Source organism: Falco rusticolus, chromosome 9, assembly GCF_015220075.1.
Source record: "Falco rusticolus isolate bFalRus1 chromosome 9, bFalRus1.pri, whole genome shotgun sequence".
NCBI classification, from domain to species: domain Eukaryota; kingdom Metazoa; phylum Chordata; class Aves; order Falconiformes; family Falconidae; genus Falco; species Falco rusticolus.
In genome coordinates, this window is record NC_051195.1 from 23,518,445 (window position 1) to 23,633,246 (window position 114,802).

General features: G+C 42.9%; 1 protein-coding gene across 13 annotated transcripts; it reads right to left on the reverse strand.

Moving 5' to 3' along the window:
- Positions 1–594: 594 nt before the first annotated feature.
- Positions 595–99,992, reverse strand: MARCHF8 (membrane associated ring-CH-type finger 8). Of its 13 annotated transcripts, none has more exons than XM_037399008.1 (10): positions 78,395–78,518; positions 77,484–77,806; positions 75,209–75,387; positions 52,704–52,835; positions 21,522–21,572; positions 11,622–11,701; positions 10,472–11,317; positions 8,361–8,541; positions 4,411–4,558; positions 595–1,954 (listed from the first exon to the last, which is right to left on the reverse strand). In XM_037399008.1, the coding sequence occupies exons 3-10, from the start codon at positions 75,302–75,304 to the stop codon at positions 1,650–1,652; spliced, it is 1,839 nt and encodes a 612-aa protein (XP_037254905.1). In that variant the 5' UTR covers positions 75,305–75,387; positions 77,484–77,806; positions 78,395–78,518; the 3' UTR covers positions 595–1,649. The 13 variants fall into 13 exon arrangements, with proteins under 13 accessions (XP_037254905.1, XP_037254912.1, XP_037254904.1 ...); XM_037399015.1 differs by lacking the exons at positions 77,484–77,806; positions 78,395–78,518 and adding exons at positions 55,633–55,735; positions 60,857–60,945 and having other exon boundaries at positions 75,209–75,312; XM_037399007.1 differs by lacking the exons at positions 77,484–77,806; positions 78,395–78,518 and adding an exon at positions 99,837–99,992.
- Positions 99,993–114,802: the final 14,810 nt, after the last annotated feature.

Sequence of the window (114,802 nt, forward strand, 5' to 3'; positions counted from 1 at the left end):
GGACTTGCCCAATGACAGTTGTACTCAAAAAAGACTAAGTAAAACCTGAACCAGAGCTGGGGCTTTAGTTCAGTATCTGAACAAGTAAACAGATGCTTTTACCCAACTGAGAAGTCCAGGCAACTCCTACTAAGACCAGCCAGAGGATTATCATTGACTTTACAGAGATTTAGATAGGGCTTAGGTAGGACAAGTCAGCCTTCACATGCAGAGGCCTCGTGTGCTGACTTTTCATGGGGCTTTGTTTCTGCTCCAGCCACACTGAGACTTCGGTTAAACGAGGGCTTGAAGCTGGAAAGTGTTTCAGTGAAGCAGATTGGTCAAGTGAATTAACAGCAGACACCCCAGGCTTTGGGAAACTGCCTAAAGCCCTGCAGATTTTAAAGCTGTCCCTCTCTTTTCATTAAGGTTGGCTGATTAAAAAGCCAGTCCCCAAAACTATTCTTTGACCATGTAATGCATCACATCAGGACTAAAACCAGGCAGGTATTTTTAAACTCATCCCCTTAATGCAATGTTTGCTTTCGAGACTTTGATCTCACCACCTCCTCTGACAACATCAAATTCTTGGGTAATTCACACATGACACAGCACTAAAGAAGGAAAAACAATTTCAGCTGTATTGACTAAGTATCTTTTTTCCATAACAGCTCACATTTTTACCAATATAGCAACAAACCCTTTACCAGTGGTTTGGAATGAAAGTTACATCAGGTATATATGTGCAGGTGTGTTGATGGTCTGACCTAGTTAAAAAAAAAAAAAAGCAAAACCAATCCCGAAAACAGAAACCATTACGCATTGGAAACCAACACTGTACACATCAACTACTCCCCATACACAAGTCACAAGTGCAATGTCCTTGTGAAAAAAATCACTCCTCAAAGGAAACCCAAAGAGGCAGAGTTTTTAGTGTTATGTTTAGTGAGATCATGTGGGCGTGTGTTGGAAATCACAGGTTGGAGGTTTTTTTAATTTTTTTTTTTATAAGGCAAGAGGTTTACGTTCCAGAAGAACAGATGGGGTAAAGAATGAAGAAATGTTTTGAAAATGACACATTCTTTCAAGTTTCATTCTCATTTGACATAACGTATTACAAAATAAAGATTTTTTAAAAGTGCTATATGCTTTGTAAGTCTCATCACAATACGTAAAGCAATATTTTACACCTGCTGCCTAAGACAAAATGTTAGTGGCAGTGTTAGTGATAGATTAGATTCTAGCTCTCCCATTTCCCTCAAATGTCTGGGACAACCTCCTTCATCATGCTTCAAGAATAAACAAACAAATCCCACATACACATATTCCAGAATCATTTAGAGTCATCTTCTGAAGTAAGAGACTCCATGATGTTGATGACTGTTCACTAGCGGCTTGCTTGATACCAAACCCAAGCTCAGTCTACCCAGTATCCTGTGGCTCTTTGATCAGCCAGTACGAGAGACAAAACGTTGAGAGGTTTGCAACCATAATGACAGTGACAGATATGCCAAAGGGATTTAAAAAAATTCCAACAAAAATCAAGTGTAAAAAAATTGATCTGCCAGCTCTCAGCTGTTAGCCAATTTTAAAAAGGTAGAGCAGTTTGCAGTAAACAATGATATTTTAAATCTTCAAGGAGATACAGAAACAGCCCTCCCACCCAGCAATCAGACATGAAGGATTTCTCCAGCATGGTCTTCTGGCTCTGTGTAATGTGAAGAGTTTGTGTCTGAATGGTGAACCCCAAGCATTTCTTTACTTTCAAAGTTTGGCTCCATTAGTGCAGGTTTTTCAAAAATATTCTTTTTGCTAGTTTCTGGACAGTTTTGGACATATATTACTCGGTTATAAGCTTTAAGTCTTTTCCACAGCTGTACGTACACTTTGCATTGTACGTACATGAACAGAAGTCCTCCAGTGAAACCAATAGCCACAACCACCAGCTTAGTCCAAAATGGCCACTCTAGAATCCCTGGAAGAAAGAAAATAAAAAACAAAAGAGGAAAGAAAAAGGACATGGTCAGTACTGGCTGGACTATGTTGGATCTCTCAAAAACATCAGTACGGAAAACAGTAAGGAAACTGTCACAGAGTTTAGGTTATGCAAACTGTTCTTATTTTGCCATTTTTCTTGTTTGGCCTTTTTTCCCCTCCTCCCTTCAAGTCTAACACATGCAGACTTCTACTTCATGTATCACATCTATTCGCACCCACCAGAGGAAAAACAAAACAGTTGATCCTCTGTGCTTGAGCCCTTGTGCAGCACAATCATAAACACAGTCAAGGTAACAGCCAGTAACATGTTTAGGCCATTTTACACCTGCTTTTAAACAAAAATTGGATCAGATTATGAAAGGCATTCTATGGCATAGTTTCCTCTTCATAGCAGGAGATGCAACTCAGTGACCCAAGAAGTCTGCTCCACTCTGTGATCACACAGTACATGGAGTCACAGTCTTCAAACTAAAAGGGAATGACTGCTACCATCTAGCTTGACACGTTCAGTGACAAAGACCAGACAATTTTATCTGCACCAGACCTAGTAACTTGTAGTTGAACTACAGCATCTCTTCTGATGCAAAACCGCAAGTGCTGGAGATGCTGAAGCATTCTGGCACGCTTACCCTCTGTCATTAAAAATGACCATATTACTTTTCCTGAATTTGTCTAGCTTGAACTTTTAGACATTGGATCCCGTTACATCTCTATCAACTCCTTTTAAATGAAAGAGTATTCGTTTTATACATCTTCTGCTTACACAGGTCCTGTACCCACCCAGCCTCTCTCCTCTTTGAAGATAAACAGCATCACAAGATGGACATGAAACCATGCTGAATCATCCACTACCAGGTTTCTCAGAGAATAAAATCATGGCCTTCCAAGTCTTCAAAGTTTCTACCAAGACACGGGCTATTGTTCTTTTGGAAACACATGGTAGCATGGGAGGAATGAAAATATTTTAGTCCCAAAATACAAAGGGCACTGCAGCGTGACTACCGATTCTCAGACGGGCTGTCTGATGCCGTCTGTACGCAGTGGTAGTATGTGCTTGCCCCGGTGCAGGCATGAGCATATAGCCACACACACTCCTCAGCTCACTACAGCGACCCCCAGATTTAGAATCCAAATGAAGGAAGCAAAGGTGGCACTATAACACGTACTAAATATTCACACTATTCCCCCTATTCTTGTTCATCTAATGTACTTATTGGCTACAATTACCTGGAGATGATAAATCTTTGAAAGCATATGCTTTTCATTATCATACAGAAACCATACACTGAAAGGTCAGTAATTTTCGTGGAAGAGATGGGGTTGGATGGAACAGAAACTAAAATATTCCATTCAAAGCAGCTTCCTGACTGAAGTCATGAACATTCAAACTACAGCCCAAATAAGAAATGACAGCAAAACTGTTCAGTTTAAAGTGTGATTCTGCTCTGAAGAGACTGGAACAGCTCTGTGGATTTGCAGGTTTATTGATGCTCAGAGCCGCCTCTCCAGATGACGCTCTGGAATCAGCAGCATAACATTTTCCACCTGCATGTCTAGCTGGCGTGCAGTGCTCTGTGAGCAAGGACAGTTTGCCTTCTAATGGCTCCCAGCCTTGGTAGATACCTCGTCCTTTCTATCCCCACCTTCGGGGACCGCTCAACTGCCTGAGAAACAGCCCTGTGACAGCTGCAAATACGCAGCCCAGCATACCCAAAACAGATTTCCATTTGGTAAGTTTACAGTGGCACGCTGAAGAAAACCTACTATTCAAGAAGCTGAGACATCCATACAGTGGGGTGGCAACCACTACATCAGCTGCAGTACACCTCATCTCAGTTACATGAACTGGAGCCCTAAGAATCAGCCCAAGTTCCTTGTGCTTCAGGAACAACCAGTCATAACATTTTTTTTCCCAGTCTAACGTGGCTCTCACAGGAAACTTGTGCTAACCCACCTCGCAGATGACCAAATGGGAAGAAAACCCTGTTGATTTACCTCAAAGGTTTGGCTTTAGTTTCCTCTTACTTCTTCTCTTTTAAAAAACTGTCCTGCTTTTGCCCAGTTAAAATGTAGCCATAGCAGCAAAAAAAATATGCCTATGTCCTTATCTGCTCAGTAAGTGTTCCAATTCAAAACTAAATTAGCTAAGGCAGTGCAATTTTGTGTCTGGCTACAGTGGATTAGCTCTGATATCTCTGCATTTTATAAGTGCAAACTAAATTGACTTGAAATAGACTTAAAGAGCACCCACAGATTAATTTACACTCACTTAACTAAATCATTTTAGATATGCTCTTTTAAACCAACCCAACCTCAGGCTAAAGCTGACTAGTCTATAAACATCACCTGCACACTCATGCTCTGCATCCTCTCTGCATTCAGGATAAATAATTATTCCAAGAGAATAAGTGGGAAGGAAAGCAAGTAACATACCAGTAGTCTGTCCCTGTTTAATCTCTTCAGCGGTCCTGTCTATCAGGACATAGAGAGACCACACAACACAGGTGATGGCGATGATATGGAATGTTACAGAGCACATGATCTTCCTCCTCTCACTGGCTGTCATCTGCAGCTTCTCCCACTGGCAAGAAACCCAGAAGCAAAGCAAGGGATTAGGTGTCTGCTGTAGTTACTAGTGAGTATAAAAAAATAACAGTAAGAACAAAAACCAGGCAGATGAGTACCTTCCTCCTATTTTAAAAAAGGATTTTAAAAGTCAGATGGCGTTACTGCTCTGACATGTGCATGATGGCTGGCAGCTCACCCTGCTGTGACAGGAGCCATCCTGGTGCCAGAGGGGACCTCCCGTGCTCAGCTCCCACCCGGAGCCTCAGCACAATGTCATCACATCCTGCTTCTGCACGCAGGGGCAGCTCCAGCACAGAGGGACCCTAGTGCCAGGCCTGGCAGTGCAAGCAAGGCTGCTCCTTCCCCTGTTCCCCACTCACAGTGGGCACCCACAGCCACGCACCGCAGTGGCAGAGGGTACCTTTCCTCAGGCATTCAGTAACACACTGCAGCAAAAGTGGTACATGATGCAGCTGACCAGCGCGGGTGAGACATCGCACGCTGAACTCTGTTAAGAACCCCCCAGTGCACAGTCAAGGCTGTTCAGCTCTCAGCTCAAGGCTGTTTAGTTCTCCCCTCCTGCGTCTGGGGGTTTCATTCAATCTTCACGTATATTTAACACTACTTACAGCAGTGACACCCGTATTTTATTTTCAGTGTTTCAAGTGCACTTCAATGCATATGCCCCAAGAATATACAGTAGAACTGGAATGACAGCTTTTTAAGTGAGAGGATGCAGAAAATTAAATCCCCAGATCTGCATCTATCGATAATGCTTATACAGCCCAAATGGAAACCACAAAGTCAGGTCAACATAATTTAGGAAAGTTAGAAAGAAACTAGACAATTATAGATGCTTCTACTATACAGGGAATTGTTCAAAAACAGCTTCTATTTTTTTTACCTGAGATACCCTGAAGCTTTTGTTAAATTATTTTTTTGGCAATTTCCCCAACGTATATGATGAAAGTTTTTGCAGGTAGGGTTACACATCCCTCAGTGTATTTGTTTGGAACAGAGAGTTTAAGATGGGCTTTTCCTAGACTTTCACAAAATATATGCTGGGGCACATAAGCTTCTCATACATACCTATTTGTTTCTACAGAGGTGCATTTGATGTCTCCTAGACTAATGTGTAGAAGATGAGGACTTTGACGGGAAGGAATAACATGGAAGAGGACTGAGGATGACCTGACTGGTAGGATTGATTATGTTGAATTACTGTTTCCACTGCTACAAATACCAGAATGGTTGAAACGTGGACCACAGACTTTGTGATCCCCTCTGTCTTGCCAACAATCAATCTCTTTGGCCAGTCCAAGCCACATGTCCAGTTCTGTAGGCACCCAAATCTCATTGTGGCACAAGAATTGAAGACTTGCAGCAATGACACGCTAGATGTTATGCTAGAAAGCATGTTTTTTCAATCTTTATAGAAAAAGATTGGACAAAATGTTCCCTTCGGATATTGCATTTTAAACACCAAATTGCTTTTGCATCTAAACCAAGGTTTTATTAAACAATACTTTTGACAGAGTATAAATTAGTTAAATTATTTTCTCAAAATGTAAGCATGTTAAATCTATTTGTGAATGCTTTTACAGAGCCACAAGGACTTGCATTTTGACTAATTTATATTCCTCTCTTCTGTTCCATAGCTTGAGCTCCTCCACTGGACAATACCTCCTGTGAACTGCTGGCTCCACAGCCACCAAACCAACCCGCACCAACTCATCTCTTCAAGATATGACTGCACAGCAAAGAAGCATTCTGCAAACTATGCACTATCCCAGAGAGGAAACTAGAATCTGTAGGTACCTGCTGCATTATACCGATGATACAGCACATGGCATTTCCCAGTCAGCAGTTCTGGGGTTTTAAAGTGTTGTTAAACCAAAAAAATCAGCAGAAAATTTAGATTTAATGTCTTTTTTTTCCCACTGAAATTTTAAAATAGAGCATCCCTCTCTTGTCTCCCCTCATCTTCACTGGAGCCGTGACACGTTTTGTTTCTCATCCTCCTCCCTTGGTAACTTGGTGTTTGAACAGCCCAATGCTGCAATACAACCTTAAGATGCTGAGGAAGTTTAAATCCATTTCTGCTCTACAGACAAGCACAAGCCCTATTATTTGTCCCATCCTGTTCATAATCACGAGTTCCACACTGTTTTCTCCTGACTGACAGGATACCATAAAAGCTGAGCTGAAGATACAGAGGCAGCTTATCTTCTGGCTGCAGCTGAACCTCTAAATTATAAATATATTTAAGAGGTAAATTCCTTCTTCTCTTTTCTGTTTATAGCTCTGTCCCTACCTTTTGGCATCTGGTCTCTTTCCCACAGATGACCTGTTCAGATATAACTAATGATGCTGAGCAACTAATTTCTGAAGTTCTCACAGGGCACAAATATTCAGAAAATGTTTCCCACCCACTCCAGGCAGAGAAAGCACAGGAAAAACAGCAGCCAACTGCCAACTACAGCAACTTTTTTTACTTGGGATTCTCTAGAGCAACTTCCTTAATGGTCTATGGCTGGGCTGTGCAAAGTATTGTCTGTGCAGGTAACAGAGCCTATGAGGGACAATATTGCAACTCAGAGGTACGATGCTCTGTGCCGCAAAGACAAATCTGCAGTTTTTAGAAGGCACCGATGCACTGCAGTCATAAGCAGAGGTCATCCTACCAACTGGACGTGCTAAGCTATATACTTTGCAGACTGTAGATCTCTGCAAAAAAATAGGTGGTGTTTGAAATCTGCTCTATTTTCTGCTAGGAGTCACTTTTAGGAATTGGACAAGTTCTCATAACAGCTTTCAGATGGCTGCAGTCCAGACTTCCCACCATATGTGATTTAGACTCATCATAATTGAATGCAATGTTTCTCATTTATTCTAGTTCCAGAGTGAGGTTATTGTTATTAACCTCTTCCACTTTTGTAGACATGGCAAGATTTGTCTGTGCTGAGAATACCAGTGACTTCCATCTCAAAATCCTGATGGTAAAGACCAATTGAAATTGGAAGCCCGGAGGATGTGGGATAACAGAAAGGACACAAGAGCAAAACTGGCCTTACAATGCAAACAGCATTTAGGTATCTATACTTTAAGCTACCAGACTTACGAAACGTACTTTTCTACAAAACAAAAAAACAGGTTCTAGCAATGTGAAGTGTGCAAACCTAGTCATTCACAATCTAAGAAAAGGTAAAAAATAAAACCACATTTATTGGTGAACCTTCTTCTACTTACACTGTCATATTTTCACTAAAATAAGTTTGCTCCTTTAAAAAGAAAAAAAAGCTATACATTTTAACCAAAGTACACTCAGAAAGTGATTTAAAGTGTAACCTGAAATCCACATATTTTCAAGAGAACTTCAAAGCTATGTGGATCTTGGAATAGCGAACTAAAGCAGGTAATGGTAATACAAAACTCCTTATTTAAAAAGAATGTGGATAACTGCAGAGCAAATACTTCTTTGCATCAGCTGTAAAATGTAACTGCAAAGAAAAAAATCAGGCTACTGCATGCACATACATGTATGCATGTGTATGTATATACATTTGCACACAGAGAGTTGCAAGGTTACAACAGCGAACTCTCAGAGCTGGATTCCACCGATGCTGGATTTGCCAGGCTGAGTGTTAATTTAAATCCCTTGGCACCTATCAAAACCGACCAGATGTACTGAGGAACCACAGAAACATGATAAATACACAGGGCGTGCTGTGGGCTCGTGGGCAAGGACAGCCTCTTTTCAGAGTGGATCTGTGTTTAATGAAGCATTTCCTTGGGGAAGCAGGTCTTGTGCCTACCTTTCTCAAAGGCTTCAGTTTCGTCTCCATGATGAACTCATACTTGCACAGTTCACAGCATCTCGTATCCGAGCTCTTGATCCATTGCTGCAGGCAGGCTTGGTGCACAAAATGAAGACTTCCCGTGCAGTGACAGGGGGTAATCAAAGGGCTCTCATCGTCTCCTTCACAGTGACATATCCTGAATCAGAAGCAAAGCTACTCATTAGGAGAAGAGGAAGCAGAAAGCATGGGGAAGAGGCATGTAATACCTGTGATCACACATGGCTGTCCATTGAAGATCTCGAGATACGTATCAAAGGAATATGTTCCATAAAGGAGCTAAAACTAATGAACTCCACTGCTGCACAAGCACATACACAGGCACAAAGTAATTGAGCAGACACTACTAACTAGACAGCTGCTTTCTAACAAGAGGCAGACACACAGAGCCTGACAGAAATGCAGTATTCAAAAGAAACAGGGTAAGAAATGACAACACTTCATCTAGAACAACAGTACTTAACTGAAAATAGCATTTAAACAGATCAGGCAGCACCTCCCAAGACAAAATAGGCACAGAGAGGTACAGCTACTCATAGATTACAATCTGAAACAGAAGATAAAACAAAATGCCCAAACCAATGGGCTAATGGCCCACTCCAGTATCACAAAGAGTTAATTTAGACAGCCTGGATTTTACACAAGAGAAGTCATTATTTCTAGCGCCAATTGCTAGGAGACAGATCAACACCGCAAAGCTACAGCACTGAATCTCCCCAGAACACACTCTGAATGGACTAATAGTTTTGCTCTCCAATTCTAACTTTGCAAGAGCTGCTAAGGAAGCATCAGCTCTGCAAAATCCCCCACTTCCCTCACAGTCTAGCTGTGCAGCCAGCAAGGACACCCGATATAGCGTTACTACCAGGTGCTGACATTTTGATTTCCAGCTTCAATTTATACACAACCTTTGCATTGCACCAAACATCACTAAGTCCTTACCATGTGGAAGAGGTCACGAATTGAAAGCGGGATGGTAAGGAGCTCAGGGAATTAATGTAAGTTACTAAGCATATGTGAAGTACATCCTGGCATGCTGACATCCCTGTCTGTTACTGAAATCTCTTACTGATGTGTAGCATCTTGCCTCTTGCGACCTTGCTGGTAGCTGGCAAGTGGAAATGAAGGAGTGGGTGGATTACAACAGCATCTTGTTGATGACAAGCCAGTACAGAACTAGATTTTGCTGGTAATGAGGGGGAAAATCAAATAATATTGGCAAGTACTAACAAAGCCAGCTTCAGAATGTGCTGTCAGGGAGGAGAAAGATTAGGGTAGTAGAACAGGCAGACAGATGGGACATTTGCTCCTGTACTTGGTGACCCCTGCGCCTCAGCAACATTTTGGAGCTGGGATGGGGCAGACTTGCAGACAAGTCACCACAAAGACAGTCCAGAGCTGGCCGTTCCCACCACCTGTGCACACACAACTATTCCTCCATAGCTGAAACAAGGACACCCATCTTTTTTGGACTTCACACTACAGACATCACAGTGGCCCACCACTAAAAGGGCACAGATCTCCCTTTCAACTAAGGCATCCACAAAGCCCTTTATAAATAAAAAGAGTGCGGTGGGATACAAACTCTGAGGAAAAAAAAAAAATCTTGATCTATATTGAGCTGACCTCAAAAGCAATTTTCAATAGTCTGTTCTCCTCCTGGCTCCCCACCCTCTGACCAAACCAGCAGTGGCTGTCAGGACAACACAGTGCTCATTAAAAGCTAAGATGTGTTCAGCTTGACCTTTAATATGTGTAGCTGATTCTCTCATGATACTCCCAGTTTGGACACTAATAAGAGAAAAATACAATCTCAGAACTCCAAACCTGAAACAAATTGCAGGAGAATTTATTTGACTCCAAAGGAAATTCTTTTGCTTAGTAGCCTTGGTAAGTGCATCAGAGGGCTGCAGGCCAGCAGAGAATGCTGCATGCTTCAAATTGCACATATTAAAGCAAGGTGACAGGGTGAAAGGGAAGATAGAAACAGCACAAAGGCAAGAGAAAGCAGAAGGATCACCACTGCACATTGGAGGGCTTGAAGGTAGGTGGTTCTCTGGTAAACCAACCTGCATGTATCCCCCGATGTGGACACAGGGGAGAGAGGGGGGAATTTTTCTGACAGAGGGGAGGGGCAGTCAAGGTCACTGTCCTTCTCAACTGAGCAGAGCGGCGCCCGCTGCTCTTTTGATTTCAATTTCACTGAGGTGCTGTCCTCAAAGACGTCATCATCTCCCATATCATCAGAGCAGAAGTCTGTGCTTTCCACCAGCATGCTGGAGGATTTCTCAGCTTGGAAGTGACTGGAATAGCTCTCCAGTTCGTGGAACTTATGCAGGCTGCTGGTGCTGGAAGTGTGGGAGAAGGAAAAAAGGTAACGCAACAGTTTTTTGCTCCTTGAGGTGTCATGGTCCACTTTGTCCTCCAGCAAGGGAATATGTACGGCTTTATGGTCCTCTGCTCCTCCTGACGCACTCGAGTAGTTGGAAAGGGAAGGGATATAGGAGTGCTTAGAATTGCTAAAAGAAAGAGGTCTGAGGTGCAGCGGTTTCCTCTCTTTGAGATGAAATTTGTTAATCCTTACACACTGCTCTTGAGTCGGGGTCAATTTGCCTTCTGAGCGCGTTCGCTCCACATAGTCAAAGCACTCACTGGTGCTCTGTGCCTTCTGGTCCACGTCATTGAGGGACTTGGAGAATTTCAGGGTGCGGGTGGGCTTTACATTCTTAGAAGACCTGAGTGCCTGGCCCCGATCCTGCCCACGGGAGTTTTTCTTTGCTGCATGTAACGTGTCCTGACAGATTACTGTCACTGTGACCCCTTGTGTCAGAGGGCTCTGGCAGTGAGGATTTTTCAAGACAACAGCAGACTGCACTGGACTGTGATGACAACACTCAGAAAACACTGCACTGGAACTGCATGCAGAACAGTGGAATAAAAGCACAGAAAGTAAAAAACAATTACAAAAGAGAACACAGATAATTAAAAGTGCAGAAATGAGAATTATTGCTAGTGTGGGAATGGCAAACATAGCAGGGCCAAACAGTCAGTGGGATTCAACAAAGCAGTGTTAGACAGCAGTCGAGTCAAACAAATGGGATGCTTCATAGGGGAACCCCACATTGCTTATTCCCCATACACGTGCTTTTTCGGTTTTGTTTTTCCTTAACTTGAACCTTGCACAAACCTCATTGCAGCCACGCAAACAACACACTTTACCTGCAGATGTCCTGGTTGGATGGCGTAACAGAAGTCCAAGAGAAGCTGTGAGGGGCAGAGATAGAGGTTGGACTTCCAGCCTGCAGTGAAGAAGTCAGAACAAACAAAAAAAAGCAAGTCACAAGTCGGAAAAGTTTGGTATGCGCAGCAGTCACCTTCAGGACTGAACACAGCATACAGTCAGTTATCACTCTACATCCGATATTCAAGGGCTAGTTGCAAGAAAGTGGCTTTACTGACACATGCTAAGAAAGAAGCTTACTCCTTGGAAAAGTAGGAATCAGAACAGAAACGTTTTCCCCCAAGGTCAAATGCAGCCATCTCTGGAGCGGAACCTGCCAGCTGTCAAACACTGCACAGAACAATAGCTCAGGAAATGAGCAAAGCTACAGTAATTAGAATAATTAGATGGAGGTGTGTGTATGGACTGGTCCCAATTTAGCTACCACATAACAGCTAATCCTTCCTCTTATAACGATGACAAGAGATTAGAGGCTTGGTGGGTTTTTTTTTTTCCACAAGACAGAACTGTCAGTAATTCAGTAACTCAAACACTATTTGGGGACCTATTTTCCATACTAGCATATGCACATGAGCACCATCTGCCAAACCAGAGCATTCCCTGAAGTACTCTTTGTACTTTGCGAGGCCCTTCATCTGCTCTTACTCTGACAGGGTCTTCCACCTACCTGCAGGAGAGGTGCAGCAGCAGTCACATGTTGCTCATCCAGCAAAAGCACAAAGAGAAATTGAGTAACTGAAGAATTCAGAACTCAGCTGAACTAACTCAAAAAAAAAAAAAAAAGGCAAAAAAAAAGCTAAGCTTGTGGCATATTTAACACTTAATAGAAAAACCTCTAAAATCAATATGGTAAGAACAATCAGCATCTCAAGTTGGGACTCGACGGGTTATTATTATTATAGGCCTTTGCTGCTGCTATATTCTGTGGGTCACTAACAGAAACCTCTTGACTCTTCCTAGAGGTTTTGGCGAGGAAGAGACCTGCGTTGATAACCTCGTAATAGAGAATCTTTAAACCCAGTTCTCCAATGTTCCACAGCTGCTGGACAGGCTGTGCTGCTCAGCCACTGCCGCAAAACACCAACTGCATTTCAAAATTCAAACAAAGGTTTACAGCTCTTTTGATCTGCAAAGTCTGAAACCCAGGAAGAAGCAATGCAATCAGCACAACAACAGAAGCGTCAGCACCATGCTGGTCTGCACAAAAACCAGCACAGCCAGCACAGACTTGGATTGGGCAAGTGCACAAAGCCAGACTAGGAGAGACCTCAGGTCATCAAAGGTGTGCTGCCACAGAAGCATGCTGTGCCCAGCCCTGTGCTTCAGCTTGGGATGCCACAGCTAGCTCAGTCATCACTGCTTCGATGATCTCGGGTCACGCTGCAACACACACACATTCTATCAGTCTCAGGACTCATCCAACTATACTTATTAAAAGCCCCTATGGTATATTTAAACAAGGCCACTGCAGGCTATTACACTCTCACGGATACACTAGGATACATGTGCTACTTCATAAATACAGATACAACCATCATCTTCCAACAGCACTAGAGAGAGCAATGTATCTGGCCTCACGCTGGGATGCCTCAGGTGCACTGAGCCTGGAAACACAGGTATCCCCTTACAGCTCCGTCTGCAAGCACCAAGGGCAAGACTCAAACACACTCCTTCATCCTTAGCAAGACACTGTAACTTATTTCCCATCCTACCCAGCTAGGCACATGTACAGTATAAAACCCAAGAGATAAACCTTGTGCCAGAAAGCAAACTGAACTATGTTATGACTGTGACAAAACAAATAAAAGACTTGGAAGATCATTTATTTGCCTTCTTCTGGAAACTACGGTTCTGTGCATTTTACACCAGTTGCATGCGTGAATGATACAGGATGGTGATCATATAGTGAGGTGAATTCAGGTATTACTTGGAAATTTGCTCTCTATTTGATGCTTAACCTCTCCTAAAAGCTGGTACATCTCTGACTTCAAATCCTACCTTTTTTAAAAAAAGAGTTTGTGCAGTAATTACTTTTTTTAAACACTGACAAGTTAGTGAAAGGCCTGACACTGTAATGTGCTGCTATAATTATGCAAATGAAAATTAATATGTCTTTTTAAATAATTCATTATTTAAGTCTTACTTAGCAATCTTCTCAAAACAAAATATTGAACAAGTAAAACACCATGTTGCATTCTGCCATGGAAACAGAGGCACATATTGTTGAACTGAAGTCACAGATCAGTTAATAAATCTGTCTCAGGTTTTATGTTATGAGCAAATCACAGAAGTTAACCTGCTTAGAATGAATTCAATCTCTCTACTCCTTCACTTTAGCAATGAAGCTTTCCAAAAAAATGACAGTGATGTGACATATGATGTGACAGTCTAATAGCAGATGACTAGATTCAATGATTCAAAATTTCCCTTCCAAAACCATGTTACTGGTTTCCTGACCCAATTGCCTGGCACCAAGACAGTGTCAAAGTCTTGCCGCTTGGGAAATCAAAAGGCTGGGACAAACAAAAAATGATGGCATTTCATATGCATTTCAAGCTTACTATGCCATTTCTAAATACCAGCACTGTTCAGGACAGCTTGCAAAACCCCCACATCTGAGGCACGTTTCCTTTTCCTCCCATCTTCCTGCTTCACAACAGGAGGGTGTTTGCTCCGTCTTCATACATCATGAAAACACAACCAAAATATGAGCAGAAGTTAACACACTCGGAAATGCACAACAAAGTGGAACAACAAAACATGGGAGGAAGTTACTCCCCGCCCTTGGTTTAAGCCAACATAAGCTGTGGCTGCCACCAAAAAGCCATGCTTGATGACCCCCTAGTCTCTCAGTCCATCCTCCCTTCCTCCCATTCTTTTTGCTCATGAAACTATTCACACAGCTGCACTGCGAATCCGATTAGAACAGCAAGGTGAGGTAAAACTAACCACTTCTTTTCCTGAGCTTGTTTAACGCTAGTCACTTCCCTAGCTTCAGCTGCCAGAGGGAACATCAGTCAGTTCAGAGCAACGAGCCTCTAATGACGAGGCACAGGTCACTGAGAAGAACACACTAAAAAAGCTGAGCCAAGAGCCCAAGAAGTAAGTTCTGCCAGTTTTAGTAGTGGTGCCTGCAGCTGACGCTGGCCAGTCCACACAGCTTGTCTGTGTTTCCTGACTCAGTTACAGCAGCTATCAGGCAGAGAGGTGCCACAGAAAAGAGGAAACAACTAACAGCCCTGGGCCAGAACAGGGCAAAGAAGAGGCAATGGGATGGGTAAATTCAACAGAGAGGTGGATTCAGCTAGCTTGGAGCTCTGAAGTTACTCCCACACAAGGCTAAACAAATACGCAGTCAAAGCCTTCACGACTCCAGCTCCTGGCACACACCACCCTTAATGCACCAGCAGCAGCCTCTCAAGCAGCAGCACCTTTGGCTGAACTGGCTACTTACGATGGTGGCAGTAGGAGTAGGTTTCAAAGCACTCCTTGTCATAGGAGGTTTCTGCCATGCTCACTATGTGATGGGCAGCCCATGCTTTGACAGCCTGAACTGGATCCTTTTAACCCCAGATTCACTTGCTGCATCCCTGTGGACTTTCATGCTCTTTGCATGGAGGAATATCACCTCTAATGACAAGCCTCGGAGCTATGTGCTGGTGAGTTATCCCATACAGCCCAACTGGTTGCCTAAAATAGCTCTGGACTAAAGGTCAATAGTTAGTTAATTGTGTATATTGACATTCCCATCTAATGCAATTTAGTGAGGTCATAGTGCAGCCTTCTGCACTGGCGTTTAGATAATCACAGCGACACTGGAGGTAGCAATCCCTGGAAGCCTACAGCTCTCTGGAGGGTTGCCATCAGGAAGATATTTGTATGTATGTATGCACGTATCTATGTGTGTGTGTGCATACATGTCTCTCTGTTGCTCTACATCTCTCTGTGTGTGTATGTGCTGCCATAGCTGGTTCTTCTCATTCTGCCCCCACTCCACGAACAGTGATTTGTTGGTGAAAAACCTCAGCCTTTTCCAATTACCTATTTGTAACACACCACAACGACAAACGTGGCAGCAGCACACAGGAAAGACAGTATCAGAGGGACAGTTACCACACCCTCTGTTTCAGAGGAACTCATTGCCAAAGAGCTTTTTTCTCTCTCTCATACACTAAATGTGTACGAAGGCAGCAAGGCTGATGCTAGACATGGACATGGCAGGCACTTATCTTGCACAGCACGTCTTCTGAGGCAGCGAAAGCTCCAGGCTCTGCTCCTCCCTTAGTTTACACCACAGAAAACAAGACCAGCCACCCCATACTGTTCCTTTGGAATGATCTAGGTATAGACAGTGACCTAGGAAAGAAAACAACAGTGATGGGCGCCCTGCCAAAAAAGCCACCAAGTGCCGCTGCAAGGTGCTACATAGCTAACCTGGCCAGTCTTCAGATAGGGAAAAGGCATCCAGGAAGAGACCCAGGGGAACCTGACTCTGTGCCACCCCTGCCCCATTCCCTTCCCTTCCCTTTGACGGGGCAGCCCCAGCTCCTCCCACCCACAGTGGCAAAATTCAGTTCTGCCTGCTGTGCTGAGAATTCCTGAGCCTGGGCTGAAGGCAGGCAGGGAGGTCTCCATTGAACCCCAGAGACACATCCATCATTTCTTTCTGCCACTGCAGAACACACACAATTTCTTGGCTCCAGCCATCCACCAGGATGCAACAGGTTTGTGTTCTGATGCTTTCAGCAAGTGCTGTATCCCATGTACACGCTGGCTGATAGCTCTTGTTAAACTGCACTGCAGCTGTAAAGTCTCCAAAGCTCATCTGTGGGACAGATGTTGCTGTTTCACTGCATGCATGCCAAAGCAGGCCTCCAGCTGAACTAGCACACCCAGGCAGCAAGCCATTCAATGAGACCACCCAGCCGTGCCAAGTGTGCTAATTGACACGAGACAGCCAGAACTGGCCACCTATGGATGGGCTGGATGCTGTGAAGGGCAGCAGCCTGCTGACAGGCTGTTTTTTAAAGCTTTTCCTAAATACCAACACGACAGGATCAAACATCAGTAACTTCTAGTCTTCTCCATTAAATTCTCCTTACCAGACTTGTGCCATTTTGACCTCTGGTGCATATTAAAATCAAGTGTCTTTAGCTGGGGTAAGATGCATTATTGAACGGAGAGTGGTTAAAAAAACTGGGAAAGAAAAAAAGAAGATATGGCAAAGAAGCATCTGAAATTTCCAGAATGATCAACATCACCATACAATTTTGGCAACAATTCAATAGGAACCAGCAGTCCACTGCCGGAAGAACTTTGTTCCATACTTTGTCAATGTATGACTAAAATCAAAATTATGTCTAGAAACTATGAGTGAAGCTGAAGTCAGCTTCCCCTCATTCTTCCTGAAGAAATCTAAAGAAGGATTCTGGCAGGAACTTTCTCTAGAGATACCAGAGCCAAAGGCAGTAGAGAAAGAAGGCTATCTATCCTTTCACCATCTCCCCAAGTATAATTCAACCTGCCTGTAGCACAGGATTAATGTTGACTAAACCCAGTAACAACTGCATAGATTCTGCAGGGAGAAGAAAAATAAAAAAAAAAGAAGTAGTAGCTCTTTGACTTTAAAATCTTCCTCAAAATATCTTGGCTGGACTGAGGAAACAAGAGGAAAGGGAACTCCTGCACACTCCCCTTTCACAGGGAGGCTATCGCACTCCTTACGGACACAACCGCACCATGCCCCAGCATGAGATAACTTGCTCTTGTGGGTGGGGAAAAGTGTACCTCAGTCTTCACACTACACATTTTTTCCTGTCTTTTCCTTTTCCCATATAGCTCAGCAGAAATATTTTTATTTTGTTTTAAGCCATTTCTCTTTCCCTACCCCCAGGCTCACGTACCTAAAAAGAACCTCTGAGCAGCAGCTCTTTACAGTAAGCCTCGGCCCTCTGATGAACCACAGGATAGCTAAGCTTTGCCACTAAAAAACCTGGACTGCTTTTCTACGGATGAACGCTCACTGAATCCATCAAAGCTTCAGGCAACAGTGGACGTGTGTATTCATATGCTTTTCTAAATCTGTTCCAAGCCGATGAACACCCTAAATGGATTTCAAATTTCATAGCAAGCTTAGGCTACCACTTTGTGTCTGCACTGGCTGCCATTCAGCCCAAGAATAATTTAATACTTTACAGTGTGCTTCTGCTCACAAGATAAAACTGTACAAGCCTTCAGAAAAGACAAAGCATTTACATTTTTTAAGGAGTGCACTTCTGATTTCTTTGCTGTGATCTCAATATCAGCATTTTCAAAGTTTACCCCTTAGAGGACCACAAAAATAAGACTACAAAATGCTTCCCCACTACACTAAAATCAGCCCTCCAAGAGCAATCAGATGACAGGAACAGCACACAGATGACCTAAAGATATTTCCATACACCACATCATCAGTTCCAGGATATATCAGATATTTCAAAGATAAACAGTATCATTAATTTGAGGATAACTGTTTACAGACCAGCTTTGTTAGTGACCTTGTTTAATCTGCTTGTAAGCACAATTCCTTTATCTAAGTGCAGAGGGCATGAATTACCACCACTGTGAAAATTCTGGTTTAGCTGTTCTCAGTGAGTAGCTGTGGTTTAGTGTCAATTTCATCTATATTTAGAGGGTGAAGCTTCTATAAAGCTTATTTATTTCTCTGTGTGGCTTGTATGATGAAGGCACTTAGCAGCGAACAGTGACTTCTTGGCAAAAATGCTGGCTTAGTCAGGGTAAACAGCTGAGATGTGGATCTGGGCTGTACACCCACCCCTCTGCCAGCTGGGGGTGTTTCAATCAGCATCACTTCTCTTGAACAGGGCAAGTTGGGATTTGGGCCGTGACCAAGTCCCATGACTAAATCAATTCAACCTGCCTTCAACATTATTTTTTTTTATTTCAAAAAAACCCATAGAAAATAGTCCAGAAATTCAAACATTTCATGTGAAGCAGATTTAAAAGGAGCGTTTGAAATAAACACACCAAAAAAGCAAAGAAGGGCCTGAAGGAATGCCACATCCCCTACCGTGCAACAGACTGCACAAAACTTAATGGCACCCTGTGAAGATCCCTCTACATCTTATTCCCTACTCCTCCTTCTTCGGCTTCCAGCTTCCATCCCTAGCCAAGTATTTAGGCGATTGTTTTTTCTTGGTCTGGCCACACGTACTAGGCATCTCTTCAGCCTCTCTTAGCATCTGCCTCTTGGAGAACTGCCCTTTTTCTCCCAGCTCCACCTGTCCACAACACTTGGGGTCTATGTTCAGAGAGGTCCTGCTACCTCTACCAGCTGATCTCATTTTCAGTGGCACCATCTGTCTGCCTCCCTCCTTGATCACTTTTAGCCCTAGGGCATTGCTTTCCTTGGTCACACCAAGTAACACAGCATCCTCTTGGCTAGAGGCTGAGTTCTGACTCAATCCTTTCTACTTATATGCCACTGTGCAACTGAGAGCAGCAGAAAGATACACAGTAATAATCCCAGCAGGTTCATAATGACATATCAGCACTAGAAAAGCTTTGAATCGAGTGTCAGTGCCAAGCATGTGCAGCAGATTTGCTATATATGCTATGCTGTAAGCTAGACTTCAGTGGAAAAATAATAGCTGAAACAGTCATTTGCAGGAAGCGTGATCATTATTTCTTTTGTACACATCTCCCCTCCCCAACATACCTGGAAATGCAGCATATAATTGATTAAACTCAATTTTGGTTAAATAGCTCCTCTTAAAATGATGTAGCATCAACAAGCTCTGTGGATTTTAGAAAAGGCTAAACAGGCAGCCAAGCATTTCCTTACTTTTTCCCCTACATGTATTCAGTCTGCCTAATTGGCCAGGTTGTTATACTATTCTGAACAAAAATAAAAGACAGTTTCCTATTAAACCTCAGAACTAATGAATTTTTTTCCACATACTTAAGCTTCCACACAGCATCCCATTACTATAATCTTTTCTCTTTTGTCCTACAGGTCGCTTGCAACAGCCAGCCCCCCCTGTACAGTGCAAAATAAATAGTTGCAGCCTAGCACTGAACTGCCTGGATGTGCAAGGCAACGTTGGGATGTATGAGGCAAATCAGAGGACTGATGGGAATTCCACCTCTTGCCCTTGTTAGAAGCTGTCTTCAGAGTGTGTCTGATCCATTCCATGTGCCTACTCCAGAGGCAACAGAGGAGCAGTAAGAACACCAACACCTCTGGGAAGCTCATGCTTGCCACCAAGTCTCACCCATTGAACTGGCAAAGCTGACTATACTCCCCCTGAGAACTTCAGATTTTGCAACACACAGCAACCATGTTGAATGTTTCAGTGTTTCAAGATGAATGCAAATATTGAATGTCTCACTTGCCAGTACTCCCAGGGAAAGCTTTGCCAAGCGTGCAAGGTTCTTTCCACTGCATTGCCACACTACCAGTTCTCAATGAATTAAGAATGAACCGTGCAGCTTCATAGGGGTACCAAATTGCTGCTGCCGAAAGGCTTGTTGTGCTGAACTTCAGGCACTCTTGGAAAAGTATGATGAAACTGAATGATAAAACTACCACCTCTGCTCAACACCTGTAAATCCAGTTAAGGATCCTTAAGAAGAGAAGAGCCAGGGTAAGAAAGAACAGGTGCAGTCCCATTTTAGAAAAGCACAGATAAGAAGTTATACTCGCATAATATTTCTTTCAAAACCCTTTCTGTAAATGCACATTTTCTGAATGTAAAACATAATCCCACATCACTCCGTGACAACACCACTTTCAGCTTGGTCAATTCCTTGTGCACTGACAGTTGCCCTGCTCATGATTTAAGACACACAGTAATCTTGTCTTTCTGCTCTAAAGTGAAAGCTGTCTGTGCCTGTATAAACCATAAATTAAGTGCAGCCACTGTTTCCTCTGCTGGAGATTGGCATGAATAGCTTCCTATATCCTCAAGTACCCAGAACAGATAAAAGGGACTCAAGCTCGTCACAGCCATACTGACTCAGTCTCTCATTAGAAGTCACTATTACCAGCAACATCAACTGTGGCAACAAAGGACTGAGGCTTATGCACCCCATGAAAAATACTGGTCAACCAGCACAGCCTGCCTTGCATGAAGGCTTTAAGCTACTGTACCTATGTAAGCAAAAAGGTGTCAGGCTTCTGGCTAATTAAAAATCTTCTTCATTTGTAATGCAGAAGTAGAAGCAGGGTATGTATTGTAGTAAGTTATCTTGGACTTTTTCCCCTAACAGCGTAACAAAGCAATTGTGCTTTTGACATGTCCATTGGCTATACTGAAGTGTGACTAGAACGGGTAGAGCATCATGCCTCCCTTACAGAATAAGGGTTGTAATAGCAAACATTTTAAAATACTGCCATAGTCATGCCCTGACAACAATGCATATCATGGCACTAACAATAATTCAGTGCTGAAGTGACAATAAAATAATGTTTAACCACATAGTGAATATATATTAGAGGATGCATGGCTATACGTATGTTACAGAGAATATTCAATCAGATAGCTTATGGTATAAAAGAGCATACTTGAGTGATGGTTTTGGAGCTAATTTTCCCCCCAAGGTAAGTTCTCAGGCATCTGTCATCTATCTTGCTCCTACCAGGCGAAGGAGGCTGACAGTGTGAAAGAGAAAACCTACAGTAGCTTCCACTTCATTTGACCTGTAAAGCCAGTCTGCAAAACACCAGAGAGCTGTAATGTTTCTGGCGTGACTATCAATGACAGACAGGCAGCATTTTCTACTGGTTATATTGTCACATATATCACCCCAGATTTGAAAGGAAAGGAAACCCAGTATCCTCAAGTTTATCAAAGACTGAGTTATATCGAGGAACATACCTTTGAGATGTTGCTAGAGCGGCTCACGGAATGCCCCAAAGCCTTCTCATTCTGAAAGAGGAAGAATAACATCATTGCAGCAACAAATCACAGTTATGAGGATATTTTAAAGCTGGTATTAGAAACCAGACTCCATGGAGAAAGTCTTACACCTGTGGCTTTTAAGGATGCTGCTTCTATTGACATCAGCCTGATTTACAATCATCACTAAATTGCTTTATTTGCTTAACAAGATAATACCTTACAGAAAATCACATAGGCAAGACAAATACAAACTGAGAAATAGCGGAACAGTGCTGTCTTCTCTCCATGAATACTGCAAAGCCCTTTTCCCAGATACCATCTATTTAGAAAAGGGTATTTCTTGGTGCTGCTTCATCTACACCTAAAGGCAAACATCCAACACTAAAACTGAAAGCTCTTCCTTAAAGAAAAAAGTATTGCAGTGATATCTGGAAAAAAGCGTGAATAACCACATGCATGTCATTTCAGGAGAGAAAGCAGAATTACTGAGGAACTTCCCACTTCCCACAGAACTCTGAATTAAACTGGAAATATCATACAAGATGAAAATGCAGAAAGTACAATTCTCAAAAATGAAATCAGTGATGACTGTACCTGTCACTTTTCAGTGTGCAGACTCTGACTGATAAGCATGACAATCTTACCTTCTACCAAAATAAACTGTAGGTTTCACCAAGGTATTTTATCCTTTAAGGGTTCCTGGTTTCTGAATGTGTTTACCCTATGTGTAACCGGACACAGTTGCTCCACTGGGAAGAGCCTAGAAATCGCTCTGCAAAAACTTTTCTGAGTAAAATCCAACAATAAATATTTTTTTTATAAACAAATATTACGAATAGGGCAAGTCATAAATAACATGTGGTTACAAATCAGTATCGATGTTCCTCCAAATCTGTGAAGCTGGGACACAAACTGGTTTGAGATTTAAACCCTCTGAAAAAAGGGTAAATTTATTACTATCTCCTGTGGGCTCTATGCTGGGTAGGAGTTTCTAGAAGCACATCTTCTCAACTAGGATTTTAGGAACCAAACTCTTTCACCTTTGTTCTTGAAAATAATTTAACCTAGCAGAGACACTCTGACAGCACCCTCTTCCAGTTCTCATTGGTGCTGACCGATCAGACAGAGCTTGAGATGCAAAGTCCTGCATATACAACAAATGGGGACAGAACCTGCTCCCCACCGCCCAAAAGAGTCAACTGCTGTTATTCCTAGATCAGTTCGGACACAGCACCATTGCTGCAGACCACCTGCCTATCGTTTGTTACAATTCAAGCCACCTTCAATGACTAAAGCCCGTATCACATCAGCCCAACCGGCCAGGCACCCAGATGCTACACCCACACTTGGAGATCCCTGCACTCCTGGACACTTCTTCCTACAGCACATCCCCAGAGCGACTTCAAAGCTTTGTGTTGAGAAAAGAGAAGGCAAGGCAAAAAATTTCAGCATATGCTTACAAAAGCAGGCTCTCTCTTCCTTACAACACCGGTTGCCCCTCAACACAGTCCTGGGCACTGCCTCAGATGGCAGATAGGAACTGCTCTTCCTCCCTTAAGAATGTGAGGAAGCAAATTCAGTGTTCTGAAATCCTCTGTATATAGCAGTTTGAGTACCCAGAAGACAGTAAAATAATGTTTCAGAAGAACAGAGAAGTGACCAGGGAAACCTCCACCAGTTTGGACTGACAGCCAAACTAAAACCCAGGAAGGATTAGTTTAAGGTCTGGAGTTAGTTGTGGCCCGAATTACCACTGACTTGAATGCCACACTTGTGTACTGCAAGACTGAGTTTGGTTTTCAGGATCACTGTGAGCTTTTGTAACAGATAACAGTATTGCTGGAACAGAAACAAACACGTAGAGACCCCCCAGAATGCGTACACTAACATTGGACAGGACTACTGCCGGAGCCAGTATGGCTAAGGATGGACTCTAGCCTTTAGGGAAGGACCTAGCTGATTTCATCAAAGGCAGCGTAACTATAGCAACAACAAAAAAAAGTTCACTGAAGCCGCAGAGATGGGAGGAAGAAAAAAAGGAGCAGGGACATGTTCTTAAGCTATGATGAAAAGAGACCAACATAAGCCAGCAAGCACAAGGGACTTGTCATTGCCTGTGTGTGAGGTGTGGGGAGAAGCAGGCTGTGCATGCTTGGCCTTCCAGGGACGTGTGGGAGGCACACAGAGCAAGGCTATGTGGGACAAGTGGGACAAGGGAAAACAATAGTGAGGAGCGTGACCTGTGGCCAAGAAGTATGCCTGGAGCAACACACAGAGCTCCACAGAGGTGACAGTCTCAAATCCAGCTGTAGGTGTCAAGGACTTCTCTTGGTGAAATTCCTGAAGATGAAATTAAACAGAGCAGAGGTTTCTTCATGTTGACTCAGTGCTTCCTAAATACTGCTGTCCAGCTGAAGATGCCTGCAAGGGGGCACAACTGAACTCACAGGGGCACCCGTGTTGAAAAAGATGTGCTAAAATTCAGTGAGTACAAACCCGCTGGAGGACAAGACATATATTTGCACAACAGTGTAAATGATGCAGAGCAAACAACCTCTTAGCCGCGCTACAGAAACCAGTCTTTCTGCCTCTGCTCCCAGAACTGATCTTATCTGATGGATGCCAGGAGCCTCTAAAGAGCCAGATGCGCATATTATCTTTATTGATCTACTGTTGGAAACATACCAAGGAGAGGTTTCAGTCAGTGGACGACTGCAAAGAGTTGGTTTCATTATTGCAAGAGCAATCATTTTTAAACAAAAAAGCTGTCTTGAAAAATACTCCCTTAAGGGTTACGGAGTGCACGCACACAGATGTTTAGGTATTGGTGATACTTCTAAAGGACTCCTAGCCACCTAAGCGCTCTTTCACATCTCGGTTTCTTTACGACACAAAGCTGGTACACCCATAAAGTCAACAGGAAATGCACCACAGCCTTAGCCCAGGCTGGCCAAAATCGGTGCTCTAGAGCTATGTACACTGACAAGGAGGAAAAGCACCAACTCAGCCATATTTTTCAAGGAGTGACAACTGACCCAACAGCCAGTACCAGATCCAACACAGACTTGAAAATAACACACATATTTTCCAGTCTGCTACCAAGCAGCCCCACCACCCAGATAAAATCACTTCAGTCCTCAGACACCAACTGACCCCACCTTACCCTGCCTACTAATCAGGGATGTTTTTTGAAACAGCTGCTCCAAGTCTCACAGCTTACATACACATAGCCTTTAAAATGTATTGGGCTGGAAAGAGATAAAAACCAAGTTTCAATGTGAAACAGCAATTTCCAGTTCACTATGACCACTCAGGTAGCACCCCTGCTGAAGGAACATACGGCACTTTCTTGCCCACTTCTGCAAAGGACCAAGAAAATTACTTTTTTTTACATGATTAACCAGCAACAGAAACACCTCAGAAACAGGAAGCAAGAAATACAGTTCATGAAGTCTAGCTGTGCTGTTTAATTCTCTTTTACAAATAAAATAATAAATATCTATCTATCAGGAAAAAGCACTGTGGAAGCCATTAAATAGAGCCAGTTTCCCATACTGTGATACATTAAGGATGCCACATGTTTTCCAGTCATTAAGACAGAAAAGAGCTGTAAAGCCATGGGAAGAGTTCCTGGAATAAACTCCTGGAATACGTATACGTATATTTTAATGGCAGGCACAACTACGAAGTGAGGAACAGAAATATTAAACAGATAAAAATTATTTTAAAGGCAAACAAACAAAAGCTTCCTTTTCACACTATATCCATCACCACTGGTACACTCATCCTGGGATCGTTTACCAATTATTCACAAATTAACACTGACACAGGAATGGCAAGGCCAAGCTTCTATTATGGTACTATCACTGCCCAACAAATAATCTTCAGAGGCTTTTTACTCGTATGTTCCCATTGCACAATAAGACATTCTAGTCTGGTAATTACGGCTCCAAACAAGCTCTCCTTCCCTTTTGCAAAAGCATTAATCTCTGCACTTGAATGAAAGGTCAAGACAAATGCAACATCTGCCAGCACCGACCATACAATTATCACCAGCTAAAGCAAGCGTCACTCTACTTTAGCAGATCAGTCTTTCTGGATGGGATGATGGGAACCCTGCCTTTCAAAATCATCCTACTCAACCAGAACCACCTGGCAGGCACTTAAAATACCCCCATCTAGATAGGAAAAAATTACAAGTGCAACTTCTCCTGAGCCACTCACTGCCAGCTGCTGCTCTGAGGTCCCCATCAGAGACTGGCTCTAGGAAAACAAAGAGGAAGGCAAAAGCAAGGAAATAACTGAAAACCAGAAAAACTGCTACCCATTCCTACAGTGACACGTTTCTCTAAACTCTGGATGCACTTGCTCGCAATTGCCTGAATCCCCCTCCCAACTTTTCTCTCTTTTTCTACCTTCACTTGAATTTGCTCCCAACTGTGAGCTTACATCTGCCTTCCTGCAGGGCTCTTCATCTTGCCATCTCCACCGTGCTGGCTCATTTTCCCTTCTGCCACCATTCCTTGGTTACTCTTGCACAACACCTCTCCCTCCTCAGTCCAGCAATCTAGAAGCTGACACCTTTATCCCACCTTCCCTTTTAGCTCGGTCTCCCATATTCAGCAATTCAAGTTATTTTACCCTTGCTTCCCTACCACAACACATCCATTTTCCACTAAGCACGACAACTATGTAACTTACACAGCCAAACTCACCAGTTTTGTGCACCCCAAAACACTGGTTACTATCACCTGGGCCAGAAGGAGGGTCCCCACTCACCGATGACAATTCAGGCAGCCAGAGCTGCTCTTGTGCACTCACAGCACACCAGTGTACCCACGGTGACCTTCCTCCAAACTCGGTGGTAGACTGCACGCAGCCTCAGCAAGCGGGCACTATAAAGAAATACAACTTGGATGTCCTTGCCAGGATGGAAGGGGAAAAATATCACAGTAAAATGGTTTGGATTTTGTGTTTCCAACATTTTAGTTTTCAGTCATTAAGGCAAGTAAATAGAAGATAACAGAGGAAGCAGTCTCATAGCTTGTGTAGCCTTCTTCTGACAACCGTACCTACATTCAGTCCTAAGTACGGCCAATACTAAACACATCTTCATCTCTTGCTTATAGAACTGGAGAAGAAACTGCAAGCCACACCTCGGTGGTTTTGCAAGGTGGTTTGCATTCCCTTTCCCCCTGGGAAAGCTGGACAAAGGTCACTAGAGGAGGGTCCTCATCAAGCCACTGCCAGCTACGTGTGAACATAGCACATGCCTGCTTCCTGAAGCCTTAATTCTCTGACACACCAGCAACCTGACAGGGCACTATATTCCCCATTTTCCAATACAACTTTTATGTAACATTACATAAAATGGGTTAAGATCCTCATCTAATGACAAAAGTTCTCCAACTAAAATCTCAGTGATGAAGAGCAGAGCCCTTTGTTTTGGTGATGTTGTTACTGCAGTGCCCCAGCCACACACCCCTGCAAGGCAAGAACTGATGTCTCAGCCCAACAGACATGGTTAAACCAACCAGGACAAACTGGCTAGGGCTCTGCCTATTTGTGGTTTTCTACGTGGAATCTGAAAGCCATTTTAACCTCATTTTGTGCACTACAATGGCATTTTACAAGGACAGATTAAGCACAAAGTCGGTATCTGGTGAAAAATTTACTGTTATCAATGAGTGGCACAGGCCAACAAAGTCTTCTGGGTAAATAGTTGCTTTCCTTAATTAAAAAAAACTTTGCAGAAGAGAATGAGTAAGTAGTAATTGCTCCCATTCATACAGCAATTCCCATTCTTAGATCTTATGAGAATTATAGAATGGGACAAAGAATGGCACTGCTTGAAATGGTGAGGTGCTGCAGTACTGAGTAGCTGAATGACCCTTGCATGGCAAAACAGCGTCAGGAGTGAAGCAGTTCTTCCACCAAGTCCCATGACCGCAGCATGAATGCACAGTTGTTCTACAAACACGCAGCCGTGCACACCCAGGTTTTGTTTCAGGTTTCATAACTATGGCAGATTTCCTAAGAAACTCTTCCCAGAATTTCTGTAAATCTTGGACTGCAATCCTGTACCTGAACAACAGAAATTAAAAAGAAACATACGCTTTAGTCTGGGGAGAGGGGTTGTTGTTATTGTCGACAACACTGGCACGTGCACTTAACTGTCTGAAATGGATAGAATGAGAGGAAAGAAAAAGGAGAAGGCTTTGAATTACTTTACCTGTCAAAAACAATGGATTGTTAAATTAAAAAAGCTTTGTCAGCACTAGATCTTGTGACTGACAGAATCCAACACAATTATTTCAGTAGCAAATGATAGTTTATCAACTGAATATGGCTTTTATTTGTTTGGCAGTCACCAGGTCATCATGGAAGAGCAATAAACTTGCTAAGTTTATAAAGCCAGTTTTTGGCAAACTTCTTAAACCTTGCTAATTTCAAATTTCTGTTCATAAGATATGACGAAATATCATCAAGGTTTGTCAATGATTTATGCATGCAGCTAGAAGAGTAATGAATGGAAGAATAATGGCATCTAATCAAAGAACAGTAATGGCATCTATGCCTTGCCTCTCTGCTCTTGTGTGGTGTTTATCCCTGGATGCTGGAAACCAAGGAAGGTGATGGAAATCACACCACCTTTTTTCCTTTTTCGCCTTCCTGAAAACCCAGTATAAATACTGAAAAAAGAATCCAATCTGCCCCGTCCATCTAGTCCAGTGTCTTCTGTTCTTGGATGATCCCACTTGATTGTCTGGGACCAGCAATCCACAAATGAGTGCACAAACTCAGTGTAAGATTTCAGATCTTTCATCACAGTGAAAAAACTATAGCAAGTTCACTGTGGATTTACTCATCTTACTAACTTGCTCATTCACATTCACATCAAGCCATTTCACATAGCGGGAGACAAAATTGGAAAAACAACCTGAAGGCAAAAAACTGAGGCTGGAAGTAAAACAGGAGAATTAACAAGTTTTATTCCAGGTGCTGAACTTACAGCTGTGCCTGAAAACATCAGCAACGGAAGTAAAATCACAAGATCATACTGCTTTAACAGAAAAGAAAGACCAAGAAAAGGAAACGACAACACAGCAAATGGCTTTAATGTCAGAGTTCAAGGAACAGTGCCCTTGGGGGTTTGTGGAGAGGAGTCAAGGAGGCTAACAGATCATAAACAAGAAATAAAAATGAAAGGAAATTCAAAGAACAAGGCAGACACAGCAGAAATGTTGAAAAATAAGAATATTTTGCCTACGTCCGCACCACAGCGTGGTCAGAAGCACTATCTGCTTCATCTCCAGTCTGCTCTTAGCGATTGCATGGATGTGCCTGATACTAAACCTGACGGGCACACAGGTCCCTACATGTTCCAGATGTGGTCCACCTATGTATAAGTCCTTACTCATTGTGTACTGCTGGGTGCTCAGCCTTGCCAATCTGGTCTTTGGAGTACGTGGGATACAGTGCTTGGAACCATTCTTGAGTCCAACCAGACACTGGATAAGGTGAGAAGAGCATTCTCTTCTAAAAGGTCATTTTCTCCATGGCTTTGTTCTCCAGACCTTTTTCAACATACCACATTTCTGGTTTTTGCATTGCTTTGCTTTATTTCCAAAGGCTGCACAAAGTGCATCTGATTATGGATAACCTGCATCTCCAGCTGCTATTTCAAAATAGAGATCTGATCTCCATCTCCCACCTTTAGCTGAGCTAATTGACACAAAAGCCTTCCTATTGCTGAGCTGAAGGTGTCTCACCTGGAAGAGCAAATCTTAATTTCTGCACAAGACCATCAGTCTGGTACATTTCACTAAAACTACATTCATTTGCACACTTATTATGTTTACATGCCACGTGCCCACCTTCTAACAAAGAAAACAGACTGCGAAGTTTGGCACCCAGTGTTTTACGGATGTTCTTATCTTGCTGTTGCCAGAAAACCCGCCTAAAATGGATGCGTGCCTTTACGTGATACCGCACATAAAAATGAATCCTTCCCTCAGGGAACAAGCTATATGAACTACAAAAGACATGATCTGAAAATATACACCTTTTTTGATAATGGAAGCAGTATGCATTAAGCTTACCTTTACCTGTGTGATAGCAAAAATGCCGCTTCAAACAATTCCACGTTTTTAACAGCAGAGAGATACAAACATAGAGGAAGCCAGCAATTACAAACAGATTAACCCCCCCCCCCCCCCCCCCATCTTCTGTGAAGTAATTCCATTTAATACAGCTGCTGGAATTCTCATGGTACACTACACATGTCAATATGCCAAAGCAATTGACTATTTTAAACGTAGGCAGATTAAAACCCCCTCTAGGTGACTGGCAATTTGGAATTTCTCATGCTGCTAACAGACACAGGAAGCCTGCAGCCTCGATGAACTCTCCAAAGAGCCACCCTGTCTCAGTGTCTACAGGACTTTGCAGGCTCAGTCATTCGCTGCAGGAGCAGGCTGTGTGCTACGTGGCACGGCAGACGGCTGTGCAGTTTGCACATCGTGTGCAAACTGGATGTAACACACGTGCCTGGATCGCTGCCTCTGCTCAGCTAGGAAAGCCCACCAAAGCCTCTCTTGATTTCCAGCTCATACCATCAAACAGTGCATCACAGAATCACATCTTAGCCAAGATTACAAAGGCCTCCTGAATCGAAAAACACATTCAGAACAATACTAGAAGACTGGGTACTTCCCAAAGCAAACTTGAAACTTCAAGTTGCTTCTCCTTGCTCAAGAATTTTAACTTCTTCTCCTCCCTTTTCATCTTAAGATATAAAGATTGATTACTAACGTACCTCTGATTGTGTGGACCCATAAGGGCAAACAATATTCCCTGCAGCTATTAGAGGACTCACCAAATCATGCTGGGAGAGCATTCAGGGTATTTTTGGTAAAATTTAACACAATATGGTCAAAAGCACATGACAAAAGAGCTCTTGAAAGAGCACTTGTAGGTATCAGACCTGTTCAGTAGTACCCACTCAGTACAGACCAGCTTGGTTTTGCTTGAAATTTCATCTTCCTGTTTTTACCAGTGCTGTTTGCAAGATACTAACCCACAGCATTTCCAACTCACTTACCATTAAACAGTCACACAAATTTAGGTAAATGATGAACTGGGCTCTACAGATCCCGCTAAAGTTCCTTAGCCAAACACTGGTTAGAATGAGATCCTTGTAAAAATCTAACCTGTGATTTCTGAAGACCTTTAAGCACTTCACATTTCTTACAACCGTTTGTAAGCTCAGAGAACAGATAAAGAATAATATCAAAGAAAAACAACACATAAACCAAAACTACTTACGGAAATAACCACTCTCTGAAGAAAGATAATTCACAGCTAAGAGAAAAGGTACTTCATTCAAAGGGCAGTGCATTTCAACTGCAGAACAAGAATCTTTTGAAGCATAAATCTGCTAATGAAAAATTACATTAAGTGACCGTTCAGAGTTCCTGGCTAATTATGCAGGAAATTCAGGTAACTACTGACTATTTACCCCAAAAGTCATTTAAAGAACATGCATATGTGAATGCACGCACTTTACGTACATTAAGTTTTTTAATAAAAAATAAGCACACACATCCAACTACCCTCTCTTCCTCCAAAATACAACCCCTGATACCAGCGACAAGGGCAAAAACCTCTAGATGTAGCTGGCCACTCCAACCAGTATAACCATGAGCTTTTTGTATAATTTTGTCAGGGAAGCACAGTTAGTCTCACATGGGGCCTCACCTGGTGCTTTGGGATGCAGCCAGCCTGTGGGTGTCCAAAGAAGGCTACATGGGACCAGGCAGAAGACTGGCAGTGTGTAAAATACCATTCATGAGCACCTACTGGTGCTGTCAGTGTTCTGCGCTGTGTGATGCTATGAACATTTAAAGTCATTATACTATCAGAGTACCATGGTACGGCAAGAACCTGGTAAGGCAGTGCTTTGAAATACCTGGCTACACCCCAGCTTGCTAACTACCCCTCCCACCATGCTGCCCAGCCAGCAGATTTTTTTGCCATCACATTATTTCAAGGTTTTCTGCAAAATTCAGACCTGAAGAAGCCAACATGTGTCTCTTGCTTTCACAGGTCTGTCTTTCAGGGCCATGACCTCTGCTCAAAGTCCTGTGTGAACAACAGTGACTCGAGCATTTCTCACTGACAAAGCAATTTATGATTTGCACAGTGCTGCAAGCTATAAAATCCTCTTCTCTTAAACTCTGGGGGTTTAACACATTCTAAATGTACTCCTTTTTTAGCATAAAAATCCACAGTCATTAACTTCACTTCTACATTTGGTGTTCTGCACTTGAAATGTCAACACATTTAGTAACATTAAAGGAACTGAGGGTGCAGGTTCCCAGCAAACAAGGGCTGTGCTGAGAAATACTGCATTCAGTCACAAGCGAACACTCTGGCACACTCTCACTCAGAGGATGTTTAGGACCTGTTACTCACAGAAGAAAATCCTGCTGATTATGGTTACCTTCAAACCATATAATGGGAGCAGGGGAAGTACAGCACCACACATCACAGATATCAATGGATGAAAAATGAAAATGCTGGGAAAGTAAAGGACAGAAGCAGAATTTTAAAGTGCTCCATCAGTCTTTCCTATGTATCACTCATTAAGTGGGTCCCTGATATAGGAGCAGGGTAAGAAATCAGCATCTATCTGCAGGTCAGTTAACACCACTTAAATCCATCTCTAACAGCTGACACTATCCAGTTTACCAATACTGATCACTGGTATACACAATCTTCTTGGTGGAAGACAAGTAGTCAGAAGATTTAGATTCTCTACATTTTTGATACTTTCCCTACTCTCACATTTTTGATACTTTCCCTACTCTCACATTTTTGATACTTTCCCTACTCTCAGAGAAGATAAGCACAACACAGGAGGCCAAAAAAACAAACAAAAATTCCTACAGGAGATTTATGTTTGTTTAGGAAGGTAGTTTCAACCTTTTTATTTAAAGAAGTTATTGGGGAAAAAAAAAAAAAAAGATAGCATGGCCATACAGAATATGGGGAAAGTCTTCCACAATGGCAATGAAAGCGAAACAGTGAGTCCCATTTTACCAGGGTCATCTTTTCTAGTTCTGTATCCAGCAGCAATGCTTCTTGAAAAGGTGACCGTAACAGATCTCCTTCTCTCTTCAAAATGTAGCAGCATCCAAGAAACCGAACAAAATGCCAACATGGAGAAGGAATGGGTGGAATGAATATAGAAACAGAATAAAAACCAATAGCAGGTCAACAGCTTTTGCGTATGGTCACTAGAGGTTAAATCCTGGCTTTACAGATGGCAGGGGGAATTCCACCACTAACGTCAATCAGGTCAGGAGTTCGGCCTCTGTTTGTAAGAGATGCTGCAGAAATGCAAAGAGTTTGGCAACAGTCAGCTGGGGTGATCAACAAGAACACAAGCCTTTATAAGACGACAGCTGAAACAATAAATTATTAAAAGAGAAAGTAAAAAAACAAGGTGAAGAAAAGACATGTAGCTAAGTTACGAGACTTCACAGTGGTGTCCACGCTGTCAGAGGAACACCAGGAAGCAGGTAACTCAAGCCAGTTATTGCAGGCTAAGACACATACACTTGGATGAATTATTTCCTGGAGGAAGCAATAAACTCCATGCGGACATAGTGGTCCCACCAAAACCAACAAGAAGCGCATGTGGTCTCAGGAAGACTCAGACTGCGCCACTATCAACATCCTGATCTGAAAAAACCTATTTCAGTAACTGCAGCTGCTAACAGGCCCACAGAGCAGATCAGGAGCTGAAGTAGTTTTAGAAATACTGATTTGCCTTAATGCAAAGCAGAGAGGAAGAAAGAGCAATAAAAGACAGTTAGAAAAATGTATCTGCACATGGCAATCTCCATTTACTTCATGTGCAGCAGGAGAAGCAGGAGCCCTTCCAAAACAACCCCTGTGCAGGAAGGGACCACTGTGCAGTGCCAACAAATGAGCAACACCAAAGCCAATGGAGCTGTACTGGCTAAATACAGCAGAGATGAGCACAGTGACCCAGCACAGTAGGACAGTCACCCTGAGGGCCAACAAACAGTAAAAGCCAAAAAGAAACAAAACCCAAAACCAAACCAGTTTTTTGAGCAGGTGGTGCAGAACACAAGAGTATGGTGCCTGGGAGCAGCCCTAGCCACGACTCCTGGTCAGGGCAGGTATTAGCTAACAAAGGGAGGCTCTGTGTAAGCAGCCTCGTTTCCCATCACTGTAATCCTAAAATCATCTGACTACAGCAGAAGCAATCAGATGGGTAACTAACAGAACCTACCAGGTGGAGAGAAACAGACTTCTTAAGAGCACTGCTCCTCACAGTCACCATCTAACAAGGAGGGTTGAGTGTGTGCCTGAATGAGCTGAACGCCAGCAGCTGCCTAAGAACTGAATTTACCACTGTAGTCCCAGGAATGCCTGCGTTTTCCACTAAAATAAAATCTCTGGGCCATTAGCCTATTGGAATAGAAGCTTTTCCACTTAACCGAAGACATTTACTCATTCTCTTTCTGCAATTCTCATGCTCCAGTTCCAGTAAAATCCTGCTTGGTTTTGGAGCTTTTTATGGTAACACACACACACACATCAGCTCTCAATATGATGCGAGCAGTATTAAACAATTCCCTTCACTGGGTTCCTCTGCCTCTCACGTTTATTCCTATGAAATAGAAAATGAACTGCAGCTGTCAAGAGTGCTGGATGACCTACTGGGGACTGCACTGCATTCCTGCACATGCGCTGACATAGCATTTTCTGAAGTTTATTTCCCAAGGGGAAAGGGTTGTAAATAAGTCTCATAGAGTAAATCTCCTGCCCTTCATTCCCTAGAGCTTTGAGCAAGGGTGGTTTTTTGTCACAGGAAGTTGCATCAAAGTTTTCAGAAAAAGTCTATTAGATTATACAATTTGCTTTTGTCAAACTGCCTCTAAATCGACCTCCACCACAGCTAGATTTTAAAAGCTCAGTTTGTTTTCTCTGTGCTCACTGCTCTACATCTATGAAATCTGCAGCTGTTTTAGAAGATAATATTTTATTAAAATACATTTTGTATTTTTTTAAAAGTAACTTTTAAAAAGCCGTGAAGAACCACTTAATGATGAAAAGCATTTCTGTACACCTTCTGAAAATACACATAGTCAGACCTCTGGGGAGGCTGTTTTCTCTTAGGCTCTGTACTTAAAATTGAGTAAGAAGCTGACGCAATTAAAGAGGGGCTTCACCTTGGGCTCTAGAAGCGAGCAGGGAGGATTCACTTGGCGGGCAGGATCCTCGGTTTGCAAGCTTTTATGCCTGGGGTATCACATTGACAATGTCTGCTGATGCCAACAAGGCTCTGATCCAGAACTGTTGCTTTCCAGTCCACACATTTACTCCCTCAAATGTACTTCTGATTCCTCTTAGTTTTGAAAATATAAAAGTTAAAATTATCCCTAAATGTAAGCACTATCCTTCTAGTTTGTAATGACCACTGAAGTGTTTTCTAGGAGATTGAAGAATAAGTAACTGCTGCTTTGGAAACCTATTTTCTTAAAGGGCAAACTCCAGGCAAGCAATATTGCCTATCTGGACAGGAGAAAATGTCAAAATTCTCCCTGAGATTTTAGTTTTAAAGTGGCCTTTCAGAAGGCATCCAGTGAAAAAAAGAAATACCAGATAATGTGCAGGCATTCTCCAAAAGGTGAAATAGATGATTTGGCCAGATAAGCACTCTGGGGAAAGGTAGGAGGGCAGAGGGAAGAAGGATTAGATGCTGCTGAGCTGCATCTTGCAGTGCAGCCAGTGGGACTGATGAAACAGCAGCATGGGATAAGGACGCAACCTGCAAGAACAGCTGGATTGTTCTCTGAAACAGAGACTTAAAAGCATGAAGACTCGAACCAGAACATCCTGGTCCACGTTCAGACTCCCCCATACTGGAGATTTACAATTCTGTGTTTCAATACAAATATTTACCAAAGGTGAGCAAGACCGGTGTAAATCTGCAAGGAAAAGGTAAGGGTTAGATACAGTTTACACCACATCTTTTGCATTTTAACCCTTTGCTTCTCTGTCACCGTGCCATTCATAAACGCTTTGCTTTCAGGAATATACAAATGTCACTGTGTTCTCACAGGCATCCAGGACAAAATTCATCTATGGGATTAAATAATTTGTTAGGTCAGGCAAGACTTGACACTGGGGAACAGGGAGGGATTCCTGCAACAAAATGAGCATCACGAACAATGGGAACCAACCCAGAGAAAGATGCAGGAAGGACCAGCGCTTGCAAAGGCTAACCACTTAAAAACTGATCAAAAGATACAGTTCACCCTGTAGTTATGACAGCTACCTATTAATATTACAGATTAATTTTTAATAATCCTCAAAGCAGTGAGATGGGGATATTTAAATATCAGGTCTGGAAAGAAACTGTTGCTCCTTGGACACGCTCCCTGTAGGCTCTAAGTAAGCTTCCCTTGCAAACTCTTGTTCAACACATGAAAAGGAAGAAAACATCTTCCCTCTAGTGAAAAGCAGCTGGACAAACCCCTTCCAGTCACTTAAAAACTCAAAGCAGTGAAATAGGCAGTCTCATCCTACAGCTAAGAACAAAGTAGCACAGCAGACAGGTAAATTACAGAAGCAAGGGTTTAAAGGGACAAGTGGCCAATTCTCTACGAACACACTCAGAAAAAACTAACACTTTTCTTGCAAGGTTCCATAGTACCTTCTGCTGCTAGCATCCTGAAAGATAGAACGGATGACATTAAAAAGAGGATGTGAAATTAGAAGAACCTCTCTTAATCCAAACATGCATTTGGGCACGCTGTACTACAGGGTTGAAACTTCAGCACACGATGAATGTGCATCTTGTATAGCACCTTTCCTTCAAAACACTATTTCTTCTCCAAAGGGATCACTGTGGTGGTTCAGCGCCGAACAGTGCTAGGGAACAGCTCAAAGTAAGAGCTGAACAAGACTATATCTAAGACAAACTGTAAGAGGGACACGATGAGGCCAGTTTGCAATTTATAGCCTCTTGCAAAATACACTCCTGGAGTCTGACATCAGCACCCTGAAGCAGGTAAATGTGGTGGTCACCTGGCAGAGGACAAACCTGAGGCACAGGGAAATTATGCTGCCCTGAGTGAGATTCACCCCTACTTGCCCTGCTCTTCCAGGTGGTGTTGCTCAGTGTCACTGACAGCAGCCGTGCCCCGTCACAGCACACACCTGAATACTGCATGTGGTTTGACAGCAGGAGTCTCGTGTACAGCGAAGTCGTGCCAAAGGAAGGAGAACAGGATTGAGATCACTGCCTTCCATTCTTCTCAGTCGCAGAATGGAAATTTTCAAGGCGGGTCTTGTCAGGGTGTTAATTTTCACATGGATTATCAGACTGGCATTTCCCTGAAGAGCTGCCTCCTGGAACCCACCACCTGGCAAAGCCCTGACCGGTCCTTACTGTGTGCTTCCTCTCAGTCACAACAGTCTCCATTTACCCCACCAACCTTTGCCCCCGAAACCCCACTGCTTACGAATGTGATCCCAAATTCTCCTGGAACTTCCCTGGCTGTACAATGGCCTTTGGATCCCTAAGCATGGTGGCCCATAAGAATGCAGAAGGTGCTCCATGACATCCTCACTTCTGTGCACTGAGCAAAGCAAACTGAGGGCAACAGAAACAATAAATTAATGTTAAAAGATGCCTAATTATTTTTTGTTGTTGTTGTTTTTACAGGTGAGGCACCACAGTGTAAGGAATCTACAGGCTTTTCCAAAAAAAGCTAGGATCTGGGATCTTGGAAGATGTTGGGATTTTGGGTTTCAAGACAAAGAAAATCTACTTTGGACAATAGTTGTGTGGGGACTCCTCATGTAGGTACTTTGATATTTAAATCTTTCCAACCTTTGGCAGGTGCAGAAACCCTGTGCTTGAGCACAAGGCATAACTGGAGCATAGCAGTGGAACTGAAGTAAGAGGATTACATTTCAGGAGGGACATGTTTTGGTGCAAGACTAGAGGCTTAAGGGGATTAAAAGATAGGAGCTGTTTCCCAGGGTGACAGGGTGAAAACCAGCAAAGCCCACACGTAAACATCGCCTGCAAGTAAGCGTTGTTTTTGTTGCCTTCAGCAGCAGAGATATGGCAAGCAGGACGGCAAATGAACCAGTGACCACATCAACAGCATCTTCAGCCACCTCCACTGTCCCCAGCACCTTTTTAACTCACGTCACACCTCCATTTTCTGTCTCTTGCCTTTAATCACTCTTGGCTCTTTCTAGCTGCTGCTCTTCCGACACAAATGAGCCCTCTTCTCCTGCCTTTCTATTATTATCCATACTGTCTTTCTCTGTATCATGCCCTATCACCACTGTAAAACAATTTGGAAATACTTTTTAACTCCATGCAAGAAAAGGATGTTGGGATGCTATATAAAAAGGAGGGTGACTTCCATATCAAGAAACTAGAATGGATAGAAATAAAGCTCTCTTCATAAGATCTAATCTTATAAAGCAGAACTCTTGTAAGCTTTAGAGAAAAAGGACTGCAATCTTTTTTAAATCCAGGAGGATTTTAGTTTTCTGCTAGCTAACCCTCCTCAGAAGTAGAGCATTAGATTGGGCTTTCAGTCCAATATGTCTTTCTAACAAATACAGAAACGGCGGTTTTATTCCCTGAAAGATAGGGAGTTAAACTCACTAACAAGAGCTACAAATGCTGGAGGGCCCAGCATGACTAGAACATCCTATTTGGATGTAATTTAGAAATTGGAGAAAAGTGCCACATTCAACTAATGCTGTCAGGAAGGAAGAAAATTCAGGAGCAGGGCTGTGTGGTGCTAAGCACTGTAACACACGGCAAAAGGCTGCAAATTGCTTCAGAAGGTTCATAATCCAACACAAGAAAATGTAAAGGCGACTACAGCAGCCTGACAACATACAGAGGGATGGATACTGGTGTATTGAGTAAAAGCTGACAAGCATATTTATGTTAAATGCATTAAAATACACACACATGTAAATAGATAAACCCTACAAACTACATTTTGGTTTCATTTAATGGAAAGGAACTGCACTAGACAGGACTAAATACCACAGGCTACAGTAAATCAAGACGAAGAAACTCTCTCGAAAGAGAAGTCCTGCAAGTGTCATCTGAATTTTAATGACAGAGTAGTCGATTTTGTTTGTATCACAGACAGCATCAACGAGGACGAGCAAAGGTTAGGATGGCCACTGAGCCAGGGCTGGGGAACCAGGCAGTGTGCTTTCTGTGGTCAGACCTTCAGGGCCTTGGATATTAAACCTTCCCAAAGCTCAGCTGAAAAGAATGGGACAGAAAGTCAGAGATCACCTCTGAAAAGCGCTGACAGGTAAAACTGGTTCATATCTATGAATGGTAAAGAAGAGGACAACTTGCAAACACGCTGGCATTACAACGTGCATACTTAAATTCTCTTCCCACTGCTGCTCAGGAGCTCTTGTTTCCTCCTCGTTAAATTCATGCTTCTTGATATTGCAGATGCTCTCTTTTCATTTCAAATGTATCTGTGTTCACCTTTCTTTCCTTTTCAGTGAAAAGCATGTTAACATCTTCCCTGGAGTCAGACACATGAGAAGGCTTCTACTTGTACTTCCACAAATCAAAAGCAGCTGCTACATGGCATGGCATGGCAGAAGTGGGAACTCTTCTAAATAAAAAGCAGAAGAGTAAAAAGGGGAAAGGAGGACAGAGCAAGTAATAAACAATATAATCTGCAATACAACTGAGGAAGAGAAAAACAAAAGAAACAATCCTCCTCTCCCCCTAATTATTTGTTTTATTTTTCTGATGGCAAGATTTCTTTGTTGAATTTGGGATGAGAAATGTAGGTCTTCTGATGAGAGAAAATTTGCAGAAACCATTAATGGCTTGAAGCATCAAGAAAAAGTGGACTGAAAGGCCTGCTTCACATGCTTCTTCATGGGCTAGGGAACAATATCTAATGGCAAAGGAGAATGAGGAATTCCCTTTCCAACTGTCCTACCCAAGGAATGTCCTTGTCCCTGTTGCACCTTGCTGACTTTCAAGATAACGGGCTGCAGGAATGAGACTGTTAACATCCATCCTACAGCCACTGCATCTCAGAAATCCTTTGACAGAAGAACCTCAGGTGCCCACCACTGAGTCACTTCCAGTTGTAATCTACCATAATATTACAGTGAGTTTGCAGAATATGCAGTTTTTTGATTCAAAGACATCAAGATGTCTTTTAAAAAATGAAGAGACAAAAATCTGCCTTTGGGTCAGATTATCACTGCATTTACCTAGCTTGATCCTTCTATGGCATTATATGAATTTGGCTCTGTCTATTTCTTTTTAAAAAAGGCTACCTTTGGTTTATTTCTTGAATTCACATACACTGCTTTACGCCTGCCCCTCTGCACTCAGGACAGCTAGTGACACTGGATGCTAGACAACCTGAAGATGGTCTCAGTCCTACCTATCAAAGGGCTTTGCGCCAGTATAGCTGAGCGACACAGAGAAGGAAAAGCATGCTCTCTAGAAATGGTTTACTCAGCTTGTAATGAGCTAGAATTCTCATTATCGGTAACACCAGTGCTTACAGTTTATTAGGAGGACTGATGTTCTCTTATTTTTAAACCACACTGTGTAGGTTAAGGCTACCTCACTTAGGAATTGGCTTAATCCCGGCACCACTTTTCAATTCCCCTTTACATTTGGCACGGCGTATTTTGGCAGAACAGAAAATGCCCAATGCATAATGAAGAGCCTGGATAGGGTTGTAATTTTTTTAGATGTCACACATATGCCATGAAAAAACATGGTGCAAAAGCAACTTATACGCACACAAAACTCCTGCCTTGTACAGCCAGCGTTAGTTTTCCAATCAAAATAAGCTCTATGGACAGAGAGATCTTTCTTATGTTTTCTTTTGCCTGTCTACAATATGTCTGCCATTAGACTATAGGTATTGTGGTACATCTAAGCCTTCAAAGCACAGCTCAGGTTTTTAGTTCTCTTACCCTTACAGCCGTAAGAAAAAACTGATGAAAAGTCTTTTCATTGTGAAAATGCTTCCAGCTGAAATACACAGGCAGCCTGAAACAGCTGGTTAAGTGGGGGCAAGCTGTTCAGCTGAAATGCTGATGTGGCAATGATGATGTATAGTAACAATAATATGTCACCAATGCTCATTACCTTAAGGTTGATGGAAAACAACAGGGACAGTTAAAAAACCGTCGTTCCTTTGAAACCAGCAGCTCCCAAGCTTTCTCATACACAAAGCCATCCGAGGGATGCTGACAGCAGCTAGGCTCATCGTTTCTTAAATTAAGAGCTATGTCCACCTGTAATAACTACAACAGACTACAGGACAGACAATCATTAAGTCAACTCCTCCTTTGACCCTTGATTGTAAGCAGGGAAGTGAGAAGCCAACAGAAGTCAGGAGACTAATTTGACTTGAAACAAGGGATATTTTTAGGGAGGACAACGCAGAGTCAGTGCTCCCATGAAGACCAGAGTGAGTGGGCTACAATTATGGGAGAAGGAAGTAGTAAAAAAAAATTTTAAATTAGCAGAAGCATAGTTTCTGAATAAAGCAGACAGAGAAAACACAGGGATTATTACTCTAACCATGGTGGCCCAGCCTGGATTTGAAAGCAGAGCTGATGCCTCAAATAGCCTAAGGTGTTACATCTGATTCTTCAAACCAATCTGACCCCTTTGAGACAGACAAATACTTCCTTGGGGAAGAGCGTTGTTACATTTCAAAGTCCTAATGTTAACCACTGACTGTCAATCGAGATTCAACAAGCACCCCAATGAGTCATAAAACACTAATTTTCCATTAGACAGCAAGAGAGAAACTGATGACAAGAAACAACAACAAAATTAGCTGTTAAGAGAAACCAGATGGAATGGCAAAAACTGTTCAAAGAAAACTATTAACTTAATATCAAGAGAAAGAAATAACTGTGTAATAGTCACAAATGTCTCAACATGGAGACAAACCGAGCATCAAGGTCAACATAAGGGAGCTTAAATTGGGTGGTTTTGAGATCGCTTCCTGTTACGCTAGGCTAATCTGGGAACTTGATGTTAAATTAGAAAGAAAGGGGGAAAAAAAATATCCCTGAACAAGAGAAACACAAACACCCATGTTGACAGCAGCCTCGCTGCCCATCAGAATGTGCAGAAACCAGGTCCTGGAAAAACATTCTGAAGACATTTCTTCCTCTTTCCATCACTCTCTTGCTACCTCAGTGTCGCCTTCTCTTTTGAAGTGCCAATTTCTATCACTGATGAGCTTCAGATTCACTTCCACTTTAAAAAAAAAAAAGGGGGGGGGGGGGGGGGCGGAGAAAAAAGTCAAGTCACCAAATTGCCACTGAAGCACTACTGGCTCTAGTACTCAGAATCCAAACTGCTCACCACTTTTTAAACAACTAAAATTCAGTTTCATCAACCTCTGATACATACAGAAAACATGACTCAAGTTTCAAAATCATGAAATTAGCTTAAAATTCAGAAAACAAGTGCACACATCCACAATCACAGAGGCTGAGTACACCAAAATACAGATGACAAAAATTAGTCAGCAACACTGCCTGGTAACTGCAAGTGACAAGAAGAAAATCTTAGAAAATACGTTTCAAGCATTAGTTAAAAAAGAATAAAACTGAGTAAGATTTAAAAAAAAAAACAAAACGCAAAAGAAACCTTTCTCTTCATAACCTTTCTTTCAGTTATATGCAGGACAGATGCATGGGTACGGTGCTTCCATAGCTCAATCCAAAGATCACAAAATTACCATTTCTTTTAACATAATCATCTCATTATTTCAGCACGACTGTTTAGATTTTGCTTTTGAAAGTGTTCCATCTCAGGAAGAACCAACAGTATGTTCTTGTCTCTTTTGCCTGGGGGGTGGGGATGGCGATTGGTTTTTTTTTGTTTGGTTAGGTTTTTTTTTTACTAGGATGGAAATTCAGGGTGGGTTTTTTTCCCCCAAAAGAGGCTGCTGTTCAGAGGCAAGGCTGTCTGAGGTTATCACCTAGCCAATAGGTTGAAGTCATTCCATCCCTTGCCACAAGGCAAAATGGACAAACAAGGGATGAGACAAGGGGTGGCGGGGCAGGAATAATCTGTGTAGTCTTTCAGCCCTGAACTGCTTAACCAGAGAAATGGAAATATCACCCTCTTACAATACTCTTCCATATTACCTCACCTTCCCTGAGACAATGAGCTCTTTGAAGCACACCGCATGTCTTTAGGCATTTCTGGACAGCTTTATAGTACCCTTCTGGTATCTGCAGATAACCACAAAATAAGAGAATTTGGAAGAAACAGCATCTGTGGGTATGCTCTGTCCAGCCGTACGATGAAAGGCTTGTGCTGGGTCCTTCTGATTTCCTCATGGCTAGCCTCATAAAGAAAGCACATTAATTTATTTTATTTAATCCAAATGAATGAAAAATTATTCACTACCAAGCAGGAGACAAAGTTCAGGGCAAGGTTATTTTAAATAATTTCATTAATTTAACTAATTCAGCTCTCAATCAGACTTTACAGAGCCTGGAAGCCACACTGGGAGAGATAATTGCTACCTCCTTCAAACCCATTGTGGAACTGCTCTCGTGAGAAGCTAAATCACTTCAGCTAGAGTAAAAGGTGACATGAATCTCACAAGTTTTACGCCTAGGAGAAGCAGATGAACTTTACAACATAGGTCCGCAGAGACCTACTTTTCTTCAGCCAATCTGACTCATTACAGCCTAATTTCTGAGGTGACTGTTAAAGGCACTGATTGCTTGGCTGTTCTTGATCATCTCTGCTTAAGCCATGGAAGGTTCCCACACACCTGTAACAGCTGCCAAGCAAATACATGTAGCAGCCCTAGTTATTTGGTGAGCTTGAAGTCAAAGTAATAAAGTAGTGCCAGGAACGGCCCTAATCATTGTCTTTGTCTTTCATCCATGTATAGCAGACAGATGAGAAAGAGATGTTGCTAATGAAGAAATGTATGGATTCCAAGATACATTAGAAAAGTATTTTTAGCAAATGCAACCGTAAGAAAGAAATGCGTAGCTTTAGCAACAAGTGAAAAGAATCTGTAAATGAAAACTACATACCCAGAAGAAGTGATGCTTAACAAATATTAAATTCCAGTGTCAAAAATGCATCAAGAAGAGACATGAAAGGGAAGGAGAACAAGCTACAAAAAGGCATCAAAAAGGAGAAGAGGTGGGAAGAACAGCATAATCTGAAATTCTCTCTGTTCTTTACAGATCATTAAAGATCTGGATAGAAAAGGTTTCTCTTTTTGCTGTCTTTTTTTTTTAGGTGGGGTGGGGGTGTCTTGTTTTCCTCAGCAACTCAGTGTAACAGATCTTGCGAAGTTTAGCTCTGCTGTATTGCTCTGACTGAACTGTCATTTTGTCCTTCTCACATTGTCAATGCAGTGGTAAGGTTTCCCCATTGAGGCTGACTCATTTCTATCGTAGCTGACAGGACTCTTGCTCTTCCAAAACCTTTGTGGTCCTTTGACATGGCTCAGAATGAAGAAGTCTATGTGGCATGTGAAGCATTATTAACAAATACAGAAGGTATGGCTTGGTAGCTATAAACTGGTGGCCATGCTGCATAGGACACAGAGACAATTCTCTGTCAAACCACTCATTGCAAAAGTTTTAGCAACTGGCATCAACTTCTAAACAGTTTACTACCAGACATCCTTACTGAAAGCCATGGGGGCACATTTATCTCTTGAAGGAAGAAAAATGTAGCCAGACAGCAGTACAGTTGAGTAATTTTCACGAAGAGATGGCAAATTGTGCTGATCAGAATCACCAGTGCTAGTTAGGGCCACACTGCCTTTAGCAGTGCAGATAAAAATCCATAGCCACCACTCAGAAATCAACACATCAGAGCTTTGAGGATGACAGTAATCACATATGATTATTTAACAGGAAGCTTAAACAAGAGCTAAGGGCAAACCTGGAGACAAGCCCCTTCCCTGTGTTTCCAGGTACCCCTAGTACCTCTGCTGAAAGAGAATTTCCCCTCAGAGGGGAACAGCCCAACATCAGTTCTAGTGAGGGAAGTGCTCAAATCACTGATTTTTGAGTCAGGGAGGTATGTGTTCATGGTTTCATTGTTGTTTTTACACACTCCTTGGGCAAGCCACTTCAATTTATACTTCAGTTCTTCAGGGCTAAAATGGAGCAAATAAACCTTTTTCTTGCCACGTGAGCTCACTTTCTTAGGCGGAAAGTTTTGAGAGACCAAAGATGTCCTTTTTCTACAGATCTACGATACCTACTACCTAGTAAAACAGGACATAACGTAAGGAGTATTCAGTGCCACTGTTACACAATGACATCAAAAAATAATGCTTGAAGAGCAAAAGTACCCATTGTCAAAACTGCCTTTAGGCGAAGCCGTGTATAAACCTCACAGAAACTCTAAATTAGTCAGAAATTGGAAGTGGAGCAGGCAAGGACCACGCTAAGAGCTAAGCATGGCTGCCAGAAGTCCAAAGGAGTATCTGTAAAAGTTTAAAACATACAGGGTAAGAAGTATTTCTAGACAAATCAACAGCAGTAAGAATTATCTCGCCATGACTGATACCAAGGTTTAACCTTTCAAAAGCCGCACACTGTCAGGCAGCTCGACATTGACACCCCGAGGTAACCAAACTCAGTCTGAGAAGGAAAGGCACTCATGCACAGAAGACAGGTTTTGTGCTCAGTCAGAATCTCTCTGAAGCCGGCATTCCTGACTCCTCGTTTTATTGGAAAGAGATTGTAATGGCCAAACATGACTCTTCTAACCAGCGGGAGAAAAAAATGCTATTAACCTCTCACTCTGATGTACTTGAAGACTGTTTCCCTGCTGCTAAGATGGTTTGTCAGGCTGAAGTTTTTGGGGCAACAAAGTTGAGAAACCACTTTCAATTAGAAGTTGAATTTTCTCTTCTGATTTTTATATACAAAGCCCAGGCCGTATTACTTTCACAGCCTTTTGACAGACCAAAACTGTACTTCTATCTGCATCCCCATAGAAAAATGAACAAAAGAACCTAAACAACAAACCAGTATTACTAATTGATTGAATTTATATTCCAAATCAGACACCAAACATTTTGTGACTACGGATCAGAACATTTACTAAAGACATTCCAAGGAGGAAATAAATTTCAAATGGAATTTTCTAAAAAATGTACTAAATATAAATAAGTCTTTTTAGAGAACTGCCACACCGGCTATGCTCATTTTCCTGTGAATTCTTCCATCTTCAGCATGAGAGAATAAACAAGAAAACTTCAACACTCTTATTACTCAAACTCATCTTTGAACCAGGTCTAAGAAAGGCTAGTAGTCTAGGAAAACAAACAAACAAAAAATCCAAAAGAAAAACCAAGATTTTCCCCAAAGGAAGTTATCAAAAACTTAGCACAGTCATAATGGGTAAATAAGCTGGGAGATTTTCTGTTCTCTTTTTTGCAGACAAGTGAACTAAGTTTAGAATAATTCCCAGACATATCACTTTAGCTTTAAGTGATTACTTGATTGTTATATCTACCTGCAAACGGATGTCTGGTTAAGAAGTTATTTCTAAAATCAATAGTATCTGGGTCTGGATTCCTAAATTCTATTACATTCTAAAATTAGCCTGGTCCCACAGCTAAGGGCTTATGGAATACAGTTCAGTTAGTCACCATGGAGCAGCACCTCTTGCTTAAAACTGCTTTAGTAACAGGGGTCTGGAAGGTGAGTAGTGCAACCACAGTTTCTAGCAATGATGCCAGGAAATATTCAGGAAACTACAGAGCAAGAAGGCCAAACCGGGCAAGTTTAGTGAATCATTCACTAGTAGATTTGTGAATAAATCTTATATATTGCAGCTTTTGTAATGGAAAGGTATTTAAAAAATTAAATAGTTTGGCATTTTTTCCCTTCTTCCCCTGAAAGCATTAATAAATGCATCAACTCCAAGATATTTGGGGATAGGATTTTGTCAAATTCTTTCTGTACACCAGGTAGTATAGGCTGACTAGCTCTGTGTTTTCTAAGCTACCACAGACAGAAGGAAAGGCTAACACATGGTACATATCTAACTAAAGGTTTGGACAGGTTTGTTTGGGTTTTGTTTTTTTAAATAGGAAGTTTTCACAGCAGAAGGAAGTCACCACCAGTGGAGTGTCACCAGGAGAGTTAATACAAAACTGCCTGAAAAGCCAGGTTACTAGCGAGGTGGCAAAGCTTACTTCCTGCACAGCCTCCTGCCATCAGCCAAGGCAAGGTACAGAACCACCTAACTGCACCAGGTAGTAAAACAGATGACATGCAGCCTGGATAAATGTCAAGTGACAGTCTGAATTTTACATACTCAAGGATGGGGTCCAGGGTACTTAGGAATACAATCTTCAGGTTATAAAAGTAATTCTACAGAAACATCAGCTCAGTGCTTGACAGCAGAATAAAAACTCCCAAGTGTTTGTAATTATCAAGGACAGAAAAGAAACCAGCAAACCACGATCTACAAACCCAGAAAAGCCATTTTAAATACTGTGTGCAGTTCTCACCCCACAAAAATCAAACAAGTGTTAGCAAGACATACGAAAACGATACAGAAAGAGTAATGGGGTGACTGAATGTATGAGTGGTTTCCATGCAAAAAATGACTAAATAAGACTGGGGCTCTTCAACATGGAAGAGAGGTAACGGAATCACAGCAGCCACAGAAAAAATAATTACAAAACCATCTCCTGTCTCTCCAGTAAAACACACGCAGAACATCCAATGAAATGAGCATTTCAGAATAAAAAAGACACTATTTCTTGCACAATCCATACAGCGGCACTCTGCCTCAGTTTTTGATGCTCAGAGTTTTATTTGGGTTCAGAAAAAGCTACTGGAGGATTAGTGGAACAGGAATCTATTGAGAATATTAAATACAAACACAGAAGAGACCCTGAGCTATAAATCAGTGAAGACTGGAGAGCTTTCTGGGGAGGCATCATTATATGGTTGATGATATGCCTACTTTTAGACAGATTACATAATTACATGCCTGATTTTACACTAGTCCCTAAGCATCCCCTGTTGCACACTGCCACAAAGTACTTTGGTCTAACCTGGTACAGCAGTTCTTATGTTCTCAATTCTAGCTATGATCTTGACTTTGCTGACAACTTTAGCATTCCTGTTACTGTGAGCATAAGGGACTGTTCAGGTCTTGGAGTCAGTTCTCTGGAACAATCATCACTCATAAGACATGCCTCTAATGCTGAAGGGTTCAAGAAAACATTATTTCATACGCCTGTATAGGAGACAATTCTTTTCAGAAATTGAATTTAGACCTTAATAAAAAATAGACAAATCAGAAAAACAATAATGCATGACAGGAAGGGAGCAGGGGGGAAACAAAAAAAAGATGCCATCAGCACCTCAAATACCCGTAGAGCAGGGATGCAGTCCGATGGAGTTACATTAGGATGACCCTAGGAAAAGGACTGTGCTCCCCTCTGCAATATGACAAAAGAAAAATTGATTTCCAAAATCCCAGACTGCAGAAGCTGCTGTCAGTTCCTTCCTAACCTCCATTTTCTCAGTGCTTTCAAGCTGCTAGCTTTCACCAGCTTCACACCAGCTCCTCCAGCAGCACAGAAAAGCAACATTGGCTAAAGCTCTCCGCAGAGTTCAACACACAGGTGGTCTGACTCTGAGAGGTCTAACTGGCCTATCTGTATTCATGATTTTGTATCTAAGCTTGGCAAAGGTCATGAGCATCTGTACGTCAATATTTACAAAGTGTGTTGAAATGTCTTTCTGTTAGCTTTAGGCTGGGATGTTGCATGTGTCTAGTCACCTCACTTCAGTGTCCTTCTCTAAACATCACCAAGAGGCAAATACATGACTGGGGAGCTCCGAGGCACAGCTGCAATGACACACTACCATTTACTGTGCTAAACAGCAGAACGCTACTTTACCTCCAACCTGGTCATTTGCTGTTACTTTAACATGAATACACAACTAAACCAGACCAAACCAGAGCTGTATGGCCAAGACAGCATGCTGCTCAGCCCTGTGCCCAAGACTTGCTCAGAGAGAGGTGGCATACGGGTTGGCATTATCCCCACGCTAACATGCTCACACAGCTCTGTATCCCCACGCTAACATGCTCTGTATCAGCAAGACCTGACTTGCAGTCAACCCATGGAGATGCACGTGGCTGCCCGACATCCCTCTGTCCCTGCCAAATCTTACACAGGGTCACACCATCCCCACTGGAAGCTCCGTATTTCTGCCTGCTCTGCAGTCATTCCCAGGCTGGAGGAAAGGATGGACAACACCGTTTGTTGTTTCTGTTCAGGTATCAGCGTGTTCAGTGCCTTTTGGAGAATAGCATGCAGAGGTTTGGGGAGGTGTTGCTGGGGGGAAACAGTCTCTGTCCCTCCTTTTACTGCCTTGTCACCAGTGGCCAAGACATGGCCATGATGAAGTGGCCAAAACCATCACAGTGTTGAAGCACGAGGAGATGATGGCAGCCCTTTGCCCTCCTCCACCAGATCAAGGTGCAGAGATCTCCAGCCTGGCATGCTGTACTTCCTCAAGGAGTGCAGAGGGTCCTGCCTCCTGAAAGCCCTACTGCTGTTTCCCTCCCAGCCACATCCATGGGAGGAAGCCAGACACCATTCCTCCCCACTGCCAGCAAAGGATGGAGGCAGAGGGCCACCCCACTCTGGGGGAAGAGACAGCAGCAAAACCATAGGGAAACTGGCTGACATTGAGAAAAGGCTAGATGGCACAGGGCAGGCTACAAAACTGACACCATGAATGAACGGTAACATATACTCCACCTCAATTTTACACCATTTGTCATGACAAGCAATTTGGCCGCAGACCCACCATGGCACCGGAACACTGCCCACCATTAAGGTTTCTGGGAGACAGCCTAGTGGCAGAAGGCCATGGACTGAAAATAGGTTCATTTTACACTACTTATCTGATTTTTCAATCTAAATTTATTCTTAAATCGGTTTTTTTAAATAAAAAACCCAACAAACACAAACTTATGTCTGTTCTCACCACAGACCTACCTTTAAAATTCCTTGTCACCTAAGAAATAAAGAATCCTGAAGTTTCTGCACTGCTCAATAGGTCCTAAAAAGAGAGGCCGCCATGGTTAACCTTCCCTCTTTTTTACTACTTTTCCCAAGGACATCACAGATGCAATCATTTCATTTAAATGTTGTTACAATACAAAACTGCCTTTCTATCACAGAACTAGCTAATAACTCCTCTTCCATTCCCTTTTTAATACCAACATAAGCATACTCTTCATTTCAGTTTGTGTCATTTCTGGCTGCTGCCAAATACTGAATATTTTAATTGCATTTTTGACTCTGCCATTGGGAACCTTGATATTTCATTACAAAGAGACACTGAGATAGGAGACAAAACTGGGAAGGAGTTTTATCAAGTCAGTCTCAGTCCTGGTCCCTGCCACCGTTTGAATACAGAGTATCATCGTTCCTCTTCTGGTTTGATTCCGCCTCTTCAGTGATCCACACAAAAATAACCACAAAATTGGATCTGTGCCCTTTTTTCCCTTATTCATAGGCTGGGGGTTTTTTGTTCAAGGCAAACTCTCACCTTCCTGGACCTGCACGTAATGCCTGAAGTGCTCTGCTCTGTCTAAATTATTTTCCTCACTCTTTGATGACAGAGTGAATATTTTGCAACATTTGTTGATATTTTGATCCAGAACATTTCCCAGGCATGTGAAAGTTCCTTATTTAATAATATTTTTACTATTAAATAATAATGTCTGAATTTTAAAAAATTGTAAGCAGCAGAATAAAACTTCTGTCCCCAAGAGTGAGATTTTATGATCTACAGTGTCATAGTCCATCTGGGTCCTTCATGCTTCAGCTGCATGAGAATTTTGAGGAATTTTTGAAGCACAGGCATAAACCTGAGCACTTTCAGATGGCACATCAAACACTCTTATCTGGGCCCAAAGTGGTTTAAGCCGCAGGAGAACATGCTTGAGTCCTCTCTGTGCCAATAAGGTTGTAATTGCTGTTTTGTGCTACAGTGATAGCATAAAATTTTATTTGATTAATAAATAAATAAATAAAAAAAATCTGCCTGGGTGGGTGGCAGGGCAGCTGAATACAGACAAGATCTGAATGTGGGTAGTTGAAAGAGAACACCACAGAGATGCTTTTAGAAAACTTCATTTTAAACTATCAACACATCCACTCAGTATATTAAACATGCAAGTGCGGAAATAACTCTTCCTTCCCTATACCCTGATGACTAGACAACACAGTTCTGGACTCCAGGCGTAAGAGTACTAAAGCAGTAAAATACACTTTAATGCTAAACAAACAAAAAAAAAGAACACAAATCTTAAAAGTTTAAATCACATAATCCCAAATCCATCTCTTAATTCCGCTGATTTCAATCAAGTAACTGAATGCATGGGACCTCACAAGTCTAATAAAATCCTGATAGCAAGCTTCCATGAAACAAGGATCTTATCTGTTGAAAGGTCATACGATCTGTTGCAGAAGAGTGTTAGATCTGTCACCTCTCTATCTCATGACAAATATTGAAGCATCTGCAAACTTTAAGCAGCAGACCAACTCTCACTGTATGTACAGCATATAAATTTCAAGAACTTTTAACATGTGAAGTCAAAAGGAGCTTCAGTTTTTAAGTTAGCATTTCAAGTTATTTAGGACTCCTAAATTAGTACTGATTTCCCCCCTGCCCAAAGCTCCAGGCTGATAGTGTGTGCGACGGAGTCATTCCCAACTGTTAACTAAAGGAAGAATGAAATGTCGCTAAATATCATATTCTTGCGTACATGCAAATTCTATGTAGATGATCAAGTCATCTTGGAAGACAACATACTGGCAGGCAGCATACATTTAAGCTTCCCCAAAAGCACATGATCATTAATCTTCTCCTGGAGGATTTTACATAAATCTGACAATTTCTGCTCCCACCAGTAATGCTTATTTATTAAACCCTGACTGGACTTCAAGCTATCGTTTTGAAAAGAAAACAACTTGCCTCCACAGAAAAGCAATGTTTCATCCTAGTTGTCTAGCAGGGAGTCTTTGATTTTTTGCACTTTCAAGTTTGGGTTTTTTAGCAGCCCATCTAAATAAATAAATAAATAAGTTAAATCCTCCCCAAACCAAAGCAAACCCCCCAACCAGGAAAGGCAGGCAGGCGGGATGCTCACAAGCACGGTGCGGTTAGCAGCCAGAGGCAGCATACATGCTTAGACACACAAAGCAAATAACATTTGAATATTCTTGCCAAATGAGATTATGTGTTTGTATATCTCCTTCTCTCACACATGCAGAAACACACATTACACAGCAAATAATGCTCACAGAACAGAACAAAGCCCCTTTGTTATTGTTCCGTAAGGTTTTGCAAAATCCCCTTCTTTGTCTAAAACTGAACTAATAATGTTGCTCGAGCCCTGATGATCTAAATATACAAACCTTGTACACAGAAGTAATATAGATTTCTTTTAGAATGACAACATTAGAAAATACAGACAAGCTTTTGTGAACAGAAGCCTCAATTTACAAGCATCTTTATTCGGGGGGGGGACTAGTAAATACTGCAGCCATTCAAGTGCAGACACTCTGAAAGGACACAATTGGAGCTTAAGGCTTACCACATCCAGCTGTGTTTTAACAGACTCTCTTACGGTTACCTCCCCCCAAATGAAAGTGCTAATACCAATACAATTAAAACACCAGCTTCAATAAAAAGCACCCAAAAAATGTCCAAACACCAGCGAGTTATATGTTTGCTTTTCAATCCTCAGCACCTTCAGAAGAATGTTAGCGTGAATGAAGGAAAGGTGCTTAAACACCAAAAAAGGCAGCTTCACAATTATAACTGAACCAAGTATCACACTGAAAGGGATTGTTCACGTAGCACTCTAACGAGGAGCCTCTACAGCAGCCTCTCTTGACAGGCTGCCCTGACGTACATATTTGTTTTGCAGGGCTTAACAGCACCCCTACAATGAACTGTAAGATACTGCCAAGATACTATGCTGACAAGGCATTCTCCTACCTGAAGCTTCATTTTCCAGCATGAATGCATGTGTGTATCCTCAGTGTAGCTTCCTCTGGTTGCATGACTCCTGTTATTCAGACTAAAGAGACGGAGCTGTGTAAGCAGAGCTGCTGACTGCCCTACATTTGCCTGCAGATGAAGAGAAAGAGTTGGTGCTGTACTTGCCTGGGCTTGTTTAAGCCCCCTAAATATAATACTAGTGTAGCTCAAACTAGACTAACTACTTCCTCCAGCTGATCCCAGTGAAAAGAGCTTGTGATGAATAATGCATGAGAACTCCTATGAACACACTCCATTCCTTGCAGCAGCTCATGCCCACCTCTCCCCTTTTCCTGAAAGCAATCCCTAGCAATTTTTTTGTTCTATGAAGCATAAAAATTCTCCCAATGTCCAGAGCAGGGAGGATGCCCCTCCCAGATCCATTTTCTTTCCTCCACTCGTTAGTCAAACTAATAGATCTGGTGATTTATTTTTTTTTTTTAAGATAAAAATCTGCGCAGCTAGAAGCCAAAGAAAACATGATAAGCACAGAGCCATATGTCTGGACTACACAATCCTAGTCAATTCAGTTGCTTAGTAATTAATTTTTCTTATTCTTAAGGGCTGTGATGCGAGAGGCTGTATAAAAAGATGAACAGCAAAAACTGAGAAAGAATGTGACAGACCAGAAAATAATACAGCACAAAGAAGGTGGAAAAAAAAATGCCTGCTGTAGCTGGCAAGTTCAGTTGACTGTTTAGAGAGAAAAGATACTGCTTAGGAGAACTTGGTGGGCGGAAGAATATGGGGGATAAATTCACATGCTGCTTTTCTTGAGCAATAAATTCCGCTATGTCAGTACAACTTTGCAAGCTAACTACAAAAATCACTTACTTTCAGATATTCTTCCAAAGAGTGAACAAACCCAGGACTAATTTGCAAGTATTTTATTTGCAAGTGCAATTACTGCAATAGGAAAATGTCAATACATGCCACTTGTGGTTTCAGTCCTATTTCTCAGAATTGTTTTGCTTTGATTTCGCTGTTAGATACACAATGAATTATTTGGCATCTCTTTATCAGTTACCTGCTGCAATCCAAGTGACATTGCTGTCTTAACACAACTGACAAGGCTCTTACAAGCCATTAGCTGCCTGTAAAGGAAACGTGGCTTTAATGTTACCATTTGCAGTGAGAGAGTGTGTGCAGCTTCCTAAACCCTGAACCACAGCTTTTCAGTTTGGGCATAACTTAACTCTAGACATCTCTGAGGCTGCATTTTTCAGGTCACATCACAGCTCAGCGACAGTCCCTGCTTTCTACCCCCACCTCAGGTGACTTACGCAAAAAAAGACAGCGAAAAGGTGAAGACAACTGAGAAAGGCCAAAGAGAAAGAGATACTCAACACATTGGAGTGACCTAGTGCTCAGCCATGACTGGTGGTTATTTTCAAAAGTACTCCTCTTTCACCTCTGCTAAGGATCAAAGCTAAACTTAGGATTCTCCAGATGACACTATCCAGGCAGTAGCATTTATGGTCACACTTTGCCTAGGATACCTCTGACCCTGGGAATGCTATACACACCACAAGGCAGAGGAGGGGATTTCCCTTCCCTTCAACTGCACTTTTCTCCAGACCAACTCCATCTTCTCACCCTCAGCAGCTCCTTGCCCCATCCACTTCTAAACTGAGGTTTTCAAATGACAGCACCATATTCAAAATTCAATTTTACACAAAATTACACGGTACAAGCCTTGTGGCCAGGGCCACTCTGTACGTAACTTTGTTTCTCATACTCAAGGACAACACCCTGAGCTAGACGGACCTTCTGTCTCATCCACCACAGCTGGTCCCATATCCTCAGCACTCTGCAGAATTTGCTGTTTCTTCCTCCCCCCAGACCAAATATTTCTTTTCAAAAAGGAAAAGCACAATACAAAATCAAATCCACACAAACATTATCAGAGCCATAAACAAAGGCTGGGGAAATGCTTCACTTACCAATACGCTATGGATAAACCTCAAGGAGGCAAAGCTTCCTAATATTTAAAAACACAGCCCTAACGTCCTCCTTCAGCTCCTCCACCACAATTTTAAAAATGGGAACCAAGAAGCTTCCAGAGAATTAGCAGGGCTGCCTGAAGTGAGAAGGTGGAGGCTCTGCATTAACCCAGCCTTGTACACCACAAATTCAAGGAATGCGATTGGGCTGAACATGACAGATGCAGGAGGGCTGCTTCATGGAGAGATCTTCCATTTCTGCAAAGGATGCTAAAAGGGCTACACCTTGTTAGAGGTAACATAATCACATGGCATAACTCAGATTCTACACTATAAACAAACAGCAGATTAAACAGCTGAAGTGAATCATTTAGAGTGCAATCTTACTTTTAAACTTAATAGTTTTTAAACAGGGTATGTTACATTCATGTCTATACAACTGACTCAATTTCAGAAACCGCAGCAAATAGTAAATAATAAGCTGCAAGATTAGCTCTGTCAATGGCTGGGTTCAAAACTCATCCCCCTATTTTCATACCAGATGAGCTTCTGCTAAACAACAGAATGCTCTTCCCTCTCCACGCCTGCCTTGCAGACTCTCCTGCAGTCTCACAGTGGTGCCTGGTTTTGGCTCACACAAGACTTGTGCAAAAAGCACTTTGTAAACAAAATCTCTGCCTTAGTTCAACCTAGGCAACTGCACCGCCATGAATTCACTCTCCAGATGTTATCTTTAATATCTAAAAGATAATGTTGAATTCTGAGGTGTTTTTTTTTTTCCCCAAGGGCTGTAACTCTGAGGCTAATGGAAATGGATTGCTGGGGGAGGATGGGCGATGACACACATGATAACTGCCATAAACACGTATTTGTGAAGCTTTATGTACAGGGAAGTATGTATTTAGGCTCAATTAATAATTTTATAGAGTCCTTTGGATACTTACCCTCTTCCTCTTAGTACTTCAGGTTAGTTCAAAGGTTATGAGGGTTTGTTTCCAAATTCAACAGGTATATTACCATTACAAAGAATTATAGGAACGCAGCAGGCTGGAAAACAAATCCAGTTTAATTACATTCTGCACCAGCATTTCACCGATGGACTCTCAGCAGAACTACACCTACATGTGGCACATAGGACTACTCCCATGACACCAGGTGTTATGAGTAAGTTTCCAGGAGAAGCAAACCAGAACACAGATGAGCATGACAGTAATTAAACACTTTTTATTATTTCAGAACATTCTCTCCTTTGGGTACTCAAATTAAAACATATGAGAAAATTAAAGCTTATCTGCCTTCTAAAAAGCGTCCTTCATAAGGATTTAAACAAAAAAATAGTGCTTCCTAACTTTTTAAAGAATAATGAGCTCAAATGTTTTCTGAATCCATCCATTTATTTAATGTAGCATAAAAAGTTTGTGTTTCTAAAAACCTAATGTCTGAAAACGATGGAATTTACACTGATTGTCCATTTAAAAACACCCATCCATACACAATTCCCCCAATTCCTATGTATCACAGCTTCAAAAAAAAAAAAAAAAGGAAACATGGATATTGACAGTCTAAAGCCACATGGCAAACAACTCCAAAGTGACATGAGTTAATGAGGTGATACCTGACTACTTAGGCTTAACATACTGTTGAGTCTTGCATCCCCAAAATAAAGCAATTTGGGGTCTTTTTCCCCCATCAAATATTAAACATTCTATTATGTAATAAAATATTGGAATTTAACCAATATGTTAATTCTTACATTTATGAGGCTAAGAAGAGCAGTTTAAAAATTAATGGCATTCTGATGAACAGCTTTGTATTTATTTAAAGTTAACTGCATTTTGTAGCATTCTCCTGCATGCCCGAACAATCATGTTGCCACCATGAAAGGAAAAGACATAGGAGAGGGCTGACCAAAGCAAGAACTGTGCTAGCAAAATCATCTTTCATTCATGCGCGCTTATTAGGTGAGACTTGAAATAGTATGTATGGCTTCAGCTCACAGACACATCACTTCATTACGTGCTTATGCTAGGGGCCAAGCTGAATAATTTTGTTAAGTATTTAGCTACTGGCTGGCCAGTTAATTTTACAGTCAAATCTTGTACAGTCTATTTAGTTTCTCCCATTTTTAAATAACTGCAGCCTCCTGGGGAAATTCTCTAGTAGACCATCTGCTCGTTTCCTATAAATCCTCCTTTCAGACCTTACGCAAATTTCCAAGCTGCCAATCAGAACTTCTTTGATGTCTGGGTAAAAAAAAACCAACTCAACTATTCTGAACTGAAAGGGGCAGCACAAAAAGATCAGTTATCCCCTGACCAGTAAAATAACAATTGCAAAGTGGGCCATTTCTCTGCAGCGCATCTCAAGCAGCAGGTACACCTTCAGTGGGATGAGCGCTTATGGTCCTCCCTGGCCACAGGTTAGGAAAGGATGGTCATGATCTAGGGACAATTTATCTTGCATTTTTAGCTCATTTATTCTCTCCTAAGTTTCTGTGTGCCCGAGCACCTTGTTTGTGACCATCTCAGTTGGTACTGCCTGGGAACAGCTGATGGATGTTTCCCAGGTCTGACCCCAAAGGAGGGTGGAGGGAAGGAAGAACCAATTTGGATGGCAAAAGCACAATGGCAAAAAGGTGGGATGAGGAGATGTTAAATACCAAGCAGTGTTTCCTGTCCATGAACTCACATAACCACACTTGTGCAAGTGCTGCAGTGCTCCTCTCTGGTTTATGCAATGCTGCAGGCTGTGCAGACCCAATGTTACACCAGACTTTTTCCAAACAAACAAGGCCAGAGGGAGTTTCAGCAATCAGAAACACAATGAAGGAGCTAACAGACTTGGATCCAGCAGATGTTTCTCTGAGCTTATGTGAATTTAACAGCGGAAAAAGATGAGGATTTTGTATGTATTTTAAATGAAATTAGCACCAGCATCTGAACTCCGTACCAGGCATTAACAAATACCACAGAACATCCCATGCTGCCATGGAACAGGCAGAAAGACAGCAGTACCTCTAGGCAGGAGCTGCCTTTTTGCTGCTGCCTGTGCCTAGTTCAAATACTTGCCACCGCAGCAGTACATTCACAACGCTGCAACGCAATGTAATAGTGCTTACCCAAGTACTGTGGGTGTCACTAATGCACCTACAAGAGTGGGGTGTAACAATACGGCCTGTAGAATTTTTCCAAAAAGCATTAAAAGATTGATTCCAGAAAAAAAACAAAACAAAAAAGCAACAACACACCAAATCCTCAAAAAGGACTTCACAACTTCACACTAGAGGAAACTGGGTGACTGAACATGAAATAAAAAAATCAAGAAACTAAGTGGCGTATTGAGCTTCCTAAATGGTTTTACTTCCCCTCACATCTACAGTTTGGGCTCTTTCTTCTGCTTTTTGGCCTTAGAAAATATAACTGAGTTCAGAATAGTGGATTACACACAAGCTTTCCCCAACAAAACCACACTTGCAGGAACTAGTTAACAGACTTTCACAAACATTTGAGAAATCTAAGAAAAAAAGTAAAAAACAGAACTTTGTTATAAAAAGGAACTGTAAGAGCTTCCTCAGAAGTTCTTTAAAAAAAACCAAACCCAACCCCCCATCAGATTCAAAACTCATGACAGCTAAAACCCACCTAAATATTGCACAAGGAGAATTCACCAGAAAGGATGTAACAGACATGTTGGTCATGGCTCTGCATTAAACAGTCCCAAAAATTCTGGTTATAAACTAGAACCTCAGGCTTCACAGTTATTTCTGTCCTAATGACTGAACTGAAAAACAGCAGGGCCATAAAAATAGGCTGATCTCATCTGCCTTCCCTCACTCTGTAATCCACCAAGACTTGTGTGTGCCTTGGCTGGGTTTACTGCAGGTAGCCAGACAGAAGCCAGTTTTAAAGGAGGACTTCAACGATCTACTTCTTGTGTTCCTGTTGGTTACCCCACAGCATCTGTGGGGACAGACAGTGCAGGAGGCATCAGAGCCTGCTGCCGAACTGTTGGTGGTGGATGTGCGAGTCAAGGGACCGTGGTGGACATTTTCTGGAAGAGGATAAATCCTCAGAGGGGGCCAGAGGATAGATACCTGGGTTTTGCTGGATGAGACACCTGCAAATGGCACTTTCAAAGTAGTTCCTTTAAATGAGTAGCTGTAGCACCAGAGGTGGGGAGATGTCAAAGAGAAGTCTTTAAGGAACTGCAGGGCTCTTGTAATGATTAGCTACCTGCTACAGGCTTTACAGGTGGGCTTCTTTTGGAAAGGTCAGACTGAAACCAACAAAGTTGCTAAAGTATTTAGATCCAGGTATCAGAATTTGTGAAAGAAAATATCTGGATCTGGAGATGATGCTTAGCAGCACATTCAGTACATATTTTTGAACTCTCACGGGGCAGTAGGAGCATTCCTGGCAGACTGGAGGCAGAGCAGCAGGGCCAGGCAGAGACTAAAACTGGGAACGCTTTCAGGAGATAAGCAGCTGCTACCAGTCCTGTTCGGCGTGAGACCAGGTGGACTGGGGGGAGTTCAAAATGCTCATAAACGTAGGAGCAACAGCAGTGCTGTGCTCTCTGCTGTATCCACATTCAAAAAGAAACAGAGGTTTATAGATGATAAAGGGGAAAAAAAATAGAACAAAACAGCATGGTGTGGACACGATACAGCAGGAACTGAAGGTCCGAGGGGAACAATGCAGCCCAGCCACGGAGATCCTCTCTCTCTCCCTAGCTGCATTTGTGGGAAAGGCCCAGTTTCCCATGGAAACTGCAAACTCCTATACTCCAGTCAGTTCATTCGAGTAACCATTAGGAAGCATCTTTCAAAGCGGCATTATTTACTCAAGCTCCAAAATACACCGAACAAAGGGTGTAAAACAAGGCCTTAATACCTGGGTGCATTACCCACTCCCAAAATTCTCTCTGCTAACTCTTGCAGATGAAACATCCCTCACACCAGCTGAGCTCAGGATGCAATTGGGATAAAGCGCTGTCTTGCCGCAGACATGCTTACCCTATCTATTTTGTTGGGGTTTTTTGCCAGCCTATTATCTCCTCTTAACACTTCCCTAGAGTCTGTTTTAGCTCACCAAAACTCCCACCTTCACTATGTCTGATATGGTGGAGCATTTAGTTTTATTTCTTTTCCCAAATGTTTCCATCTAAAATGGAACAAATTATAATGATAAAAAACATGTTAAATGGTGAAAACGTGACTCCAGACAGATCTGAAGTTGGCCTTGTCAAGGCAGAATCAAATGAAGATGTTTCTGCTGGTTCCACAAGATCAGTGCTAAGCCAGGCATTAGGCAATATTTTCAGTACTCATCTGGAAATGAATTTATGAAAAGAACAACATAGGAAAGTCGCTGCCAGTTACATTTACCGGTGACACAAAGCTTAGCAGGGTGCTAAAAATGATGAGGTTTACAGCCACTTTACAGACACTGAGCATCTGAAATTGATTTGGGGGAAAAAAACCCCTGTACTCAAACTGCGTTATATTTTCACCAAATCAAAGTGACACAGGCTGTAACTGCAAGTTATACAGGCTTCAGCCTATAAAGCAGGAGTACAGTAAAGGGTTTAGGAAGCTGCAGTGAAGTGACAACTGGAGATAAAACCTGAATGGGTCTGAGGTCAGGATCAGTGCCGCTCGCCACTGCATTATAGCAAGCAGAGATCAGTTTTCCCTCTGAAGTCCAGCACTGCCAAGGTAGGTGCTGGAGAACTGAGGGAGAATACCACTAAAACCCTAAAAGCAAGAGAAGCACAGCTTGCCTTGTAATCAAGACACTTGCACCTTCAGTGTCCCAATCTTCCCCTTCCAGTAGAAGGAGAGGGGGCTGAAAAAGATCTCCTTCCATCCCTCACTCCGCCCACACATTTTCAAGGCTGTAGGAAACACCCTACTAGGAAAGAACAAAGATGTTACCTGTAAGTTTATTTAAAAAGTCGATGACCTAACTTATTTGTAAAACACACTGATAGGTCCAAAAGCACAATTCAAGAGCCTGTTTCAGTTAATGGAGAAAGAGCCACCAACAACCAGCATCTGAGAGCTGAAGCCAGAAAAACTCAGAATTAAAAAATGAAAGTTGTGTGTGGTTTCCGTAAACTGCGATGGTGGTTGGCATGGAAACAAACTGAGTAAGATAGAAGATTTACCCTTCATCTTCAAGTCAAGGCTGGAAGCTGAAGTGCCTCTTCCAAATACCATGAGTTATGGGTTCAATGTACGTCGCATCTAGTTACCCCTGTAACACAGGTCACCACAAGTCAGATCTGGCCAACCCTGCTGGCCTTCAACGTCACAAACTTCAAAGGACTCATTAAAATAAAACACGCCATTTTCAACCAGACCGATGGGAAACAGTTTGGTGGTGGAAGGTGCTGCTTTTGTGCTGCTGATTTCAGTTAGGAAGCAGGGCAATCAGTCCTTTATTACTAGTGCCTACAGATACATGAATATATATATATTTTAGATAGCTATGTTCTGCTTTGCATATTAAAAAATTACATACAAAATAGCTGTTGTTTTTTAAAATTTAATCTACACTCCAAAATGCCTTTCCCTCTTCCACATGAACTTCATGATTGTATGATGATACATATTTTTTACTTGGCAATTTGAATGTAAGCCCAATAGTCAAGGTTTTCAGATTACTCACAGAAGAAAACCAGTTCAGTTCCCAGCTGTAAGGGGAGAGGGTATCTTTCATTACTTTAAGCACAAATTAACACTGGCAGTGCCCAGTGGCCCTAATTTACAAGTGTTTCCATTAAGTACCCCAGCGATTCCCTTTTAAGCGCTTAACTCCAAATAGCTATGGTTTAAAGTTTACAGGTAAGCAGTAGCTGTGTTTCCCTCTTCCCAAACATCCCAACCTCTTTGTGTGAAAACAGAAACATCCTATTTAGGGGTCAGTTCCACATTTCTGCCTGCAATGTTTCAGTAACTCCAGTGTCTCTGGAGTACCTGATGCTTATCAGCAGCCAAAGGGGAAGTCACACTGCAGCATTTCATGCGGAATGAAGCTGTTTAACTGCTGTTACATTAACCAGCTCAGAGAAATTAAGATGCAAAAATCAGTGAATGTTTCACTTGGTTGCATACGAGCCTGCTTTGCAATCTTTACCCTAGTAATGTGCTTTCAACCATCTGTATTACAGTAAACATAACTAAAGAGGACTGAGGGGGAAAAAAAACCTCAAACAGCAACTCTTTCCTATTGTCTGGGATCAATCAAATGTTTTCACTGTTGTTATGCTTAAAAACTAAAGCCAAAAAAGATCATGTAATACACTTGCTTAAGGAAACAGTGATGTTTGAAACTGAACAATCCAGAAACCACCTCCTCTGACATCTACTGCTTGGGAATAGTTGCTAGAAATAGGCAGGCAGATGATTTCCAGAAAAAACTGCGCAACTGACGTGGGGTTTGTGCATCCAGCCAGAGCTGACTAAAACATTCCCTGTTCTGAAACTTTCCATTCAGGAAAAGCTACCAATGTGTGTTACAAGGCTGCTCTTTGACCACTTTAAAGGGAAACATAAAAATCAGTTGGGTAGTTAGTATTCAAAAAAGCCAGAAGCAGCCCCTACACCTTTGACACCACCTTATTTTGGCTCCTCTCTCTAAATCCTAGGAAAAGGTTAATCTCATGCTTCTTTTAAGAATTTGATGCCAATCTGTAATTCTTATCAACATGTGATCGTAGGATTTAAAATATAGTATACGAAGAAGCTAAAGAAGAAAAAAAAAAAAAGTATCATACACTAGTCACTCCCATGGGCTGTATGGTAAAGTCTGGCATCAACATACACTGCAGAGGTTATAGGGCACAACTTCTCTTGTGTGCCATCAATCCCCTAAGGGCCTCAGAGGACTTAGACATGCCTGCTTCTGTTTCTGTCTGCCCTGGAAAGACAGTACTCAACTATGAAACTACAACTTTTTGTTGTACAACCATTCCCCAAACACTAGAAGATACACAGAGATCTGCTTCTTGCTCCTACCAAGCATCTTTTTTCCTCTGTTCAAGAGAGGTTAACTTCCCACACACAGGGAAGCACCAATCTAGCATGGGAGATGCTTCACAATAGCTCAAACTCGATAGACACTTTTGAAACGAACCCTGGTAGTGACTGAGCAGCTGTCCTGAAATAGCGTGAAAATGAGAAAGGACCGTATGGGATGCCGTTCTTCTAACTCATTTCTTGTTTTCCTAGTGACAAAGTACAGAAGAAAGAACACTATACTGGCTCAGAAAATCCTTGCTCAAATAACATGCCTCCGCACAGATTTGCAGTATAATGTGGGCAAGCTTTTAACGTCCATTTTTGACAGCTCTGTAGAAACTAATCAATTAATTAAATGGCTAATACAAAACTCAACTAGCAGAAGAAAGATCAACTACTTTGTTGCAAAAGATTTCCATGACTAACAAAAGTTCAAGGACAGAAGTCCACGCCTGATGATCAGTGTATATGTTTCTACTGCACACCACCTCTCCTTTCTGCGCTCATTTCTTCTTCACCTGCCTTGTGAATCAGGCCCACTTTAATCACACTTATAGAATTACAACCAACTAACCAGCATCCTCAGCAGCCACGATCTCAGATGTGCTGGGGTGTTTCCGATACGTATTCTGGGTTCTCACTTCCCTGTACGCTCAGGCCTCCTGCATCTGTTGCTGGAATGGCTCCTAGCCTGGCCTTGCCAGCTGAGGTCACCTCTCCTCTGATCTGCCACCATGGCTGTGCAGCATTTTGAACTCAGCCCTCAACATCTACTAGCTCACGCTCCAACTGTGATATGATACATTTAAAAGTGCACCTGAATTAAGATTAGCACCTCAAGGACTTCCTCAACCTCATCTGCTCTGCAAGTTTCCCATCTACTAAGGTCACACACTGTTCTTTGTATTTTTGCCTGTGAATCTCAAATCTGCTACAAGTATTTGCTAATATGAAGATCCTGATACACCCACATAGACAAAGGAACGGAAGCACAAAGCTGTTACAGCGGTGACTGCCAGCATGCAAGTGGGACAGGCTGGGCTGGAAGGCGTTGAGTGGCACACATGCGGCTAGACACTGGTGTTGGAGGAAGGCAGGGGTTCTCAGGAGGGGCTACCACTCAGTGTTTATACTAAGGGTGCTGGGAAGTACTACCTTACACCGTAATGGGATAATCCCAGCTCACAGGGAGGCGTCATGTGCCTCTTCACTTCAAACTTCTACTGGAGGAGTTAACCTCTAGGTTGGGAAAGAAATTTGGTATGTCCTGAAGCGGCAGACAATCTCTTGACAGATTAAGTGTGTATGTGTGGGTAACAGTGTTTAATTATGTGGTTATATACTGTTATCCCACTTCATGGGCATACTGAAGCTTGTCCAAGGAGGTTGGGACAAAGGGTAAACACAGTACTGTTACAAACAACCCTACATAAATATACTAAAGGTGACTGAAATTAGCTGACATGCCACATAAACCTGCTTCCTTTGTGGAAAGATCAAAATGTCTATTAAAGCTGTGGATATCTTGCACAGACAATCCTGCATGAGGACAGCTGCTATTTATATATAAACCTAGAATATCACCTCTGCAGTAGAAGTTAAACCTGCAATCAGAAGAATGAATGAACTGAAAGACTAGCAAGAAACACTTGTTTCTGATACTTTCCTCCCCATTGACAAGATCTCTCTGCGTGCTTTACAATAAGCACGTGAATCCGAGGGGTTACAAAACCACAACAGAATCACAACTTAAAGAAAGCTCTTGGACCTATGCTCTGTCAACTGGATGATATACTCTCCAACATTACAGCATATCATCTAAAGGAAAAACACTTTGCACAACCTATGTGCTAAAGAGCCATTAAATAAAGAACAGAACATATATAATTTTTTTTCTTTTTTCCTTAAGAATGGGCTTGAAGGTGAAAGCAAAGGCAAAACAAGTCTTTTGGCTTTTATATGAAGATACTGTAGATCCAGGTTTCATCTCACATTGGAAGTGCATGAGTCAAGAACAGGTGACAACTACAAATGTCTGTTTATAAGGTAATTCAAGAACATCCGGAAGCAAGTAATTTTTCACACCTAAAGCTATTTACAGTGTACTTTAAAAATAAAAATGGAGCCAAAAATTCTTCCAAAATCCCCACAGGTTCATTGAGATATTAAGTACAGTGTACTTAACTAAATGAACACAACCACACACTAGTTCCAGTTAACACAGAGTGAACTTAAGAGTTAAAAAAAATAATCTGATTGACTTTAAACATAAACATCCATAAATCCTTCTATGTCTATGAGATCCAGAGTAGTGATTTTCCAAGGTATAAGTACTTAAAAGCAGGTAATTAAATTATCCTTCAAGGCAGTAAGGCACACTGGAAATCTGTCTCCAAATCCAGCTTTGATATAGACACAAGTAGGTTACACAAAAAATTTAGATGTACAACCCATTTGTTTACTATAAGATCTTTGAAAAACCTAGGCATAAGATACAAACTTTTTACTGCAAATGTTCTAATGTTAAAACTATACCAAAACCTGTTTCTACATTCATAGAATCTGAGTGTATGAATAACTGTGCTAAACATGCACACTTGCAGTTACATCAACAGATGCGTAACATGCATGCAAAGCATTAAGTGACATGGTCCCAGGCTCTTGCCTCCAGCACTACACCCTTAAAGAACGTGATGGAAACACACAGCATCCACTCAGCACAGGGATGAAGCCAAATGCTGCAGATGTGAGAACAATTCTCTCCCTGACCCAGACAGCGACCTGTTGTTAGGTCCACAAGGAATTGGATGCAGCCTGCATTCAAGCATATGAAAAAATATAAACTAGCCACTTTTACTCATTTGCATCAACATCAAAGTAGCGCTCATTTACAGGAAGAGAGAACTAGGCTGTAAATAAACTTAAACCTCCACAAATAGGAGATCCCATTCTTCCCTTTGTCTTTAAAGATGTCAAAAATTCAGTTCTTGACTCCTAGAAAATGAAATTATGAATTGCAGCCACTGACCTCACAGAACACACATTTGGGCTTGCTCAGTTACAAAAGCATGCAGACTTGTAGCTCTCATGAAAAATCTCCATAAGCAGCTTCCTAAAACAGGAGCAATGTCTGCTACCAATGGGAAACATATTTAGTAGCAGATGACAGAACATCTCTTCTGGGACCAAGAAAAGCTGAATGGATCCCAAAGGTGGATTTTGTTTCTAAGTCTGAGGACTACTGACTCGGAAGACTGTACTCCTAGGAGCTTAGATTTCAGCAATGCACGGAAGAGCAATTTCTGAAGAATAACTTCCCCCCCGCCCCCATGAAGAATTCTTCATAAATGGCATAAAGGCCAAGCAGAATTACCTAAATCCAGGGGTGCAAATCTAAACCTATATATAGCTTCTCAGAAGTTAAACCTTTAAACCGCTCGGGTTCATGGTTTAAAGGGAAATCAGCAATTTGAAAGGTAGACAAAGTTTTTAAAACTCTGAAGTTAAGTACTTTAGGGGTACCACACCACAGCATGCCTCCCTGGCAGAACTGTTAAGTCTTTGTTCTACTCTGAAAAAAAACCCTGAACAAAACCAAAAAAAGCCCAAAAGAATGCAACCCCCCAACCTACTTTAACCATTTCACCAGGTAAAGAAACACACCTGTCTGAAAGAGCAAACCAACCAAGTAACTCGCTATGCATCAATGAGTGAGGCAAAACATCCTACAGGAGGAAAAAAATCCTCTGTACTTCTGGTGTCTCTCATTTCATTTACAGAAATTACCTTTAATGAACAAAGAACTTTAAAAATCACTTTGCAGAAACCTAACAGCATCACTTTAACAAAACAGTATACCCACTGGATGATGAAAATCACTGCAAAGTATGATCAGGGCCTTGTTTCATGCCTTTGTGGAGCTGCGATGATTTCAGTGGCACTCTGCACTGACACAGATAATTACACGCACATACAGCTTGCTGTGGGATAATGGCTGACACACTTCTTAGAAAGCAAACAAGGAAGCATGCTTTTCACAGAACGGTCAGGGTTGGAAGGGGCCTCTGGAGATTGTCTAGTCCAAACCCCCTGCTAAAGCAGGTTCATCCAGAGCAGGTTGCACAGAATCCTGTCTGGGTGGGTTTTGAATGTCCCCAGAGAAGGAGGCTCCACAGCCTCTCTGGGCAGCCTGTGACAGGGCTCTGTCACCCTCAAAGTGAAGACGTTCTTCCCCATATTCAGAAGGAGCTTCCCGTGTTGCAGTTTGTGCCCGCTGCCCCTTGTCCTGTCGCTGGGCACCACTGAAAAGAGCCTGGCCCCGTCCTCTTGGCACCTGCCCTCAAGATATTTGAAGACATTGACAGGTCCCCTCTCAGTCTTCTCCAGGCTGAGCAGGCCCAGCTCTCCCAGCCTTTCGTCACAAGGGAGATGCCCCGGTCCCCTCACTGCCTTTGCAGCCCTGCGCTGGGCCCTCCCCAGCAGTTCCCTGTCCCTCTTGGACTGGGGAGCCCAGCGCTGGACACAGCACTCCAGCTGCAGCCTCCCCAGCGCAGAGCAGAGGGGCAGGATCACCTCCCTCGACCTGCTGGCCATGCTCCTCCTAATGCACCCCAGGGTCCTTCTGGCTGCCTTGGCCACCAGGGCACACTGCTGGCTCGTGGGCAACTTGCTGTCCACCAGCACTCCCACGTCCTTCTCTGCAGAGCTGCCTCCCAGCAGGCCAGCCCCAGCCCGTACCGGTGCATGGGGTTGCTCCTCCCCAGGTGCAGACCCTACACTTGCCTTTGCTGGACTTCATCAGGTTCCTCTCTGCCCGGCTCTCCAGCCTGTCCCGGTCTCACTGAACGGCAGCGCAGCCTCCTGGTGTATCAGCCACTCCTCCCAGCTCTGTGTCACCTGCAAACGCTCTGAGGGTAGCTCTGTCCCTTCATCCTGGTCACTGATGAGTAAGTTGAACAGGACTGGGCCCAGTACTGACCCCTGGGGAACACCGCTAGCTACGGGCCTCCAGCTACGCTCTGTGCTGCTGGTCACAACCCTTTTGCCAGGGAAGAAAAAATTATAAACTCTAAAATCATGAGCTCAGAGCCAGGGCTGCCTATATGTAAAGCTGTTACACATTAACATACACCAGAAGTAGCCCCAGACCTGCAAATCACCACCACCAAAACACACTCGGCTATCACATAATTAAACAGCACCAGCCCTTCTCTTAGAAAACTGAAGAACAAGACTCAGCTTATTCAAGTGAACTGGTAATGAAAGGTAGACAGAGATTGTGTTAATATCAGAGAGGTGGTTTAAAAATTCAGGTTAATGTAACAGCTACAGATCACAATAATTAACTCTAAATTTCTAGTCTTCAGACACCAAAGCAAGAAGTTCACAGGCAATAAGCAGACAAAATCAAAACAGAGATTGTATGTGAATGAGTCTGATTACAAGCAAACAGCAAAATCTGAAACTTCCAAGTTTCTGCTCTGAAGCATCAGTACATAAAACTCTGCTGCCGTATCAACTTCTGTTAGATTTTATAATGTTTACTGAATTCTCAAAAAAGAGGGTTTTCTCCTCTTCTTCAAATCCCTTTCAGAAACCACTTCCCACAGTTTGCCTTTTGTAGTTCATCTCCACTCAGAAGCCATCTGCTCCTTTCCTCACACACACATGCTGTACACACTCCAAGACAAACACAATGCAGAATCAAATAGCGCAATCTGACTTTTTTTTTTTTTTTTTGTCAGAACTGCTTAAGCGGGAGCAGCTCCCTTCCCTCCCATCCCATCCCTCCTGCCTCCTCTCTTCCCACTTCGCTGGGGTTTGCTAGGAAGCAGCATGCTTTAGTGTCCAAGAGTGGGGCTCAAGAGGACCAGCTTCCCATCCTGCACTCAAGCACAAAGAGAGCAAATGGATTCGGGAAGGTCACAGCATTTTGCACATTTACTGTGATCGAGATGAAGCGATGCCTACATGCAGGGGGAAGACCCCTCTGCTCTCCACGCACCCCATGCCCATCACGTTCTGCTGCAGGGCTGGCTCAGCAGCATCAGCTGCAGAGTGGGACTCTGGCAAAGCAGTCGCTCTATAGGATCTACTAACAAATGCTTTCAGCTACTCAGCTTGTAGCTATACACCTCAAGCCCTTTAAAAGGCTAGCCAGCAGTGCTAGCCTTTTTTCAGACAGGGGAGGAAGGATAGCACAGGCACCCAAGGGACTTGCCCAGCACCTTCTAGCACGGCAGTAGAAGGCAAACAAATCCCATGCTCCAGACCACCGTTTTAATGCAGGCCTGGCTGCACTCTGTCTACTTCTTGCCAGTTTTCCAGGTACCACACAGAAGGGGAGGTTAGTGGTGCTCTTGCCAGGGTCATGTAGGAGAGAAGAAGCAAGCCCTGAAGTCAGCGAGGGGCAAGAATGGGACAGGGAGAAGGCAGGCATGCAAACGCAGAAAGAGCACCTCGGGCAGTCACACCAGTGCCGGAGGCCAGGATATTTATAGGAGTAAAGAAACAGGCAACACCCCATGAGAGCACATTTGCTAGGCCACCTGACAGCAACTGCCAAGTGCTATGCCCAGGCAGGGTTTTATGCAAGTAACAGTTCAGGTGTCTTAACAAGCACAAGAACAACTCTCCTAATATCCCAAAGGAAAGATCACAAGCAGCGTGGTGTTTAAGTGTGTACAAATGCACCCATGGAGAATAGAGAGGTGTTCGGTATGAAGCAGTTTCTCAAGCAATTTTCCTGTTTACTTGGTGCTCCTCATTAGACTTAACCTGCTAAAGGTAATCAGAGTGGAAGTATGTTTGGGCACCTGTTCCTACACTGACATGTTCCAAAAAAATCTGTTTTAGCATAGAAATCTGCCATGGAAATACCACCCTCTCAGCACAACAGCAACGGTACAATTTGAAAGGGTGTTACAACCATGTCAGTCACCTGGCGTATTCTCAAATGATGAGGTCTGGGAAGTATTCCTACCTGCTCCCAGACTGCAGAAACAAAAGCATTTTCACTGCAGCTCTTCACAGGTGCTTCCGTCACAGGTTGCCTGCTCTGTCAAAAATTTGTCTAATTTCTACTTTTTAAAAAGTGGGAAGTGTGACATCAGCTTTTTCTGAGAAATGCTTTATGATCCATAGAACAGGCCAAGTAAAAGCCAAGGTCTGAATTGTCACAAAAGGACTTTGCAATTCCCACTTTGAGGCTAAGCCTAGAAACAGCACAGCAGGAGATAAATTCTGCTTTCCATGGAAGACTGAAAGGATACTTGGACAAAATTTCTTTCATAGTTAACCAGTTTCTAAAGAAAGCAAATTTAATAAAGGAAAAATGCCAGGCTCAATGTTAATACATGACACAGCTCACATAAATCTCGGTATAAAAATAATAAGGGGTAAAATTCTCAAAGGATTTGCAGCCTGGCTGCTTAATGGATGATTTGGTTCAATGGGCAAGGAAAACCAAACACACACGCACACACACACCCTTTACAAATGCCTGAGTATTTGAATCCAATTCAGCCAGAGCCCACATTCCCAGGTCAAAGTCCATAAAGCGAATGGAAAAGTTCACACAGTGCTTCTGTACCTTAGAAACAGTGTACCAGCTCTTAAAGTATCACGCTGGATTCAACCATGTAAAGCATGCTCCTTCATATTGCACTACTGATCTATGACTAACAATTCTTACAAATGCCTCTATTGCTTTTTCTTTTCTTCTTCAAGTAAGTCCTGCTTTTCCAGTAAGATGTGGCTTATTTGAATCAATAGGCCATAGTGCCTTTCCTGTTACACGATGCAAGAGATCATTAAGAAGGCAGAAGAAATTTAGCAAGATGCAACACGATGAAGATTTCCCTCACCATAATTTCATCCAGCCATAGGATAGGTAGTCTGCTATCTCCTGGTAGTCATAGTATCTCCACAGTGACACCTTTGAGAAGCACCTGCAGATGATTGAGATCATCACAGCACCTCTGCTGAGCACGCAGCAGCCAGTACTACACAGCACTTAGAAGACAAGAAGACAGTTTCTCTAGAGCAGAGGACAGAAGGAAGTTTTGGTTATCAACTGGAAACTTGCTAGTTTAAATTTGACTAGCACATTCATCTGCTTCTGTGATAAATTCTACGTGATCTTTGATGACAACTGTTTTTCTTCTCAGTGGTGTAGACCTGGGAAGCAAGAGCACTGCGCACCCAACACGACTTGCACCAACACCTCATGATATCTCATTCAAACACTGATCCCGTCCATCCTGATCTGCTTACAAGATCTGCAGAGATCACAGCACAGGAGGCCACAACTGGGAAGTTACTCGCACACTCTTAGAAGAGCAGTGTAGAAGCTATTGCTCAGGGAGCTTCACTCGCTGCAGCAATGTACACTAAGAACTTGTGGTACACATCAGCCTACTTCAGCAAGGGAGACACAAAGCCCTCAAACAGGGAGTGCTGTAACACAACAAAACCAGTGCAACACCTCAACCACGTGCCAGCGTTGGTTCCTCATTTCCAATCCAAATCCTGACAGCTGTTAGCTTTTGGATATGTCAGGAAACATGACTGCTAGTGTGCTACCCACCAAACAGGGGCAAGGGGTGGGATGCTGTAGCATCTCACAAACAACAGAGTGACTCTCCCTTAAACCAGGTAAGTATAAAGCTGTTCCTAGTGAAGGATAAGTAAGAAGCTAACGATGGTTATTAATAGCCCTTAAAGCTAACAGTTCATCTGAGTTAAATGCAAGAGTAATAATCCCTTTATGACTTTCCCCATTTTTAGTGGGGGAATGGACAAAATGAAAGACTGCCATTAACAACAGTTTTCAACTATTTTAAATTTGAAAATTACGCTAACCTGAATCAGAATCTAGCAGGCTCTGCTATTTATATATATCACTGAGGACTCCAGCCAGAAATGGTAAGCAGGAACTCTGCTTTTTACCACCTCTTCAAATTCAGTAAGATTTTTGCTACAGACTTCCACAGGTATTGAATCTACATGTTAATCTGCCATGAGGTATGCCTAGGGACTATAGATCACCCACAACTGGACTGTAATGATAAAGGTGGTAAGGATTTCTTGCTATTCTTCACTGTTAGTCACAAATTAGTAGCCCAGAAAACTTGCTGTTGCAGCAAGGAAAACTATTTCTAAACCTGGTCAGGCCTTAACTGGAAATACAAGAGCTACACCTTGACCAGAACCATGAAAGAGAAGAAACAGATCTGCACTGTTCAGCTTGAGAATTTTTCCTCTGCACCTCTACTGCAAATATGGATAATTAGACACATCTATAATCACAAAAGATAAAAGAATAGGATATAAAGCATCCTCCTTCTGGAAAATAGGACAAACACTTGATTTTTCACAGACTGGCAAAGTTCTCTCTCTAGGTACATTGGTACTTCATTTTCTGCTGCTGTGCTTCTTGAACCCTTCCTCTGAAGGATTTCTTACAATGCAGGATGCAAGGGGAGAGAAGTCAAAGGTCCAGTCTGAAATAGCAAGGACAAAAGCAAGGCAAAATTTCATCTAATAGTTGACACTCTACCTTTATTCACTTTGGCATTAGCCAGAGCTTGGCAATAAACAGGGGAGATTATGTACGTGATTCTGCTCACTCTACAAAGCACACACCTGGCAATACACTTGGTCTAAGAACATAGGCTGGTATTACAAAGCAAACCTACATATTTATATCTGAAGTAGTAATACTGGTTTTGATTGTGGTTTGGTGTTTGTTTGATTTCATTCAGATTGGCAAGTGGCTTTGTACAACTCAAAACACTTCAAGACCACAGCGTACACAATTCTTTGAGGTGCTTACTGTTGTTCCTACACACAAAAGGTAAGGAGTGTTTCTATTACATAGTAAAGGTAAGGTAAGAAAACCATGACACTTGAATCAAACTGTGAAATGTTGCACCTGCTCCTGAAAAACTATTACATATTTTTGCAGAAATCCATGAGAACTGTGTCTAGGCCATGCACAACACAAAGAAATAACTACGAGCTGTGCTGCATCATGGGCAGTTATGCAACTGAAATATGAAAGTATTGAAGTTACACTGACTTTGTACTGAAGTTACAAAACTGAAGTGCAAATACCTTCTTTCTCAGTTTTACCTAGTGTCCTTCTCTTCTACAGCGAATGTTACCTAGGGCACAAAAAACATCAACTACTCAGCAGATTTGCTCAACACAGGATCATGATCACTTTGCGTGCTGCTCTTTACCTTGCAGTAGCTCCTATCTCAAACAGAAAACAGGCAGTCTGAAGTGATTAAATATATAGCAGCAATAATCTACAATTTCTTTCTCTTGCACCGTATCTCTCCTTTACTGTATAGTTCAAATATAAGCAAAACTCAGAGTCACAGCCAGTGGGTCCTGACTGCACCCAAGAGTTGTCAGGGACTCCGACTAGCAAGTAGCCTTGCATTGTCCTGACTGATGCAACACAAAATTTTAACTGGATTGGTCAAAGTCAGCACATTAACAACTCCAGCTCATTTGTTAGACCCAGCACTGAATGTTAACACCAGAAGCAATGCAGTTCACAGGAGTGGGGAAGAGCGTACAAGGGCTAGGCAGTGGCTTCCATGCACAAGAGCAGCTACAGTGTCACTACGCTATGCAGGACACTTGGGGGATGAATGAGTATGCTGACAGAGACAGGAAGGACAAGACCTGGGAAACATCAAGTGTTTCCAGGTTAGTCTGACCTATTGCCCACATAGTCCCAGTCCCCATTATTTCCTCTGCAATACTGCACGTATTTAAATAAATATTCTGTTCTGTTTCAAATATCCCAAGGCATGACAGTACAATAGCCACTTGGTATGGGAAACAATAATCAACATTTCAAGTAGTTATCGTGAAGGAAACATCAGGGAGACTCGTTAACACTGAAGCCGCTGTGTCAGAAATGAAGAATGAAATGAAGATGACAACTTGGGACTCCCACTCCTGGGCTCACTGCCTGGTCAGAGTTAGCAGAAGTTGTTCTGATCTGACTGGCCTCCTAATCCCCATCATCCCAGCAGAGGGTTGTTAATTCCCAGGACTGCCCACATTTGGCAGTGGGACTTCACTCTCTCACAGCACACACAATTTCAATAAGGGAGGGGACCCAAGGGAAGAAACAGCAGAGTCCTCTTATCTAGAGAGCTGCCCAGATGATGGATGTGTGCAATGGGTGGAAAGCAAGAGATTTCAGCAGACTCTGGAGACAAGGTGCTTTATGGATTTAAAGCACCTCATCTGTGATGGTGACTTCTTGCCTGGCAACCCAAAGCAGCAGCGTTCCAGCCTAATTAGTTACTGGTTTAAGAATCTGAAGGGCTAAAATCCATTTTAAGGTGTTACTAAGGAGAAGACTCCAAAAAACAGCAATGGGACTATTTATTTTTACTGACTCACCAGTGACTTTGGTAGGTGCAATCTGGACAGCTGGTAGGTGAGAATGATAGTCATGGCAGATGATCCTAACACATCAGAAGAACTTCTTTTATCCTACCCAAAGTTAATCTTAGTGAATGCTTTTCCGTAACATGACAGTGCCTTTCTTGTCCCTTATACTTAAGCTATGCCCTATCTATAATCAGTATCACCCTAGATCTCCTCAGAATTAACCACTGCTGAGCAGACCACAAAACAAGCCCTGCAGCTGTACCATAATATGAATATTCTCTTGACCTGATTTTATGTTAAAGTAAAGCAAAAAAACATAAAGAAGTTTCTGTGGAACTGACAGATAATGTAAAATTCAATGCAGTACAGTATATGCTAGAACATGATGCCCACTAAGGTCTTCGGGCTGGATTGGAGATGTACTCCAGGGGTAAATAAGGTTGGCACACAAAGAGTAAACATGGTGTGCTATTAAAAATTGTTAAGCAGCCTATTAGATACTATTAGACTTCTAATCATTAAATACTTCAGATGTTTTTGCATTCCATTCACACACACGCTCCCAAGTTAAGAATACAAATCATATCTCTAGAAAACAGCCAAGTATAGGTGCGGGTGTACATTTCCTTCCTTGTGATATTCCAGTCAATATGAACCACAACATGGCTACTAGAAGCTGTCAAGAGCAAAGGAAAACAGGATGCATGGCTGCATATAGTTCACACCCCGTACTATTTTTCTTTTAGAAAGGTAAAATACACCTATAACAGCTTCTTGTGACAACAACGCTGGAGTCATTATCCAAAACCCCTATCTGCCTTGAATTCTCATGCAAAATAGGTCATAGCTTGCATTTTGCAGAAGTTAGTGAACAACAATGTCTAGAATTTTGTAGTCAGCTGCTTTAAACTAGCAAATATGAGAATAAAGGGCTAATCTGGTAACATTCATCTTCACTAAAAGCAGCAATCGTGCAAGGAGTTGGGGCTTCGGAACAGAATCAGGCCTGATTTGATAACTCCTATAATTTTATACTTGGATAACTTCCTGTGAAAATCAAGCATATCTGACAGTACCTGTTCCTCTTTTTCTTTGGTCTTGCTCCTGGTGACTCTGGAAGAGGTAACATCCGGAGCTGGAATGACAGAGATTTGATGCAGTGGCATGTTCATCACACCGCCTTGTTTGGTCCTATCATTTACAGGAAGGAGGCTTGAAGGCAGTGCTCATTCAGTGCCATTGTCAGGCCTTGCACCTAAAAAATAAAAAGATTAGATGATGTTAAAGGAGCTTGAAATGCAATTATTTCTAAACCAAAGCTAAGCCATCAACTGGACCAACATGCACTTCTTATTTTCTCTCTGGATTCTCAACAGGAGAGAGTTTCACCGGCTGGGTGAAAAAAGACACAGGAGAGCTAGAACTAGACAGGTTAGAGCATAATTTATGCAAATGAGTGAATAAATAAACTATCAACCAGTTCTGAAAGTGGTCCAAGAGCAGAGCCAGAGGGCAGCGATCACACGAGTCTGCGTGGATAGGAAGGAGCAGGATGCTTAGCTTGGAGAGCTGCTCTGTGGGAGTGTGCTACCTGGAGGTGCGGAGAACATAGCTCATGCAGGTAGCTTCCTAAACTGCCAGCCCCACACAGGATCAACCTGCCTCAGGCATCATCCTGAATCAATCGGGCCGAATGCCGTAGCTTTGGTTAAAAACAGTGGCCTGCATTTGGCTCCTCTCATTCATGCAAACATGTACCAGTTGGCAATAGGAAGACGCAGCACATGAGCTGTTCCTTTCTTAAGGTTAATTAGAGAATAATATATTCAAAGTCCCTGACTAGGTATCAAGAATCCACTGGACTACACACACTTTATCCTTCTTTTACTAATACAACAGGGAAACATTACACATAGGAGAGACAGTGGTAGACATAAATTAACCAAAATTGGCAATGCTAATCTGAAAGGCAGGCATAATTAGCCATACCTTTTATTAGATTAGCAAAGTTACATTAAATAAAAAGCTTTTTGAAACATGTAGGATCAGGGAGTGTTTATTTGGAATGTAACCTACCACAAATGATACGCAATCAATTGTGTTTAAAGAAAGGATTAGAGGGGAATTAACACAGTGGGAACTATAATAAATAGGGCAACTGGATGATGCGCTGTAGTTTCCTTGACATACCAACTTTCTGTATGTTTGTTTCTGAATCTTTGAAAGCAGAAAACAGAGAATAGACAGATGCCCTACATATCATGTTGCTTAACAATGTGCAAGTAGTATAGCCTAGCACTTAGTGCATAATTTGTATTGTACATATTTTTTATTGAATATTTAATTAATTGGAAGTTTTAAAGATAGGCCAAGCTTCCCAGGTTTTTTGATTCTGCAAAATATGCCAGTCTGGTTCTATTTCTATTAGACTTCACAGGAGTACTGCAGCTGTGTAAAATGAAAATAGGATCATATCTCTTGACTGCTTTTGATTAAACAAAAAAAAGAGAAAAGCATTAATTACATATCCCAAGGGACTTTATACAGGGAATGACAGTTCAGTATTCTCTTTGCACTGAGAGGGAAAGAGTTATCAGAGGTCATAAAGCAAGTAATGACCAAACCCAAAAGTGCACACACCACCTCCAGCCTCCCATTCACACACTCCATTTGCTGGATGATGCTATCTGCTCGTTAAGAGGGCTCAGCCAGATTCAAAAGCCTTACTGACACATGGTGTTGTGGTTTAACCCCAGCCAGTGACTAAGCACCACCAGCCATCACTCCCTCCACAGCGGGACGGGGAAGAAAATCAGAAGACTAAAAGTGAGAAAACTCATGAGTCGAGACAGAGATACTTTAATAGGTAAAGCAAAAGCTGTGTGCACAATAAAGCAAAACAAGGAATTCATCCAGCACTTCCCATGGGCAGGCGGGTGTTCAGCCATCCCCAGGAAAGCCGGGCTCCATCACGTGTAACAGTTACTTGGGAAGACAAATGCTGGAATGCTGAACGCCCCCCTCTTCCTTCTTCCTCCCCCAGCTTTATATGCCGAGCGTGATGTCCTATGGTATGGAATACCCCTTTGGCCAGTTCAGGCCAGCTGTCCTGGCTGTGTCCCCTCCCCATTCCTTGTGCCCCTCCACCCTTCTCGCTGGCAGGGCCTGAGAAACGGAAAAGTCCTTGACTTGGTACAAACATTACCCAGCAACAACCAAACCCATCCGTATGCTATCAACACCACTCACACCAAATCCAAAACACAGCACTGCACCAGCTACCAAGAAGAAAATTAACTCTCTCCCAGCTGAAACTGGGACAGTATCCACACCTTATTCCATACTACTTACATCATGTCACACTTTCCAACACAACCTCATTAACCATCATCACCCTTCTCATCCTTTGATATGATACACAGACATCATTCTCCTAGTCCGTGGACCAACCCTGTAAACATGTGTGTAGAATGTCCATAAAATGTCCACTGCACTTGTTTAGTCCAGACTTTGTGCTCCAACTGTTATGGTTGTCACTCAGGAGAGGAGAGGTGGTGTGTTGCATGGGGTTATGGGGCACCAAAGCCAGCTCAGACTGTGTTGCTGCTGCATTTGCATTGCTTCTTGTAATGCTCGTCCTCCATTGGTTCAGGTGGTTCCTACTATAGCCATTCCTATAACGTGCAACTCAATTAATGGGTTACAACAATTTAAACGTATATCCATTACAGTCTCTACCCCTGGTCCCTTTGGATCAGTCCACAGGGTTTAACATTGCAGTGAACTTCTCCCCTTGCCCCTGCTCTGGCTTGGACTTAGCCACAGACTGCAGTTTGTATCTGCTCCAAGTGGAGCTTTATCTATGAACCACAGTGTCTCCACGGGTATGTCTGCTGCGGCACAGACTTATCTACTGCCACAGTTGCTTCGAGGTGGACCGGTTCCAAAGTGGCCTTAACCATGGGCCATGACCATAGACCTGCTCCAGCGTGGCCTTACCCACAGCCACAGTCCCTTCAGAATTACATCTGCTTCAGCATGGGCTTACCCATGGCTGCAGTCCCTCTGGGGGTGTACCTGCTCTGTCATGGGCTTATCCATGGCCACGCACTTTGAGATACTCCAACATGACCCTGTGCACAGCCACTGATGCTTCAAACTGTACTTGCTGCAGCATGGCCTTATCCTTGGGCCACAATCCCTTCAGAGCATACCTGCTGTGGCATGGACACAACCACAGACAGAGACACTTGGAGATATACCTGCTCTGATGTGGACTTATTTACAGCCACAGATGCCTCAAGGTGTCCTGCTCTCACATGGACTCATCCACAGGTCACAGTCCCTTCGACTCAAGTTCACACTGGAGTTCCAGCCTGTCCAGTACAGCAGCAGTGCCCTGGCCATCTGCCAGCCCAGGCGCATCACCATTCCTGTTATCAAAATGTTCCCAGGCACAGCAGAGCAAGATGATAAGCAGTAGAGCAAGCAGCAAAAGCAAAAAGCAGCCACTAATGACCACTAGACTCTAACAAACAGTAAGTCAAGCAAGCCCCATGGCAAGCACAGATACTGCCCTTTAGTAGCTTAACAGCAATAACAGCTATAAATTTGATCTAGCACATTCCAATCAAATCTGTTGTTACCTTGAACCCTTTGAGCCCCACGTTGGGCACCAAAAATGACTGTCACACGTTATCCCCAGCCAGTAACTAAGTACCATGGAGCTGCTCACTCACTCCTCCCACAGTGGGATGGAGGAGAGAATCAGAAGACTAAAAGTGGGAAAACTCATGAGTCGAGACAGAGACACTTTAATAGGTAAAGCAAAAGCTGTGTGCACAATAAAGCAAAACAAGGAATTCATCCAGCACTTCCCATGGGCAGGCGGGTGTTCAGCCATCCCCAGGAAAGCCGGGCTCCATCACGTGTAACCGTTACTTGGGAAGACAAATGCTGGAATGCTGAACATCCGCCCTCCTTCTTCTTCCCCCAGCTTTATATGCCGAGCGTGATGTCCCATGGTATGGAATATCCCTTTGGCCAGTTCAGGCCAGCTGTCCTGGCTGTGTCCCCTCCCCATTCCTTGTGCCCCTCCACCCTTCTCGCTGGCAGGGCCTGCGATACGGAAAAGTCCTTGACTTGGTACAAACATTACCCAGCAACAACCAAACCCATCCCTGTGCTATTAACACCGCTCACACCAAATCCAAAACAGCACTGCACCAGCTAGTAAGAAGAAAATTATCCCAGCTGAAACCAGGACATGTGGTCAGGATTTATATTACTTCCATAGATGTTAAGATGGCACATCATAAAGCATGCATGAAAGCTTTGAAGGCAATGCCTGCAAAACTTCTAGGTACCATATTTTAAAAATAAACCACATTTATATGCATAAACAAGCAACAACAAGGACACTTCCTTAATGGAGGACAGAGGGAAACATGGGACTTACCAGCACTATTGAATCTCAGCATAAAGCATAAAGAGAAAACACAGAACCTCCCTGGGTCCTCCACACACCTGTTCAGCTGCATCTCTAAAGGAGTCAGGCTAGAGGAGAGATCAATGTGGGCTGTGACAGGAATATCAAAATGCAATAAACAAGGCGGAAAAGGAAGGTATTTTCCCAAGAAAATATAAGGAAATGAAGTCCAGAAAACATCAAGCTCCAATGAAAATATGCAAAGTAACATGTTCTGTGCTACTGTCAGCAATAGCTGAGCCAAGGAGAAGGAGACGTACCCTGGTCTGTATCCCCCTCAAAAATGGTTCTGGGCTTGCAGGCAAGGACATGTTACTACCATAAAGAGAACAAGGAAAATTATTAGAAAACACAGTTAAAACACCTCTCATGATGACAAACAAGTAAAACCAGTTTTTCTACTGGCACTTTGAGGATAGCATGTGTTAAAAGTTCTTTGAAAGAGCTCAAGCAGCAGATACCCAATTCAAAGATGATGTGAAACAGCCCTCCTCTGGTAAAGGAGCCTGGCAGATGCTCTAATAAAGCCTGCCTTTGTTCAAGGGTGGCTTAAAAAAAGCTCTAAACTTAATCCAGATGCCACTCTACAGCATCCCCAATCTGGAAGGTCCCTAACAACGCACACACTCCAAGCCTGTCCGTATCAACTTGAAGCACATTAACTCCACAGTGCTAATTAAAGGATAAAAATTACACGGCTCAACGGACCACCTGCAATACCAAGTACAGACAGACAAGGGCCAGAAAGCAATGCCACTCAACATAAAGCAAGTTATGACAAGCTCCACCGGACGTTTTCCACACCTAAATTAGCACCACGTGCTCCTCAATCCAGGGGTGAGGAGTTGGGCACCTGTGTAGAGGGATCCCAGCTTCAAGCACATCGAGGTAGGGGCCCGCTAAAAAAGCGCTCAGGGAATAAATGCTAAGGCAAAGGAACTGCTCCTAGATATTCCCTTCTCTTCAGGATTCCAGTGAGATGTTCAGGCCGTCCCTCACACAAAGTGAGGGTTCCTCATGACTATAGCACCTCCACCGAACAGCTGAGCACACCTGCCCAGGAGGTGGCAGATAAGGGCTCAGCTTCCTCCTCCCTTGTGTGTCGTTTATAAACCACACATACAAGGCAAGTCCGAGGATCGCCAGTGCCGATGCTGTTCTGTTTACAGAAGAAGGACTTTCCAGCTCCTTTTTGCCTGGAAAACTGAAGCAATCATGGGATGGCAGAATAGGAGAGAGAGGGTATGTGCACCAGCCAGGTCCCATAGGCAAGGCAGTCATCTGCCTCTGAAGGAGGGACCCTATTCTCCTCCCACCCCTATGGCTGTTCACATACTATTCACTAGAGAAAAATACTTATACAAAACCTCTCTTAGGAGTTTGGGCATTCAGCAAACTATAATAAAAGTTAAGCTTGTTTTCATAGCTGGACTCTTTAGAGATTTCTTTACTGATGCTGCCAACAGCCAATAAGCCACAAATACAGACTACTGCTCTTGTCCAGGGAGATTTTCTGCAAACCTGGCTGGGGAGCATGGGAATACCATACAATGGACAGCCTGAAGCTCTACTGTTCCCCTTATTTATAGCCACATTGGTTCCTGCAAAATGGATTCTAGCCATACTGCCATTACGGAGAGTCTTCAGAAACCAACACCATTTCAAAAGACAATAGAAGTCAAAATCCTGTCCTCAGAACCCACAGGAGATCTTAGTTCAGTGGAGCTAAGATCTCATCCACCCAGCTAGTCCAGTTTTGCTTTCTCATGGCAGGCAAAACAGTAACTAAAAATGCCAGCAGGCAGCTGGAACCACATCAGCTGGGTCCTCATTACATTGCTGTAACCATGAAGCTGCAGCAAGAACAGTCAGATTCAGAGGAAACAAGACAGAGGCTCCGAAGGTAGCTGACAAGAACTGAAAACGGAAGAAAAAGCATGCACATGACTTGGGCCTGGTGGCTGGGGCATTCCCCTGAGCAGTGGATCTCCTGACAGCAACAGAAGCAGATAATTAGGTTCCCCTGGGTTATCAGCATTAAGTACATGAAAAGGGACAACTAGCAACAGCAGGTAACCTCACTATAACAGAAGCAGGTGGGCGACCACTTGAAACCCCACTTCCATAATCCACCCCATCAGGACCTCAGTTTCCCAAGTGACAAAACATGAACATAACTCAGCCATGAAACGAACCTAACAGTCTGTAAATCGCCAGATTGTTACAGTGAGAAGTGCCACTGGAAGGATGCAGGTGGAGGAAGCTGTTCTGTCATCCCTCACCTGCCACCCACTGCAGCTTCTCTGCCCATTAGGTATTCCAAAATAAAGGCTAAAGTGCTCTTTGCCAAAAGTTCTCAGCTAGACAAGGGCAAGTTAGCACAAATCACGGTTTCATGTCTATGGTTTGGTATCTACCAGAATCTAAAATCATGCAGTATGAACTGCAGATTTTACTAGGTCATTTACACTTCAGAAAGTCCACCGTATTCCCTTGCTACATGGCATATGCTGGAGAACTTCAGCAGAAGCTCTGGAGCTGTAGTGGCACTGGCTGCAGATGTACACAGGCCTTTCCAAAAGAAAAGCATCCTGAGGATGTATGTAGGTGTGTACACATGCTCTGCATTACTCACAGCAGGGGGAAAAAAAGGTAGCAGTCAAACATGTCAGTTGTTTTCCTATTTAAAGTACAATAAGTACTCTGGATTATAAAGAATCTGTCTTTACATGCATGAAGGATAAACCCTGGAACCTGAGGCAGCGGCAGGATGATAGCTGCCAACAGAAAGGAACTGGAAGGAATTTCACCTCTGAGTCATTCTGGTCTGCCCCAAGGCTTCTTACACTTTTCTTCAACACCCCTAGCCCCCTTTAATGAGAGTGAGCTGCACTGCATAGGTCAACGGTCTGATAATCAGTTGCAGGGTGAGCAGGTTAAAAATAACAACAGATTGTTGCTGCCCAGATAATCCAGACACTGCAGTGCTGTGCGCTGCCGTGACATCCTGCCATGGAATGGATGCAGCCTGTGGACTTAGGGAGTCCTATAGCTGCAGGCTGGGAAGTGCTGCCTTAAGGCTTTGTGGATTGTTGTGGCGAACTCTGGTCTTCTGAAACTTCCCCTCTGTGCAGCATGAAGCCTGACCAACCCAAACAAGAACAGAAACCTGCTGAAGAAACCTCTGACTGCTGCTAGATGGTGTAACATCTTCATCAGCTGGCTTACCTGCTCCTAGTGAGACTTGAAATAATCTATTAATGCAGATTTGGAATCTGTTTTTCTTCTGGAGGTCTTGATGTGAAATCTCAAAACCCCCTAAAAAAAAGTAATTTGGTTTTGGGTTTTTTGGTGTTTGTTGTTCTGAAGGTAACAGAAGCCTGCATCCAGTGACCTCAACAGTACCTGTGTGCATCTTAACTTTTCTAACCTACCCTGACATTTCAGTTGCATATAGCTTATGCCTACTTCCTGTACGCTACACTTCCCATATTTGCAAATATTTCCAACCCTATTAGCTTGTGTTGGCTCCAGTTTGAAGCTTTTATTTGTTTGATTTTGAGCTTGTCCGGACTCCTGCCCTACTAATGTAGCTTACATAATTCTTTTCTAGAGATGACAGATGTGCATTTTTCAAAAAGAGGATCCTGCATCTGCGTTTCGTTTTCTTTTACTGTAGCTTAATCAGTACTTTGTTAACAGCATTATTTAGGAGATGTTATCAACCCTCATGCACTTCACATGCATTTGTTAACTTGACAAACACATCTAATCAAGGAAGCTTAAGGGAGAGAAACTAGCACTTCTTTCCCTACAGTAACTTTCACATTTCAGGGTTAGTACAGTGCTGTAAGTGAAAAGAACCGTTGTTCTAAGACCAGGCAGATATAATTCTGGATTATTGCTATTTATAGCTATGCCACTGCCCATATATCATGCATTGTTTAGTAGCTCAGCTGCAACTTCTCTCTTCATTATCTCAGTTCCTCCTTTCCTCCACCTGCTAGTGTCCTAAAAGTAATCTGCTTCCAGACTTAAAAACATTTTTCTTCTAATTTAATTTAAAAAAAAAAGTTATTATGAAGTTGAAATCAAAAGAAAAGCTTAGAAAGGGAACAAGAGATCCTTCTGCATGTTACTCATGTTCCCTTTGAAAGCTTCTCAATGTACAGGAATATATAGCTGTAGTCTACACACAGTGCATAGAGAAACAGAGGTGTGTACCAGCTCTGGCTGACTCCTTTCAAAATAAGAATATGATTGTTTTTACAAACATAATACAACTCAACAAGCAAGTTGTTACACTACAGCATCAATAAATAGTGGTCCCAGAGCTCTTAACAACCCCCTCCCCTGATTTCACTGGAAGCTGAGCAGGATCTGCACCTCTGAAAAACTGATACCTTAAAATCTGTCCCCTTCAAATCAAATCAGCTGCTAAGTGCAATTACCAACTAGCTCAGTAGCATTCAGAAGAATAAGAGTGTCACTTCCTCTGTTCTGATAACCAAATAATTTTTTTTTTGGATGGGACTCTAATGATTGTATCATTTTTGCCTGCTTATGCTACTAATAACAACTTAGCTGCATCAGAAGCATCAGCAATCATTCCTGATGTCCTGTGGAAAGAATAAAGCACCAGGTGGACTCCACACACAGAGGCAGAAAGCTTCTGCTACAGAGGCAAAACTTCAACTACATCAGTGGTCTGCTAGGTAATACACATTTTTAAGTACTCCCCTTGTATATTTGTTGATGAAAGTCTGTAATAACATCGGCAATAGTCCCTGGAACAGTCTCTAACTGTAACAAGCAAAAAAATAAACAGGTAATGCAGAAGTTTCAGTCTCTGCACTGGGAAGCCCTAATGGTGGGGGCCTGGAAGAGGTCAACAGCCAGGGCTGCCATTTTCTCAGCCAGCAAATTGCTCTACCTCCTCCACTGCATTTTCAAAGCCATTTGTAAAGAGGGTACCACTTGTACTTTTGCCTACATAATCACCATTTCACTTCATCCCTTCACATTAAACATATCCTCCTGCCCCGAGGAGCCTCCAAGCAGACCAGGTCTAGCCCATGAATCACACCGCAAGCTGTGAGCCTTCACAGCCATGCTGCAGGCAAGATGCTGTGTCACAGCCTGTATGGGACTTGCCTTGCTATCACTCCTAGCTACGATCACATCAAGTCTCATAACAAGCAGAGACTGACTTCCTGAGAAATTAATGCCTCCCTCCAGAAGAGGCATTCTTCCCTCCAACTTGGCACTGAAGCCACCCTGCAGAGCAAAAGGCTGTCTTAATAACATCACTCAAACTACATTTTCCTTAAAGATAGGGATGATGACTTGCTTCTTCATAATACTCATCAGATAACAACATGCCACAGTACCATCCCTATTGCTACAGTTTTTGAGAAAAGCTGATTTTCCTTCTTCATTACTTGTTCAAAAGCATTGCATAGCAGTAGCCTACATGGATTCCATCACAGTCTGCACACTGGTGATGCAACGGTCAATACACCTTTTCTTTAATAACCCACAGAAATGGTTAGAGAGAGAAGTAGGTAAGGTTTCATACAATTTGAAATTTGTAAAGGAAAACCAAAAAAAGGTCAGATTACTGTGAACACAGGTTTGGGAATGGCACACTAAGATTGCCACAGTTGGTCCCCTGCAATTGCAGATCACCCTGCAACCAGTGCAGAAGGGTCCACAGTACACCCACTGGATATAAAAAAAACACTCCCCTCCCTCCTATTCATAAGCAAAAGCCAAACCAGGAAAGACATCAAATGATATCAAGGACAAGGCAACACCCCAGATCTCCAGAATAACAGCAGATCTATTGGGAAAAATGCCCATGTGATCATTATGACTTGGCAAAGCACTCCATATGACAATTGATGGTCTTTAAAATAAAATGTTAATGAAGATTATAATCAAATGGAAAGATGGACATGCTAATACATGTATAGACCAGTGAAAGAAATCTGCATTAACATGCAGGCAAATTTCTAGCCCAGTACACAAGTCCACACGATATAATGTAACATGTATGAGTAATTTATGATTACTTTCCATTCTCTACTATACTCTTTGAGGTTCATGAAATCCAGCAAAAAACTGCTCTGTATTTTTATCTTCAAAATTAATAAAACTATTAAAAGCAAATGCATAAATTTACATTGAAGACAATGAAAGCCTGTGTTTCTCAAACAGTATAAATATTTACAATGCAAGATAGTGATGAAACAAAACAATCTTGTCATTGTTTAGCAAGGACATTGCTTACATTCTGTATTGTACACAGATAACGATGCATTTTTAGGAAAATCCTGTGGTACATCACTTATTTTCCATTACATCAGAGCCTAACAGTTGTAAAGGCCATTTATGTACAAGAGGCACCTATGCAACATTCTTCACTATTGTTTAACTGCTACCAGGCAAAACACTCCTCTTAAGCCAGAGTAAAAAGAATATACTATTGACTGTATGATTCTGTGTTTTGAAGAAGTATGAAATCATTTCTTCTTTGCCTGTGGGTGAATAAGAAATTTCCAAAGTGGTGCATGTAAGAATATATTTCTTTTGAATGATTTACGAGTTAAATGCCAAGTAACTCTTTATTTACAGGTTTAAGTTACAGCATATCTTTGCTCTGGAAGTCTTAATAAACTCTTGACTTCTGAATCATTATGACAAATGTTTAAACTCTTTCTGAGGAAATTGCTACAAGCCACATTCATTAGGACGATGAAATTGGAGCACCCAAATCCAGTGTCTTCAGAAGTTCAAGTATAGAGTAAAAGGGGCAATGTGCCAAGCATCCTATACCTGATGCTTTCACAAACTTGCATGACATGAGTTAATTATGTTTCCAACCATAATTTCCCACATTTTAAAGCAAACTGAACTTTGGCTGCAAAGCTAGCTGTGAAGTCATTTGCTATCCCCATAAAATTTAAAAGTTCAAATTTTAAATACAGGCGAATACTGTAGTCATTGAAGTAAAATACATTTTGGTGACACCTTTTTATCGGGAAGTATGTTCAGGCATAGCATGCCTACTTTATGGGGGGTTTTTTGTTTCCATCTTTTTCCACGCTGATACCTTCTCTATATATTTGCCAATGTCCAGCAAGAACCCTCTCCCTAGAGGGCGAAGTGGGAAGGACCAGTAGCGCCAACTGCACAAGAGCTTGTGCTCCAGGCAGAATAACCAGCTGGAGGTGTCCACAGCCCCCTAGACATAAATGCTCATTTTTAATTTTATTTCAAATATCACCAATACAGAGGTGTGCTTGCTGGCTGCAGTTCAAGAAGGCAAATAATTTAAGTTCTTCAGTTTAGTCACCTCTGTGCAATGGAAGGATAACAGTACTTCCACTTCCCCGCTCCAGGCTGTTTGGGCTGTACAGATATCTTCTGTGGGGGATAGTACTGTTCCTTACCATGGCAATGTACGGTACCTGGTACAACCAAGAGCACAGGCCGAAGTGATACAGTAAGACAAGCAATCAGAGCAGTAAACATCTGAGTCACTCCTTCAGCTTCAACATGCATCCTCACCAAAACCAGACCTTGACTGGCGACAGTTGCTAGCCAGACAAACATGGTATTTCTTATCAATTTCAACATGAAAATTATGCTAGAAGAGCTTAAGAACCTATGTGTCACAGCATTATCATTACAAAGTACAGCTGCATAAAGCCTACAGACAGAGCCCAGGTCTGTGAACAGAATTAATTCCCCTCTAGTGCCAGAAAAAGACAGCCTCTTCCAGCTGCAACTTGGTATCATGGGACACGTTGCACAGTTACAATGGCTGCATGTGCTCTTCTTATCGCAAGTGTCCCTGGTGTACTTTAAAGGCCAGGCAACCCATTTCACAGGGCTGACAAACTGCTGGGCTGCCCTCATCCCAGCTCCCCACGCCACTGCTGACACCAACAAGCACTGGCAGCAGAGAAGCATCAGCATAGTTTCCCTTCATTAGGGAGTTATTTCATCCGAGGATGCTGGCACGTGTACGCTGTTCTGCCTGTCCTCCCCCCACAACAGTACTCCGTGCCACCCAAAAAGAAGGGACTGGCATTACTGAACCCCACAGACAAGGCACTCCTTACTATGGTCTGTAAAAGGCCATTCATTTCTACCATACCTAAAATAGCCACTGGATACGATTGTGAGATGAATACACAACTGTGGATTCCTTTAAACTGCTGCCTTCTTACATGGACAAGAAACCAGTGTCCAGTGGTTACATCCTCACTCATTGTCCTTGTTCTCAGTTCAGTAATTAAGTGTTGACCCTTTCTGTCCCATCCAGTATTAGTCCTTTTGTTTCTACAAATATTTGGAAGTTTAAAGATTTTATGAGAAGTTTAGAGAAACAGCACAAAACTCCACCAATCCGTTCCTATGCACTTGCAAGATCTACATACGATCCTATTAAATCAAATCCATCACAGCATTCTATCACCAGAACTGCAGCATTTCTGAAGTCTGTCTGTCAGCCTCTAGCTGCCCATTGCCAGTCACCCACAGCCAGCTACAGGAAGCTGCTAAGACAGAGTGAAACACCCAGGTACACAGAAATGTGCCTGTTCATGAGAAACCCCATGAATTGCATACGTCTGTTGCTGCTGGAACGAGAGGCTTGCAGTGCTCTGCTGCCCTACTCTTCAATAACTTCTAGTTTTTCCTCCAGCAGATGCTTCAAGCGATCTTTGAGTATCTGATAAGGGTGAGGAGAAGCCCATGCCATTAGAGAGCAACGTGCTGTGAAGACAAAAGATGGCTTAGAAGGAGCCTGGTGATAGCTGGGGTAATACGGTGGAATGGATTCCAGGATGCTGTCGTATATCCACAGGGCAAGGAAAAGAAGTTGGTAGGGGAACTTGTCCAAACAAAGAAAGGCTTAAAATAAAATTCAGGATCATGGCCACGTCACTGATACCAATTGACATGTCACATTTTTCAACCCAATCACATTTATTAGTGGCTTTTCTGTCTTCTCCCCTAACAGATGCTCTTTGTTTTAAATTAGTTTAGACAGGAGCCAGAGAGATGAGCCAAGTGTGCTAAACAAGGCCCATGTAATCCTGGTATTGTAAAATCTGAAACATTAATGAAGGTAAAATTTGGAAGGAACAGCAGTTTCTATCAGGTACCTGCTGAAATTAAAGGCAAGAAGAAAAAAAAAAATTAGAAGCTAAAATCTCATCAGTCCTGGAGGAAAACATACTCCTGGAAAGAGGGGGAGCATCGAACCTGTCGAGGCCACATCAGAATTTTGCATCAACAGCATTCAGAGCTGCAGTGAGATAAATCCACCTGACCCCACCCTGTTCTCCTTTACATTTTCCAGGACCCACATCTGCTGATCATGTGGTTTCCTTCTCTAAGTAGTTACAATTACAGTAACATTCAGGGACATTTGCTCTTCCAAAGAGCAGATAAAAAAATTACTACTACTACAGACAAATAATTCAAATGTCTGCTGAATTAGGCTAATGGAGAGATAAGGACATATTTCTTTATTAACCATTTTAAAATGGCAAATGCAATATTTTTTTTTTGATTGAAAAAAGAAAACTACTCCCTATTCCAAATGCAACAGATGCTAGAAAATCCAAGATAAAATCTCCTGTTTTCTGCTTGCTTAAAACAGTTGGCATGTTCCACTCCAGAGACAGTCCCATCTTTGGCACAGGCTCCCACACACGGGCTGTACAGCAGCATCAAGATGGTCATAAAGTATTTAAAGATGAAGGATATGAATTCAGCTATTTTTGAAGTGACAGGAATCCATAAGTGACCAAAACACTGCTGCTTTCTCCTTGGAGGACCAAATCAGTCCCTTCAGTCTCTGGGTGTTAGAGGAAGAAGCAGCACTGTACTTAGGAACAGGCATGGTCTCCTCTGTGTCACAAGTGCCTGACACCATCCTTCTCCATCAGCCATGCTCTCTCTGAACAGGCGTAAAGCCTTGGTCTTGGAGCAAGTTACACATCTTGTTTTACAGGGACATGTGCTATTCAGGGAACGGTATTACCTGGTGATGGCAAAGGCTCCCATTACCATCGTCTGTTGAAGAAGTCATTTAGTACAACCTGACATCACCTATATTTCCTGCAGAGTTAACACAAGTTTCACAGCTCAGCAAGGCTGGCTGATCTCTTACTGCCCCATCACAGACAGCAGTAGCCACCTGACTTAGAAATGAAACTAGAAAGAGTGTAAAAAGTATTCAGACCCCAATCTTTGGAAACGTTAAATATCTCAGCTGAAAAGCCTCCCTCTTCCTTGTTGGGCTGCTTCTGCAGCAAAGCCAGACAGTCGTCTTACGATGCTCAGCCAATGTTACCTGACAGCTTCAAGCAGGAAACAACAACATAACACCTGTCAATGTTTGTTTCTGTGCTCATGGATTGTTTTTTTTTTTGGGCTGTGTGTTGGGTGTTTTTGGTTTTTTTTTTTAAAGAAACCAAAAATTTCTCTAGGAAGATGCCCACCAAGGAGGGTGGGCATCTTCTCTGCCTAAAAAAAAAAAAGACACTACTGGCAAAACTGCACCCTACAGCATTTAGCTGGGGCAACGACTCAGCAAAAATCCAGTGCAGAGTCAGTACCATCACCCTTACAGCACCTAGTCTCCCCCCAAAATTCCCTTCCTAAACGTTGATTCTGCCCAGTCTTTCCTGAATGGCAAAACAGAGATAGCACTACAGTCTCTGTTAGTTATGAATATTAGTTATGAATACTTCTCTAATTAGAGATCAACTGTGGAATTAGAGGGTGGATTATTTTTAGCAATCATCTGATTGAGCCGGAGCTGCAGTCAGTTGTAAATTACTCGCTGCTTTTTCTAAGACTACATTTTACACACCAACTTCCAATGCAACATTCAGTATCTCTTCAAAAGCTGTAATCTATCAGTCATCTTTGCAATGAAGAAAGAGGAACCAGCTATCATACAGCTGAGAATAGACTTCTTAAGTTCTTCAGTTTCTCACTCAAAGTCTAGAAAGAATGGCAAGGGAGATGAAGAGGTCTGTAAAGGTACAGCTGCCTTCACACACCAGTGGTGAAGACACAAGCTTGAGTAACCTATCCCTTTGACAGCTGTCATGTTGGAGTGGCATCTCTTATAGAAGGAGTCGGAGAAGGTGCAGTGACAGCATACTGTGCTGGTTTGTTGCTCATCAGGTTAAAGCATGACAGCCTGCCAGTGATTTTCGTCTTTTCTTGGCACATTCCAATAAAGGAAGAAGAAAAGGTTCACGGAAGAAAGGCTCATCTCAGACACTTGCCAACTCTCCTCAACTCACAGGGGTTGCTGGAGACTGAGGATAAAGAGCATCTCAGAGAAGCAGGTCTGTGCTGTTTTATGTCCATGTTACTGGCCTCGGTGCAACATGCAGTGTACAGTCAAGCTGCTTTCCACTCCCATCCCCTACTGACAAGAATTACTTTCAGATGTGAAACCCAACAGTTTCATCATCTTAGTAAATTCCCCGTTCCTGGCTCAGGTGTCTCTCATATGCATTAGTTAGATTACATCAACCACAAAGACCTGTCCATGAGCCACACAGGATACAGCTCAAAGGAGGCCAGTCAGAGATTGGATCATCAGCTGTCTTCAGTTTCTCCTCCCTTAATTCACAGAAGCAGCAATTCAGACTGTGTGACAAGGGATAAGTATATGCTTTGTGGGGTCATGTGGAAGGGAGGTAATACCACAGCACCAAGATGCAACTGGCAAATGTACCTTCCCGGAGCAGAGCATCCACCCTGGTGCAGAACCATCCCTGCAGCTTCCTCCCACAACCCCTGTACCTGGCATGGCCAGGAAAGACAGGCTAAGCCAAACCCATGCAGGTCTTAAACTGAAGAGCCTAAATACAGCAGCTACGGAAAACCGAAAAGGCAGCTGGCAAGCAGTCAAGCAGCAGCTTAACCAACAGGATGCCTGCAGGGCACCACAGCCCTACCAAGTCTGCACAAAGCACCTGCAGCACAGCAGTGAGAACATGTTGACTGAGAAACTTCCCAGCAGGCATTCAAAGATGGAAAAGAAAGACTGAACAAGTGTCCCAGCTGACAAGTAGAGCTCAAGTACACAGAGAAAGCAAACAACCGTAACAAACGTCTAACAGACACAACGGAAGATCACAGCCAAGAATAAAACGCATGATGTACCTAATTCCCTTTCCATATAAAGAATTGACCCTGACTCAGCTTCCTTGCTCTCAGGCGGCCGGACCACGCAATGCTATGCTTGCTTATTGTCAGGGTATCACTAACAAAGGAAAATGAGTGAGAAATCTAATCTTGAATCAAACGTGTTCAACAGCAACTGAGATGGGATCCTTGCCTTGTGGTTGGAGAAACTGATACCAACATCACTAGCGAATAAAAGCCTAGGTCTGGTGCAGAGAGAAGCACCTCAGGGTCCCCAGAACACCAAATGCTGACTGACCATGGGAGACTCTGATCCTGGGAAAAAGAAAATCACCAAATGACTACAAAGCATGTATCTGACTTATCCCACTGCATTTGGTATGTATGTAGGTAGAGGAGATACTCCACTACATGCATCTCTGATACAGCTTTCTGAGCAGGGGTAAAAAAGCAAGGAGCACTTAGGCAACCCCTGGTACAAGGCACAGGGCTCTGGCAGAGCCATGTAAGCGCTGCTCTGAATGCACAGCTTTGAAGCTGCATTTCTAATCTACCACTTGCAATCACCTGTAATCTGTCACACACCAGCAGGGAAGACTTGCTTTGCTAGAAACAAAGCTACACATTTTGTTTAAGACAGTAATCAGATGGATCAAGTAAGGTCAAAGAAGAATTTTGAACCTCTTGCCATTTGGAAAATAAAACAGCGTTGCAAACCCCAGTTTCTCAATGATTTGCCTGCAAAACATCACACAGCAGTTTTCCTGCACTCCCAAGAAGGCTCATAAAAAGAATCTCATCTCAGTCCTTGGGAGCTGCAGAGCTCCACAGGTGTACCAGAGCAGGACTCCTCATACACCTGCCAAAGCATGTAGCAGCTTGTACAGAACCTGGAGACTTTTCAAGCCCTGCAATTTTGTGATGAAAGAAACTTGGTGAATATTTCTGCAACATCTGAAAGCGTTAACTCTAGCAGCCTCAGTCAGAAGTTATCCTCCCTGGTTAACCCTTAGGAGGAAGGGTACAAAACAGCTGAACATGCTGTCACAGCAATCACAGAAACAAATACCCAGCTCATGCAAAGGAACTGCTAAAAGGCAACATCTGAAGTTACCATGCCAAAATCAACGAGGTATTTCAAGGCTACAGTGTTAACACACTGCATAAGAACACTGATGCATTTAGAAGGCTGAAATTTGATCTTGTTTTTATTAGCTTCTGCTTTGTTATGCCAAGAGCAAAGTTAAAATGCCCTTCCATCTTTAATCAAACACGCTATTTTTTTTTGTTAGCTCCCAAGATCAAGCCAACCTGACAATACTCCTGTAATTTTACAAGGGAATCTCTCCTCCCTCCACCCCCTTATGTTATCAAACATTAATTTTGTGAAGAGCCTGCTGCACTGTGCCAGCTCTAATTTAGTAGCAATATTTAACCTTTTCCCTTCAGCTCTCAGAAGGCCTGGCAATGGAAGAAGGCCATCTCATGGGCAGACTGATTAGCACAGACTGATTTCCTACAGTTTGGCGTCCTGTGATTGCAGGCTTTGTAAGGGCCACTACCCACATGAACCATCCTGGGTTTAAAAAAGTGCTTTCTCCATGGGCTTGGGCGCGGAGCGAGGCTGCAGCTCCAGGCCATGACACTGCAATTTACAGTCCCTTCTTCCTGTGACGTCTAAATATTTGACATTTAGCCAACAGGTTCAGAAGTTACTTGCAGCGTGATTGCATAAGCCTACTTCCCCTTGGAAAGTTGAGCAAAAAAATTATTTTTTTTTTTTTTAAATCCAAGAACCTTGCAAAAACCGTGATACAGACAACAACTGAGTTGCAGGAAACTAAGGTGCATAGGTGAGGTAGCTTAAACCAAAAAACAGAGGCCAGAAGCAGGAACAAGACTCAGATTTCCCGTCTCTCACAACAAACCTTCAGCTGCCACCGAACTTCCTCTTCTCTTCAGAGCTAAGCAGCTTGCTTCTTTTTCTCTTTGCAACAAGGACTTAGTGCAGTAAGCGTTTATGCTGTTTGGTATAGGAAAACCCTCTCATCTAGAGATCATTTGCAATGTCAAAGAGCAGCAGCTCCTCTGCAAGTCTTCAGTCTACTTGGTTTTTTTCTGTTTTGTATGCATATACGCACGCACACACACGTTTTATACAAGCAGCTTCAATGTAAACGATCGGTCTCAGATTGTGCTTCAGAAAAAACACTGACAACTGTCCTTTCTTGTCCTGGCACTTACAGTTCAGACTTGGCAGGCAAGCTCTATGTGAAAGTGACACTGAAAGCTATGGTGACAATAATCACATTTAAACAGATGTTTTGGATGCAGAACTACCAGGGAAACTCACTTCATTTACCAGAAACAAGGAAAACCCAAACCCTACTGTTAACTTCAGAAAGAGCAGATTGCTCCCGTGTGTATTTTCCTCCCTGTCATCACCTATGGTAAACTATTACCTAGTGCTCTTCACATTGCTCTGGTATGTCAGACTTCACCAGGCTTATTAAGAACTAAAAAGCCATGGCCAACTTTCACTTTCTATCTATTGTAGCAGAGTTCATTATGCTGTTAAGTGCCAAGTCCCTTAAGAGTGGTTTGCTGAAGGAGACCAGGGGAAACCGGTGAGAAGGGGACAAAACCCACACTCAAACAGGGCAAGAGGCAGCATTTGCAAGAAGCTCTGGCTATAATGTGGCCCATGTTATGAAAGCATGGCAGAGCCCCATATTGCATCACTCCCTGTATTTCAATCCATCAATCTTCCCATAAATATATATATACACACACAGAAAAAGAAATATATATGCACACACCGAAATATGCCACATTTTCCATTAGCCTTCCTCTTCTGATTGATATGCTCATAGTTACAAGAGATTGCAACAAGGATTGGCCTAGTAGTGAATCACCCTCAACAGCACACTACACACTACACTTTTACAACTAGAAATAGAGGGATCAGAGAGATTAATCCTCTCTGTCCTGGATGACATGAGGAGCCAGTGACAGTGAAAGCAAATATAAACAGGCAGAGAAGGGTCTCTGTCTTTCTGCAGTTCCCTTTGGTTTTGAAGGAGCCTTTCCCACCAACAGATACCTTAAGAGGTTGTTATGAATGAAATTAAGCAAAGGCATCCTTTTTATAAGCCCTGCAATAAGTGGGAGAGGAGGAGCTTTCATTAATAATTCCTGTGACACCGCCTTCCCTCTTCCAGAAAGTTGCAGTGGGGCTGAGCCCGGCCTTTAAAGAGAAGCACTGATGGAGGCAAGATTGAGGAAGTATTCAGTCAGATATTTAATTAGTGCTATAGGGCAGGCTGTACGTAGCGAGTCGGTTGCTTAGGTGGGTAGTTAATACTACTCAAATGATCCTCTACAGGCAAAATTCACCCAAAAGCCATGTCTAGAAGTCAGAAACCTTTGGCGCTAGGAGTCATGGCAATACACGGACACCCACTGCTGTCACCACACAGATTCTTGTGTAATAAGAAAGCAGAACTCAAACCCCAACTCTGGTGACAGGAGCAGAAGCACGTCCCCCCTCCTCAAGCATCACCAATGGTGAAGAGTCATTAGCAGTAAGTCTGAGTGACAAATTATTCTGGTTATTAGAATCAGCAGATCAGACCCAGGGGAAGCCTATCTGTTTATTAACAAGTGTTGTTTTTTTCTGCAGATACTCTTCCTTGCAGGCTCAGTACACACAATAAAGAGGAACTGAAAGGCTTTTTAAAAATAAAGTACATTTGAAAGGAAGGGAGGGACAAAGGATTTGTAGGCTTGTTTTGAAAATTAACAACTTTGTGTGTAACCTTGAACCCTTTTCTTTCTTTTTTTCTTGTTTTTTTGTCAACCTAGATCCTTCTATCTTTCTTTCCTTCTCCTCTGTCTTATCCAAATGACCTCTTTGATTCAAAGAGGAATGTTTCTTGTCCTATGTCCAGGACATAACAGAAATTGAGCTACTTGCTCAAGGAAGAACAGCAACAGGGAATATTTTATTCCTTGCAATGAATGTTTTATCTTTGATGGTGTGTAAACACATGATCTTACTGAAGCCATGGCCAAACTGGGGGGCAAACTCGCCCTCACTGGTTTTCAGTCACTGGTTAAATGACATTTCTAAATCCAATACCTAGTTTTCCACCGAGAACCTCTGGCACAGTTGTTCATGACCAGCCTCACCTGCAGACTGGACTGGTGACATGTATTCTGTCCTCCTGATGCCTTTCGAAGGACACAAAGAAACTTTAAGGGGCAGATATCAAGACATACCTAACTGATAAACAGGAATTACCTACCCTCAAAGAATACAACATTTATATTCTATATTGATTCTGGCCACATATTCTGCAAGGTTTACAACTGGGATCCTTAAATGAGTCTCCAGTGATAAAGTGCTCATCTACTGGTTGACTTGATTTCATCAAACTATGGAAAATTTCAGCCACAATTTCTAGAATCTTTTAGTATTTTCCACTTATTCAATGTATACCTGGCATCAAAATTTCCAACACTGTTTTCAGTCAAGGTCAATCAACCATGACATCCTGCCAGGTCTCTGGTTAAACTAAAGCCGTGCTACCAAGCTCCCCTACTTGCTGGCAGGTATCAAAGGTGAACTCCAAAGAGGTTTTAATTTTTAAAAATAGAGAAGTAACAGTTATTTACATATATCTTTGATCTAAAATGGCCCATAACTGATAACCAGCTGGGCACATAATAAAGGCCAGCCTTCCCCCTAGTCCCTGGGGAAAGAAATTGCAAGCACTAGAAACTGCTCATGGTTGAGGTATCTCTTGCTGTTTGTGAACTGGCTGGCTCGCAGGCAATGATTTACATTTAAGAATAACGCAGCTCTTAAAGCACATCTTTAATTGCGAAAAGACTGTGCTTTCAAGGGCTCTTGTCCATTTACCTACCCCAGAATCAATAAGCACAATATAATCTGCTATTTGGGGTTTTAGTGCTTCACATGAATTAGGTACTTTTATCAAAGACCCCCAAAAGTAGTGTGGGAAGCAGTGAGGAAGGTTCTGTTTTGGAAATGATGAGTTCTTTGGACAAGTGGTGTTTTCAGTAAAAGCCAGATAACAGAACTGGTAAAAATGGCCCTAACTTTGTGAAGAGGGTTTTGAGGACCTGGAGCTGTGAAGCTTCACAACAAAGTCCACCCAGCAAGTTTAATACCAACTCTGCTATGTCACAGCAAGCTTTCACCAAATCTTTGCAGTCAATGCACAAGTCAGCAAAATAGAAGTCACATTAAGTCCTGCACGGGTTCTGCCTCACTATGGGAACTAATACAGTTAACGTGGCTCACTCAGTTCCTGCAGCAGCTAGCACTAGATGCACCAGAAGAAGAAATGGAGCAGGCAGTAATTGGACAGCTTGTTCCCCAGGAAGATTTCCCCTCTAATACCTTATGCCCTAAAAGAGAATTTTTTTCCAGACTTGAAGTTTTCCATTCCATATAGCCCTCTGCAGCTTTGGCATTCACTGTCTGCCACATGCACACACAGTCCAAGCACAACAATGTCCAGGGCTCCTGCAAGCTCCTTCCTCCAAAGTCTGTTCATTTTTTAAAGCAGCCCAGCTACAGCCTCTTACAGAACACTAGTTAGATACTTCTACAGGATCAAGAGTTCCCTCATTTTTGGGGGAAGAAGGAAGGGCAGGACCAGAGCAAACTAAAATCAAATAACCCCCACCCCCAAACAACAGAAAAAAGACAATCCATTCCTGTTTTCATTTTCCCTGTCAAACGGCCATGCTCACTCCAGTCTTCACCATTTCTGAAGTTGGCTATGAGTCACATTAGGGCTGACTGCTTCCTAGATGTATGGCACGAAAGACCCGTAACAGGAGACTCGTTTTTCTTAGGCTTCAGAATCAATTCAGGACTTGCAAGAACCATCTGCCGCTCCTTCCCTGAGTGGCATTACTACTGCGAGCTGCCACACTCCTGCAATGATCTGCCTGCCTCACTAACACCAGCGTTTGGAAGACCAATAAGGAAATTAGGCTGGCAGAGAAGAGACTTCAGTATGTTATCCAAAGTATGTGTGACAGCCTCAGGAGCAGGGAAGACTGAGTCCTTTCACCCTTGAACATAGAAGAGTTGCTGGTCCAAAAGGTTAGACCTAAAACAACAGAAGTTTTATGTGTTGTTTTTTTTTTTTAAAATCTCATTGTGAAAACACATAGTTCACCTGGCATGCTAAATTAATCCATCCTTGTTAACACTTAAGAATGGGCAAAAGCAGCAAGGAAACAGGTGGATTTTCTAGCACTGGAATCATAACTGGCTCATCTGGACACTCCACCAGTTCTGGCCACATATCCCTACACTGAGTCATGAAAAGGCTTGCCGCCTCTCTTCCAATACTACACCCCAGGCCAGAAAGCTGCTTTTCAACTAGTTTACCTCTACAAGCAAAACTGCTGACTAGGGCTAGGTGAAAGCCGTGTTAAAAAAACAACAAAAAAACCCCAACACCGTAACTACAAATATTCAGTGAATTGTGAATTTTCTAACTTCACATCAGACTGTAACCCAAGTCACGCAAAGTCCCCAGCACAGAAACAGTTGATCAGACTACTGAAGTCCTATCGGTTTCACCAACCGTAACAGAATCAAATTCTGGGGAATGTCTCACTTTCTCTGAGCAGCTAGGGCCTTGCTCAGGGCAGTCTGGCACCCAAAACTGTTTGGGCCACAGCTGAGAAGCTGTCAATACCCCTCAGCAGGTATTATCCTGGGTGCTGGGCCATACCCTTGAGCCAGGACCCTCGATGTTTCCATCTCCAGAGGCAGACTTAGCAGAACTTTGCATGAGTGGAAATTCATCAGCATTGATAGGTTTCAAAGAAAACAACTTAGGTTTGATATATAAGCATTTTTCCAAGAGTACTTCCGGAGTAGTGTCAGATGATGCTGAAGTTGATCCAGTGATAGCCCTAATCAACAGGTTTTCAGAGGAAGTTAGTTATTTCAGCAGCAAAAGTTCACAGAGTGCCGCTGCTTCAGCTAGTGTTACTGTCAGACCAGCAATCCTCTTACACACCCATCTTCCTCCCAAAATCTCCTTCCACCTTCACTCAAGCTCTACCTAAATGGTCCCTTCCATGCTTATGCTGATGGGTTATTTCACAACTCTGCTGTGCCCAGCATCCAAGCCCTCTGCCAGCTGCAGCACCTGAGCCGTGTGTCCCCTTGCACTGCAGTCTGAAACAAACTGATTTTGCGTTGGCATATTAAAATCCTAACTTTGTTTGCACTTCCAGCATACTAAAATAGGAAAAAAAGCATTACACCTCAGGACAACTCGAGCATTACACTGCCAACTAGCTCCAGGAAGCACAAAGGAATTCCGACTATTTTCCAGCCTGCCGTGAAACTTCACAGTTTGTTATGAACACGCTGCTACCAGCACACTCTGGTTAGCAGTTTTATCCCTGGCGTGTCTCCACTCCACATCGCAAAGCGAACGCAAATGCGGGTGCTCCTCCGCAGCGGAGACCCCGCGCCACCCCCGCAGCCGGCCCGCTCCCGGCGCCAGGCGCACACGGACGGGCTGAGGCTGAGCAGACAAAGCCGGCGGAGGTGGGAAAGCCGCTTACAGCGCATTAGGTGCCGTTTCCCCGGCTCTCCGAGCACCGGCTCCGCCCCGGCCGCCCCCGCCCCGCGGGCCGGCGACCGCGCTCCCTCCGGCCCCGGCCGACGCGTCACGCCGCTGCAGCCGGTCCCACGGGGCAGCCACGGGCCGGGCCGGGCCGCCCCCGCGCAGCCGCCTGTTGCTGCCGGCGCGGCTCCCGGCGGCGGCTCACCTGCGGGCGGGCGGGCCCGCCGCCAGACTCCCGGGGCCAGGTGGTGTCGCGGGGGCGGGACGAGCGGCGGCCGCAGGCACCGAGCGGCACCGCGGGCACCCCGCCCGGGCCACCCCGCCGCACGGCCCCGCTCCCCGCGGCGGCGGCCCCGGCCTCCCCTCGCCGGAGGAAGCGGCGGCGGCCCACCCTACCTCGGTGCCCCGCGCAGGGCCCGGGCCGGCGGCTCCTCCTCCGGCTGCGGCGGCTGCTGCTGCCCATGCCCGGGGCCGGGAGGCGGCGCGCCGTGGCGCCGGGGACCGGGAAGCTCCTGCCGCGCCGGGACACCCCCGGCTCTCTCGCCCGGCTCCTGTTTACCTCGGCTCCCCGGCCGGCCGGGCTGCCTGTCAGCGCGCCGCCCCGCCCCGGCCCGCCCCCGCCGCCATGGCCCGGAGGAGGACGGGGAAGCGAGGCGCGGCGCCGGGGACGCGGCTCCCTCCGGCGGGGAGTGCTCCGGTGGGCAGGGCCCGGCCCGGCCCCCTCCGGGCCCAGCTTGGCCGGCGGGCGGGCGCGCAGCCGCAGCCGCCCCTCCGCCCGCGCCGCCGGGCACCTTCCCCCCAAAAGCGCGGGGCCGGGCACGATGCAGGCGGGGGCAGGCAGGGCCGGCCGCTTACCGGGAGCCGCAAGGAGAAAATCCCCAGCGAAGCGGGTGCCCTCCAGCTGTCCCGAGTTCTGCTCTCGCCCATACACACCTTACAGTCCTGCCGTGAACAGTGACGCTAATGCCATTTCCGAGGGGAAAACGGCTTGCCCTTTACAAGAATTAGAAGAAAATGGCTAAACTAACTTCATAAGGTGCCATTTAACTTTCTTAAAATGTATGTATGCTGTAAGCCTGAAGATGGCTCACAGCCACTCTCATAAAGTGTTTTTTATTAGTGATTCACCTGCCTGTATTGGTTTATCAGCAGAAGACCACAGAATCATAGAATCAATTAGGATGGAAAAAGGCTTCCAAGACCATCAAGTCTAACTGTTCACCCAGGACTGCCAAGGCCATCACTAAGCCATGTCCCTAACCACTGCACCTAGCCATTCTTTAAACACCTCCAAGGATGGTGATTCCACCACATCCCTGGGCAGCCTGGTCCAATGCTTCACCACCCCCTTTCAGTGACAAAAGTTTTCCTAATATCCAATCTAAACCTCCCCTGGCACAACTTGAGGCCATTTCCTCCTGTCTGTCCCTTGTTATCAGACAAGAGACCGACCCCCACCTGCCTACAGCCTCCTTTCAGGCAGCTGTAGAGAGCAACAAGACACCCCCTGAGTCTCTTCCTCTTCACCCCCAGGTCCCTCAGCTGCTCCTCATCAGACTTGTGCTCCAGACCCTTCCCCAGCTTTGTTGCCCTTCTCTGGACACACTCCAGGACCTCAACAGCCCTCTTTGCAGTGAGGGGCCCAAACCTGAGCACAGTATTCGAGGTGCGGCCTCACCAGTGCCGGGTACAGGGGGACAGTCACTGCCCTGGTCCTGCTGGCCACACTGTTTTGGATGCAAGCCAGGATACCCTTGGCCTCCTTGGCCACCTGGGCACACTGCTGGCCCATGCCCAGCCGGCCGTCAGCCAGCACCCCCAGGGCCTTCCCCGCCAGGCAGCTTCCCAGCCGCTCTGCCCCAGCCTGTGGGGCTGTGTGGGGTTGCTGTGACCCACGGGCAGGACCCGGCACTGAGCTGGTTGAACCTCATACAGCTGGCCTGGGCCCATCGGCCCAGCCTGTCCAGACCCCTCTGCAGAGCCTGCCTGCCCTCCAGCACATCAACACTCCTGTCCAGCTTGGTGTCATCTGCAAACTTACTCAGGGGACACTCAATCTCCTCATCCAGATCATTGATAAAGGTATTAAACAGAACTGGCCCCAGTACTGAGCCCTGGGGAACACCACTAGTGACTGATCACTAGCTGGACATAACTCCATCTACTATCACTCTTTGGGCTCAGCTGTCCAGCCAGCTTTTTACCCAGCACAGAGCACACCTGTCCAAGCCATGAGCAGCCAGTTTCTCCAGGAGAATGCTGTGGGAGATGGTGTCAAAGGCTTTACTAAGGTCCCGGTAGACAACATCCACAGCCTTTCCCTCATCCCCTAGGCAGGTCATCGTGTTGTAGAAGGAGATCAGGTTCGTCAAGCAGGACCTGCCTTTCACAAACCCATCCTGGCTGGGCCTGATCCCTCAGTTGTCCTGCACGTGCCACGTGATGATGCTCAGAACAATCTGCTCCATCACCTTCCCTAGCACCGAGGTCAGGCTGACAGGCCTGTAGTTCCCCAGATCCTCTTTCCTGCCCTTTCTGTAGATGGGTGTCACATTGGCTAATGTCCAGTCTTGCGGGACCTCCCCAGTTAGCCAGGACTGTTGATAAATGATGGAGAGCGGCTTGGTGAGCTCCTCTGCCAGCTCCCTCAGTGTCCTCGGGCAGATCCCGTCTGGCCCCCTACACTTGTGCCCATGTAAGTGGAGCAGCAGGTCACTGACCGTTTCCTCCTGGACTGTGGGGACTTCATTGTGCTCCTCCTCATCCCCATCTTCCAGCTCAGGAGGCTGAGTTCCCAGAGGGAAGCTGGTCTTACTGTTGAGGACTGAGGCACAGAAAGCGTGAAGTACCTCAGCCTTTTCCTCGTCTTTTGTGGCAGTGTTCCCTGCTGCATCCAAAGCAGCCGGCCTGAGCTCTAGCTGGGCTTTCGCCTCTCTGATCTGCGCCCTGCATAACCTCACAACATCCTTAGAGTCCTCCAGAGGGGCCTGCCCCTTCCTCCAAAGGTGGCAGACTCTCCTTTCTCCCTGAGTTCCAGCCAAAGCCCTGTCCAGCCAGGCCAGCCGGCAGTGTCTTTGGGCACATGGGGACAGCCTGCTCCTGCGCCTTTAAGACTTCCCTCTTGAAGAATGCCCAGCCTGCCTGGGCCCCTTGGCCCTTCAGAACTATCTCCCAAGGAACTCTGTCAACCAGGCTGTTAAGCAGGCCAAAGCTGGCCCTCTGGAAGGCCAAGGTAGCGGTTCTGCAGATCCCCCTCCTTACTTCTCTGAGAGCTGAGAACTCTTATAATCTTGTGATAGCTACAGATACAGAGGAGACCAGAATGAGATCTTCCTAGGTACCATGTGTGCAGCCTGTTAATTTCAGCAGTGCTGTTATTTCCCGTAACTGGAATGTCAAAACAAAATATCCCAAGACTTAAGCTTCCCTATAAAGACCTGCTCCTCTAAAACAGCTACATCCCATTGCTAGGCTCAACAGAGGGGCTTGAGTTTTGAACACTGCTGCTAGATGAGGAGAGGCGCTGGCCAAATCGGGGCCAAAGACCACACCTTCCTTCTCAACTTGGTTGATGTAAACAAAAACCTAAAAAAGATTTACTGGCCTGCAGCAAAAGAAAAGGTAGGATTATGCAAATTAGCTGGGAAAGATACCCATAATGTACCACTTTTTTCAGGGTTCCTCAGCCCTATAACCAACCCCCTGCTTATGTCTGTGGCACAGGAGCATTGCACCCTCTCTGTGGATGCACTGAACTTGGAACTCAGAGATGAAACTGTATTCTGGGAGTATGGTCAAAACTTGGGAGTCTAGCAGGTTGAAATGCCCTTTCGATCCTCAGCAGCCATTTGCTTCAGTCATGGCATACGAGTACCTTTATGCTGGAACAGCTTCTGATTTCCTTGGCAAAGACACTGCTCTAACATGTTCTCTGGGCCCTTCTCATGACCGCCGTTACATCAGAACTGATATTTCTGAACATCACTGGCTTAGTGGAGTCAGTATGATGTAAACTAAAAGGTCTGAGTACTAGAAGGACGCTAATGAAGTTTGCCCATAGCTATATCTGCGTGCCATAATCTCTGTTACTATTTTACACTTTATTTTGCAAGTAGATATGCTGGACTAGGTGAACTATACTATCAAGGTGAATTATACAGGGAAAAAAGCAAAGTGACAGTTTTATGGGAAGGTGCCAAGGGAGACATTTCCTCTCTCCAGACATGGTACCTATCCCACTTGGGAATAAGTAAAAAAGAACAGGAAGACATGCAGCCTTGCTGAACTGTTTCCGTCAGTGCAGTGCAGACAAGAAAGCAGACAACATTAAGAGGAAAAACAGAAAACAAGGCAAGCTCCTGACTTGACATGCAAGTTCATTCACTAAACCTAGTCAAAGTTTTTCATCTCCTGTGCCTGTACTTTTCATGTCAATAATTTACAGGACTCCAGAAAGATTACATAGACCCTTAGAGAACAGTGAGAAAAGCATACAATCAGTAAGGTAACCCCTCTTAATGCAGAGTGCAACCACACACTACAGAAAAATGACACATTACAATAGATTTCAGAGCACAGAGAGGCTGGGCTGAAATCCTGTCGTTGCATTTCAGAGTTAGGACCCAGCACACCCATGTAGTGAAAGCGGGTGACCACCAACCACAGAGTACAGTGTGTCTTCCTGGGAAGAGGAGGGTGTGTCTGCAGCTCCTCTTCACTCCTATGTAGACTGCAGTTAAAAAACCTGATACTTAGATCATACCCTTTCACAAGATAGGGTATGGTAACATGCATATGTAGAGGAGAATCATGTCTTCTTGATACACAGTGTATCATAATGCTGGCTTGTAAAAACAACCAGTTTCCATCCTAAGCTGCACTGCTGGCTTACCTAGAGGCCACGGGGATGTCTCAGAGGAGGCTGTTTTCTTTCTTCATATTCGCAGTCCATTTTGTGGTGACTTTTTAAAATTATTTTTCAGGCTTTTCAGGAACAGTGTAGCTCACCACCCGGTACTGTATGCCAGACTAGAAAAGGGATCTGTAGATGCAACTGGAACAGAAGTAGAAATTATACAGAAATACAGTCACAGAGGGCAGATTTTCCAGGGAAACTAGAGTAACTAATGATTAGGCCTCAAATAAAGGCAGCCGCAATAAGCTTCCAGTACACCACCCTTGATTCTCAAGGGGAGCAAAGTGCCTGAACTCCTTTGCAGATCAAAGTCTCCCTGTGTTTTGCAATTTATACTCCCTAGTGTCTACATTTCCCCAGAAAGCTGGTCTAGTATGTTAACACGTGTTGCTGTTCTTTCCTGGGAAGTCTCAGCAACAACCTCCTGAACCCAACACTGCAGAGCTAGGACTAAAGCCTCAATGCTCTAGAGCAAGCACTACTGTGGAACATCCTCCCTGCATGCCTCACAGCCCACCAGTAGAAAATGCAAACCTAAGCCTTTGCAAATGTTCCCACCACCAAATTTACAGCTAGTTTAAAAAGTAGGGAAGGAAGAATAAACTGAAGCTGAAGGCAATTAGTCAAATGGAAATCTTAGAATTCTTCTAGCTAGTGTTGCTTTTCACAATCCAAGTAGGAGATGAGAGGTTTTAAAGAAATTATGGGAACAGAACATCTCCACTTTACTAACTGGATACCTCTGGCTCAAAGTTAAAAGAAAACTGTAGTTGGGGAATATGTGCCTAGAAATGCATACCATGCTTAGCTGAAGATACTGACGGGTCTGCAGAAGAGCTGCCCCAATGCCTTGCACACAGGATCTGGACTGTGAGCATACCTATGGCTTTTGAAAATACTTGTCATCAACAAATTTAATTTGTTTAAAGTCACGATAGAAGTACCTCTGTGCCCAGGAGACTCCAAATCTCTCTAAAAGCAGCACAGATCTAGCATACGGTTATTAAGACTATGATTTTTCAGAAATACTTTTACTCCTTTTAGCAGGAAGACTTGAACAGCACTGTGGGGCAGAAACCCTGAACAGTAAAAACTGCTGTACAACTGTGCCCTCTTTTTTGTCTTTAATTACAACAATATATACAGTAGCTATGTGGAAAAGAATAATTAATTTTCCCCCCAGATAATTATAAATGATCTTTTTATTCTACAGTAACAGTCTGAGCACCTGCATGTTTCCATAGCAACTCCACAATACTTCAGGGGATTACTTTAGAATTCCACTGTGGTTTGGGTCTCCAAAGTTAATTTAGATTTTTTTGGGGGGGAAAAATCTCTTTCCAAATATAAATTAACACTACTACTACCATATATTTAATGATCTATACCAGTCTCCTATGTTACCATCTTCAGAAACTGCAACACTTCCTTGCAGCTTTTTGCACAAAACCATGCAGTATTATGTATCACTCTAACCAGAACAGCTATTATGGACTTATGGCTGGAAGCATCCCCAGAGGTCTTGCAGGGGATCACACTTATGGGAAGGGCTGATGGAGAACTGTAAATCCCAAAAATCCACATCCCCAAAAGACCCCTTGCAAAGAGTAGGCAGGTGTACGCACCTTCATTCACTGAAGTATATATACGCTCACTCATTTCACATGCATGTATGTCAATCTGTGGCTATCAATTTAAATTGTAGAGAAACACATCTATTAGACTGGTAACAACTACTAGAACAACTACTAAGCCTGATGACTAGGAAGCTTTAAATCCAGACATACGCATATGTGCTCACACGTGCAAACGTGACATGAATACAGACAGGACAGGATGTGCTCCTAAGGCTTTTTCTTTGCTAGTTTTTTTCCAGGTCAGCTCAATTCCTTTACTTCCTTCCAGCTGCATATCCTGCGTTGTGTGTTGCCCCATTTGTTCACTCTCTTCTATGCAACACTACTGGAAGAGATGAGGGGAATTTCTCCAAAAGTTCTCTGATGACCCCTAGTTTTACTGGGGGTGAGCCCAGGGTTCACTTTTGCTCTGCTATTTTCTGTCTGTGCTAGGTGAATAAAATAGATTCTGGTAAGAGCAGGAAAAGACGAGAGTTAGGGGAAGGTGAAAGGAACTGATGTGAATTCAAGTAGAAAGATGGAAGGAAATACAAATAAAGTTTATGTCCTTCCTGACTCTTTTTCATTCATACAAAGATGATTTCAGGTTCCGAAAGGAAAAGGAAAGAAAACAACTTACCTCTGTATGATTTGGAATTCCTTAAAACCTGTTACCAATGTGCTTCACACAGCACCGTTTTTAAGTCTGCTCCACAGGACAGGTGGGAACATTTTTTGCCATTCTCTCCCTTAAAACATCAAGAAAACCAGATGCATTTTTTGGTGCCAGTTTTAGGAGGCAAATTATTTGCTGAGGTTGTATCAAGAATACAGAAAGTTAAGCGCTTTCCTGATTCCCTCAGGAACAGGAAAGGAGCAACTACCACTCCCTTTCTTCCCCAGCTCAGAACATCAATGTTATAACCAGCAATGCTTAGGTGTGATGACTGAAAGATGCTCACTGTCTGAAAACTGTATTACGCTACAGTAAATGGCAACAGCTAAGAACAGTGAAAGAAGAAATTAAATGATGCATGAGAATTGCAAGGCAGGCACCTGAAAGATGTTGTAACACTGACCAAGCACCGTATAGTGTTAAAGCATTGATCCTTTCTGATTAGGAGAGAAAGAAGTAAGTCTGCAGTGAGGCTAACCTTCAAATATATACATGCAACATATCTAAAGAGCTGCAGTCACTGTGAAATAAGCCATTTTTCTTTCTCAGATAATTTTTGTGACCCAGCAGAATGCACTGTTCAAAGTCTAAGGAAGAGCTTTTACCAGAAAAGCATCAGATTTCACAGCTTATATCACCTTTAATGGAAACACCACCAGAGCTCCAAGTAGGTGTTTTGCAAACATCTTAACAAGTGTATTTCTGAAGTGTCTCAAATTTATTGACCTTGCTTCAGTCTCAGACACAGGATATAAATTAGCAGTGCAGTAAATACACTTTACTAAAACCTGGCCTTCGAAAATCACTAGAATGAGATCATTTGAACCCCATCTCCGAGACAGAGTGGCATCAGCCATTAGTCTCTCACTTGGAAAGCAACAAGAGGAAAAAAAGCATTCCTGCCTGCAAACACAATTGTAACCTTTCTCCCCATACAGTGATGTAAGATCCTTGCATATTGTAGATTTAGGAGACAATGACTGCCCTACATGCAGCAGTTTTAATCTGGCATGGCGCGTGACAAACAGGCATATGACTGCCCACCCCAGCAGACTTCAGGAACTCTTCACAGGCATGTGAGGGTGCCTTTGAAGACTGACAAGATTGGATACAGCTTTGAATCTGTCTCAGAGCAGATAAGCCTTTAGAGTCATAAAGCCTAACTCAGGCCTCATAAATGCTATCCCCTGCAGAAGTGTTAATAGGGATTTTCTCATTACTGAGCCTCAAAACTAAGGAAGAGGTTAGCAAATGCAACAAACTGATGTTTTAGGATAATTTCTCTAGATAAAACTAGTTGTCTAGGTATGGGTGAAATAGCTCTAGGGAAATCCAATCAACAACGTTAAGGTGTCACACTGGATCAAGGCTTACAGCACTGCAAGTCATTTAGTATCCAGATAAAGGAGAAGCCTACACCTTAGTCCCTTCTTTGTAGCCCAGTAAATGTATGCGTTCATTCAAGACAGGATATGCACTTCTAGAAAAAAAGTGAAGCTCAGCAACAAGCGATACATCTACAGAGGTCAGGTGGTACTGCAGCTGGGACTACAGCTCACCATTTTCTCCTACTTTGCAAAAAGAAAAAAAACCACAAAACAGTTTCCTCCTCTGCTGATCAGAGCTTGGAAAAAGGACTTCACTGGTGTGCTGTACTTCCAGGTTTGTTACTTAGACCACTGAGGAGTGTACAGAAAATTGTATTAACTTACTCCCCTGAAACCCATATATGCAGAGGAAGGAGGACATTTTTTGAGCTCATCTCTTAGCAGCCGGTATTTCAGCTTTGGCTGCCCCCACTGCAATAAATATTTGCATGCATGCAACACACAGAAGTGGTAAAGGTGTAAAAATAGGCAGCCTATTTCGGTGTAGCAATACCCAGATGTCATCTTTCTCATAAACATAGCTATTGTGCTGAACTCTGCTAGATGTTCCCCTTACAGAGCTTTCCTACATTTTCTCCTCGTACTCTAACTATTTATATCCTGCCCAGAGTACAGACAGATTAATAATACTAAGCATTTCTATGGGACCTCCCTTGGAAGAGCCCTGGACAGATTTTACGAGGTATTTTAGAAGCTTGCATTTTAACAATACCTTAGCAGCTTAAAGCTAAATATACAAGACAGGAAAATGGGAACCAGGGGATTGAAGCAGACAGAAGGATCTCTGAAAGTATACTGCACAATTAGAGGACATTCAGAGGACAGCAAGCATAATTAAGGCTCTGGAATAGCAAAGACAGTGAATTGCTACCATAAAAAAGATGAGTGAGAGGAGACGTGATATAAACACAGAACATACTGAATACTCAGAAGACGCTATCGGCCCTTTCTCGTAACACTAGACCAAATTAACTTCAATGACAAAATGGTAGGAAATTCAAAACTACAGTGAAAGAAAATGCTTTTCACATTACACATAAATAGAAATAAGCGATACTGTGACTTTTATCAAGACTCAAAAATAGTCTCAGACCTTTATGGACCTCCAAATTAATACTCTACACTGAGACAGGAAGTTCTTCTTCAGACCAGTCATTAGCACAGGAGGTACGATCCAGTGTTGAAAACAGGTTCCTGCACATTCCGCTACAGAGGAATTCTTGCATCTTCTTCTGAACTGTCTGTTACCTCCCTCTTCTCAGAGACACATGCTGGACTGGATGGACCTCAGGATAATTAAATCTACTTTGATGACCCCTAAAGCAAACTACCTATAATTACTGGCAAGACAGAGAACGATAAGAAGAACATCTTGTCACTCAACTCTCAGTCTCAAGACCATGTTTAAACCCAAAGATATTTCATTATACATCCTTTGTGTTGTAACTTTGCACCAGCCAGTGCAGGTTTTTAGCAAACCACTACCATAACCCAAATACGGCCCATTTACGGGGCAACAGTTCCAGCACCTGGTATTAAGGACAAATTAGATTAATGCAAAATAAATCCAAGCCTACTGTTAAAACATCAGTTCATGTGAAATAAAAAGACTGTCTGCACATTAAGTTTATGGATAGAAGGGAGAGAAAAAATGTAAATGTTCGTATTTTGAAAAAAAAATGTTAATTTGTTAAAAAAACCCACCACACCGCTGAGAAAGAGGAGAGGGTGTTTCAAAATTCCTGATTTTTCCTTTTAGAAAACTTTAGTGTTTTTACTTCCAACTCATTAACCCTCTTACATACCATGTAAATAATTTTCGTTATTAGGTATTGTTTTGAATTTCTGATGCTAGACATAACACCTAATTTCAGCAATAATTCACCATCCAGATGTGATTAGAATACATAACCCTTACATAACTACATACACACACACACACACACACACTACATACATATATGATATATAGTAATCAGTCCTACTGAAGACTGGATTAGAAAGGACTGAAAGCAGCCTTAATGTGTGGTTTCGGAATAAATTTCTGTTGCTGAAGACCTGTAAAGCTTCTTGAATTGCAAGGCCAGAAATTACAAGTAGTAAGGAATGGTCAATTTGTTTGAGGAGTTACTGGTGTACACTCCTCACACATCACTGAGTTTATTTTTTCATACCCTCACCCTGTACTTGTAAGAAAAAGAAACAGTGTTTGTCATTCTCCAGTATGAAATTATGGGGACAGGTAATATTTTTACTGCATATGTAGAATCCAGCATAACTTAGCCAGCAGACATCTCTGAAATTCATATTTGCAGGGTTAGTGGGGATCCGCAGAGGGCGGCTTTCTGTTCTGAAATTCATTCAGATTACCTCAGCTTGCATCATAAAAACCAGCATGGAATTGTACATTTTTGAGGCACTCTTCCATTCTTTTCAAAAGTTTCTCAAAAAAACCTTTGGAATTAGGAAAAGGTATGGATCGTACCCTGCTGCTGACCTCCTCTGATCTGTTCAGAGCCGGCTGAATAAAGGTCATAAAGAAATAATCAGTTTTCCTTATCCATGGTTTTCTTGCCAAATCTTGTTATTGGGCAAACCCAAAACTTCCCGTTCCGAAACGCCTCCGCTGCCCCCTGGTGTCTCTTCTCTGCAGCTTCACACGGAAAGCTAACGCCTCAACAAGCCCTCTGCCGCAAAAAAGTTAAGGCACAAACCAGTGGACCACACTTCCAGATGCAGCTCTTTTGCAGACTGATGTTTATAATACTTTCTCAAAAAGATCTAATTACTAGGCAAGCCTAATTCCAGTAAGATACTTAAAAACAAACTAAACCTCTTACATTGAACATCGCCAGCAGAAACTGCTTCACATTAGCCAAAGTACCAACAAACTGTACTGAAGACTTACAGTAAGCAAGGAAATAGCTGTCTTCCTCTTTTATGCAAACTTCTGTAGGTATGCTATTAAATTGCTGCTTATATGCAAGGATTTTATTTCTTTTCCCTTTTTTCTAAAGAACTGTTAATGGGAAAGGCAAAACAATGACCTGAGCTAAAATACTTTCCAAGAAAAAGGCGCATAATGGCCATAAAAGAACATAGAGCAAAAAATTACATGATTGCATTGACAGGAAGCCCAAACATACCAGCTCATTCATGGACTCACTGATAAAAAAGATGGAGACCAAGACTGACACACAAAAGAGCTGAAAATGCAAAGTCTCTCAGCCAGAGACAGTTGTAGGGAGAAGGAATGGCTGGAATCAGCAGAAACTAAGCTACAGAGATTCACAAATCTGTAAAGCAAGATGCACATTGGATTCTGCATTAAACAGTGTATTCCTTTCGATGCATTTGACACAGGTGCTTTTCAGTCTTTCTAATAAGACGTAGCTAGTGGTCCCAATAGAGAGTGGTAACAATTGGGTTTTTATTCATGGAATTAGCTGCAGGAAAGAACTTGGCTCAAGGAGTCAATCCACGTGGTTTGGATGATGTGGTTTCATCTTTTGAGAGAGAAACATAAAGAAAATCTGGCACATCATTCTTGAAAGACTGGAAAGACTTTCAAGTACAACTTGTTCTTTAACCACACAACTGTCTTAATGAAATTCTTACCAGATGGAAGGATTCATCAGGAAAAATCCTATAGGATCTCAGGAGGTCCCAAGAGCTAAAGTAGAGGACCCCTCTCTTAAAAGCTATGGCTGTAAATTCTAATAAAAAAGGAGTGGTGGATTTACCTCAAGAGGAAAAATAAGGCAAACATCCATCCTACTGTAAACAAAGTCAATGGGGGAAGAAAAAAGACCAGCTTGCTGAAATACTTCGCTCAAGAAGGCTACCTGATTAAAGGAATACACGTTTCACTAATCAGGAAATAAAGACAGGTTGGGAATGTAAAATTGGTCAAACCCAGCAACTGCTTAAGCATCATTAGAAAACCACAGTTCTGTTACCAGTTTTTATGTTTGATTGGTTTCTCCCAAATGTGCTCTCAGACTGGGGTCGCCACTGACATCTCATGGCCTTCATGTAACACTCATATTTGAAGTGCAACCCTCATCTTTTTAAGCAATTGCTCTTTTCTGGCAAAAAGTGTAGAAAAAGATTTGTGATTAGTTAAAATTTTTGCTTGCAAAACCTTTGATTTGTGTATTTGCTCAGTATGTGTAGGGAAAAGGAGAATAAAAACTAACACTGTGAAAAGAAACGTCCCTTCACCTGTGCACAGATATGCTTGTAACATTCAATGGTACATATAAGTAAACTTAGAAACATAAAACTTAAACTAGGAATTGAAACCAGCTAAAGAGAACAGGCCACTTTGGCAAGCTTCTGCTGAGAAAGTGAGTAATTACAGTTCTACATATTAAAAGCAAAGAACTACTGCCCACAACATCCCAATGGCTCTAAACAGACCTGCCTCACAAGAAACAAAGTTCATCTTTCCATTAAGCACAACTTCTGATATTTTTAGACAATAATCTTTAACCAGGACAAGAACTACAGAAAGGAAATCACCTTTTTTTCATTGTTTTCCACTCAGCACCCCAACCATTAAAAAACTGCCCCAAACTAAAATCAGGGTAAGAACTACAATAATCAGAAGCAGCACAGGCTCACACAACTGTCCCATAGCTTCACATGGCTTTCTTAGTTGTCCTCACATGAGCAACTGTGGCTCAGTGCTAACACAGATACCCAATTTACATAAAAAATGGAAAAATGTTGTGACCCAACACAAAAGCCACAGGTGGAAACAACTCCTTACACACACAAGCAACTCCAAACTCACAATTTACACCCAGAAGATGGTGTCCCATTACAAAATCTGGAAGCACTTGAAAAGAAACAGAAGCGTCCGATTCACAACATGTAAAAAAAAAGCTAGAAATACTTAATTTCTGTAACATAAAGCATTAACAATTCTAGCCTCATCTACAACTGAAGACTGTTAACACAAGGCACCAGTGCAATTACATTGCAGGGGACTGCAAACTGAATATAGAGATGAGAATTGCAAGCAGACAGATTTTTATCACCTTTCAGAGAAAGGATACTTGTTCAAGATCCAAACCCACTTCTGATGCCTCAGCGATGCTTACCAATGACACAAGACCAGCCTGGTTATGCCTCACAGGTCCTCAAGCATAAATGAAGCATGCAAAAAATGCTTGACAGGAAGGCAGAGAAGCACACACCGAAGTAACTGTTAAACTTCTGTTATGCAAATGATTTACGATACAATCTAATTACATGAACAAATACACAAAAGCTAAACATTTTTCTACAGCAGATGCATAGCACCACAGTGCACTAATATTCAGAAACCCAAACCATTCAGATAAGTTTACACAGTAAACAGTAATTAATCCACAGCACAGTCTAACACAGGATTTGGTAAAACCCAATAGCATACAAATTAGCAACTACAAGAGTTAATTTCAAATTTAAGTGCTCTTAGGGCTGTACTACTCGTTGAAAATAAGAGTGCCTGTAACAGAGTATGGGAGATAAGAACAAAATCAGAGTTCTGCACAAAAAATGTCTGTATTAAGTGTAATCAAAATGAGGTATAATAAAAATTATGAGAAGCCATACACATGGAAATTAATTATTACTACACTGCATTTTCTGAACAGCATTGTGCACTTCATTATGCATATGCAGAAGGGGAAAGTCACAACTGAGATCTGACTCAAGAGACTTCCTGCCACACATTTCAGTTATCCAGTCTTACTAAAATTCGAGTCAGCCATTCTAACGCACTGCAAAATAATTTCCTGACAATCATACTTAGAAGAATTAGATTAAGTGGTGACAGCCAATATTATTTTAATTCCACTTCTTTCCAAACCTCTACTGTACCTACAAAGACCAATACCTCTGTCTTAAAAGCTGCTGCGCTACAAACAATTGTTGGGAAAACAGTAGTACATTTGCCTTGTTCCTTATTCTTTTCCTTTGGCATCAAATATTATCATATGCTGGAGGTGAAATAAGAACTACAGGCATGTTCACAGTACCTAGCACTGCTCAGTAACAACATGATCTTCATACTAGGTGCAACTTTGTCCACCAAGAATAAACCCAGAGGTCACACACACACAAAACTACTTTTTTACCTTATCACTGCCCAGAAGAATGATTTTGGAATTTTTCTGAGATCACTCTGAAAATTCCAGAAGGTTCAAGAAATTGCAGGTGGACTACATGAAATGGATTTCCTCCAAGGATGAGAATTCTTCAGGTTACTTCTCTCCCTTTCAGTGATCCTCTTTTTTTTTTTTTTTCTCTCCTGGCCCAACTTTTGATTGCCTTGCTCATCAGCTGCTACTGTTCGTCTGGAATGCAGCATAGAACATTTTAATACCACAACCAACTAAGTAGCTGAAGACTTGGCAAGAAAGGGATGACTACATTCCACTGTCTAGATCCAGTGTGGAGGGTTTGGTTTTTTTGCTGTTTTGGTGGTCTGATGTAGGATTTTATTAATCTGTTTATACTAGAACACCTCAAGCAACATAAGCCTATAAACAGATTTCAGACACACCAAGTGAATGAAAAAACAAAGGCCTTCATTAGGTGTATTCCTCCAACATCACTTTCTGCAGTAGCTGCACACTCATGAGAGGCGTCTCAAAATTACTGAACTGCCTTTGTACAGTACGAGCTGGAGGGGGGAAAGGCTGCAGGTTAATATATGCCATTCATTGAACACCCATCTGCCTTTGCTAGTACATCTGTAAGACCTCAGAAGGCTT

What these genes read in the sequence shown, in the direction of transcription:
- MARCHF8 (XM_037399007.1), bottom strand. Translation starts at nt 75,304, where the DNA reads ATGAACATGCCACTGCATCAAATCTCTGTCATTCCAGCTCCGGATGTT. An exon ending in CCAAAGAAAAAGAGGAACAG is followed by an intron (nt 52,836 to 75,208) that starts GTACTGTCAGAT and finishes CTTCATCTGCAG; the next exon opens with GCAAATGTAGGGCAGTCAGC. An exon ending in TCCAACCAGGACATCTGCAG is followed by an intron (nt 11,318 to 11,621) that starts GTAAAGTGTGTT and finishes TTCTGCATGCAG; the next exon opens with TTCCAGTGCAGTGTTTTCTG.